The 144,179-nt window shown below is 31.1% G+C and overlaps 10 protein-coding genes, 3 long non-coding RNA genes and 2 pseudogenes across 15 annotated transcripts in view; 4 read left to right on the top strand and 11 right to left on the bottom strand.

The window, feature by feature from the left end:
* LOC124840421 (uncharacterized) overlaps positions 1–3,203 on the bottom strand; it is a 3,928-nt gene extending 725 nt beyond the window's left edge. Inside the window, exons 1-5 of one of the 2 annotated variants that reach the window (XM_088112140.1) lie at positions 3,071–3,203; positions 733–789; positions 545–633; positions 374–462; positions 126–274 (exon numbers count right to left, since the gene is read on the bottom strand). In XM_088112140.1, the coding sequence (XP_087968266.1) occupies positions 126–274; positions 374–462; positions 545–581 (275 nt within the window). In that variant the 5' untranslated portion in view covers positions 582–633; positions 733–789; positions 3,071–3,203. The remainder of the gene's footprint in view (positions 1–125; positions 275–373; positions 463–544; positions 634–732; positions 790–3,070) is intronic. The other variant, XM_047316476.2, reaches the window with a different exon arrangement.
* A 2,196-nt stretch (positions 3,204–5,399) lies between these two features.
* LOC148200006 (uncharacterized) lies at positions 5,400–6,082 on the bottom strand. The gene is made up of 3 exons (XR_015785892.1): positions 5,972–6,082; positions 5,643–5,869; positions 5,400–5,555 (listed from the first exon to the last, which is right to left on the bottom strand). It is a non-coding gene; the product is annotated as an uncharacterized LOC148200006 (long non-coding RNA).
* A 1,641-nt stretch (positions 6,083–7,723) lies between these two features.
* On the bottom strand, positions 7,724–9,806 carry LOC148200005 (uncharacterized; annotated as a pseudogene).
* A 2,657-nt stretch (positions 9,807–12,463) lies between these two features.
* Positions 12,464–14,805, bottom strand: LOC148200004 (uncharacterized). The gene is made up of 2 exons (XR_015785676.1): positions 14,285–14,805; positions 12,464–14,175 (listed from the first exon to the last, which is right to left on the bottom strand). It is a non-coding gene; the product is annotated as an uncharacterized LOC148200004 (long non-coding RNA).
* A 17,322-nt stretch (positions 14,806–32,127) lies between these two features.
* LOC124840422 (uncharacterized) lies at positions 32,128–38,987 on the top strand. Of its 2 annotated transcripts, none has more exons than XM_047316478.2 (4): positions 32,128–32,643; positions 33,447–33,818; positions 33,908–38,196; positions 38,502–38,987. In XM_047316478.2, exons 1-3 carry the CDS (start codon positions 32,572–32,574, stop codon positions 38,162–38,164), a joined length of 4,701 nt encoding a protein of 1,566 aa, XP_047172434.2. In that variant the 5' UTR covers positions 32,128–32,571; the 3' UTR covers positions 38,165–38,196; positions 38,502–38,987. The 2 variants fall into 2 exon arrangements, with proteins under 2 accessions (XP_047172434.2, XP_047172433.2); XM_047316477.2 differs by having other exon boundaries at positions 32,129–32,682.
* Positions 38,988–41,696: 2,709 nt separating this feature from the next.
* On the top strand, positions 41,697–44,711 carry TBL22 (TRICHOME BIREFRINGENCE-LIKE 22). Its single transcript, XM_047316480.2, has 3 exons — positions 41,697–42,192; positions 42,499–42,788; positions 43,744–44,711. The coding sequence occupies exons 1-3, from the start codon at positions 41,811–41,813 to the stop codon at positions 44,518–44,520; spliced, it is 1,449 nt and encodes a 482-aa protein (XP_047172436.2). The 5' UTR covers positions 41,697–41,810; the 3' UTR covers positions 44,521–44,711.
* Positions 44,712–44,825: 114 nt separating this feature from the next.
* Positions 44,826–45,753, top strand: LOC124840426 (uncharacterized). Its single transcript, XM_047316483.2, has one exon. It carries the CDS (start codon positions 44,931–44,933, stop codon positions 45,666–45,668), a length of 738 nt encoding a protein of 245 aa, XP_047172439.2. The 5' UTR covers positions 44,826–44,930; the 3' UTR covers positions 45,669–45,753.
* Positions 45,754–48,756: 3,003 nt separating this feature from the next.
* Positions 48,757–49,690, bottom strand: LOC124840427 (uncharacterized). Its single transcript, XM_047316484.2, has one exon. The coding sequence runs from the start codon at positions 49,530–49,532 to the stop codon at positions 48,978–48,980; it is 555 nt and encodes a 184-aa protein (XP_047172440.1). The 5' UTR covers positions 49,533–49,690; the 3' UTR covers positions 48,757–48,977.
* Positions 49,691–56,479: 6,789 nt separating this feature from the next.
* On the bottom strand, positions 56,480–61,014 carry LOC124840424 (alpha-dioxygenase PIOX). Its single transcript, XM_088111705.1, has 10 exons — positions 60,862–61,014; positions 60,461–60,724; positions 60,158–60,307; positions 59,905–60,038; positions 58,517–58,730; positions 58,252–58,397; positions 57,864–58,091; positions 57,372–57,574; positions 57,029–57,272; positions 56,480–56,909 (listed from the first exon to the last, which is right to left on the bottom strand). Exons 1-10 carry the CDS (start codon positions 60,982–60,984, stop codon positions 56,684–56,686), a joined length of 1,932 nt encoding a protein of 643 aa, XP_087967831.1. The 5' UTR covers positions 60,985–61,014; the 3' UTR covers positions 56,480–56,683.
* An 11,054-nt stretch (positions 61,015–72,068) lies between these two features.
* LOC148200003 (uncharacterized) lies at positions 72,069–76,424 on the bottom strand. The gene is made up of 2 exons (XR_015786204.1): positions 76,042–76,424; positions 72,069–72,362 (listed from the first exon to the last, which is right to left on the bottom strand). It is a non-coding gene; the product is annotated as an uncharacterized LOC148200003 (long non-coding RNA).
* Positions 76,425–78,277: 1,853 nt separating this feature from the next.
* On the bottom strand, positions 78,278–82,584 carry LOC124835555 (alpha-dioxygenase PIOX). The gene is made up of 10 exons (XM_088114037.1): positions 82,214–82,584; positions 81,813–82,076; positions 81,520–81,669; positions 81,277–81,410; positions 80,616–80,829; positions 80,351–80,496; positions 79,628–79,855; positions 79,139–79,341; positions 78,808–79,051; positions 78,278–78,689 (listed from the first exon to the last, which is right to left on the bottom strand). Exons 1-10 carry the CDS (start codon positions 82,334–82,336, stop codon positions 78,464–78,466), a joined length of 1,932 nt encoding a protein of 643 aa, XP_087970163.1. The 5' UTR covers positions 82,337–82,584; the 3' UTR covers positions 78,278–78,463.
* A 23,604-nt stretch (positions 82,585–106,188) lies between these two features.
* On the bottom strand, positions 106,189–110,582 carry LOC124826749 (WAT1-related protein At3g28050-like). Its single transcript, XM_047299666.2, has 7 exons — positions 110,365–110,582; positions 110,211–110,276; positions 109,993–110,106; positions 109,231–109,477; positions 108,691–108,849; positions 108,451–108,602; positions 106,189–106,628 (listed from the first exon to the last, which is right to left on the bottom strand). Exons 1-7 carry the CDS (start codon positions 110,553–110,555, stop codon positions 106,448–106,450), a joined length of 1,110 nt encoding a protein of 369 aa, XP_047155622.1. The 5' UTR covers positions 110,556–110,582; the 3' UTR covers positions 106,189–106,447.
* Positions 110,583–115,219: 4,637 nt separating this feature from the next.
* On the bottom strand, positions 115,220–118,658 carry LOC124826750 (WAT1-related protein At3g28050-like). Its single transcript, XM_047299667.2, has 7 exons — positions 118,381–118,658; positions 118,211–118,276; positions 117,951–118,064; positions 117,183–117,429; positions 116,819–116,977; positions 116,564–116,715; positions 115,220–115,778 (listed from the first exon to the last, which is right to left on the bottom strand). The coding sequence occupies exons 1-7, from the start codon at positions 118,572–118,574 to the stop codon at positions 115,616–115,618; spliced, it is 1,095 nt and encodes a 364-aa protein (XP_047155623.2). The 5' UTR covers positions 118,575–118,658; the 3' UTR covers positions 115,220–115,615.
* Positions 118,659–127,986: 9,328 nt separating this feature from the next.
* On the bottom strand, positions 127,987–129,283 carry LOC124847639 (bZIP transcription factor 44-like). The gene has a single exon (XM_088114461.1). It carries the CDS (start codon positions 128,480–128,482, stop codon positions 128,036–128,038), a length of 447 nt encoding a protein of 148 aa, XP_087970587.1. The 5' UTR covers positions 128,483–129,283; the 3' UTR covers positions 127,987–128,035.
* A 6,602-nt stretch (positions 129,284–135,885) lies between these two features.
* LOC124820363 (RING-H2 finger protein ATL46 pseudogene) lies at positions 135,886–138,228 on the top strand (annotated as a pseudogene).
* Positions 138,229–144,179: the final 5,951 nt, after the last annotated feature.

Genomic DNA, 144,179 nt, shown 5'->3' with positions numbered 1-144,179 from the left:
TGAAATCAATGAAACATTTATTCTGAGACTTTAATTAAAGTAAAAATAGTTTCAGTTCATGCAGGCAAAGACAGTATTTCATCACGTTTATGCAGTTTAATGACAGGTTAAAGTCTAACAAATACCATATGGCATCTTTGATCAATGATAGCAAAAAGGGCTCTTCAGGCAAGCCATCATCATAGCTTATATGATGATCATTCCTTGCAGCATGGATAAAAAATTTGTTGCAACTATGGTTTGCATGTTTTTCTCTCCGTTGTATGCTAAAAGTCTGCAAACAGAAAAGCATGTAACCTAAAACGATAGTTACCACTAGAAACACATGCACAAACACATACATTGAAGGAGATTTAAACTGAGTAATAATAACCGTTTGGGGTGTTAGAGAAACATCTCTGTGACAAGCAACTCTGGATGGAAACTTTGATGGCAAAAAAAGAGCACCTCGGTGAAAGAAAACTGCAATATATCAAGAAATATAGAGCTAAACAGGGAATAAAAAAAGTACGAGTTAGAAGAAACCGATGTAGCAAGAAAAAACCTGAATAGTTTGGTGGCAACGTGGAAAGAAACACCATTTTGAGAATCAATATTTCCTAAACAATCGTGACCAATCCGAAGAGGAGAAACCTGAGGAAACCAACTTGGTTATTAAAGGTTTATACATCGCACTTCATCTCAGTGTCAATATATTTTTGTCTTCGTGTTTCTTGTGTTATAAGCAAGAACCTTGACAGTTGAAAGAGTTTCTCAAAACCATCATACTGCTGTCTCCGCTAAGTGTTTCTATTCACCAAATAGATTTGAAATTTAAATAACTTGTGGTTGTAAGCATTACATGAATGATACAAGAAGATTGTACAAGTCTACAAAAAACTCTCTAACCAAGATCTGTTAATCTACAATAATCATTTCAAACATCATCATCCAAGCTCAGTCAATTACACTGAATGATACAAGGCAAATCAACCAAAGCATTTTATATCATTTAGCAGTTTCAAAGAGTAATGGAGAAAATCATCCAGAATTTCCTTCTATCACAGTTTCACTTATCCACTAAAATGGAACCTTTCAGGATAATGTCAAAAAGAGTTAGTTGCAATCTAATTTTTGTATTTTGTGTTATCAAGTTTCAAGTCAGCCTCGGTAAATTACTTGGACTCACTTTTTTATTAGTAAAACAGCATAAGATTTCATCAAATACCCTATTGCTACTTATTGCCATAGATAACAATGAGCATCAGACACGAGACAATTTGACTAATTTCAGTTAATGTTCAGCAAACACAACTATATTTAATATAAAATAATTATTATCTTGCTTGAATATTGAAAATCCTACAAGTTAGTTTCTGTTTTTTCTTACACTCTATCATGTGGCCTTAGCAACTTGGACTCAGCCAGTTATAACATCTAATTAGCAGCAACCTTTGAGAAAAAAGGTGGTTGTCATATTGTCAAATACCCAAAACTATAAGATGAATGAAGTTGAATAAACCCAGGAGAAAACAACCTTGGCGGCTTTTTGTTCAATGCACCAGCATTTGGATCCAACCTACAAGTATCTGAGCAGAGAAACAAATTCTAGAAAGGTGGTCTTCACTTTTTTTTCTGCTTTTGTTACTTACATACGGTTTCTTTTCGGCCTTACTTCCTATTAGAATGATGATCATAAGAAAGTCCCCTTTTCTCTATCTTATCTCCTTTCTTGTCAATTTTATCAACCCTTAACTGCTTCCTATAAAGAAACTCACATCAATAAAATAGAGAGAAAGAAATGGAGCAAAGATAGAAGGGGAAGAGTCAAAAATAAAAGGCCTTCCTGGCTACTTCAGTAAACAATCGGTGGTCACATCATACATTTATTAGATATGGTAGTGAATTACTTTGGTGAATAGAGCTTGTATATATAACTTTTTTTTAGGAAACCGAACACCCTTTGTTGGAGTAGCAGGACATAGAAATTGTGCTCTACATATCTCTTTACCGCCTTCTTTTCTTATAATATTCTTCCAGCCATTCTTGAAACTTTGATTGTAACAACCACAATTCAAAAGTTTATTATCAAACGCGGACAACAATATACCAGGGATGTTGAGAATGGAGGCCGACGATGAGGAAAGTGGCATAGACAACAGTAATAGGTGCCCATGATGAGATGGTCACGACAGAAACCAGAAAAAAGATCAATTATAGGCATTTATTAGAGAAGAGAAGGCTACCAACCTACTACCTTAACCTCCCTTCTAATTACCAACTTCTACCACCTGTCAACATTAGTTAATTTCTATTTTGCTGATAAAAAAAATTAGTTACTTTCTACCCGAATGCACTTAAGACCTAATGGATCCATAGTCAACAAAGTGGGCAATTTTTCAGATGGCCATCTTTAACTGTTATATGTCATTATTTTCACTATTTAGACAGGATAGTTAACAATGGCATTAGAATTTCTCAACCACTTTTTCTTCACATCATTTATTCTTGTAAAAGGAAAAAGAGGAATTCATGAATAGTCTCTCTTTAATACCCAGAAGGAGAGCAACAACAAGAAATGCAGCACATGTTATTTGGAATTTAGTTTATGACGAAGTAACATGGGATTTATAAAAATTTGAAATAACCAAGCAGAAAAAATCTGAGTCAAGAATATAAAACCCGTATTCTAGGAAGCAAGGAAGAATACAAATATGTTACCGAAACATATAGAGATTCAAGATTGATATAACCAGAATACATTGTAATTCAATTCTCTTTTTTTCTCATTCAATCACCCTTTTATAAACAACTCTCACTCGCTAGTGTATTTAGTTACAACGATTATCATAATAATACTACACTCAAGGCTTCGTGTGTCACTAAAAACACGGAGGATGCATTAGCTATAAAGTGTCAAACATACTTGAGAATCATCATCAAGCATTCATACTCGTAAAGACTACAACTCTACGGTCAGACCTTTTATCAGACAAGTTATGAGCAGAAACTATTCGCAGAAGGTTGAGTCAAGGATTATCCACGAGACGAAAGACAAATTTAATACGGAAAGAATGGTGGCGGAAAATACCTGACGGTGGCCGGGTAACGTCTTCGGTGAACGACGATGGTGAAACTTGTTCGACCACTTGTATTCCGCGTTTCACTGGTAACAGTTTGGGAACAAAGAGAATGATTTGGAATTTTAAAATTTTGATGTGCTTACTACTAAAGACTTTTAACGAGGGTTTGGGTTATATTTAAATTATAAGTTATTTTGTTTCCTAATTTTGGCTAATTTTTTCTTAATTTTAATTATTCATTAGTTTTTTATATTTTACATAATTTTAATTTTTAATTTTAAATTATCCGTAATTTAATTATATTTCAAATTTAAAAATAGTAAATGACAACTGATAGTAACTCTTTTCAATTTTCACTCTTTTGTTTAAAGTAGAAAGAACTATCCATGGTGAAAAACTAAAACAAAGTTAAGTATAATTGAAAGTTAAAGATTGAAATAGTGTATAAAAGTTCAAAAGCTAAAATGGCAGAATTAACAAAACATAGGTATGAAATTGTAATTAAGTATAAATGATGATAAACTTCAATAGTAATTGATTAGGAAAGTAACGATTAAAATTTTGGACATTTTATATTTTATTCTTTTAAACAAAGTTTATTAGTAAATATAACCAATAATATGTCAATCTATGTAGGGTCTATCCTTATTACCATGTAAATCTTAACTCCTATTTAACTAGAAGGGATATTCAGGAACCTCTTATTAAAGCCATTCTTTGCATCTCAGTGAAAAAATAGTTGCATAGCATAGAATCTTGTTAATTGCAAGGATGAAACTGATATGAAATTGGATATTTTAGTGTAAAAATAGGACCACACATGTATAAGCTTTTATCACACACATTAATTTAATATCTATACAATTAATTTAGGGTAAAATGTTCTATAAAAAAATTACAAATGTTTGTTTTTCTTTTCTAAAACTTTTTAAGTTCTCTAAAATTATAGATGTGGTGTTGATGTTGCTAGAGTTGAAATCCATTATTATAAATATAAAGATGTTTGATTTTAGTCCTTTTTTTTAAATTTCAGTATTTTATAATTTTCATATTTTCAAATGTGTTATTTTATTGATAGAACCAAAATTTGTTAATGACCTTTAATATTTATTTAATTATTTGCTTTAACATAATTATTTACTTTACTTGATTGATTATATATTTATAAACTTAATGTAATTAATCATTCATCTAATATAATCTATTATCTTTTTAACTTAATCAATTATTTATTTTACATGACTTTCCATTTAATATAGTCAATTTTTTTATGCAGATAATAAGTTAAATACTGAAATGTGTTCATCTTTATTAATCACAATAATACATATATATTCTTGAAAATCTAAAAAATACTAGAAATTTTTGAAGGATAAAAAATAATACATTTATAATTTTGAAGACCTAAAAAGTATTAAAAATTTTTGAAGATGAAAAATAATTTTAAAAGATCGAACAATATATTTTATCATACATGTCATTAATGGATATTTGAAATCCTAAAATAATAATAACACATCTATAATTTTGGAGGCCCTACTAACAATTTTAGAGAAACGAAAAACAAAGATTTACAAATTTATAAAGATGAAAAACATATTTTATTCCTTAACTCAATCTTTTTATAGATTCACACAATATAAAATTCAATCATTTTTGTTGTCATATAAAGAGGTTTAATAAGTGGAGACAAGAAATTATCCCCATCTACCATCTAAGTCAATTATATAAAATTTATCTTTCAAAATCATATTAACATATTTAAAGATCTTTAAAACTAATTTGAGATTCAAATCATATAAATGAACTATTACACTAATTTTGTAATTCACCTCTAGGGTAATCAAACTAACATTCTACGTGATCACAAAAGAAACTAGTTTCCTTTATTTATATAAGTCAAAGTCAAAGATGAACCATTGTACACTAGTGCAGAAAGAGCTTTAGACGTCTGTTATTTTGGCCTCAGACGTCTATATAAACGTCGGATGTGGATATATCAGACGTCTATATAGATGTCGAATGTATCCATATTTGACGTCTATAGGCCCTGAAACGTTTTGTCCACTATAACTCATTAGACGTCTATAGACGTCGGACATGACATTAACAGACATCTACTCGGTGTTTTTTAAAAAATTAATTTATTTTTAAAATAAAACCACACCTGAAAAGAAGAAAATGGTCCCAGAACAGTATACTATAATATATATATATATATATATATATATATATATATATATATATATATATATATATATATATATATATATATATATATATATATATGCGTTTCAACTAAAGAAAGTTCTACTTAATCTAAAAAGCAATCAAATACCAAAACTATCAAAATATAAACTTAAACTAAACCTAAGTAATGTTCAACAACAAATATAAGTGTTCATAGCTCCATCTTTGCAGAAGATAAGTTGTCCACTCTTGCCTTATCTGCCTAATTATGTCCTCTAGTATAGGATATGTACTTTTGAAGCGCTGCAAAATGAAGAAAGATTCATTATGGTTTCATATATGTTCAAAAATGAATTTGATTTGTAATGTATTAAAGGTATGCATCATTACCTCATTCCAGTCATCTGTAATGGCAGTTCGAATGATAGTCTTAATCCAAGACATGACATAGAAGTCACATTCTCATGAATCTAGCTGCTTGTTACACTAAAATGACAAACTAAATAGTCAAGAATTTAGATCATTCCATAACATAGAAAATGAATTAGAACTATAAATGACTTACAACCTTTGGATACAAAACTTGAACTAGTTGACCTCGAGATTTACCCATAACTCTATTTAGATTGAAAACACAAAGTAAAATTAATATAACTATATTTATCATAAAAATTTAAGGTCAACATGAAATTCAAAGTCATTTTTGGAGAAACACTTACCCTTGAAGCATGCTTCTCAAGTCATTTTTCATTTTCCTGTACAACGAACAAAACCATATAATTCTACATTGTTTGGAAATGATGATCATCAGCTGCCAGTGAGACCTATCATGAATCATAAATAGTTAGTAAACTAATTAAGTAAACTTTAATGAACTTTTACATAAAACAACATATACCCATCAATGTATGGCACAAGATATACATCTCTATTTGACTCAATCATCCATGTTTGCAAATAATATTGTTTGCCTTCAAGTGTGTTACCAGAAGATTGAATGGTTTGAGGTTCAACAAATTCGTACATGGAACACCGACCTTGGTCTACAATGATTGTGTCCATGTACCTAAAACAACAAAGTTAAGTTGTTAGAAACTAAGAATCTAAATAAAATTAATATGGAAGACAAAATTAACTATCTTACATGCACCATAGTTGAAGGATGAAAATATTCAACATCCTGTCTCCCCCAATGATCTCCAATGCATCATTGAATATGATATATAATGGCACATGGGGGGAAGACCAAATACTCTCAAATTCCAGTATATTACTAATGCTCCTCTCTTCAACCTGGTTAATCTTGTCATTAGCTTTGGTAGAGGATCATCCTCCGCTTCAGCCATCTCATAATCTTTATCTATGACTGGCTCATGCATCGGCTGCTTCTAAGAACGTGTGAACTGAAGATAAGAATTTCAAAGTTATCAATAAATATTTTTAAATTTAACATAAAAATACTAATAATAAAAATATTATACATGTGGAATAGCAATGTGTGACATGATCAATGTTCTAGGCCAGGCTATAAATGATCATATGGCCTCCCCCACAAAATGAATTTCTGGAGTGGGTACAAGCACCTGAGCCTGGGGATCCCGAACCTCGTCAATCGTCACACGCACGTGGTGGGATAATATGGGAACACCATGAATAGTCTGCCCTCCCTCAAGTACTTGTCCGACAGCCACAATACATGGGGGATCCCCATCAACCAACAGCTCATACTGACCACTATACTCAATAGGTTCTACAGCAGAGCATGATCATCTAGTGTTGACACGAGGTGCTGTGGGAGCTTCAGTGGGCAACCCCATGGTGTCCTGCGTCATGGAATGCAGTTTCTCTTCAATGGGTCTTCATGCAACGTCATCAATTGAGTCTTCAGTGGGTCTTGATGCAACAGATGTTGTCTCAAGTATATCAAGAGAATCTTCATCATCATATCTGTGCATGTTTTTTCCTTCCAAAACCACTGACCATTTTTTATTCGCTGGATAATTTACGTAGAATATTTGTTGTGCTTGACTAGCCATAATAAATGGTTCATCAGTGTAATTCATCTTATTAAAGTCTACCAATGTGAAACCAAAGTCATATGTCATGACACCAGAATTTATATCAACTCATTTATACTTGAACACTGGGACTCTAAAACTGACATAATCAACTTCCCATATTTCTTGTATTATTCCAAAATAACTCATGGATGTTGTGATTGGATATTTGTCTTTAGAACTAGCAAAGAACACAGCCTCAGCTTGTAGTGTAACCCCAGTATTTTGAACTCTACTTTTGTCATCTTCTACCTTTGTCTGAAAAGAAATATTGTTTATATAGTACCCACCATATGTAATGACATCTGTGTTCGGCCCACGAGATAACCTTAATAGACTTTCAGAAACATGTGGAGTCGCATAAATCTTTTTCTTAAACCATTGTAAGAAGGTTTTGACATGTTCATTAAGATGTCATTTTTCGCTCATTCTTGGGTGTGATGCCTTTATTTCATTAACGTGTTCAGAAATGTAAGGAATCACATCAATAGTGTTGTTTAAGATGTACAAATGAGCTTGATCAACTTCTTTTCTACTAACACTTTGAATTCTCACACCTCGAACACCCTTACCTTCATATTTTCCTTCATGTCTGTTATTGGGAAGACCCACTGGTTCACAACTTGGCATATAACTTGAACAAAATTCAATGGCTTCTTCTGCAACGTATCGCTCTATGATTGAAGCTTCTGGTCGATACTGATTATTGACATATCCCTTTAAGATCTTCATGTATCTTTCAATATGGTACATCCACCTTAAGAAAATCGGCCCACATATTCGAATTTCTCTGACTAGATGAACAATCAAATGAACCATGATATCGAAAGAAGAAGGTAGAAAATACATCTCCAATTCACATAGTAGTCTTATTCCTTCATTTTTCAATTGATCTAAACCTCGAGGGTCAACAACTTTCTTGCAAATGGCATTAAAGAACAAACTCAGACGTGTCAGAATACCCCTAACATAAGGAGGTAATATGCCTCGAATAACAACTGGTAACAATTGTTGCATCAATACATGACAATCGTGAGACTTTAAACCAACTAACTTTAACTTTTGCATAGAAACAAGGTTACTAATATTTGAAGAATAACCTTGTGGAACCTTCACACTTCTTAAAGAGTTATAAAAACTTTGTTTTCCTTTTTTAGAAAGAGTGTGACAGGCTGGGTGTAGATAGGTGCGTCTTCCTATTGTCTGTGGATGTAACTCAGATCGGATTCTAATGTCAGCCAAATCTTGTCGTGCTTTTATTCCGTCTTTGCTCTTCCCTTTCATGTTTAATAAAGTTCCGATGACACTATCACAAACATTTTTTTCAACGTGCATCACATCAATACAATGTCTAACATCAAGTTTACACCAATATGGAAGATTAAAAAATATTGATCGTTTCTTTCAAATGTTTTTTGCAAAGGTACTTTTATGATGTTTTCCGAACACAATGTCAATGTTTTTGACTTCGTTGTACACCTCTTCACCATTTCGGGGTCTAGACACAACCTCATCCTCAACACTTTCATTAAATACTTTTTTCAATCTACGATAAGGGTGATTACAAGGAAGGAATTTCTGATGTCTTGTATATACCGTCTTCTAACCATGCTTCGATTGAAGGTAACTAGTGTTTTCTTCACAAATGGGACATGCAAAATGACCTTTAACACTATAACGCTCAAGTTTCCATAGGCTGAGAAATCATTTATAGTGCAAAACAACATTACACGCAAACGGAAATTTTCTTGAACATGTGAATCGAACACTTCGACCCCTTCTTCCCACAACAATTTCAAATCATCAATTAAAGGTTTGAAGTAAACATCAATGTCATTTCCAGGTTGTCTAGGACCCGATATCATCATGGACAACATCACATATTTTCTCTTCATGCACAACAAAGGAGAAAAATTGTATATCATCAACATAACTGGCCATGAACTGTGTTTGCTACTTAAGTTCCCATAAGGATTCATACCATCAGTTGCAAGTGCAAGTCTTAAGTTTCTTGGATATGCACCAAATTCTGGAAATGTTTCATCGATCTTCTTCTATTATGGAGAATCAGTTGGGTGTCGAAGAAGATTATCGCACTTTCTTCCGACAACGTGCCATTTAAGGTTCTTTACATCTTCTTTAACAAAGAACATACGTTTCAACCTAGGTACTATAGGCAAATACCACATCACCTAAGCAGGTGCACCATCATTACTTTCATCACCAGTGTTTCTGTCATATTTCTTTTTAAAACGGGATAAACCACATGTTGGACAATACTTTAGCGAAGCAAACTCCTTTATGTACAAAACACAATCATTAGGACAAACATGTATCTTTTGATATTCAAGACCCATTGGACATAAAAAAATATTTGACTCGTAATTACGAATAGGTAGAGTAGTATTTTCTGGAAGCATCTCCTTCAACAACTCCAACAATCTGTGAAACTTTTATCTGTCCATCCATTCCTTGCTTTTAAACTAAACAACTTCAAAGTTGCAGACAGACGTGTAAAGTTCGAGCATCCTGGGAACAACGATTGCTTTGAATCATTTATAAAAGAATCATACAAATTAGCTCTTCCAAAATTATCTTCACCAACATCACGTATCATGTCCTCTAAATGATCACTCATCCATTCTTCCACATAATATGTTCCTCGTGACGTGGTAGGCTGGTCCAGTACTTCTCCATGCCAAGTCCAAAACGGTATAAGTTCTCATTATGCCGAACATGAATAGATGGTCACGCACATTGCCTAAGTCTTGTCATATTTGATTAAGACAATGAACACAAGGACAAAAATATGTCTCGTTCACAAACTTTGCTTTTTGTTGAACATATTGCAAGAACACCGAAACACCCTTCTCATATTCTTCATTGATGCGACGTTCATTCATCCAGCTTCGATCCATACTATGTTCGTAACATACTTCATCAGTTTCAATTTTTTAACTCTCACCAGGTTAGGCCCTACCCATTCAAAAAAATTATTTTTCATAAATTGCTAAGACGCATGCAAAGAAGTCTACATCATAAATTTGATAAAATTTCGGTAGCATTTCGCATTGGTCTCTGAAATACACGAAATGAGAGTGGTCAAGGATGACCACAATCAAATATGCATCCGGAGAACAACCCAAATACTGAACCGGAATTTTATCAATCTTATCCATAAATTCCAACGTACATGTTATAGCAAATTATGAAAAATAATTTTTTCAAACTGTCCAATTAGATAATTCAAAATTTAATACAAATTATTAAAAGATTAATCGTTTGTGTTAAATTTCAAACGGAAACTAAGTTTCACTCAATTTTTTTGATACTTATAATCTTACATGCCAATTATAAACGTCGGGCGCTGATGGGGATCGACATCTATAATAGTATAGACGTCGGGACCCTCACTATTATGACGTCTTTCTGATTTAAAAATTAATATTTGCGGGACATATAGACGTCGGCTAGGAGGGTGCCCGACGTCTAGGTTAACTTTTCACCTACCCTGTCAGCCATATAGACTTCTGCTACATGGGACCGACGTCGATAATCGTATATAGACGTCGGGATGGCGAGATCAGACGTCTATATGGCGAAAAATAATGACTTTTTACCTACCTGTCAGGCATATAGACGTTTGTTAGGAGGTGCCCCGACGTCTATATAGACGCCAGGGCCCCTCCTAACAGACGTCTATATGCCCAACTTATTTACGAAAATGTCACCAGTTAATCATTTACATTGGTTATTTTGTGGTCTGATGTCTACGAGGTAACGTTAAAGGCCAATTCTACACTAATGGTAACTTCTAATTTTGTAACATCATGAAAAAAAACATTGCTGCTTATGCTTATGTATTTGGATACATTTTTCCAAAAAATACTTTCTAAAATGTAATAAATTAAAGTTTTTAATAAAATAAACACAATTTACATATGAATTTAAAATCATTCATAAAAAATATAAAATTGTTTTCCAAATTTATAAGTTTACTTTTTATCCTTTTCTTTCTAAAATTACTCTCTAAGGAGTATATCAAAATATATCCATTAACAAAATTGGAAAGTGTACAAAAAATGAGGAGGATGACATTGAAACTTGATGAATTGCTTTAGATTTGTCAGTTATAAGTCTTTTTCTGCACATCAACCTTGGGATTTAGCACTAATTGAAAGTGACTTTTGCTGCCAACACCACTGTTCTCTGGTCTTTGTGGTCGGTGACATGATTACAAATACTGAAGCCTGAAAACCATGGTAATAAACTTACCTACCACCACTAATTACTGATTAGTTTCTATTCCCTTCAAAGTTTCTGAATTCCAAACCAGTATTATATTTTTCTGCTAAGTATTATTTATAATTATGATAATTAAGAAACAATGATTTTTCTAAAATCAGTTATTCACATATTATTCTCTGTAACTTCTGTTATTTACATATTTTGCTGCCTTCAGATTTAACTGAAGCATGCACTAAAAGGTTTTACTCATGTAATCAAATTTTGAGAATTTTTAGTTATTAGGCAAAATCTCTGCAGAGTATCTCTTCTTTTTTTCAACCAAAAGGTTCTATTCATGTTCCACTGGTTTACTTCATTTATCAACTACACATAGTGAACCAATCCAGGTTAAATCAAATTCAGAAACACATTTTAGGAAGAAATTTCCTATAAGCTGTTAGGTACTACAGTTCCATACTGTTACAGTACAGGTTTTCAAAAAGCTACATCCAAAAGTTCTGAACCTGTCAACACTGAAAATACAGTATAAGTGAACAACTCCACTTGCATCATCCCATGACAAAACCTGTTTTTGCATTGACTTTTGGGTTAACTAAAAAGTTTTACTACATCAGTATGTAGAGGTAGATTTATTATCACCATCAGTGATTCCAAATCAACAAAATGATCCAACTTTCCTATATAAATATGTGATAAAAAGAGACAAAAGAGAAGAAAAAATTAAGATTGATGATGTGATTGAGAACAAGGAAAAAGAAAGTTTTGAATAACAAACTATTCATGAGTTCCATTGTCACTTATACACTGGTCTTCTCATCTCACTTAAGGACATATAATGCATTCAAAACCTTGACAGAAACCATATGAAAATGATGCTGTGAAAATTTCTTTTCCATGTTCAATCAATTAACAACCCTCTTACATTAATATAATAATAAAGTTTAAAGACTATTTTCCTGACACATATCTTACTATTATTATGGTAAGATTGTGAAGTACCTAAACTGGAAATTGTCAAAATATCATTCCTTAAAACCACAAGACATTAAGTTTTTATCTGTTCCCTGTAAAATCTTTGAAAACAGCAAACAAGATTAAAAACAATTTCACAATTTGGTGATTACTGTATGTCTAAGAGAAGGTAAATTCCATATAGCTGCTTAACCAAACACATTTGAAGTATGAATCTAAGCTATTTATAAATTGCTCAATATGTTCACCTTCATTGGAATGTGATATTTTTTAGTCACATTTTCACCTTCACTCCAACAGTTATATGCACCCACCATTAACCGGTACTTCCCTCCATTTTCACTTGGAATCAGTGTTTCACCCTTTTTATATGAGGATCAGTACATTGTGAGGTACATTTCTTTCACGTCAACAATGAAAAAGATCCGTGCAACTCTTTTGCGTGATTCTGAGCAGGTGCCTACAAAAAACAGCCTGCAGACTACTGTCCCTCTATATGATACCTGCAACTCTCCCTTTTAGAAAAGTACACTGGTCACACACTGTCCTTTGTTTTTCATTTATACAGTAATATTTGAGAATCAACCCCAGATGAAAATTTTCATGCTTTTTTCCAGTTCCTGTTTGGATTATGTTCAATTTTTCCAGAACTAATTTCAATTTGAAGTTTAAAGCCAAAGCAACAAATAGTAGTCAGACCAACAGTGCTTTATAGGAAGCTGATGGTTTCTGACTTGACTCAGTGGTCAAAGTTCATTGCAGTGTTCTTTCAGATGCACCAGAAAATATCATGCACAGTCAAACAAACTATGTACCAGGTTGATCGTGTTTGGAGGGATTTTGAAATGCTCATAGAATAAAGTAATGTGAACATAGAGAATAAAACTTTGCTGAATGCTGACTTTATTTACAAATTGAAATTGGACTTTAAGCAAAGCTGTTAATGATTATTTGTTCGACAAATTCGATGAAGTAGACATTTGAATTTGAAAAGGTGCATGGACTTCAGAAATTAAAATTTTGGATCGACTAATTTGCTAAATAAAATGGGAAAGAAACAAATATGAAGTCATTTTGACGTACCCATTACAACCTTGAGTGCATATTCAATATTCAACAAAACAAAAACCTAACCTCAACAACAGTACAAAGACTGAAGAGACACAACACAGCACAACAGAATCTCTCAGACTTTGGAGTGTTGGAAAACTTCTGACATTGTCTATTCAGCAGATTAAAGCTTTCAAACAACAGAAATTATACACCTAACCAGTGAACCAATATAATGTAACATGGTTGGAAATTTAAGCATTTGGTGAAGAGTTATTGAATCCTCATGTCTATGTTTGTGTAATAGCATACGATAAATGCAGCCAATCTATTGATTAGATCAAGAAACTAGCACCAAACCAGTGCATGAATATCATTCTTCAATTCATTGTCTTGATGGATTTTACTAAAACAGAAAATTAGCAACAAAACCAAACCTGCCAAATGAAAAACCACAGCATCTTACCTTACATAATCCCAGAACACAAGCTGATATATAATCACTCCTTTATCCCAGGTTCATAGAACTGTGTATCAAAGTGAACAAAACCCTATATTGCTTTACCATCAAAACCATGATGGTTAAATACCAAAACCTACCAATTTCATGAGGAAATTAACAAATCTAAAAGCAAGAGGTGAAATGAACAACTTTTGACGATAAAAAACAGGTTTTGATGATAAAAAACGGATCTTTACACTGACCTTTGTTTGAAGAGAGTTCCTTGAAAGGTGTTTCACCCAAAGGAAAGTTTTTCACGGCTTCCTCCTTTGTTCGTTACAATGATTGAGCCGTAGTGGCAGTGACATACATTCGTGTATCTTATCTTATCAATTCCATCAAGATCCCCACCAAAGTGGCCATTATCAACACCATTATTACTGTTATTATTATGCTATGGTTTTTGATTTTGGTTGGTTTTGAGTCACTCTCCAAGCTTTACTCTCTCACTTTTGAGACCCCACAGTGAGCATCCAATACAGAAGATGTTACGTGGGAAGACTATAGCGTATGGGACACATTCCAAAAAGTGACAAAACCACATTATCATGATTGTGCAATATCATGTAACATATGTGCTCATAAGTCTGAGGAATGGTGAGAAAAAGGCAAAAGAAAAAGCAGAAAAAGAGAGAGGTGGAAGAAGACCATCTGGGCCTGTGGGCCATCACACAAAGAGACAAGTGGCAAATGAACTCCTTGGGTGGCCCACCAACAGGCCCAAACCCATCAGCCACCGCTCCTGAAGGGGGCAGCAACTGACTTTAGGAACATCCTAAAACAAAAAACAAGTCGGTGAAAGAGACATGCATCAGTATATGTATTTGGTAAAGGAAGAAGGCATCAAAAGCAGAACACTGTGTACAATATTTTTTTTATCACTTCTCTCCATGCTTGTGGAAGAATTTGGGTCATCACTTTTAATATCATCTCTTCTTTTTAACAACATTTTTTTCTTTATCGATAAGGTTCAAATTCAAGATATTAGAATTTGAAGTTAGATTAAGTTTGATCACAAAAAATTTAAAACTTTTGTACTGTATTTTCTTTTTATATTTTTCTAACAACTTAATCTAAGTGTTGTTTCTACCATAGTCTCACATATGTTCCTACCATAATATTTATCTCCATTTTACAAGTCCAAAAATATAAGACAATTTAAATATTTTTTATTCTTTTTATTTTTTAAGAACAAAGATGGAGTTTATTTTTCAAATAGGTGATTGACCTTATGTTAATTTTATTATTTTTAGTGGTTTCTAAATATCTTTTTATATCAATTAAAGAATTTTTTTTTATTAATTGTGAAAATTTCACTTTTTTAAAATTATTAGGATTGTTATTGTTAAAGATAATTGTTATTACTTATTCAATAATCTAAGAATTTTTTTTTACCAATGTTAAATAAACTATTTTTTATTTTGACATATTAAAACTAGAATTTTTATATTGTGATAATTATTATTTTTATTGATATTAAGTTCATTCTTCATTGATAATTTGTTAGGAATTTTGTTTTTAAGATTGATTAGGAAAGTTTTAAGAAACACTAATTTTCTTATATCGAGAGGTTTTCTATTAATATATAGTTTTCCATTCAAGATATATATGTTTTGGTTTTGTTTGTTAAATTTATTGATATACATGCTTTCAAATTCTATTAATATTTAATTTTACATTATATATATACGCATTAGAAATATTACATTGATAAAAAATTATAAAATATTATTAGAAATCTTATATTATAAGTGGATTTGGTAGAATTTAGTTAAGTTGAATGTTTGTGTTTGATGGTTTGACTCTTAATCCCTAAGGAAGCGATGAAGAAAGAATTTTGCAGATTACTTGAGACAGTGAGCAACATCTAAATTTTGATGTGAATTATTTGACTAAATTGAAGGATATAAAATTTGTGATGTTCACGTTTTTGTTTCGCACAAGATAAATTCAACGAAAATTGTGCGGCTATATATATACGTATTGGGAATGATCATTTTCTAAGGAAAAAAATTAAAAAATATATATTATTTGTAAGAACAGAGAGAAAGAGACGTGTAATTTGAAACGAAGCATGCAGGATTTTCTCTCTCCCTTTTGTCTTATTGGATTTTTTTATTAATTAATCTGATGAGACTTTGAAATTCTGAAAATGCTGGCCATGATGCATCTCATGAAACTAGCAGATTGTGACCCAAAGCTTGCATTATACCATAAGTTTATTGCAACGAAAATGACTATTGATAATGACCAATCACATACTTACACTTCAAAAACCTTTTAATATATAGGAGGCAGTTTCCAATATTTTAACAAAAATATTTTTATTTTTAAAAATATCACAATAAATTAAAATAAAAGATTATCTGATTTCTTGAAGATATATGTAACTTTTGGATAATTTAAGGTTATATTCAAAGTATAAAACCAAAATATAGATTCAAACCCCTACGAAAACATTTTGATGCTTCATTTGGTTGAATATCCAAATCCATATAAGTTGATATTATTTTTATTAAATTTGCAAAGAAAAAAGACACAAGTAAAGGGAAACAATTTTCTTCTTATTTAAAAAAAATAAATAAAATAAGAGACTTTCGTGTTGTGTTTGATTACATATTCTGTGATGAAAACAAATTACTCATCTGGTTTCTAATGTATAATCTGAGGTAATTTAATCTTTAGAAAAGGTCTATATATATATAAAGATCGGCCATTATAATGTATTGTATAATTTAATAATGAATTGATATTTAAATCTTTACAATTTAATAAAACATAATTTTAAATTGGTATTTGAAAATTATGAGTTAATAATTTAAAAAATTTCTATATGTTTGTTTTAGTTTATAAAAAAAAAAAACAGAAGTTAAAAATAAGGTATTCTATGGAATTACAAACATACATAGATTAATTAATGGTTTTTAATATTGCCCTTTTGAAAAGTAACTTACGAATAGTGAAAAAGGGAAGAAAAATTGATTAATAATGGTAATTAAGAAAAAGAAATTGTAAGTAATATATATTTCTTATGAAATAGAATGAGATGAAAATGTTTTTCCATGTTAAAATGAATGGACTATCATTAACATGAGTCACCATCATAACAGGTAACCCACATGACATGAAGATGTGGCCATCATCCACTCTTCTTCCTAACTACCATCCAACGTTTTTTCATACATATATTATAAAGAATGTAAGCAAAATGTTATTATATGTGATTTAGGGTTAGAGAGAGTTTAAAAGATGATTAAGAATTAAAAGAAGATAATAATAATATGATGTCTTAATCAAGAGAAAGAGTAGTGGGTTTTTGATTTGAAAGTGAGTGAGTTTTGGAAAAAGATGTTTAATAAAGAAAAGAAGAACATAATGAATGAAGGAGTTTGTGGGGTTTGGACGGTTTTTCTTTCTTATGGGTTTTCTCAAAAGCCTCAAAACACAAACAACTCTGTCAAACGTATCATAAACACCAAACAAGGAAAAGACAAACCATGTGACCACCAAACACTCTTCTGTCCAATACCATTTCTAAATTGCTTCCATTCTCACACATCATACATCATAAAAAGAAATTAAATAATAAAAAAAAACACTATCATGTTTCTTCTTTAATCATATTGCTATCTATCACTTCCATGTTCTCATTCTCTACATACAAAAACTATTACATGAGAAAACAAACTTCATCCACTAATCCAAAAGGAGTTAATTATGTCACTTATCTCACCTTTTTGTAATTGCTCAAGAATATGAGGTGAAAGATGTCATTTTGTAATTATTTTAAATTTTTTTATCTTAAATTATGTAAAATTATTTAAATTTTGAATTGGTACTTTTCTTTCTTGTGTTTTTTTTTTTTTTTACATTTAGATTGTATTTTTTTCTTCTTCTTTGGTATATGATAATAAAGTGATTTGTAGACTTGTTTGAAGTTATTTTCTGTTATTTATTGGAGGTGGTTCACATTTATGATTGTTCGGATTGAAGTATTTGCATTTGGAGATGAACATTTGTATTTGGGGTTAGTGTTCTAGATCAACATTTTCTTTTTTGAAATTGAAATAGTGGTTGTTTTTTAGATTTCAATCATCTCTCTATTACATTGTTGGTGAGGATTGATATTGAATTTTTTTAATTTTTAAATGTGTTATTTAGATGTTTAAATTTGAAATATTATAAATAATTATTAAAATCAATTTAGTACAGATAAGTAATGTTATTATAGATGTTTATTAGGAATAGTAAACATTATACAGACTAATTAATTATTTTAGATTCTAAAAGTGACTTTAGTCATGGTTTGTTTAAAATTGTAAAGATTAAATTATAGAAAATTTTGTAAAATATAATGTAGGGAGATTAAAGAGGAAATTGTAGTTTGATTAATTTTAGGAATAAGATATGCATATCATCCTCCAATAAAAAGTAACATGTTCAAGAAGGTCTATTAAGCATCGTTGACCTACAATGATTATGTAATATTTCAAGATATATTTGTTGACATAAATATTCATATATTAATATAGTATTTAACTAAATCTTGTTAGTGTGATTATGTGATTATATTTTCTAATACCATATATTTACATAATATTTGGTTAATTAAGTAATGTATCACATTGATTATTCTATTGATTATTCATATATATGGTAAGTTATTATTGTTAATGATATTATTTGATATCATTTTGATATTATTTGTTTTTATCCCACAAGTCATAGGATCCAAAAACTCTATAAATACACACAGTATTTCATGACATTCTTTCATAATTTCTCTTTTATTCATAAATATCTGATTTCAGTGTCAAATAGTTTTTTGCAAGTGAATTTTTTTCTCATGTTCCAACCCACACAAGAGCATACATTAGGATTATGCAATCCACTTAGATTTTACCAACTATTTGAAGGTTTATGCTTCATATCTCGATAAAAACAATATATATTGCAAAATATTTGCATGATATTATTTGTTTTTATTGAACTAATTTTATTTTAAATTAAGTATTTTATTCATGAACACATTAAACAATCTATAATTTTCATTCGATATTTAATAAATAGTTAAACATTAAATATTTGTATTAAATCTTAAACTATCCCATTGAAAAAATTATTTGTCCTAATTTGTTAACACCTACATATTATAAGTCTATTCTAAATTTTCTCAAATTTTAATTGAAACAATTTTGTGTTGTTCTTTAAGAACATACTTGACTATGATGTTTTGTTACCACCTTTATTTCGTGTACTTCAAAGGCCAATGTAAAATGTTGGAGAACATTTATCAAATTTAAGACATTAGACTTGGTTGATACATATATTATCAAATTGTGAAAAATATTTTCTTTGATAAGGTCTCACCTGCATTTTTAAAATTGAGACTCGAAATATTGCATGATTAATGACGTGGAGTTCATAACTTAGTTATATTATCAATTGAAGTTGAATGAATGCACATAATGTCAATTAAGATAATAGATTTGGTTGGTATATATTATTTGTGAAAAATATTTTTTTTCAAATGGATAGGGTATTACCTTCATTTATAAAATTGAAATTCATATTGCATTATTGATGATGTAGAGTCTCTAACTTAAGTAATTATTAATCGAAGTTAAATGAATGCATTTCATGTCAATGAAAGATACATGAAAAGAAAGTCTGTGGGCATTTATCTTAATATTTTACTAACATTATGTTATTTTTAAAAATGAAAAAATTATTGTTACATAGTCAATTGAAACCCAAAGAGAATATATATTTATATGAAACATTAATTTCTTAATAATTTTTGTATTATTAGTAATATGTGATTCTATCAACAACACATGTAAGGTAAAATTGAAAAGAAATGTGAGAGAGATCATGGATTCCACTCTTTCACTTATATTTAGAAGATATAAGGTTAGTTTGATAAATTTAAAAACGAAGGTAAGTCTCACTGAATATATTCCAGTAAATATTAATGTATTAGATGAGAAAGATAAAGAGTATTTATATAAACTTTTAAAGTCTAATTAAGATATTTGATAAATTGTCATACTTCACGCATGATTTAACTAAATTTTGAGTGACTAAAAAATTTAGAAATTTTCAATTAAAATTTTATTAAAAATAAATTATTATATTTATTACTAAAAATATTTTTTTTATGTAAGGGTAATTTGAATTTTGTAATGAATGATATGACGAGACTTAAATTTTAATTTTTTTCATCATAATGTGTTTATTTCATCTCTAAAAACAAGTGGATCGGCAAATTGAAATATATTAATTATAGACAAAAAAAAAGAAAAACAAAGTTAATCAAATAAGAAAACAGAAATAATTACTTTTTTTAACCCATTTATAGAAAAAGTAAAATGACATACTAGTTAAACGAGCATAAAAATATTTTAATTAATCAATAATTTTTTAATAAAAAATTAGTTTAAAAACCTAAATTTACAAAACATTTAAAACCTTATTAAGTTTTTCATTATAGGATTTATCTAGTGGAAATGACAGGCAAAGAAAGAATTTGATGAAGTGAAAGTTAAATTTGAAAAAGGAAATGACAGAACTACCCAGCTGGGTGCATGGTGCATGTTCCTGATGTGTGTGAGTTATCACTATCATGATCACCTTGCATTGCATGATGAGTATGATGATGCATGGGGAATTTCATTTCAAATGTTGTGTGTGGACCTACTCCTTGTGACATTTATTGGATTTTCATTGTACTACAATATGGTTGTTTTGGTTTGTCTGTTAAAAGGCATCTTCCTAACCATAAACTGCTCTGCCATTGCACTCTTACAATACATTACAAAATTGAATCATTGTTCCTTTCTAGGTTTTTTTGTTTGATTAAAGGATACCATTATTTTCACACTTAACAAAATTTTATACACATTTTATATTTATTATTTTTTATCTTCAATCTTTCTCTTTTTTTGGGCAAGCATAGGTCTTCAGAAGAAAAAATCTATTAACATAAATAGTTATTGGCTTTAATAATGTGTATATATGTATATATCTTTGATTTGTTTTTTTTAATATGGTCTAGAAAAAAATTTGGTAGTTATCTAATTTTCATTTCCATGATCTAGAATCAAGTAATTAAGACTATAAGTAATAAAATAGCTTATCTTACTAGTTGGATCCACTTGTTATGTTAAATTGTACAATCTATTTACAATGCTTCTTGCTAAGATTTTTTTAAAGTTCAAAGAGATTTTTTTTTCTCCAATTGTTATTCCAACCAAAAGTCTAGAAAGAGTTTTCTTTTGCAATTCCTAAAAAGATATTAATTGTTTCAAAACAGCTACCCCAAAAGTTTTATGCTTCATGCTTATAAGTAAAAATAGAAACAGAACTTAAAAACAGAAATTAAAGATAGAAATTTAAACGTGTAAGAACTTAAAAGTTTCAATCTTCTTCTGCGTCTTCAGTATTTTTTTACTGGTTCTCACACTGAATTATTTTGTCAAATGACTTCTCATTTTAAAATTTCGAGGTATCAATATTATTTTCTATTATGGCTTCTGGTTCATATCATTGACTTATTTAGCTAATTTTAGTACCGGTTAGTTATGTCTTTTAAGCACGAGTAAAAAATTCAAGTTTCCTTAGTTCAACTTTCTTTGTTGCACAACATCCATAGATAAGCTCAAGAATCTTCATGATCTTTTTCTGAAAATAAATGTGAAGAATAAGGTTAAGAAATTCAAGTTTAGTTTATACTCCTCTTGTTATATGGGAAATGAAAATTTTGGAAAATTTCCAAGTCCTAGGTGCATGACACAATCTACTTAAAGCGCAAGGTCCACCCTCACAACCTCAAATGATTATTTTGTCATCTCCTCTGTCTTTTGATCAGTCATCTGACATGTTGAAGAAGAACTTTATTTTAATCTTTCTTAGCCTTGATTTTGTTTTTCCTTTCTAGATTGTTTAAAGATCAAATTTTATGCAGAATAAAACATAATAAAGAAAATGTTCAAAGTTTCCTATTAATTTTCTGCTCATCACTAAAATTGGTGTTTGATCATGCTCTTGCCTTTGTTGATTGAAACAAATCATTAAGATTCTCTCCAACTTTCATTCAATCTTTTCCTTTTAAAATTGGTGTTTGATCATGCTCTTGCCTTTGTCCTCTGCAATTTGGTCTGTATTTTCAAAATTAATCTACATCTTCCATAAAAAAGCCAAAAAATGTGCTAATTACATTTAAATTAAACATCATTGAATCAAGAATATAACGAAAAAATAATTAACTCAATTGGATAACTATGGAGACATTTGTACAACAAACAAGTAGCAAATGTCATAGTTGTCAAATTTTAATTACAAAGCTTATTTTTTGTAGATTTTTCCTTTCAAGACTAAAAAATACATAAATGTTCCAAACAAGAACACAAATATCTTTTAAACTTAGCTCTTATTTCATATCTGTTTGAGAGCAAAATAGAAAATGAAAAAAAATTGTGTGAAAGCAAAACAAAAAATGAAAACTAAACCTATACAAAAGTGAAAAAAAATGAAACTTTACAATTTTACAGACCCAATATTTATAAGATATCTACATATTTACAAAAATAATTGTTAAAACTATCAAATAGTTGAACTAAATCCTCGATAACAACAACAAAAACTTGATACGGGTAAACTTGGATTGTAATTTTTATGTTCATTAGGCTAAAGCCTCAAAATCCCCAACATTAATATCAAGTTTTAAAATATTTATCTAGTTGTGTAACCTACTGACAGGTGCATAAAGTCATTTGTATTATAGTCGAATGGGAGATGGGAGTTATCGTATCCACAAAATATTGATAGTAGTATATATTATATAGATTGAGTGAAGTAGAGGTTGTGAATGAATTTCATCTTATCCTCTTCCACTACACCAAAACTTCAATATAATTCCTCGGTGACAATTTGAATGAATCACTTGCATTAAGATCAAGACTCTATAACCAGCTAAAGTCTTAGATCTATTCCTAACATATAAAAGCATAAGGAGAATTAATTGGACCACAACTTAGAACCAATTCTTACTTAATCCTAAGCTAGTGAAATAAGAGGAGTGATCAGTTTATCCAACAACAAGCACAAACTAATTCACAAACATATTGATTGAAAGCATAAATAAATATCCAAGAAATAGAAGTACAAAAGAGTTAAAATTGATTACATCCAACCTCAATACGTGAGAGTTTAGCTAATCATAAAATATTGCAGTGCAATCTCAACAACATCTAGACACAAAATTTACAATGAAAGCATCTCTCTCTCGCCTCATAAACCCATTCCTACTTTATTACTACATATTTTATCCTCCACTCAATGACTAAAATGAGGACATGAGGTATGTGTTTATAAATTGTCTAGGGCAGTGCTTAGCTTTAGCTTTGGCATTGGAGTCATAGAGATTTTATTCCATATTTTTTCCAAAGATAGGTGCTTGAGAGTCATAGAGTTGTGGCCTAAGCCTCATACTCTAATGCTTCAACTCTTGAGATTACTTCTTTGAGAAGGAGTCTTCATGGCTTAGTCTTAGGTTTGATGTTTGAGGTTTCTCTTTGCAATGAATTTGCTTGTGTGGCTTAATCTCCAACTCTTGCTCCTCCTCTACACTAGTGTCAGTTTTGTCCATAATTACTTGAATTTCATTCATTTTCTTTATTTTTCTACTTTGACTTTTTATTGATATAAAAAATTGCAAAATAAACTAGACTGTGAATTAAGCATAATATAAAAAAATAAGTGTAAAAATGATTTAAAATTTACTTAAATTGGACATTTATCAAGAATAATGATCCATTAACATTATCTATAAAAAGTAAAGTCGTCGAAAGTTACTCATGAAATTGAATAATGAGAAATTACCCATATTACCTATAAAAAATCAATCAAAATTTAGCAATGTTACTGTTACATACAAATTTTAAGTCATCGGTCATTTGTGGATAGTTTTTAATTTTCATAAATTTTTATATTTTTAGTAATTTCAAATTTTTTTAGTGTCTTTCAAATTATTATTAGAAAGTCAAACGTAACATATTTTGATACTAGCTAAGTTAGGTTTGTTAGCAAGAAAATAAAATATTAAAATTTTTAAAATTATAATTTTTATAAAAATGAAAAGTAACATTATTACTTTTATCAACTTTTTTAACTTAAAATACAACTATCATTCGTTATTAACTTTAAATTCTATTTTCTAATATTTATAAGAAAAAATTATTGTTTGTCATTAAATTTTATTCAAGTTATGTTTAATAACATGAACAAATCTCTTTTAATACGTAAGAGTAAACTGTGCACCAATCCACATTTAACAATATTTCTAGCAACACTACATTTCTTTTCACTAAAAAAAGTACAATGTACCACTTGCTAAGAATTTGAAAGAAGTACGTCACCTCTTACATATATCTTATATATAAGAACTAGAATAGAAATAACCAACTAAAACAATTACAAACTTTAAATAACATATAACATTAAAAACCATTAACTAAAATCAATATAAATAACAAGTGAATATATTTTTCTTTTCTTTTGTGAAAATTAGAATTAGTTTTTTTTTTTAATTTTACATTAATTTTATTTTTCATCTTCATTGTATAAATTACGTATTTTAATTACATTTTATTAAATTTATTTAAAATTATATATATATATATATATATATATATATATATATATATATATATATATATATATTTCTCAATTAAAATAAAAGAAAAAAATATCGGTGTAAACTTAACAATTGTCGTTTCTAAAATTTAAGAATTAAATTTGATCAAACTTTTAGAAGATATTAATTTTAATTTTCATTAAAAAATAAGAGATCAAAAATATATTTAATCATAAATATAATAATTATTTTAATTTAATTTGATTTGGTTATTAAGAACAAAATCGAAAAACCATCTTAATCATACGTGATTTTTCAATTTTTGATTTTGTCAAATTTTAGTTATTTAACTTTTATATATTTGTCGCAGTTGATTTGATCACTCGTATATATTAAAATAAATAATAATACTTTAACAACATTTTAACATCAATCTTTAAAATTATTTCATAATTAATATTTACACAATTTATTATACAAGTCATGGTACACGAAAGGTAACATGTATTATTATAAGTTGTAGAATTATAAATATATAGTTTCCCGTAATTTCTAAAATCATTTGTATTTAGAGAAACGTTTCCTAAATAATTTCTAAAATCATAATTTCTATCATTTTAATTTTTGTATGATGCATATATAAAATTTTTGATAACTTAAATAAATTAATTTTATGCCACTAAAACTTTGATAATCAGAGATCAATTTAAACTGTAATTCATAAATCAATGACTAATGTTTCTCCTGCAAGATCTTCCAAGTCTCTTTTAAAACTCCACCTTTATTATATTATAACAACCAATCTACTCTGCACATACCTGCCAACTGAGTTTTCCATCAACGTACAAAGCATAAAGAGTTGGACTGTGACATAGATTAATGATATCCTAAAGTATGATTCTCGAAAATATTATGCTATATTTCACTATTTAATTTTTTATAGAGGTTTTCGGAAACAAAGAGATAATAAATATTTTTTACTAAATTTGTTAATTTTTTTAATCATATTAAATTATTAATTAATATATAGCATGATATATTTAAGCAAAATTCTTATTTTAAATAAAAAAGTTAGAATATCCCGTTCTTATAAAAATGAGAAAAATGTTTGTGTAGGAAACTTAAAGAATTAATTATTTTCTGAAAAAGAGATTTTTTAAAAGGTTTTTTAAAAATGTTTGTGTAGGAAACTTTATCATTTTTCTTTCTTTATTTTTTTTCAAAATCTTTTTTTACTTGAAAAACTAAGAAAACTCTTATTATATTCAGTTTGGGAAAAAAATATTAATGTCATAATCAAGAGAGAAGAGAAGGTGAGTGATGAGATATGGAAATAATTGTCACATGTTATTTATAATTTTCAATATAATACAATGCACACTTTTATAAGATGAATTAGGCAAAATTCTACAAATTACACATTAATTCCTGATAAATAATATTTAATACTCATTAATATTGCATTTTTAATCCAATGATTATTTCTTATAATTAAAAGATAAAAACTTCAAAGAAAATCCAAAAGACTCTTCAACATCATATTATTTTCTTCCTTCTCACTTACATTTGTCTTTTAATATCATGAGTACACTTCTTCTAAGAGAAATATAATACCGAACCAAAGATTTGTTTTTTATTGATTTTTAGTTTCAGAACTAAAATCCTTACAAAAATAACTAATTGATTGATACCAAATGGTGAGATGTTGTTGAGATATCTCATAAAATGCTCTTTCCCACATTGAATGGACAAAATAACAATATTTACACAATTGTGAAAGACACTATCTTTATTATCATTTTTTCTTCCTCTTTCTTAGTCACTTTTTTCTTCCTTTATCTTTTCTTCTATTTTTTTTATTGAATATCTTTTCCTCCCAACTCTTTATTTTCCTTTTCTCCCAATACTTTCTCTTTATTTTATTTTTCTCTCAACACCTCCTCTTTTATTTATTTTTCTTCACTAATTTTATTTTTCTTAATATCTCTTTCTTTCATCATAGCATGACATTGTCTTTTTTTAATATTGATGGAACATTTTATCTTTATCTTTATACCTTAACTCTTTCTTTTATTTTCTTTTTCACTATATTTTTTCTTAAAACTTTCTTTCAATTTTCTCTTCATATGTAAAAAAAATTATCAACAAGACATTTATGATAGTTATCATATAAATAAAAATTGAAAGTATATACTGAATATCAACCACTAAAGCTCTGATACCAAGCGATGAGAAGTCAAGGGAGACTATTATGATATTCAGTTTGAAGAAAAATATTTACGTCACACCCAAGAGAGATCATAAAGTGAGTGATAAGTCATGGAGATGATGCCATATGTTACCTTGATATTAAATTGAAATTCTTACAATGCAAAACTCCAAAAAAAACTTCCATAAAGAGAAAAGTCAATTTTCTATGAAATTCATATCTATCAATATATTACATTTAATCTTCATGATATATGATTTTCTCTCTAAATTCTTTCCTTTATACCTTATTTTTTTTAAAATTTAAAACACACCTAGTTGTAGCTAATGGAACACCATTTTTTTTCTTTATCCTCTTTCTAAATTCTTTTCTCCATATCTCATCACTTACAAATAGGATTGTCAAATAGGTTAAAATTGTGAGTCAACTTGACCCATCACGAGTACGAACTAGGTTGAGTTAAAAAAAATTGCGATTTCCGGTAGTGGTAAGCCAGGTTGGCTTACCAACCCACCCATAAAATCTAAATATTAAAATATATTAAAATAATGAAAACCCTAAATGATGTTATATCTCTAAATGAATTTGGATTGTATTATATTTTTGTAATTTTTTATTGCATTTGGAGTTTAACATCATTTTGGATTGTATTTGCATTGAAATTTATTTAGATTTTAATTAGAAAAAATGTGTAATTTTTTTTGGGATTAAAAAAGAATAATTAAGTCAAATTTTCAAACAAAGTAAGTTTTCATTTTCTCTAAAGATTTCTTGTGTTTTACGAGCAAATGTTAGTTGTTAGTTTTGTAAACGGGGGGAGGGGGGTGGTTTGGACCCACAACCTCTCCCACCATCCCTTCTAACTTTTACAACTAGGCCAACCTTCCTTCCACCTTTCCCTCTAAAATTTGATTATTTTTGGATACTTTGCTCCAAATCCCTAGATTTTAAGTATGTTCATTCTTGAGTTGGAACTCTTTTTGGAATAAGAGAATGCATGGAAGCTATTTATATCTTTTTTTTAAGAACCTTACGATAAATGATATGGATGTGAAGGTAACTTAATCACAAGATTTTGATTTTTATGTAGGGGTGATACTTTGTTTGAAAACCATTTGAATGCTAAAAGATGGATGTTATTTGAGTTTTAGTTAATAATTATAATTATATTTAAATTGATACACACAAATTGAATTTTAGTGATCAAGGTTAAATTGGAATTAGTGAAGGATGATGTTTTAGTAAATTAATATTGATCATTTTGAACTGTTTGAAATTTGTATTTGTTAAAATGTTTTTGAATAAAATCTTTGAAAATTGGCTTTTACTCCTATATGAGATTAATGATTTGATAATTTTCACTATAACAAAGTTCAAACCTTGTTTTAGACCTTATTTTTATTCAAGCAAGAATAACACTACAACTTGACCCCTCATTCGACTACATTTTTGCGATGTCATTTTCGGTCAAGCAATTCTCTAAAAAAAACTTTTGTTTAAGTTAAAAGAAATCATTTATTTATCATTTCTTATATCTTTAATGGATTGAATGTGAATGTTTATTACAACGATTTTTTTCTTCTCAACATTTATTTAAAGATATCAGTGAAGAAGAAAACTTAAGGATGCTTACAAAAAAGACCTTGACATTCTCATGCATTAGTTATCTTTGTGTAAGTAAGAACATTGTTTACGTTGTTTATCATCTTGTTTTCATTTTAAGATGTCAACATTTTATTGAGCAAAACCTTGTGGTCATTTAAATCAAACCCCTTTGTTTAACAAAGTGTTTAGCCAAAAATGGTTGGATAAAAAAAAATACTCATGCTTAATTAGAAGTGGTTGTGTCAAAAGAATAATTAATGTTTAACCAAAAGTAGTTGTATTAAAAAAAGTACTTGTTTTTAACTAAATGTGGTTGTATCCCATGAATATTTGCTATTTAGTAAGAAATAGTTAGGTTTAAATAATACTTATCTTGTACCTCATAATGTTAGTCTATGTTAAAAGAATTTGATTGTGTTAATAAGGAATTGAACATAATTTGGATTTTCAAATGAATTAGTATGAAAATATATTACATAAATATCTCTTAACTCTTGTCTTTTTAAACTTCATATTATTTATTTTCAACTAATTGAAAAAGAAGATCTTTTGCAATAAAATATGTTTTAAAAAGTGTTTTTGATAGCATTTATATCCTTTTGAGGTTGTATTTGACGAGCTTCATCAAATGCATCTTTTGCAAGAAATTATTTGAGAGCTTATTGTTTAATACTAAGCTTCGTCTTATCACTTTTATGAGACACTACTAAGAAAGAAATTTCAACGATATTAAATACATAATTCAACTATATATGCTTATGCATTTTGCCTACTTTTCGCACCATTTCATTCGAGGTATCATACTTAAACAAATTCCACTTTTGCATATGATAAGAGTTTTTCATAGTCATTTATCAACATTTTCAAAAAAAAATCCTTAATATGTGTAATTAAATATAACATTACAAAACATGACAAAGTTGTTGAGTGAAATTGCATCACGAAGTGAATTAAATTATTACTTTCATCTAATTATTCTCAAGTCTAAATTTGTTGCACGAATTTCAATTTACTAAACCAATTTGGAAAGAATTTACCAAGCGCATTGCAATCCCCAAAAGCATATTTAAGCTTAAGAGTAATTTTTACTTTTTGGACGGAATCCGCTAAGCAAAATTTTGTCCCTGAGCAGATTATGCATAAATTACAATTTCGCATACCAACTACAAACTAAAAGATATCATTATAGAGTTTCTCAACAATCTTAAATTGCATAACAACCATCCCCTTGTACATTTTTATGAAATTAGCTTAATACTCTATTTTGTCCCCAGTTTCGCTCGAAAATGTCAAATTAGTCCATCCTTTAAAAAATGCGTCAATTACGTCCTCACTTAATAAAATTTGCATCAATGAAATCCCTTCCGTTAAATCCGTACAAACGGCGTTAATTATTTTGCATCAAGATAATTAACGTCGTTTGTACGGATTTAACGGAAGGGATTTAATTGATGCAAATTTTATTAAGTGAGGACGTAATTGACGCATTTTTTAAAAGATGGACTAATTTGACATTTGCGAGCGAAACTGGGGACAAAATAGAGTATTAAGCCTATGAAATTATAGCATCACACCAACACAATTCATTCAATAAAATAAATCTAATTATTCTACCAGGTTTTAAAATCCAAACTAAGTTTTTTTATATTCAAATATTCCTTAAAGATTCAATCAATCAAAAGTTGTCATAAGTCACTCATAAGAATGCTATTAACTTTCTAATTTTCATATATACACAAACTACAATGAAATTTCATATTCAATTTCATTCTCATACATGCCAAATTTACAATAATTCAACAATTATAAAATCTCTTGAAAATTACTTGCACTTCAAGAAAAAATAAATGGTTTGAGAGCATAAAAAAAAATATAAAAATCTAAAACAACATAACTAAACTTTAGTTAAAGGTTAAACTAGTTCTTACAATCATTTTTATCAATTGATTAAAGTGAATTTGAACTCAAACATAACTAAACTTTGTTTATTTTCTATGCTTTTGACAAATTTATATAAAATCCTATAAATTCTATGTTTTAAAAAAAATATTATTTTATTATATATATACTCACACACAGACATTAAAGTATATTAAGTTGTTTGGAAACCATCAATATTTTGGCCACTAGTGATTTGTGTGACATTGTTGGCTACAAAACTACATCAAAACTCCTATTAATATCATTGTAAAATATAAAATAACAAATATTTTCTTAAACATATGTAAAATATGTTTTGTTCATTATTTATATTTTAATAAATGTTTTCTAAATTTTAAAACAATTAAACTAAAAAAAGTAAAAGTATAATAAGATCTGTAATAAAATAACTTCCCATATTTGTTTACATGAGAACAAAAACTGCATATTGATAAATTTTTTTTAAGAAAGAAGAGATGACTGAGAATCTAAAATTCTTTTAACACATGAGAATAAATATTTCAACATCTATATTTCTAAAAATATTTCATTAAACAAACCCTCCTTTTAATAATAGGAAATCAATTAATTAATTACAGTAACTATTATTAAAAAATAGAATAATCCAAAGATAATTGCAGTGACCATCATTTGCTACTCCATGTACATCAAACAAAGACTCCCATGTCATGCAAATAAGTAGATGCAATGTTAATTACAAACAAAAGCCATTATCCATCTCTGTAAGAGGAAGATATTATACCATGTTTCCATTTTTTATAAATTAAAATATTGCTATATTCTAGTAACTTAATTATGACCATATACTTAAAATTAGATATTTATTATTATAAATAAATATATAAAGTCTCCTATATATAAAAAATGAAGTAGGTAGCATTAAACCAACCCTAAAACATACATATATTCACTATTTTATTTATTTTTCTAGAAAAGTAATATTAGATATTAAAATAAATTCCTTTTATAAAACACTAAAAGTAAACAAATTTTTTCCCCTATTTATAACTTTGTTGTAGATGTAATACTTTACCCATTTTTTTAATTTTTGTATTTACTTGTAAAAAGGTAAAAATAAAAATAAGATATGATAATCTTTTATAATTAGAAAATAAAACTAATTTGTAAGAATAATTAATTCACTATATCAGAAATTAGTTTAATTTATGTCTGTGATGAATAATAAATATTATAAATGATTTATTTTAGTAAATTATTATCCTATTTAATTATTATTATTGATTAATTAGTAGAAACACAGTAATGCATGTGAGTGCACTTTTTTTGCTACAATAATTTTTTTATTAAATTATAAAATAACTTTTATAATTAATAATTATAAAAATAATTAATTTTTATAAGTTTTTATTATATAAATAGTTTTTTATTATATGAATAACGAATTATATTACGTATTCCGTTAACATTATTTTACAAAAACCAAACAGAAAAGTTTGAAAAGAGATAGAGATTTACATGTGTCCGTAACGGAAGCACCAAACGGTGTCGTTTAGCATGTCCACGTCCTCGTTTTACTGTGTGGAATCGTAGACATCAATCAATCAAAATATATAATTTTCATTTTATAATAATTATTTTTATATTTTTTCTACCTTTCTCGTATTTTCTTCATCTTCTTTTCTCTCTCATCCTCTCTAAAAATCTCCCAAATTTTCTTTCAACAAAATCTCACCGTTTCGCGTGAGTGAAGCGCAACACCCTCTTCATCCAACCCTTTCTCTCTCTTCTCGCGATTTCTCTGTCTTTCACTCTGTCTCATCTCGCTGTTTCTTCGCACAAAATCTCTGGATTTCCCTAGTTTCCAAAGCGATGGCTCGATCTGTTACGCAAAGAAGAACCCTTCCCCTTTCTGTAGCCGATCATTCGGAACGCACGTAACCGAGTCCTAAAATCCCCTTTTACTACCTCACCGAAGGCGGATTGGAGGAGGAGATCTGCGATGCCGTTCTTGATCTAGGGTTTCCCCTTCAGCTGTGGTTCCAAATCTAGGGTTTCAAAGACCAGGCGTGCGATTTCGGTTTCGAATTGATGTTTCTTTTCAGGGGCGAAGCTGGGATCGACACGGAAGATGGAGGATTATGCATGGGTGTGGTGGTGACCAGTGGAAACACAATCGGCACATGTGGCCTGTACCTGCTAACGCGACCACTGTAGCCATCGATTCTTCACCGTCTCAATTTATATGCAAAGTATATATAAATATATATATAAATCTAAACCGTTATCAATCTTTCACTGCGTTTTCTATCAATTTTCTCTCCAGGCTGTTCGATTATGTCAATTTTTTAATTAAAAAGTATAGTTGTGATTTTAATTGAAGAAACTCGGTAATCTCCTTTGTGTTATCATATAGGTTTTATCTGTTGTTTGTCCTGGGTTTTCTCGATCTTAATCTATGTCGTGGGATTTTATTTATTTGTTTTCTTTTTTTCATATTAGAGAATACTTGTGTGTGAATGATGGAAATTAGGAAGATGTTGTTGTGGTCTTGCTATGGGGATACTGATTTGGGAAAAATGTTAACATTTTTTTTGTAACTTTTTTTAAGCTTGCGGTCTACCTTTATTGTGATGGTTTTATTTATTGTTTGGAATGTTATTTTTAATTACTGGTATTTTGAGGGGAAATGTTATGACATTCACTGCTCTATGTTATTGAATGTATTAATGTAATAATAATAACATTTAAGTGACAATAATAAAGGTATATTGAATTCTTCGTTGTAAATCCTGAGTGTAAATTGTATGCATGGTATCTGATTATAATTGTTGCTGTCTGCATTTGATAACTAAATCTTTGTTGTGTTATCTGACATTGTTTATGCATTGGGATTCTTTCTTCTCTTAGTTTTAATTGCATCTACGATAATAATATATTTCTATAAAATACCACTGTCTTTTGCTTGAATATTTGTAGATTTTGGTTATTTAAACACTGTACATAATCATCGTAGGATGGACGCAAGATTCGCGCTGGTGATTGTGCACTCTTCAAGCCACCTAGGGACTCCCCTCCTTTTATTGGAATAATTCGCAAGCTAACTTATGATAAACAAGAAAGTCCAAGTTTAGAAGTACATTGGCTTTACCGACCTGCTGATTTAAAACTTGCCAAAGGAATTGTGCTGGAAGCTGCACCGAACGAAGTTTTTTACTCCTTTCACAAGGATGAAACACCTGCTGCATCATTACTCCATCCGTGTAAAGTCGCATTTCTTCGTAAAGGTGTTGAACTTCCTTCAGGGATATCCGCATTTGTCTGTCGACGAGTTTATGACATTGAGAACAACTGTTTATGGTGGCTAACTGATAAGGACTACCTTAATGTTAGTTTTCTTATAAATATCATTTTGTCATAATTTTGTATATAATGATTTTATTTATACATTTTTGGTCTGTTGATGAATGAATTCAGGAACAACAGGAAGAAGTTAACCAGCTATTAGACAAGACAAAACTAGAAATGCATGGGGCTGTGCAGTCAGGAGGCCGTTCTCCAAAACCCTTGAATGGTCCAGCATCAACACAGTCTTTGAAATCTGGTTCTGACAACATACAAAATAGTTCTTCGTTTGGTGCACAGGGTAAGGGTAAAAAGAGAGAGCGGGGTGATCAGGGTTCTGATTCATCTAAAAAGGAGCGGTTGTTTAAGATAGAAGATGGAGATTCTGGTCAGTTTAGACCGGAGAGCATGTTAAAGTCCGAGATTGCTAAAATAACTGATAAAGGTGGGCTTGTGGACTTTGAAGGAGTTGAAAAACTGGTACAGCTTATGCAGCCTGACAGTGCTGATAAAAAGATTGATTTACCTGGGCGGATAATGCTTGTTGATGTAATTGCACTTACAGACCGGTACGATTGTCTGGGCTGGTTTGTACAGCTTAGGGGTTTACCTGTATTGGACGAATGGCTGCAGGAGGTCCACAAGGGCAAAATTGGTGATGGAAATCCCAAAGAAGGTGACAAGTCTGTTGATGATTTTTTATTAGCTTTACTGCGTGCATTGGATAAGCTTCCTGTGAACCTTCATGCACTGCAGACCTGTAATGTTGGAAAGTCTGTCAATCATTTACGCACGCACAAGAATGCTGAAATTCAGAGGAAAGCCCGGAGTTTAGTGGACACATGGAAGAGGCGTGTGGAAGCTGAAATGAACATGAATGATTCAAAGTCTGGTTCAAACCGTGCTGTTTCTTGGCCAGCAAAGCCAGCAAACTCGGAGTCTCCTCATGTTGGAAATAGGAAAACAGGTGGGTCCTCTGATAACGTCGTGAAGAGCTCTGTAATTCAACCCTCATTATCTAAAAGTTCCCAATCTAAGTTAAGTTCTGGAGAAGCTTTGTCAAAGTCTTCATCTCCTGGCTCTACTAAATCATTGACTACCCCCGCAGGCGTGAATTCAAAAGATCAAAACAGTAAATTCTTTGTTGGAGCTGCAACGTCAGATCTACCTTTGACACCTATCAAAGAGGAGAGGAGCAGCAGTTCTAGTCAATCTCAAAATAACAGTATAACTTGTTCTAGTGAACATGCTAAGACTATTGGTTCTTGCAAGGAAGATGCAAAGAGCTCCACTGCAATGTCAATGAGTGGAAGTAAAATTCATGGTTGTACATCTCGAAATCGCAAGTCAAGCAATGGTGTACATGGGGCTGGTGCTGCAGTAGGTCAAAAGGAGCACAACTCTGCAAAACATTCAACAAGAAATTCACCTTCTGAGAAAGTATCACCAACTCGAGCATCCCACGAAAAATCAGTTGACCAGGCCATTGCCGATCAAGGGAATAACCAGCGATTGATTCTTAGGTTGCCAAACACTGGTCGCAGTCCATCAAGGGGAGCTAGCGGGGGCTCTTTTGAAGAACCAGCTACAACGAGCAGCAAAGTTTCATCTCCTGCAGACCGGAATGATAATCAGGACAGAAGAGTGAAAACTAAGACCGAGTGTTTGCTGACCCATGTGTCAAATATGATGAATGAGGCTTGTGATGCTAATGATGCTAATGATGCTTTGATTGGTGATGAAGGTAAGGGTACTCCAGTAGTTGATGAGCGAAGCAGGGCAAATGAAGATAGTGATAAGGTATTGGAAACATCAAAGCCGACTAGTTTGCCATCTGGGTTTGTTTCCAGATCAGGGCAGACTTATGATGCTTCTTTAAGCCCCATGAATGCATTAGTTGAAAGCTGTGTAAAGTTTTCTGAAGCAAGTTCATCCGTTTCCCATGGAGATGATGGGATGAACCTACTAGCTACTGTGGCTGCTGGGGAAATATCCAGATCAGAAAATGCGTCACCTGTGGCATCCCCCGAGAGAAAGTCTCCTGCAGGAGATGAAATGTGCTCAGGCAATGATTTGAAGTTAAAGCATTCTGGTGAAGCAGCTGTTCGCACTCTTTCAGAGTTGAATGGTAGGGCTACAGGAGAGCATCCTTTGAATACAGTTGATTCATTGCATATAAAAAATGAGTTGAGGCATCCTGCCATGACTCTGTCACGTGATTTTTCAGGGGATGGTGAAACCATTTCATCTTCCCATAACACTAATATACATATCTCCCCTACAAATTTGTCACAAAATGTTGAAGGTCCATGCTTACGGCCCGAAACCAAAGAAAATGCTTCTGTCACTATTCTGACAGCTAAAAAGGAGAGTAATGCAGACACTGGAGTTTCAGACTCTAAATTAATGCCAAGGGCCTACTCTTTGGATGATGATCAGAAGGTTGATCACATGAACGAGGAGATCATTGAGGATGAGAAAATGTTGGTTTCAAAACCTGTTACAAATGTTGAGTCAGAAAACGAATCTGGTGAAAAGCAGCCGGAGTTAACTTCAGGTGTGGATAATGAGAACCAGATTAGTCTGGAGAAAGCAACTGGTACTGGAATACTAGCGCAAAAGGCCTCTCCAATTGCTGAAAACTGTGAGTCTGCATATTTAAAAAAGGAGTCACCTGCTTCTGGCAATGCTTTAATTGTACCCAAGGATGAAAGTGCTGATGACATGAAGTCAGTTGTGATTGAGCCTGAGGTAAGACCAATGGACCAGGATTCTTCTGCTCCAGAGGATTCTTATGAATGTGCTGAAGTTAATACGGGCAAAAAAGAAACCATTGGTCCGTGTTCTGGTTCATCAGTTCAGCCTGATTTACAAGGAGTGTCTAGGACAGAGAGTGAAGTGTCCAAATCATGTGAGCAAAAGCTAGATGCAAATCTGTCTGAAGTATCAGGAGAGAGGCATGCATGCTCTGCAGCTGGTGCTGATGCAGCTGTGAAACTTGACTTTGATTTAAATGAAGGCTTTCCTGTTGATGATGTAAGTCAAGGGGAGATTGCCAGACAGGATGATCCTATCACATCATCTGCAGTTCATGTTCCTTGCCCATTGCCTTTTCCTATTTCGTCCATCTCTGGTGGCTTCCACCCTTCAATTACCGTTGCATCCGCCGCTAAAGGGCCTGTTATTCCACCAGAAAACCCATTGAGGATCAAGGGGGAGCTTGGATGGAAAGGATCTGCTGCCACCAGTGCATTTCGACCAGCTGAACCTAGGAAAAATGCTGAGATGCAGTCCTCTACTAATGATATTAGTTCTGTTGATGTCACTTCTATCAAACAAAATCGCGCCCCCTTAGATTTTGACTTGAATGTGGCAGATGAAAGATGTTTTGAAGATGTTGGTTCACATGGTTCTTTAGATTCTGGACCACATGATCGTAGTTTGGGACTTGATCTTGATTTAAACAGAGTTGATGAGACTCCTGAAATTGGTACTTTCTCTATAACCAAACTGGATATCCCTGTTTTACCAAGCAAGCCGTCATTGTCTAGTGGGTTGTCTAATGGTGGAAGTGTCTCAAGAGACTTTGACTTAAATAACGGGCCTGGCCTAGAAGAAGTTGGTAGTGAAGTCCCTACACGTAGTCAGCAGCAGATGAAAAATTCTGTGCCGTTTCCAAGTGCTGTTCATAGCACGAGAACAAACAATGCTGAATATGGAAATTATTCTGCATGGTTTCCTCCTGGAAATTCCTATTCTGCAATTACTGTCTCGCCACTTCTATCTGGTAGAGGGGAGCAGAGTTATGTTACTGGTGCTGGGGCACAACGAATAATGGGTCCAACAGGTAGCACTCCTTTTGGTCCTGAAATCTACAGGGGATCAGTACTTTCATCCTCACCGGCTGTTGCTTATCCATCCACTACAGCTTTTCCATATCCTGGATTTCCATTTGAAACCAATTTTCCATTATCCTCAAACTCCTTTTCTGGTTCAACTGCATTTATGGATTCGTCGAATGTGGGCGGGCTATGTTTTCCTACCATGCCTACACAGCCAGTTGGGCCTGGTGGTGTCGTTTCATCCACATATCCTCGTCCATATGTTATGAGTCTTCCAGGTGGTACTAGTAATGTGATACCTGACAGCAGAAAATGGGGAAGTCAAAGTCTGGATCTTAATTCAGGCCCTGGTGTAGCAGATACAGAACGGAGGGACGAAAGATTGCCTTCAGGATTGCGGCAAATGTCTGTCCCGAACCCACAAGCCTCAATTGAGGACCACTTGAAGATGTTTCAGATGGCAGGTGCTGCTGCATTGAAAAGAAAAGAGCCTGATGGTGGTTGGGATGCTGAAAGATTCGGTTATAAGCAACACTCACGGCAATAGTGTCATGGTTCGTCAACACAAATGTTCAAGAGGTTAGCCAATTTTATGCCTTCTGGCCCCCCTAATCTTTTTGCTATTATTTTCTTGGCTGAAATTTGATGTTATTTCATGTTTCTGCGAGCCCTATTAGCTCGCTTTGTCCATGAGTTTGCCTTGTATTTGGCGTTTTTAAATGTGGTATAATTTTGTATTTTTGAATCTTAGCATATTTTGTTGAAAAGAATAGTTCTCTATGCTTGTGCCAAATATCCGTGTATTTGTTCGATATACTGATGTATTTTTGCTATGCAATTTCCTTATTTTGTAATGTATTGAATTTGTATCTGTTCTGGTGCAGCTATTAAGGAAAATTGTCTGATAAATTGGAGATATTTGAGTGTTGAGCCATGGAAAATGAGCAGAGATGGTACCCTTGCTGCTGATGTGCCGCTTCATTTCTGACTTGATAGAGCGATCCAGATCCTCTGATGCAGTTGTTTTGTATGAATCTGCTCCCAGATTGTCGCTTGCAGATAAGTGTTTCCTGTGTAGATATCTAACTGAAACAGCAGGTGTGATAATGCCGCCGCTTAGAATCAGAGAAATTGGCATCAAGTGTTTGACTGTGACTGTTCTGCAACAGCACCGACCCCAATCCATTCTCGAGCATTTGGAAGGAGAGGATTGGATGTATGAACTGGCTAGGCTTGAGGCCAGTTTGTCTTCTTTAAATCATTTTTTTTTTCAACTTTTGTTACATATATAGTTATTGCTGTAGTCTTGACTTTGGAATTTTGTCACTTATCACATTCTGGTTATTGATATATGCACAGGTTAGCCACCATGGCCTATGTGTCTCTTCCCTCTATTTGTTATCGCCCTGCACTTGCGTCGTTTTCTTTTGGTATTATAACTAGAATTTGTTTATAGAATTTCTTTGAATTCTTCCTTTTATTGTATGGGCAATGCCTTGATGTTTTTAGCTGCAACATAAATTTGTGATTCGTTAATTCTTATCACAGTAGTTATCCTTTTAAAAAAATGAATTGCACTAAGACAGCACAGTCAGGCATCGTATATGCCTGCAAAAGACATGATCCACCCTCCTTCCAGCAAGAATTTGTCGTTTGTCAAGTGTACAATTCTGCATAGTTACTTAAAGACAAGTGTTTATGTTATGAACACAAATGTTCTCTGGACAGTAGGAAATACGAGACCAGTGGCATGCTTGTAGCTGTATGAAAGTTGTTGTAAATCGTGATTTTGGATGTTGTCCATACAATTCGATATTTCAGTGCATTGGGTCAACAATTTGGTTGAAAATTTACAGAGTCTGTTCCAATATGTTTGGTATGAGCACTTGGATGTCAGAACTTGGAAAGAATGACATAATCAATAACTTTCTTTTGAGTTAAAGGATTGGATATTGATATATTTATCACGGTTGCACTTCATTTTATTTCTTTGTTTTGAATTAGCTACAGTTGATGAGCATTGGTTCCTTCTCTGATAATATACCAAATCGATAAAGCTCAGTTCATTAACGTATTATTAATATTAACGTGAGAAAAAGGTTTACATACTCATAGCAAGGAGGCTTTTGACTTCTGACTACTTCTGAAGAACTTTCATTCAATTTTCTCAAAAGCAAGAAAAAAAAAGAAAGAAGGTTGGCTATGCACTAAGATCTGTTTACTTTCAAAACTAAGCTCTAGAGATCTTAACATCATTTCAAATTCGCAGCAACACGTGTTTGTTTTGAATTTGGTTTAATTACGTTTTGACCAAATTCATTTTAGGCTATGGAATATGATCAAAGTATGTAAATTTAAGTTTCATACTTCTGTGAGGGCTGTGCTTGTTTTTGGTTTAAGACTGTGTGTGAGAATTAGTTTTTTTTTTCTTACTATAAAACAAATGAATCTTTTATTTCTTATTAGAAACTGATAAAAGGAAACATTTAAAAAGAATACATGTAATAAGCTATATCTTCACACATAATACGTTTTAGTGATGAAATTACATTCGTTGATTTAAATAAATGGACCGACAATAACTCTCATCTTCACCGTCAATTCAACGCGTTCTCATTAAATGATTTTTTACTACTGTTTTATTATACGAATGCATTTAATAAGTTGTACTATTGTATACTAATTTTCTACAACTCATTCTAGAATGAATACGCCCACAAAAGAATAAACCTTCACGTTATTATTCCATGCATAATTACGTAATTATGATGATTAAATCTGTTAACTTTCATAAAAAATTGTAAAAATCTTTAACTTGTATTTCTTTTATTTAACCGTAATTCTCAAAATATCCCTTTCCTCTTTTATACTTTTATTCTTTACTTAATTTATAATTGATTTATACGTGTCTGCACTACTCTATTTTCTACCATTACCAAGTTTATTCCATCATCCCTTTTACCCTATATTTGTGACTATTGACTTTTTACCGGTGTGAATTTTTTGATTGAGTTTTGACCAACCATGTTCCAGAAAAGAAGGGTCAAACTTTTGATCCACCATATCTGTCACATGGCATGCGAGAAAGTGGAGTCTCTGAAGTGGTCTTAGACCTTACATTACACTGTCCATGACCATAGCAAAAAGAGTGTAACAATTGTGGCGCAAAATTAGGGTTTGTGTTAATGAGAATGGTCCACACTTCCAACAGGATCACATGCACTGCTTAATTTGTACCTTGACATCTGTCACATTCCAACCTTCATGTTATCTTCTGACATAAAAAAAGTACTATGCCATGCTTTCTCTTTCACAAGCATTGTGCTCTTCCACAAACTCTTGTTCAAATTCTAACAAACACCTTTTCTAATACCTTACTTTTCTGCACCATCCTTATCATGGGCCACCATCAACTCTCATCACTCATCATCATCATCATCTTCTGTAACAACATATGTGGAAACTTATTTGCTTTCTCAGCTCAAAAATGTAAAAATCATAACACTAATTAACACTTCTCAATTTATTTACTTAATAAATTGTTAAAAATATTCTGTTACCCCATATAATAATATCCCAGTTTAAAGAAAAAATAAATACAATTTATTGAGTAATTAATGAATTTTAATACATTAATATATAAGTTGTCAATTTAAGGATTTTTATTTTTATACTTTTGTTTGGTTAGAATCAATCTTAGAAAAAATATTTTTAAAGTAATATTAATGATTCAAAACGGTCTTGATATATATATATATATGTATGACAATCAGAAGTTAATGACAATTAATATAATTCTTTTCCTAATTAATGTTTTAATTGAATTATTTTTTAAATCAGCATTGAATTGAAAACAAAAGAAATATACTGTTAGACTATAAAATAGTAATTTTTGGAGGAAAAAAGGAGAAAAAAAAAACAATTTTGTAACCATTTTCTATATTGGTTTTTCCAGATCAGGTGTAACATAAAAAAACATTCTTGTAACTTAGGTTTCACCATTGCAGCTACATTACAACCTTTTTTCTTTCTGTTATATCGTAACAGTCACAACTACACAAACTTTACAACACCAAAATTTTCTCTGATTATGATGATTATGATTTTGGTGTCTCATGCTTTTCTTCTCTCACATTGAACCAGACCCCACCATTTTCTCTCCTTTCTCTCTCTCTCTGTAAAGTGTCAGAGGGATGTTGGAGAAAACCATGAAGACATCCAGTACGATGTTTCATGACAAGCACCATCATAATCATAGCAAAAGAGAGAGGTTTTTGGGTCTGACCTTAGGGAAGGGAGTGCCTTTTGTCTTGTTCTCTCTCTTAATGGCTTCAATTTTCTGTCTGTTCTTCCTCAACTATCCCAACCCTTCAACCCTCATACCCCAACAAGGCATTCACCTCTTTGAAAATTTCTCACAAAACCAAGAACAGGCCATCATCACAACACAGACATCATCATCATCATCTTCACCATCATCATCTTCACCATCATCATCATCATCATCATCATCTTCTTCTTCACCACCATCATCATCTTCTTCACCATCGTCATCATCATCCCAACCACCAACGGGTATGTCCCAAACATTATCCCACTCATCATCATAATCATGTTCAGGTTTTAAAAAAGGGTCCACAACCATGATTTCGTCCCACCATCAAGCTTTTCTTACAGTTCTTATGACCCACAACTGTGACCTCTTTAAAGTTTTCATTTTTCTCAAAAATCAAACACTGGGATCACTGCTCTAATTTAAAACCTTGATCATGATCATGGATTTTGATCACCACCCTTTATCTGTTATAACTTGATTTTGTGGGTCTCGTTTTGTCCCATCACATAAATTTGTGTTCTTTTTTTTTGTTTGTTTTGTGGCAGAACAGAAACCGTGTGACCTTTTTAAGGGTCACTGGGTGCAAGCATTGGGAGGTTCATCCACCTATTACACCAATTCTAGCTGCCCTTCAATCCCTGATGGCAAAAACTGTTTCAGGCATGGCAGAAAGGACAGTGATTTTCTGAATTGGAGATGGAAACCTGATGAATGTGAGCTTCCAAGGTTTGATCCCAACACCTTCTTTCAGATTGTTCATGGCAAAACAATGGCTTTCATTGGTGACTCTGTCGCTAGAAACCACGTCGAATCGCTTCTATGCCTCTTGTCACAGGTTTGTCTCTAATAGTAATTACACAAAATTCTGTGCTATTGCTCAAATTTAAGACATTGTGCTGTTGTTATTGATAACTTTGCCCAACTATTTGGAAGGTTTTCTTAGAAAGTATTAAGTTTTTAAAAAATAGTATTAATAATTTATTTTTATATCCAAGTAAATAAAACTAAATTCTGTGATTGAATTTGAAGGTATATGAATTCCATTACTTAGTTAATGGTTCCTTTACACGTTGCACACTTGAGTAGCACAATTTTAGGCTTTCGGTGTTCTCAAATTCTTTGCTTCCATGCAAAGGAGAATGTGATTCTTCTAAACTGAATTACAGGGAAGATCAAATATGCTTTAGTGTCTCTTACTACAAAATATAAATACTAAACTTTTCAAAAAATTACTATTTTAAAAATTAACTTAGAAAAACAATATTATTTTCTACAAAATGCTAATATATTATAATATTGTTATACTATATGGGAAAAACAAACTCTTAAACTCTCTTCCTAAGACTAATAATTTAAGCTAGAGTATTTTCATTTTAATTGATCTACGTGATTGATGGTATTTTAATTGATCTCCGTGATTGATGGTATAGAAAAAAAAGGAATTTGAAAGGATTTTTAAGTCATTTTGTATCATTATACTTTAATTGTCATTTTATGAGACTTACATGAAATTATTTTTGAAAACTTGAAATTGCATATTCTTCCCATGACGCGTTTGGTATGAAACTGATAATCAAGAAAGAAACCCTAACGAATCAAGCTCATTTTTTTCATCAACCTTCACTTTATATACATTCACGCTACCAATTAATTAACATTGTTACAAACTTGACAAAGAAACTAACAGTTCTAAGAAAACTAAAAGTTCAAATTTTTGAATCATCAAAAGCAAAAATCTGAAATAACAAATCGTACAAGAGGGTGTGAGAAGTTTGTTGAAAACATTGCAGGAAGAAGTTCCAAAGGACGTGTACAAGGACTCAGAAGACAGGTTCCGGAAATGGTATTTCCCAATGCACAACTTCAGTCTGATGATGTTGTGGAGCAGGTTCCTGGTAGTGGGCGAGGAAATAACGGTAAACGGCACGGGCACGAGCGTGTTCAACATGCAGCTGGACAAGGTAGACAATGACTGGGCCAAAGAGCTTCCGTACTTAGATTACGCAGTGATCTCATCTGGGCACTGGTTTTTCAGAGGGATGCGTCTGCACGAAGGTGGAAAAGAAATAGGGTGTGTGTACTGCGACGAACCGAACGTGACAAGGTACAACACTGACTTCCCTTTGAGAAAAGCAATGAGAACAGCGTTTAGGTATATGAGTGAGTGCAAGGAGTGCAGAAGGAGGAGGATGGTGACGGTGATGAGGACTTTTGCAGCGGCGCACTTTGAGAATGGGTATTGGAACACCGGAGGGTACTGCAATAGGACAGGTCCGATGAGTGAGGGAGAGGTGGATTTTGGGAAGTTTGAATGGGAAGTGAGGAATGTTCAGATGGAGGAGTTTGAGAGAGGAAGGAAAAATGGTGGTAGGTTTGAGGTGGTGGATGTTTCAAGAGCCATGCTTATGAGAGCAGATGGTCATCCTGGAGAGCATTGGGGGAACAAATGGATGAAGGGTTACAATGATTGCACTCACTGGTGCATGCCTGGCCCTGTTGATATGTGGAGTGAGTTGCTTCTTGCTGTGCTCAGAAAACCTTCTGCTTTTCATCTTAATTCTGTTTAGTTCAAACTTTTACATACACAAAACATAGATTTTGTTTTAGAGGTTCTTTTCTTTTTGGTATACAATAATGACGGTAGTGTAGTTCTCAAATCTGGTTGAAGTTGCAGCGATTTTGATTGTGGAAGCTAGCTGTTAGCAGAGGATATACAGACTGGGCTAATTAATTTCTATGTACGACAATGTATCATTTATATCCAATTTTTTATTTTAATTATTGAAATAAATATTTTATATGCTTTTTTATTATGAGTACAAAATTTAAGAAATATTTAGAAAAAAAAGACGAAATCAATCAACATTTTATTATTGACAAAATTAAGTCTTTTTTCTTCCTTGTTTCGTACGCTACCACACCATACAACTTCAACGTAGTAACCACTTTTTTTTTTTTGGATTCAGCCATGATATAAATGGTGGCACAGTTTCACGCGTTTAAACCTAACACAAACGTAATCGGAACGTTCTTCTCCCAAAACGCACGTTTTAAAGAAGTCCTTTCTCTCTTCTTCTTGTTCTTGATCTTCTTCTTGGATTTGCAATCTGTGGTGAAATCTGGTTTGGAATTTGGTGAAGTGGAATCGAAGAGTGTTTCAATGTCGGAAGGGTTTGCGATCGAATTGCACTTGGATCCGGCGTTGGAGAATCAGGTGCTGAAGGCGTGGAACGTTCTCGCGCGCCGGCAAATCACCACTCACCTCATCGAGATGAAGTCGCGCCCTCACATAACGCTCTTCTCCGCACCCTTTCTAGAACCTTCCAAGCTCGAATCGCTTCTCAGAACCTTCGCATCCAACCACGATCCTCTTTCTCTCTCCTTCTCCTCCGTCGGCACCATCCCCAACCACGCCGACAATCTCCTCTTCCTGGCGCCCACGCCCTCCCTCTCCCTCCTCCAATTCCAGTCCCACCTCTGCGACGCCATCAGAAAAGAAGGTATTGAGATCTCCGACGACTTCGCCTTCGATTCCTGGATACCTTACTGCTCGGTCGCACACCACGTCGCCAAAAACAAAATGCCCGAGGCTTTCTCTCTCTTGCGGGAACTTAAGCTGCCGGTTTCCGGTTACGCTACGGACATCGCGCTCGTGCAGTTCTCTCCGGTTAGCGAACTCTTCTCCTTTGTGCTCGGCAACAATGTAGATTCCTGAACTCTTCTCTTTAACACTAGTTTGTATGTGGCTGAAACAAGTTTCTCCATTAAACTAGAATAAACTGATGCTTTACTTGTAGAAATTTTTTCATATAATTTTTTTCTAAATATTTTAGTTGATTTTATTATTTTTCTCTAATCTAATCGAAGCTCTTGTGCTAAAACTTGTCTGAACGTGTTCTTAGTTTAATTTTATGGGTTTAACATAGCTTATTATTTACTTGATTCCTAACACTCATTTAAAATTTAATTATTTATTTAGTGTACAATTTTTTCTTTTTACTTTCTATACTCAAACATCGGTTTTGGTTTATGTTTAGTCAATATTTTTAATGTTTTTTAGCTTCTACGGTTTAAACTCGTAAGAATTAAAAGACGTTAAAATTAACATAATAATAAAGATAAAAAATGGTGATTTTCAAGTATATAAACTAAGATAGAATTTGTTCAATTATAAAAATTAAATGAGTAATTAATCCAAGCAAATGCTGGTGATGGTGCGATTTTGTCACTTAATTTCGTCCAAATTAAAAAAACCATGAGACTTTTGAGTGATAATTTAACATACCTGAGGTGATTAAAATGATAATAACAATTAAGTTATAGAGATCTATTCTTATTTTTCTTTCGTTTAGGAACTAAAATGAAAAAGCTTCATCTCTATAGAGGAGCACTGCAGACTCTCGAGGTCCAATTTAGCTGTTTACACTTTTAATTTTTCTTTTTAAATTTATGAGAACTTTGTTTGATTGACATTATTTAATTTGTTTTTTTTTCTCTTTTTAAGTCATTCTGAGGTTTAAATTTGATTTTTGTGGGTTCGGCAATATTTACTCTAATAGAAGAGGGTCTTATCAAACTTATATTCATATTAATGTTTTATTTGGTTCATGATAAAAATATATACTTCTAAGATAGAAAAATATTTTATTTTTATTTTAATAATCCAAGTCTTATTTAAGACTATTAAGTTTTATTATTTTATGTCATGTTAGGGCACTCAAATGGAGAGGTCTTATAAATTCAGGTTTTAAACTGGTCATCCTAGTAATCCTGAGTATGATTTCTGTAATGAACATGATCTTAGTAAAAGGATTGAATTGTGTTTTTCTTCTGCATGAGCTAAAACCATTTTATAAATAAGTTCATAAATTGATTTTAATTCAATGGAGAAGTAACTCAAATTTTTTTTATATGTTCTTATGAAAGAGTTTAAGGCATGAAAATTTGAGTTCTGTTTCTTTAGGCATTTGATTGTGAATACTTTTAACAAGAGTAGAGAGCTATGTATATATTTATTTGATGGTTTACTGTAAAAGATTGATGTTGGAGTAGAGAGTACTTGGTTCGATGTATGATGGCCACTGCAGAATTTGCTATTCATTTTTTAATACATTGTTTGATGTCTTACATTTAAGCTCAAGATACACCAATTAGAACAACATTTAACGTTCTTTCTAGTCGATGAAATATTTCTGAGTACTCTAACACGACTCCAAGAAATGAATTTGTAATTAACTCAGTCTTGTAAAATCAATTTGTAATTCTGCTTTATTTCTGATCTGATTCCATCAAACAATTTTCATGTTATTGGTTTCTCAAGTACTTTGTATCGTCTGATGTCATCAAGCAACCTGAGTGATGGAATGGAATTGGCTTTGCAATATCCAAATACAAATAGTATAATAAAAAATAATTAAAATAATTAAAAGTAAAAATAATTTAAAATAATAATATACAAATTAAATAAAAATACTAAAAAAATAAACTATTATTTTTTTAATATTTTACATTTTTATTTATTATAATAAAATAAATAATTAATATAATATTATTAAAATTAAAATACAAACTAAAAATATTTTTTTTTTCAATCACAGATAATATAAAATTTCTACTCATTCATTCACAGTCCCTTAATCCAAAAACCTTGGTTCCTCCTTTCTCCCTCCTCGTTTCTCATCCTTTCCACTATCATTTTAATCCAAACAAAGCACTAATGAAGGTCGGACTTCAATGAATACTTGTTTGAAAACAACTACTAAATAGGGCTCACATAAACAAATTTTTACTAAACTAGAACTTAGTTTATCCGCTACTTTACTATAGGAATCCATGAAGATTTTACTCAAAGCTTGTTTCTCATTTGCTCAAAAGATAAAGAAAAAAAAACCAAATGGTATATTTAAGTGCACAGAAATATTCATCCTTGTTAAAGACTAAATTTTTTAGTGAACTAAGGTAAATATGCCTCTACTTTACAAAAGTTGGTTGAGCATAAAAGCCAAAAATTCCTTCAAAAAAAAGTTTGTAAGGTGTCCAAGTAAATTACGTTAACTATTGAATTATAGTGAATTCATCATGAATTTAAGTAACATCGGGCTACGAATTTATATACCAGAATATATATACGACAAAAGGAATCAGAAACTATAAAATGGTATCACTCAGGCCTAGCAACTACTTCCATCCAACTTCAGTTTTACCCAACCTTAATAATCAAACTATACCAAACAGATCACTCGCATAAGGCATTAAGCAGGCACAGAAGAATGAAAAATCTGGTCAAACCAAAGCTACATTCTTTCTTGGTACATGGATACCAGGGAGCAACCAGTTAGTACCAAGAGAAAAACACCATGTTCCATCCATCAAATTACTACTAAGATAAAAATAAACAATGTTCCATTTGTCAGATTCAGTACTAGACAACACCATAACTCTAGCTGCATCTGCCCTCCATTTCCCCAAATATCCAACGTTACAACAAAACTGCAACCATGACCACAATTTAAAACCTCTATGAAGAGCATATCCAAAACTCTCCACTATAAGCTGTTATACTACCTTTCACAGGTACCTAACCCTCTGTTTCACAGCGTCTCTGCCCTACCAAAATCTCTACCAACTTCTCCAGGTCTTCCAACCTCGTTCATTAGTTCCAGAACATTTCTAACAATTCAGCATTCAACCTCAGACACATTACCAATCCATTTGAAATTCACCATCAACATTAAACTATTCCTCAGACAAAGAAAAATAAAAACTCACCAAAACCAAATCAACAAGGGAGCAAACAACAGAGATAAATTCACAAAGTTCCATCTATCGAATTTGGTGTTCCCTAACACCATAAATCATTACAGCAAGAGAATTTCAGGAGGAACCAAAACCCTCCCAAACCATTCTCACTTCGAAAACAATCAAACGCAGTTAATCATCATCTAATACAATATTACTAACTTAACATTAACAAATGAAAAAAAAAAAAACTAGCAACTGCGGTGTACTTATGCATAACCTTAGGTCAGGAGTCTACATTATTACCGAGCACAAAGGAGAAGAGTTCGCGAACCGGAGAGAACTGCACGAGCGCGATGTCCGTAGCGTAACCGGAAACCGGCAGCTTGAGTTCCCGCAAGAGGGAGAAAGCCTCGGGCATTCTGTTTTTGGGGACGTGGTGTGCGACCGAGCAGTAAGGTATCCAGGAATTGAAGGCGAAGTCGTCGGAGATCTCAATACCTTCTTTTCTGATGGCGTCGCAGAGGTGGGACTGGAATTGGAGGAGGGAGAGGGAGGGCGTCGGCGCCAGGAAGAGCAGGTTGTCGGCGTGGTTGGGGAAGGTGCCGACGGAGGAGAAGGAGAGAGAGAGAGGATCGTGCTTGGATGCGAAGGTTCTGAGGAGCGATTCGAGCTTGGAAGGTTCTAGAAAGGGTGCGGAGAAGAGCGTTATGTGAGGGCGCGACTCCATCTCGATGAGGTGAGTGGTGATTTGTCGGCGCGCAAGAACGTTCCATGCCTTGAGCACCTGATTCTCCAACGCCGGATCCAAGTACAGTTCGATCGCGAACCCTTCCGACATTGAAACGCTCTTCGATTCCAATTAACCTAACTCCGATCTATCTCTCAAACTCACGCAGACCCCACAGATTGCAAATCGAAGAAGAAGATAAGAAGAAAGAGGAGTGCGTTCTTTTTCTTTCTGACTCTTCGCACCCTTCCACAGGTACTCAGATTTTTCTTATTCAATTATTTGTAGTGTTATTTGTTTTGCATTTTACACAATAAATAAATAAATAAAAATAAATATGCATGCATAATATTAATAATTTTTTTATTTATAAATAGTGAACTAAATAACAAAAATTATACACTAACATAAACTATTATCCGAATAACAATTCTTAAGACATTTATTGTCAAGAATTAAGCTAATTAATCCACTTCTCCCACATATAAAAAATAAATGAATGTAATATTCGATCTAAAAACAAACTTATAGTTTTGAGTTTTTTTTATTTATTTAAATACATGTCCAAATAAATTTTTCATAATTCCATCTCAAAAATTAAAGTTGTACTAGATAACCTACAATTCCATTTCCGTGTTCATTTACGATAATTCTAACACCTCAACAAATTACCTCCCATATTTAGAAGTGTTTGATAAAATGAGGATTAATTTCTTACCTTCAACTACAATATCAATTATGTGTTTAGAAGTCTTTTCCATTATTCAACTAGCTACTATTTAAAAAATTAATTAAATGTAATTTTTTTTTCAAATTTGTAATTGTTTGAAAAATTTATATTTAAGTTTTACATAATATATAAATGAGAAAGTTAAGTATAAAAACTCATTTACTCATTAGTCACTATATTTTATATTGATTGTTTATGAATTATTCCATCAATTAAAATTATGATATAAATACCAACAATGTAAAAAGTGTAAAACATTAATTTCGTGTTCAACCGATGTAAAATACATTGTTACAAATAAAATCTATTCAACACATTCTCTTTATTTGATCTCTCGGTAATGTACCATATGAAAAATAATAATGAAATCTATTCAACTCATTTTACATTGTTACAAAAAAGTTTGATTACATATAATATCGATCATTTGATGAATCAGTGTTATATGTGTATATTTTTTTAAGCAAAAAATTTCAGTTTATATAAACTTAAGAGGTAATGAATCATAAATATAATAAATAATTAGGAAAATATCATATATCATTTCAGATACCAAAACTTGTTCAAAGAAAAATCAACTAACACTTCAATGAATTAAAATACAATAGTGTATAAATATTAATTCAAACCAAAGTACTATATTACAAAACAATGTCTCTGTACCACAAAAAGGTACACCTAATCTTTACTTCGTCCAAACTATCTCTAAATAGAGATTTGATTCATAAAACTACGAAATGGATGTTCGAAAATGTTCTTAGAATAAAATTTCAATCATGCCTATAGAGTAGCATCAAGTAAAAAAAAGAACAAGACAATTATACAAGCATAGAAAGTGTAAAAACATAGAAGAAGAAGAAGAAGAAGAAGGAGGGTTATATTATAACGAAAATTGAGCAATTCGGAAGCTTAAAAGTGCAATACGGAATAGAGGTGGATGAGTTCCAGAATTCTTAATCCGGTTAAATGAAGTTCTTACCTCAGTGGTGGTGGTAATGGTGGTCAGCCGCAATGCTTTTCTCCGGTGATCCAAAAGCAGCGCAATGCTTTTCTCCGGTGATCCAAAAGCAGCGGCAGGCTTAACAGAAACACAAGAAAGGGGAAGCCAGAGCGGAACACTGAAACGGAAAGCACAGGGGAAGGAAAATAAAGAAAAAGAAAAATTAGTTTAAATTTGAAGATGGTTAACGTTTGAGGGGTACTTGTTGAAATTTGCGGGTGCAGGAAGTAATTGGCTTGTATATTCAGCCGAATTGAGACATAGGTGACCCCGTCATACAGTCAAATTCAGATATATTATAGTAAAAAAATATCATTACATATAAACTTATTTTTCATCATACTCTAATTATATATTCAGTGACTAATCTAGTTAAAAAATGGACATAAACTATTCATGGGAATAGAATGTGATGAAATAACCAAAATCCTTTCTGTTCTATTTTATAATTAGGATCGATAATTTAGAAAAATAGAAACTATAACAATTTATAAGAGTAAATTGATTATTTAAAACAAAAACAAATTAAATTTCACATAAAAAAAAGGTAAAAAGTTGAAATTTTACACCTTCTCCGGTTCAATTTCGATTAAGATATTAAATATTTAACACCACTTTCTAAGTCACAAGTTATATAAAAGTTTATTAGAATTATTTTTTTATTGTAAATTATTAAATAATTTTTTATAACATTCCATAAAGTAGTATAATCATTAATCGGTAACTACCACAAAATTAATATAAAAAGTTTAATTTTATATACAACATTAAAGAAATTAAAAAGATTATTTACAAAAAGTATTTCAAAATAATAACTAGAATATATAACTATCCTACTAAACTAAATTAGTTAAAAATGATCCAATAATAAACTCAAACCCTTTATTTCAGAACCGTTAGAAATGATCTAATAACAGAAATCTCACAAGTCATAACCACTAAAATGAACCAAAAACCATTCAAAAAACATCCTATTAACTATCAACCAATTCCATATTAAATTTCCCCTAACTCAAAGCTCTCCCCTAACTCAAAGCTCAAATAAGTCTTAAATGATCTTAGACCAAACTCAAAAGTTTAGTTTGACCCATTTAACTCTTACTTCAAAATCTCACTTATCAAAACATCATTTTTCACCAAAAACTATCTATAATTCATCCTAATTTCCACTTCTCAACAATACCTCAATTGTATACCATTAAACTTCTCAACACCAACATTCATAAGACTAATCAAGTTTAAAACAAAATCATCAAAGCCATCAAACATCAAATAACTAATTACACTCATCAAAATTACAATTAACACCAAAATAGATATTTCAATTACAACTAAATCAACATAACATACTAACAACCACCAACCACCAACCATATATGTCAAATAAAACTACCACGACTCTATATAGCGTACTACCCTTGCCTCAACTCAGGAAAATCTAAAAACGCTTGCTCTATAAGAAAAATCGATCAGTAGAGAATGGAGAACTCACATAGGAAGGAAAACTCTACAGTTGCAACCATAAGTGCACTATTGAGCCCTACCCATGATTGTTTATAAAAACATAGTTGCTTCCTTGTTTTGGGGAGAATATTTGAAAAAGTTCTTTTGAAATATTTGAGAGAAATTCTTAGACACTTACCTCTGTACCTAGTAAACGTTAATTATTAGAGATTACAAAAGATGATGGTTCTTCAATGTATTGTATTTCTTTTATCTATCATGAGGAGCTAAATCTCTTTAAGTGTTGAAGCAAATATGTAACTCTTTAAAACTCTCTTGTATTGGTATTGTTTTATTTATCAAAGTATGTTTTTATTACAAGTTTGTGAATTAGTTTATATCAATTGTTGGATAAATTGATCACTCATCCTATTTTACTAGCTTGGGATTGAGTAAAAACTGGTTTTTAAGTTCCAATTAATTCTCCTCCTTCTTTTAAATGTTAACAATAAATCTAAGGTTGTAGTTGGTTATGTAGCCTTGATCTTAATGCGAGTGATTCATTCAAGCAATCACTGAAAAATCATACCAAAGTTTGATGATCTTAAGTTCTACGTACCAAGAATAAACCTAAAGCTACATAGAACTCCCAAAATAGGTACAAAGTGATGAAATCTAACTTCAACAAGTTTTTATTATCTTTAAAGTTAATTATTTACTCAAAATTGTTTTAGTAGGTTGTTAACTTTTAAATCCACACTATTTTTTTTTTCACCAAATTTTTTTCACACTTCTTGTCCGTAATTTCATTCAAGTTGAACTAATTTAAAATTTGTTATACTACAAAATACTCAATATACTTTTTAAAAAAAATTATTTCTTTGGAGCATCAACATCTAGCAAAACAAGAAAAATTTAAAGAATTAAGCCACCCAACTCACTTTGTAGTCAAGGTAGATTTTGGTCTTTAGAGAGTTATAAATGTGTAAACTGAATTGTAAAAAAACTCTTGTAAGTTTTCTGATTTTGGTCTTTTATACTCTATCCTAGGAAGAAACCTATTAATTGGAATAGTCCATAGCTAGTTACGTTAACTGCTAGTTATAAGTCAACATAATGTGAAATCTGTTCCAGCTTTGCAAATGTGTTTCCAGGTTCTCTGGGTGGTGAGTTAACCGGTCAGCTCAACTTCTTCACAGGCTGTTCCAGGTCAACACAACTTTGCAAATCTGTCCAATCACTAATATATATATATATATATATATCTATATATATATATATATATATATATATATATATATATATATATATATATATATATATATATATATATATAGAGAGAGAGAGAGAGAGAGAGAGAGAGAGAGAGAGAGTTGTGGTTAGTGAATGAGTAGATGCATATGGTATGAATTTAATAATGTTCCTTGTGTTCTAAATTAAATCTCAGATATTCTATAGTTTCGATTATTATGGACATTGACTGATTTTCACGAATATAAATTTAGCATACTTTCATGAATTAATTAAAAAATTTTAATAATATTGTTTCACTTTTGACAACAACAAAAAATCGTATGTCTTCCCCGTTGCATGAACTATGTTTATGATTTATTAGAGACTTTATTAACATTCATGTTGTTAGAATTAGAATTCCTATTTCTTAATATAAGAAGGGATGAATTGGATCATTTTTTTTAAACTTCTTAGGATATGTAAGAATATTTTAACCAACAAAAGAAAATGCAAAAACTTAAATAAGATTACATTACAATTTAATAATAGTTGGATTCTTAATCTAAATCCACATTCAATCCTCTTCCAACAACCTGAATTGAAAGAATTTCACTGTATTGCAAAGGTCAAGAATATAAGAAAACTCTATTGTATTTTTACACATTCCAACACAAAGAATTACAAATAAGAGAGGCTCAATCGACACTCTTTCTCAAACTTGCTTCCCTAACTAAGACAACTATGAAATTTATACAAGAAACCACTATGTGCAGATCTCACATATGAAAATCACTGCAGTCCTCTTGATTGTTCTTCTTCTTGATTGTTCTTCTTTTCTTAGAACCTTGTAAATCTTTGAGATACTTTAAAATGTTCGGTTGATTGTTCTTCTTTTCTTAGAACTTTGTAAATCTTTGAGATACTTCAAAATGTTTGGTTGATGCTCCAAGAATGTCTCTTTGATATTTTCTTGTGTTCTTGTTTCACTTTTGGTCAAAAAAATAGAATGTACTTCATAATTGAAACAAGTTAGAACACATAAATATACAAGGTAAAAACTGATACACTTAATCAATTAGGTTCATTCCTGAGTGAAAATGAAGGGGATCATTGAGTTGTGGTGTGATCTGTGTTCTCGTGTGCGTAGAAGAAGAAGATAAAAAGTAGGAGAGGATTTGGAGTGTAATGATGAAAAGTTATGTATGGTTTCTGATTTTGAGTGTTGGTGCCTTATGTTATGCCCATGACAACTTTGATAATTGTGTCACGCATTGGATTCACAACCGCGGAAAGAAAACAAAAGAAAGAAAGGAAGATTGTTCCCGAAATAAGCTTCTATCTCTTTCTCTTTTTTTTTTTCTTTGTGTGAACCCACTCACATGCATGTTTTTTTATTTGTTAATAATGGTTTTTATTTTTGTATATAACAATAATATAGTAGTGAAATTAGTATGTAATTAGATATTATAAAAATTAAGTTGTATTGTTATAATAATTATTATTAAAATAATTGCATTGTATGTTTGTTCAACTGAGTTTTTTTTGTCAGTTTTTCTAGACTGAGTATTCTTGAACGAACTCTTTTAAGGCATGTTTAATTAGGTTGAACTCTCAAGACTGAGTTCTCCAAGTTGAGTTCTCTAAGTCGAGCTCGTCAGGCCAAGTTCTCCGAACAAAGGTTTCCAAGTCAATCTCTTATCAAAGTTCAGCTCATTATCAAGGTCGAGCTCTCCCTCTTGGACCAACTTTTCCTCAAGGCCGAGCGTTCGCTCCAAGTTGAGCTCTCCCTCAAGGTCGAGCTCTTCCTTTGGCCGAGGTCCTCTAGGTTGAGTTCCCTCAGGCCAAGCTCCCGCTATGTTGAGATCCTCTAAGCCGAGGTCCATCACGCTGAGGTCCCTCTAAACTAAGGTCCCTCTAGGCCAATATCCCACTGAGCTCTCTAGGCCAGGCTCCTCTAGGTTGAGCTCCTTCAGGTGGAGCTCCCCTAGGTTGAGCTCCTCTAGGCCGAGCTTTGCCAACCGAGCTTTCCAAAGCCAACTCTTTCAACCAAGCTATCTGAGCTCCTTCAGCCAAACTCTCCAAGGCCAAGCTCCTCAAAGGACGAGGTATTTCATCCGACCTTTTAGGGTTGACCTGTTTCAACTGAGGTCTCTAAGACCGAACTCTTTCAACCAAGTTCTCTGAACTCCTTCAGTCAAGCTTCTCCAAGGCTGAGCTCTCTACACCTTCTTTAATACCCTATTTTGAGATGCCACGAGTAAATTCTAAAACAATATGTAACACTTAGACGATTTATCGTCTAACAACTTAGCCTCATCCTAAGGTGATCCATTCACATCGTGTAACAACTCTGTTACAACCCAATATGACCTATCATCTAACTGTTGGAAAAAGAAGAAGATGATTCAATAAAAAGTTTGCTGATGATAATGTTTATAGAAGTTTTAAGATTTAAGGAATAAATAAGTTCAAGATAGACCTTGAAAATCAAATAATCTTGTTGAAGTCTTGTATCCTAGAAGCGATTAGCCCCTAGACAATCAACCATAAAAAATTAATTATTGAAATTTCAAAACAACGCATTTATTTGTCATATAAGTTATTATTTTAAGAAAATTTCAATAAGCATTTGGATGGGTAGAATTTAACAAGTGAAATAAACATACTTTAAAGATACATAACTACGTACAATTTTATTTTTTCCTTAGATGGGTAGAGTTTTCATTCATAAACTCATACATTGAACTCAGACACACATAGGGCGAAATTTAGATTTTGACAAGATACAAATAAACATATCAATTCAAACTTAACAAAAGATAGATCCAAATAAAACACATAAATATCGAAAATACATTAATGAGGAACACGAAGGTAAAGAGGAACATGATTGGGTGAGTTTGGAAGTGAATCCCAAACTGAGAAAGCACTAGAAGAGTTCAACCACTTGTGTGTCATTTCAGGGTAGTGGCGATCAATCACATCTTTCAAACTCTCAGTTGTGTTCACCCATTCTAGTCCCTTTTTAGTGTATGTTTCTTCATTATAGTTGCTTGTGAAGAACCTATCAGCTTCCAGCCTCCTGCAAATCCATAATAAATGTTTCAAAATCAATTCATAAAACAGAAAATCCAAAAATTACACTTAAAAACACACAATGAATCCTTTAGAATATTGGTATTTTAATGTTATTCCTTTTACCTGGTTGCCATGACGATGAATATTACAAAAGCTGTCTCACTGATTGCAAAACCCTTTATTTTCTTCTCTGCCATGAGACCTACAAGTAGATCAAGTTCTTCAACATCATCTCCATATACCTCTTCCAATACTTTAATTGCTTCTTTATCATCAGTTAGATCTTCCCACTTTGAGATAGGTATTAACAGTAATGACCTCCTAAACTGGTTGTATCTAGCCACATTCCTTTCCCTATCCCTGTAAACTGCATCAGAATTTTAGGGTTAATAACTAGATATAATATATATCTTAAGATTAAAACTATACATAAACTTTTACATATAGATGTATGTATATATCTTACTTTCGAGAGCAGCTAGGTCCACATGTTCAGACCTTTCTGTGCCATCCATGTTCTGTGGTACGAGGTCCCTTAGCCACTCTGGATAATTCCAAAGCTCTAATGCTCCACAAGCTTGGTGACCCATTGACACAAGTTGTCTTGCAACTCCTATTTCTGTTAGAGTCTTCTCTCCAGGTAGTCCAATCAGTTTTTTCATAGGGATTCTACAATATCAAATGGAAAGAAAAATTTTGGTCAAAAGATAATGATAAAATGCTTCAAATTATTGAGATAATCTAACTTTATAGCTATTAAACACACCCTAACTGGAAAGAGAAATGTATTAATCTAAAAAATAAGAACAATTCTTAAAAACAATATAAGTTATTGAAGAATTCAATATCAATTTAAGTGGTGTGAATTAGTTTATGAATTCTTATAAATTATAAACAGAAACAGATGTAGTAATGTCTTTGGGAAAACAAAGGTTTAGGTAAGATTTTATTATCATACTCTTTGACTACTGGTAGAGATTTGTTTGGCCCAGGAGTTGCAGATAGGTCTCTCAGATGCAGGTTATCAGGTAGGAGTGAGTGCATTCTGTAGACACTCGTAAATTCTTCTGTTAAAGAGTATGCGACACCATGATTTTCTGGCTTCTTCATACCAACAAATCCTCCCAAGATGGACCCACCAACATGTCCAAATGTATCCTTAAACTTCTTCCCCAATAGTCCATACCTGAAAAATAAACAATAATTTCAAAAAATAAATAGAAATAAATAACACTTCATTTTACATTTTGAATATAAATTAAAAAAAGCAGCTTGAAAAATATTTCAGTAGATAAATTTTTTAATGTAAACTGTGTCAGAAAATTTTGTGGTGTGGAGAGGCTTACCAGTTGGAACGCATTCCTGCAAGTAGAGTATCTGTTTTAAGAAGCTCCACAGTCCAATCAATGGTGTGAACCTTTGCAATCACAGCTGAAGTCACCAATCTTGCATGGCGATAGAGTTCTTCATCATTCAAATCAGGGTAATATTTCTGAAACAGTACAATGAAAAACAGGTTATGCAATTAGTATTTTCTTTTCATTAATGAGATTGTTTTTAAAGTTTAATTGGTTACAGTTTTTTCCATGATGAAATTTGTGATTATTATACCTTAAGAGAATCACAAACTGCATTGTGTTCCTGAATGAAAAGGGACTGCAGAGTTGAAACACCAGCCCAACTGTTGCGGATGTCACCTGCAACTGCTGTTCCATTTTCGTTATGCAGAAGGTTTCCATCCTTTGATATATTTAGCTTTCCATCTTTGAAAGTCCTCACTTTCTGTAAAACTTCTCCATTGCTTCCATACACAGCACTTCCATCCCTATTTCATCAACCAAATCCATGCAACTTAAACATCTTCTCAGAGACTATACCAATAACTTTCATATCAGCTACTTTTACTTTTACATTATTCCAATGTGCTAAAGGCAGGTTAACAAAGTCTATTATACCTTATCATTTTGAAACAGTTCAAAATATATATTTATTGGAGTTAATATTCACGGTAATATCTACCAATTTGAATACTATTATTATAATTTACAATAAATATCATATTATTATTATTATTCTCATCAGCTAAATAAAATATTTATTTTATTGATATTATTTATTATAGCATTACCAGTTTTATGACCTATGCTCTAAAATTAAAAGAATCTTACAAATATATATGATATTTCTCAAGAAATATGCATACTCACTCTTATACTTATTCTCTAATTTAAAACATCAATTTTTTTTTACTGACTTGTACTTGGAGATTTTAAAATATCTTCAGAATTCCGTCCCTTAGAAATGCACGTTAAGTTCTTTCAATCCACTCAGATTCTACTAGTTGTATATAAAGGTTTATGCTCAGGATCCCGATAAGAACACATTTGGTAGTTTTTTAAAATAAGGTTTTTTTTTTTCTTTCCTTTCTAATTAAAACACCGTTCTATTTTATTCTATTCTAGTGCAATTTTTAGAAAAATTATCGAAATAAAATTATTAATTTTTTTTACAAAAATAAATATATCGTGTTAAGTTTGCATGGTTTAGTTCAAAGTATTTTTACGAAGATTCTTGATTCTCGTTAAGAATCACTCCGATCTTGGCAACACTTCAGTCAAAAATAATAAAATAATGTCCCATTGCCAAAAATTATGTACGTAGGTCAACCTAATTCCAACCAAATCACAATTCTTTCGCCGCCATTTTATTAACGTTATCGTGTATTCTACATGCATGTACGTGTGCACCTGAAAAACCAAACCATTACACAAGTTGCAGTTTTTAAATTTAAATTCTACTTTTTTTCATCTAAGTTATCTTTTCTTTCTCTTTTCAAATTATAATTTTCTGTCAGTATCGTTGCTCAGTACATATCGATGTGCTCCTCATTTAAACACTAATTTTTCTGAAATTATGTTAGTCATAATTACACTCAGTTAAGAAGTACGAATGATAAACCTATCCACATTAACCTTTAACTTCTGCAGTAGAAATCTTACCACCATGGTGTTCGAATGTTGGATGATCCGGTTTTGATCTCATAGAATCCAGTGGGAATTTCCTTAGTTTTGAAGAATTTGAAAGATTTTAGAGGGCATTGGCCTGCAACTTCTTTTGGTGCAGTCAGTTCAATCTGCATACATATATATATATATATATAGATATGTATCAAAATTCCATGAACAAATTAAATTAAATACCTTCTTATTATCACAATAAAAGACATCATCATGGTTTTAGAAATTGATTGACCTGTTTGGTATCCTCAAGATGATCGATCCAATCGTGAATCATGAACTGAATCCAAGAAGCTGCAATCAAGTTGAATTGCTTCCCTGTGTCTTTGTATGTCCTTCTGGATAGTAGCTTTGTTGCTACCACCATTGGATCAGGCTTCAATAGCTGCACACACACAAAACTATGCCTTCAAAATTCACCATCATCAAAGCAACAAAATCATATAGAACAAGTCAACAAACTATAGCAGTAAAAACACTGATCTTTTATGAAATTATAACTAGCTATATATATATATATATATATATGATTGTTGACCTTTTCCTTCTGATCAACAGGGAGCATGTTTCTGCCAAAAAAGGTGCCTTGGCTGCCAGCAACTTCATTGAAAGGATCGTTATATTTTCCATCAGCTGTTCTGTATGGAAAATCTGAATGGTTGAACCTAATCCCAGTTGGTGTTGTTCCAACGTTGAAGAGGTTGTACTCTTGGTGAAGGTGACGTCTGATAGCCAGATACAATAGCCCTAAGAAAACAGGCAGACGAGGCCATATCCCCAGCTTGTCAATGGAATGAACAATCTGCATAAAACAGACTCATTTCGTGATGATCACAACTTAATTAAAGCTCTGATAATTAATGCTTTGAAAATGATGTCATAATACTATCACTAATGTAATTCATGTTATGATAATATGACGTAGAGGGAATTATATACAATGAAGAGAAAAGCATCTATTATGGTCATTTTTGCCACAGCTTCATGGAAGTCTTTGTGGATGAACTCGTGAAGAACATTTGCACAAAGGTTTCTGATGGGATCCGTTATCTCAGACCACATGTTTGCTAAAACGAAGATATAATTAATGAGTTTGATATATGAATGTGTATATTTTTCTAAGGTTGCACTTCTATTTATAGGCCTTAGCTTAGAAATTTTATTTTCAATTTTGCATTGTGGCTAAGGCCGAACTCACCACATATGTATTCAAAACCTAACGTGGTCATCGAAAAACAAATATCTGCTTGTCTTTTTTTGTGTGGAAAATGTTCCAAAAGTTGTCATGTGACAAAAGCGTCAGTACATGATGTCATAAGTTCACGGATTTAATCCTAATTCAATCTTACAAAATAATTTTATAGAGTAAAGTATATATCTTAGTTATGTATTATAAATTAAACTACGTATGACTTCTAATTAATGTCATATATTTTATTATGACTTTTCTTTTGTTTGTTTTTCATTTTAATGGCTGCATAAGAAAATTCTAACATTTTTGTCTTTGACAAATCATTTTGATTTAATTCTTATGTGGTCAACAAAAACCCTACGCTAAGAGATAAACTGATGAATAAAATGTATTTTTTTTATATAAGAAATAAAACAAATGAAAAGTAACATATGAACTCAATTTTTGATTTGGCTTTTTAAAACCACGAGGATAATAAGCAGTAGTTGCCAGTATTTTATCCATTTATTCTATGGCAACGTACACCATTTCAAATTAATAAGGTTTTGTTTACAATTTAATTTTAAATGAACAAATTACCCGACCAAAAAGCACATGATAAAGATTACTGGGGAATTATTTAGTCGTTGATTAGAGCAGCAAAGATCATAATTGCATTAGCAATAATAATTGTTTGATGAAACTAAATTTATAATTTGGTTTTTTAAAACCACGAGGATAATAAGGAGTAGTTGGCAGTGTTTTATCCATTCATTCTATGGCAACGTAAGGTTATGTTTATAATTTAATTTTAAATGAACAATTGCCTGATAAAAAAAAACACATGATAAAGATTAGTGGGGAATTATTTAATCGTTGACTAGAGTAGCAAAGATCATAATTGCATTATATAATAATTGTTTGATGAAATTTTTATCAATTTTTTCTCATCCGGGTTGTAGTCACCAGTAAAAAAGAAGCTTTTTAACGCGTTATATATGTCTCGGTTTTATTGAAACCGAAGCGTATAAAAGTGCGGTGACATTTTTTGTAGTTTTAGACAACTTAAATACCTCGGGTATCAGTAAAACCAAAACAGAAAAGCTTTCCAACATCTGTTATGCGCCAACCGAGGCATATAACCCATATATGTTTTTAAATTTTAATTATTTACCGAAACTTTAGGCATCGGGTATCTTGAAACCGAATCAGTGTATGACTCTATTACCTCCGATAAATATGTAATTGAGGCAGTATACTCATACATATCTTTGCTTTCACGTACCTTTCTCACTCTTCCTCTTCTTCTCTCTCGCTTAAATCTCCTTCTCACAGTTCCTCTTCTTCTCTCTTCTCTCTCGCTCAAATCTCAAAGCCACCACTCCGTTGCTCCGTCGTTGCCACCTCTCCTTCAACGTCGTCGCTCCGTTTTTGCTGCCGAAAGCCATGGCTGCATCCCACCCTGCAACCCCAACCCGTCACGCCTCCCACCCCGCAACCCCAACCCCACCACCAATCGCCACCCAATCCGATCCATCAAACCTAGGACCAGTCGGACCGCCACCGGACGCGATCTCACTCCACTAGCAGACACGATCTCAGATCTAGTGTTGTTCGTTGACCGCCTGGTGCGGCCCATGCCAGTGGTGGAGCCGCTGGCCTAGCACCCAGTTCAGCCCCCTTCCGAGACCTCAACCCCCGTGGATGAAGTTGTTGCGGGACCACCGGCTCCGCTTCAAAGGTCGAGGATGGAAGCATCAATGAGGATGACAGCTGGGTTCTAGCAATTGTAAAGGTGATTTCTTTGTACTGGGAAATGGGGGAGAAGGAAGGAGCTATCTTGAACTATTATGCTGGGAAATGGGGGCCGAGGATGGCAGCGTCAATGAGGATTTTCTTTCATTTTTTTCCATTTGTTATGCTGGTTTTATCTGCTCTGTCATGTATCCTTACTCTGAACTATTATGAATCCATGGTGCCTTCAACTCCTAATTATTTTTTAATTTTCTGATGCGGAAGAACTGGACCTTTTGATTCTTTCATCCTAGTGGACTGGAGTTGCTTGTGAACGACAGGTTAAACACCTCAATTCTGCCTAAAAAACATATTTTTGGAGTTGGTTTGTGTTTTGGAATTATAACTACAAGAATGTCATGAAAATGTTTGAGTTGGAATTCTATCCGAAGACAGGGCTGCTATATTAAAGGTTTGAGGAAAAGACCCAGTAATATAGAAAATGGTTCAACAGTTTTCTAAATTTTTTTTTATTGAATTTTCTAAGATATTGATTCGGTTCAAAAGAGAACCGAGACGAAAATCGATCCCTTTTTGACCCGGTTCAGAACCGAGACATTAAACTTATCTTTTTTATCTCGTTTGTATATGCTTCGGTTGTAGTAACCGGTGCCTATAAACGAAACTAACCGATGTCATTTCCCTTAAGTGCATTAAATTTCGTATAAACATTAATCCAAACACACTATTATAATGTTTGTTTAACCATTTCTATCTTTCTTGCTCCATATAATTTAAGAATTTATATATTTGTACTTGAAAAAACTGTTTATTTGTGAGCAATTTTTTTTACTTTTAAACAAATGTGTAAAAATAAAATTAATGATAAACTTCACCTCAAGCTATGTGTAATATACTTTTTTAGGTTTAATCATTCAAGAGGTCCTTTTTTTTTGGGTGAGAATCTCAATTTGGTCCTGTTCTTTTTCGGCGTCTCAATTGGATCCTATTTTTATGAAAATTGCAACAATTTGGTCCTTGCCGTTAAATTGAACCTAACGGTGTTAGTATGTGATTGACGTGGCATGCTGAACTGACTTTTTTAATTGACGTGGATATTTGTATTTTTTTAATAACAAAGAAATGGATAACACATCACCCATCTCTTCTAACACACCATCACCATCAATCATGAAATCTGGAAAACCATTGCGACTCAAATCTGCTGTAGTTAATGCTGCACCACCATCTTCTTTGTCTGGCACAACCAAGGGATCTCAGAATAGTCTGTAACTTTCATCCTTTCACTGAGTTCACTTCGCTAGGTAAGAACAATGCTTTTTCCATCAAGCAATTTAATCTCATCCTCCCAAACACGATATTTGCAAGATCCATGACCCTATATAACAATCATCAGTTCAATGATACATTTTCAAGATAACCCAAAAGGATACTTACCATATACATCAAGCAGCTCATAGGCACCAAAAATCCAATATCATCCCTCTTCTGATACAAAACATAAATTTTTCCCCAAAAACCCAATACACACATACAGAAAAAAGAACCATAACATCAATCAGAAAATAAAGATGCAAACTTGCAAGTGTTAGAAGCGTACACAATGCCCCTCGCCGCTGTTCACGGCCGTCCCAAATCAAGCAAGGCCTTCGCCGCCGACCTCGCCTCCTTCATCTGGAGCGGCTACAATGTCTTCCTCGCTCCCTCCCTCCGGATACGTGTTCCGTTCGAGAATTCCCTTACCGTCCAGTTCATCCACATCCACATCCACAACGATTTCGATAGCATGGGTAGCTCCACATGCACATCCAGCCTCGATTGGAAATTGATCAAGAAGAGCTTTAGGCTTGGAACGAGTGGTCGGGGTCAACGTCGATGAAGAGGGTGTCGTCAGAGACGGTGACGACAGGGGAGGTGGCGTCCTCAACGGAGAGAGGGTTCGCTTCGGTACCGGTGAGGTCGTCAATGTCGAGGCGCGAGGGTTCCGCGTTCATGGAGATCAGGTGGTCACGGTTTCGACTTTGCAGGATTGGAGTTGGCGTTAAGGTGGCTGGTGCTCCGATGAAGGATTAGGGGAAACGTTAGGGTTTTTGGAGGTGGAAGATGATGATGTGTTAATAAGGGTAATAACGTGGTTCAGTTGAATGTTTAATAAAAAAAATAAAACTCCACATCAGCGGGCCATGTCACTATAAATTAACGCCGTTGAGTCCAATTTAACGGTAGGGATCCAATTGTTGCAATTTTCACAAAATTAGGACCCAATTGAGAAATCGAAAAAGAACAGGACAAAATTGAGATTCTCCTCAAAAATAGGGACCTCTTGAATGATTAAACCTACTTTTTTACTTGTTAAAAAGTGAATTTAATTTCTAATTTAATTTTATAAAACTATCTTTATATTAAAATGCTGTAACTTAATGTTACCTCTAATTAACGTAACATTTATAATATATACTTGAAAAAAGTATTATACAACTATTAAAAATATTGTTAATATTAAGTGAAAACTAAGCGTGAAAACGTGTAATTCTGAAATAGTGATAAAAAAGAAACAAGTTTTTATAGTAGAAAAAAAAAAGAATGTTGAAGTCAAGAACGAAGACTAGGAACACTTGCACGAAAAGTGAACTCACAACATCTATCATAGCATTACTAAAGGGGCAAAGGGCTCACCAAATTTACTAATTTGATAGCTCCGATGAATTTAAATAAAAAATATTAAGATGGATATAATTTAGTCCTTAAATTTTAATATAAAACTGAAATTTGTATTTGTTTGAAACTTTGATACTATTTATTTAGTTTTTAAATTTTAAAAATTAATAAATACAGTTCTATTCCTATTTCGTTATAAAAGATTTGTGTCAAAGTGATGTTTTTGGTTGACATTTGAGTTATTTACTGTGTGACACGTTATAACTAAATGTCATCCTCAAAAGTTGTTTAACATGTAAAAAAAGATTAAAACATTTAGATTAAGAAGAATATAGTCCTTATTGCACCTTGCATTGAGTTCTAACAACTATGCGCATACCCTTGTTCTTATTCATCTCCACTCTTCTCTGATATTATCGTTAGATCTTGCTTTGGCCATCTCCACTAAAGTTCGCTCCCATTTTCAACGAGAACATTATTTATGGTGCTGATGAGGTTCAACTTCACACTCATCCCCTCTTTATCTGTTTTGTTCCTTCCTCGATTTGGGTTTATTCCAACGTAATTAGGGTTGATTGGAGATATTCTAAGGGGCTGTTGAAACAAAATGGAGATGTTGAAGAAAACAGTTCCTTTTGATGATTTGTATTGTTTATGAAGTTTGAAAAATTGTGTTTAATTGTTTGAGATGATTGTATAATTTTTTAGAATTGTTTTATGAGTGCATATTGTTAATTGTTGATTGTTATGTATGTCTATTAATTTATTGTTAATTACGGTTAAAATTAAAACATTTAAGTTGAAGTAGAGACTGTGAACCTAAACCTGTTTTGTCTTTTTCAGTTTAAAGTATTAGATTAGTTATTTCACTAATATCTCTTAGATACATCGATGTATATTATATCAATTACAAAGTCGATCTAATATACATTTTAGAACCGATTTAATATACCTATTTTGTACTAATATAATGCATTGAATTGAAAAAAAAAGTTATTCTTCCAAGTCATACACATCTCATAGTTAAATTCTTATTTTAATTTTTAATTTTATTTATGGGATTATTAATTATAAACTGGACGAACCGATCATAATCAAAATCTAGCTATAATCAGATTGGTTTAGTTTAGCTATAATTGTTTCCGAGAAACATACTTGCGCCAAAGAAAAAACATATATTAGTATTTTTAATCTGTGATTAATATCATTTTATATATGAAATATATTATTATGTTGGAAAGAAATATTCAATTCACAAGGTTTCAATAGAATTAATTATCACTTTTTACCAAAATATAACTTAAACCAATATCATAAATTAACTTCCTATTTATATAAATAAAAATGACATTTATATTTATTTAGTGTTTACTTAATGAAAAAGTAAAGATGATTTATAAATACTTTATTTCTATAACTTATCAAACAACTTTTTTAAAGACCAATTGATCAGGAAAATTGACCCAAAAGAAGAACTAAGGTACACAAAAAATGACCAACAAGCACCTTTCATAGAGAAGTTATGTTTCTAGTACAATCGTGTGTGTCTATATATATATATATATATATAAAAGTTATGTTTCTAGTACAATTTTAAAAGAAAAAGTGCATTATTTTTATTTAGCAATTTACGTTTAAAAAATTTGATTTTGATATGATATGTCCAAATGTATGATTGACTAATTTTAAATTTTTAGTCATTTAATAATATTCTAATTGGGGATTTTTTTTCTTTTACATGTTGTTTTCAACTTTGTCTATATTATAATGGGAAAGTGAAATTATTATATGCACGTAAGTTTATCGTTATAATTGATATTGAAAAAAGAGAAAAAAAACAAGAGACTTTTGGTACAAATCATATGAAGAAAAACTTATTCATGACTCATGAATCATGAGTGGAATTAGTTTATTTTATACATATATATTTTGTTTTACCATTTAAATACATAATTTTAAAAAGTAACTCTAACCAAAATATGCGCATACATAACATGAAATCGAAATAGTAGAGAGAGAAAATAATATAAGAACATATTCACTGTACATATATATTTTATTAAATATATTTTTTCATCATAATACGTATATGATAAATATATAATTATTGTTTTATTTTTAAATATATATCACGTGTAAATTAATATTTAGGTGTTTATGTTAAAATAAAATGAAATCACAATAATGTTTGCATAAGAAAACTCTATAGAATAATTTACTTTTACAGAAAATTAAAAATACTTTATAAGTTGAATAAAGAATTTAAAAAATAAAAACTATAAGAATTTATAAGAGTAAACAAATTTAAATTTTACATACTCTTTCTTCTTCTTTTTGGCTCGACCTCAAGTGAGATATCATAGACTCAACTCTGCTTTTAAATTAATATAAACAAGATTAATGTTAGATTAAAAATCATTATAATTATTTGTTGATTATTAAAATTATTTTTATTTGTTGACTTACTTCTTAAATCACATTAATAAAAAAGATTAACATTAATTATGTTTTTAACTAAGTTTTTAATTAAAATTAACTAAATCATTTTTAATTACTATCAACTGAAATTATTATAAATTAAGGGTGTTTGCTAACTAACTAGATCAAGACAATCATAATTATTTATCATATAACGATAATAAAGGTTACATCAAGTAACATTAACTTAACTATTTTTCTACCAATTTCAGCCACATAATTTTCTTTATCTACAAAAGTAAGACTATTCTTTACTTTTATATAAGTCAAGATGTTTTAATCAATGTTCATAGAAATTATCTTTTAATTTATATTATTAAGGTTATTTACATGTCGACTTAAGTTATAATTATATTTTTCATTAATATTTGTTAAAATCTTATTGTTCAAGGTAAATTATTTCTTTTATCAATGTTAATGATTTTTTTTGAAAGTTAAATTGGTTGTTTCTTTATCAGCATATATTAATTTTTTCAACTAACATTATTAATATTAGTTAATGATAATTTTCATATTTATGTAACTAAATTACTTCATCTAAATAAAAAATTAAATTTAAATAATTTTAGATCATCTTATTCAAACAAAAACATAATTTTAATACGGATTGGCCTTAAATAACTTAGAATGGCAATTATGTATGTTTAAAATAAATTACAACCAAACTCAATCCTAACTCCAAAACTGATAAACTTAATGACTTTTTAATTTAATCTAACTATCTTAATTTGCATTGCTAGCAATAACATTCTGACAAATTTTTATCTAATATATTTTTTGTGGTTAGAAAATTCTAACCACTATAATTTTAATATAACATATGAAAACTATAAAATTCTACAGTCATCGCTTTACAATAATTTTTTAAAAATTAAAATAATTATTTTAATAATTTTTCTCTTTAAGTTTTATTTTTTTAATTCACCATTTTTTTATTTGACCATTTTTTAAAATTTAATTATTTTTTAATTAAAACTTACCTAGAAAATAAATAAAAACTATTGACAATAAAATTATAAAAAAATATTTATATTTACAATAAAATTTTAAAATTAATTTTTAGTATCAATAGAGTGGTGGGTCAGTAGCTATCCATTAATGGATCCTGAAGATTTATTTGATTGAAAATGGGGGAACATGAATGATTGATTGACACATTAATGGACCCTGAGCCAATAATTTGATGTTCAATTTTGTCTGCTAATGGAAGCATAAGGTTCACACACCCTTGTCGATTTTCCCTTTCAATATCTTCTTAATAATTCAGATGTATAATTCATATAACATCACAAACGCAACACAACATGCTTAAAATGGGATTAACTAGCAAAGTGCAATATTAACAATTTACTAACATAATTATTACAATACCAAAACATAATTCAATATATTACTGGTACAGCCCAATATTAAAATACTAATTACGATTAATCTTTAACAAAAATTAACAAAAAAACATAATTGTTAATACTCATGTTAGAACAAACAACAATATAGCATAATTTTTTCAACTCTTTTCTATTTTTATAATTTTCTCTTCAACTTTTAGTTTTGTTAGTCAAGTACAATCTTTTTCTTTTCAAAACAAACTTCATCTTCTTTAATTTTTTCTTTGTAAATTAGTTTCAATTTCATATTCTTTTTCGTTAATCCATTCAAAATAGTTAAAATATGAATTAGTTGTAATAAAAATCATAAATCATTTATAGAAACTTTATCGTTATAAGTAAAATATTTTTTCACTTATTGTTCAATTTCTACATCTAAAAAATAATATTTCCTTGTTCTTCAATGTAGTTGTCTTCAACACAACAAAATTTTCTCACAACCACCAACTTTTGATATTAAATGTGAAGATAATCTACATGTTTGTGACACTCTTAAACAAATGCTCCTTTACGCACAATCAAATCCTTAAGGCCCTGTTCTCTTGAGTAGATTTGAGGGAATGGATTTGAGGGGATTTGAGAGGATTTGAAGATAATTTTTTTTATCGTTTTTTTGAGCAAATTTGAAGGTAAATGAGAGTGAATTTAAAAATAATATTTTTTAATATGTCATGTCAATACAATTCTATACTAATTCTCACAAATTTACTACACTACAATAATAATTTTGAAAGTAAATTACCTACATGGTGAAACCTTATATCTCCAATCTCACCCTCTATTCCTAAAAAAAGGAAAAAAAGAACTTACGTATCTTTTTGAGTGTTTCTTCGAATGGTAAATCACGATTTTGTTGAAGACGACAGCAAACAGAGTCTTCGTTTTCGTTGATTGAAAGAGGAATCTCACATATCAGATTCTCTCAATTTCGATTTCAACAATTAACTTTAATTTGAACTTTATTTTTAAACGTTAATAAAATTACTTACCACTAATTTCAATTTTTACTTTGAAGCCACATTGTTAATCACATCATAAAAAAAAATTAACATTAATGTTAGAGGACTAAATCCGAAAATTTTATAAAAAGAAAGATAAAACTTGATCAAAATTTTGAAAAGAACTAAAATCAAAATTACATGATGATAATTTAAGAATTAAAAAATGTATTTAACCCAAAGATAATTTATCATAAAAGAGACATAAACAATAAATATTGTTTACGTCATCATAAATTTAATAAAAAAAGTTATATTAATCTATTTTGAAAAGTGAAACAAATTGAGAACATTTAAATAAAATTAAAAAGATCATTATGATAGTGAAACAAAAGACTTTCTTCAACATTAAACAAAATAAAGATTTATTGATCTTCAAAGTTTAAGAAAAAGTTCCCATGAAATTGTTCCAATAATTCATTGTCTCATTAATTATAAACATAGGTGTTCGACGATTCATTATTGAATAGTTTGAAAGTAATCAAGTTTCGATAGTTTCATGTTTAGTTTTTCTTTAATTGTACGAAAGTGTTATATGCAGCCAATCAAATTTAGATTTTTCTTTTTGAAACCAAAAGTTAAACGAATCAAATTTCAATACGTGCCATCAACGCTGTTATTATTATTATTTTCTTATAAAAGAAGTGTGTTAGATGCATAAACACGAAAAATTATATTAAATTAAATACAAAAGCGTTAAAAGAATTGTTTTATACAAAAGGTGAATAGAGAAACTTGACTAAATACATAAAAATATTAATATACTTATACCATTATGTAAATTTGACTTTATTTTGATATAATTTTCCGTACCTATATTTGACATAAAGATAAATTGGTCATCATATATTTTTATCAATTAAAATATTTTTTTAATCTTTCACATTGATTATAATAATTTATAAATTTTACATATTTTTTATCAATTAAAATATTTTTTTAATCTTTCACATTGATTATAATAATTTATAAATTTTACATATTTTTTATCAATTAAAATATTTTTTTTATCTTTCACATTGATTATAATAATTTATAAATTTTACATATTTTTTTTCAAATTCCTTCCTTTTAAATACCTTCATGCCTAATATATATATATATATATCACGTTTGGAATTATGAGGGTCACAGAATACACCAAATGGAGGAAGGATATGGTTTTTCCTCTCTCTCTTATAATTGTTCCCTCTACCATTGTTATTGAGATTAGGATTGCACATGTGATATAAAGAATTAATCATATTCTTTATTCAAGAATGACCAATTCTTCCTGCACCTCACCAATGTCTTCTCACACCTTTCATTTTATATATTTATCCTTTACTTATTAAATCATTTATTAAAATCAAATAAAAATTAAAGATGAGTTAATGATTTCGTAACTACCAGTGATCCTAAATCTCATTTTATTACCCTACATGCACCCCTTCCTTCTTCTTATTTTTTGACTTTAAAATAAAATAACAAACAAATCAAAAAATGAAAAAATATTCCAAAAACATATTTAATATTATTTAATCATAAAATATAACATAAAAATAAAATTTACAAAATATATAAATATAAAATATTAACAAAAAAACTATATAAAATATTAACCAAAATAAATTAAATATACTATCATAGTATTTCATACATATATTTTTTAAACAAATTTAATACTATAAATAAATATCAAAAATACTAAATAATAAATAATATAAAGAAATACAATTCATAAATTTTAAGCAAATTTAATTAAATACAATAAAAGAAAATAAAGTAATAAAAGAAATCCTAAAAAAGCAAGCAGCTTCAAGTACGGCCACAGTAAACTGCAGGTCGAAGTGCGACTAGCCTCATCCGCAGTTCCAAGTGCTGCACGAAAAAGTGTCGAATGCCAACCGCAGGTCCAACTGCGCAACCCGTCAACCGCAGCTCCAAGTGCGGTTCTCATCCCTCCCAACCGCACTTCCATGTGCAGCGGTCGCAGTTCCATGTGCGACGGCGCTGATTCGCAAATTCAAGTGTGGTTAAGGCCCCAATTTCAAGATAAAAACGAAACAAGCACAGATTTTATCACGTTTAATGCATCATACAATGACCTTAAGGAAATTTGTCCTTGAAGTTAACTCTCTGAGAAGAAGAAAATCTACACTGTTGCACCAAAAGAACTTATAAACAAATGAAGTTGATGATGAGGGAAGAGGAGAGGAGTGTAGGAAGAAAAAAAATGTGAGCTTTAAATGAAATGCGACAGGCAAGGAAGAGGAAGGGAGGAAGGGGTGTAAGGTTTACAAAATAATCTGAAGTGTGATAGCTGTTGTTTCAATTTAATCCTTGTAAGACCCATGAAAAATATTTAACTTAATAGTAACAATTTTATTAAATAAGAAATTTTGGTAGCTTAAATGGTAGAAAATTGTGGTGATTTCAAGAACATGGGTTCAATCTCTTTTCTACCTTTTTGTTTAAAAAAAAAATAGTGATAGTGGATAAACACTCCTAGTTTGAAGTCATTATTGAGGGATCAGATATGTCAAGTGGTGATTAAAATATTAATATATTAAAATAATATTGGTATTTTCACAGTGCCGGTTATTTAAATAATAATAATAATATTGGTATACGTGAAAAATATGGGAAATTATTGGATAAATTTCTTGTGTATGATATTTTGATTTGTGAAAGGGCTAAATGTTTGTTATATTTTTTTTAGAATAAAAAAAAATGCTCTAGTACTTGTGAATTATCATATGTAGAGTAATTAGTATAAATTGAATTGACTAGGAAACTCATAATATCATATGTAGAGTAATTAGTATAAATTGAATTGACTAGGTAACTCATAATATCATATGTAGAGTAATTAGTATAAATTGAATTGACTAGGTAACCCATAAAGGAAGTTAACAGTGATATACAGTACATCTGATATATATAACTCATAGTATGACTTATGTGAATACATTTATCTCAATAATAGATGTTGTCTGAAATGCATACTCTGTTTAATAGTGTTACGCTCTTTTAAGGTGCAAGGTTAATTATATATATACTTTGTTGGTATGATTTTGGTTGTCTGTAAGGAGAAAATTAATAATGAACATGACTAGGTCATGATTGATGATAATCTTATGAATTGGTATGGGAAATGTTATACGCTAAAATCATGTGTATGAAAGTACTATTAGTGCATATTGATTTTCAACTCAGAATTTAATCTTTAATTGTTATGCCTAGTATAATATCGTAAACATTTATGTGTGAATTGAATGTTGTCATGTGAAGTCTAAATGCCTTACTTAATTTGCTGATGAAATGGTTGATATTAAATTCATGTAAAAATAATTCATACATAATAGGTATGGGCTTTGAAAGGGTTGTGGTTTGAATAATGCGGAATATGTAATATAATTGTTTAGGGAAAGTATAATGTTATTCCGGATGAGATTATACAATTGTACCCTGCACCAATACAAATGTTCCGTCTTTAATTTAATAGAATCTAATAAATAGTGATGTGTTACCCAATGGGAACCACTCTCATATGCATAAAAGTGTTGTATTTCTAAATTTTAATTATGATGTTGAAATGCACAATGTAGAAGAAGTAATTACATATTTATTAAAGTCTTATTTAAATTAGTTGTGAGTAATTATTTGAGGAATAAAAATATATTACCATAATCATTGTGTACTAACACTTAACTATTAGAAGTTGTAATTGACTTGAAACTAAATAAATAAATTAATATATATACATATATATATATATATATATACATATATATATATATACATATATATATATATATATATATATACATATATATATATATATATATATATACATATATATATATATACATACATATATATATATATATATATATATACATATATATATATATATATCGTACTATCATATATTTTTCTTGAAGTATAGAATTTTCGACTTTCGAAAATTTTTGTTGTTGGAGAAAATGTAAGACTTATGAAAAATAGTGTTTATCACATAACTTAGACAAATTACAACATTTACCACATAAATAGAATTTAATCAAATATATATATATATATATATTTCACAACAACAACACTATCATTTCAATCATTTCAGTTATAAACACACAAATACATGTACAACCGTTCATTAGCATCATGAAAACACAAAACAACTAAGATCTAATTCCAATCCATCCAACTCTTCAATCATGAAGCATATCAATATTTGGAACATATAAAAATTAATAAATTTCCCTTACTTTAAAAATAGTTTTTAAAAAATTAAGAACAAAAGACTCCATAGAAAACAAAAATATTATTTTCTTATTTTTTTAGTCCACAAGAATTAACCTTCTTACTACCTATTTTTATTCAAAATAAAAAATCATTAACCACGTAATTTTAACATAACACTAGTTTCAAAATGTTGATATCAAATTTTGAAAATATGTACATTTATATATACGTAATTTTAACATAACACTAGTTTCAAAATGTTAGATATCAAATTTTGAAAATAAGTACATTTATATATATATATATATATATATATATATATATATATATATTAAATAACCTATACTTAAAATAACAAATAGGAAAAATATAATATAATTTAAGTTGCACGCTTATCCCAAAATACTAAAGATTAAATATTACGTTGAAATGTGTGAAAGAAATGTCCACAATAAATTTATATTAGAATGATCCTTGTGGAATAGAGGTCTTTCCATTAAGTTCAAGTTGAAAAAAAGATAATAATATTTTGACAATATTTTTTTAACAATAATTTAATATAATTTAAGTGTTATTACATGATTGATTTATGTTGATGTTTATGATTATTATTATTAGTTATTAATTATTAATTGTGGAATGATTTTAAAACATAATGATACATAGATAATATTAAAATATTGTAAAAAATATTGTCAAATTATCATTTGTAAAAAATAATCTTAGAATTGGATAATGCTATATCACCTAAGTTGATTATAATAAGAAGCACGAATCTCATCCTCATGTATCTATCAAAACAAAAGCAACAAGACAACCATAATCTGGAATCACTACACCTGTGTAGCATCAAAAGGGTACCCCAATCAAATGCAATTAACATCAAATGAATCGAAACAGCAGATGCAATCGAGGATCCAATTTATACCGAGGTCATCACACACACCACAAAAATGAACTCAGAAAACGCAAGAACATGAACTCGAAACAAGCCAAGAAAATTCACAATCAAACAATCACAAACATGCTACCAACAAATAAAAGAATAGAGCAAAACCCAAAATTATATTACATTAATCCAACCACTACAATCCATAATGAACAAATAAACTTCATCAATGAAACCAGTTACACAATCAATCAATGATTTTCCAGAACCTCACTCCAACAACCAAAAACATCCTTCCTCCCAATGGAAACAGGTCTTGTCACCAACATTCTAGATAGGCTTCCTTCGATTCCACATAAAACTCACAGAACTCATAAAAACAGGCACCAACTAAAATCACATCCACCCAAAAACACAAGTTCCGGAACACACCAAATTCGAACTATTATCAAACAAATTCTAAGCAGTGAATCTGACAGAGACCAAACTATAAAGATAAAAGAGATTAATTAAAACAGGGCATAGAGAGCAAGGCCAGGAGAGGGTCGGGCTTACCTGAGATCGGAGGCGGATTGTCCTCATCGACGACGGAAACGGTTATAGCGAGCCCTAACAGAGGGGTTGCGCGGCGACTCTATGAAGGCGGTACCGAGAAGACGAACCTTGATGGTTGGGTCTATGAAGAGTGAAAATGGAGTGGATCATCGAGCTGTGGTGTGATCTTTGTTCTCGTGTGCGTAGAAGAAGAAGATAAAAAGTAGGAGAGGATTTGGAGTGTAATGATGAAAAGTTATGTATGGTTTCTGATTTTGAGTGTTGGTGCCTTATGTTATGCCCATGACATCTTTGATAATTGTGTCACGTACTGGATTCACAATTGCGGAAAGAAAACAAAAGAAAGGAAGATTGTTCCTCCCAAATAAGCTTCTATTTCTCTCTTTTTTTTTTCTTTATGTGAACCCAGATGCATTTTTTTATTTGTTAATAATCGTTTTTATTTTGTATATAACAATAATAAAGTAGTGAAATTAGTATGTAATTAGATATTGTAAAAATTAAGTTGTATTGTTATAATTATTATTAAAATAATTGTATTGTATGTTTCTTCGCTTGAGTTTTTTTGTTAGATATTTTAGACAAAGTTTTCTTGAATGAACTATTTTAAGGCAAATTTAATTAGGTTGAACTCTCAAAACTGAGTTCTCCGAGTTGAGTTCTCTATGTCGAACTCGTCAGGCCGAGTTCTCCAAGCAGAGGTTTCCAAGTCAATCTCTTATCAAAGTTCAACTCTTTATCAAGGTCGAATTTTCCCTCTTAGCCTAGCTTTTTCTCAAGGTCGAGCGTTTCTTCCAAGTTGAGCTCTCCCTCAATGTCGAGCTTTTCCTTAGGCCGAGGCCCTCTAGGTTGAGTTCCCTCAGGCCAAGCTCCTACTACGCTGAGATCCTATAAGCCGAGCTCCCGTAGGCCGAGGTCCACCAAGCCGAGGTCCTTCTAGGCTAATGTCCCTCTAGGCCAATCTCCCGCTAGGCTGAGCTCTCGTAGGCCGAGCTCCTCTAGGTTGAGCTCCTCCAGGTGGAGCTCCCCTAGGTCGAGCTCCTCTAGGCCGAGCTCTGCCAACCGAGCTATCCAAGGCCAACTCTTTCAACCAAGCTATTTAAGCTCCTTCAGCCGAGCTCTCCAAGGCCAAGCTCTCTAAGGTTAAGCTCTTCAAAGGACGAGGTCTTTCAGCCGACCTTTTATGGCTACCTCTTTCAGCTGAGGTCTCTAAGGCCGAACTCTTTCAACCAAGCTCTTCAAACTCCTTCAGTCAAGCTTCTCCAAGGCTGAGCTCTTTACACCTTCTTTAACACCCCATTTTAGGATGCCACGAGTAAATTATAAAACATTATGTAACACTTAGACAATCTATCGTCTAACAACTCAGCCTCACCTTAAAGTGATCCATCCACATCGTCTAACAACTCCGTTATATCCCTAGACGACCTATCGTCTAACTTTTGAAAAAAGAAGATGATGATTCAATAAAAAATTTAATAATGATAATGTTTATAAAAGTTTTGAAGATTTAAAGAATGAATTAGTTCAAGATAGACATTGAAAATAAAATAATCTTGTTGAAGTCTTGTACCCCCATGAAGTGATTAGGCCTAGACAATCAACCATTAAAAATTAATTATTGAAATTTCAAAACAATGCATTTATTTGTCATATAAGTTATTATTTCAAGAAAATTTCAGTAAGCATTTGGATGGGTAGAATTTAACAAGTGAAATAAACATACTTTAAAGATAGGTTTAATCGTTTACTACATCCCTATTTATGTACGAATGTCTCAATTGGGTCCTCGTTTTTTAAAGTGTATCAAAATGGTCCTTAATTTTGAAATTTGATATCAATTGAGTCCTTTCCGTTAAGTTGGTTGGACGTCGTTAAAAAAATTGATGAGTGGGATGCTGAGATGACGAAAGAACGCTCGTCCAACACCGAACGAACGTTCGTCCACCAACGAACGAACGCTCGGCGACCACTGAACGAACGATCGTCCAGTGTGGAACGAACGGTCGTCCAGCGGTAAGAGGTCGTCGAGCGTTCGTTCGCTGGTGGACGAGCGTTCGTCATCTCAGCATCCCACTCATCAATTTTTTTAACGCCGTCCAGCCAACTTAACGGAAAGGACTCAATTGATATGAATTTTCAAAATTAAGGACCATTTTGATACACTTTAAAAAACGAGGACCCAATTGAGACATTCGTACATAAATAGGGATGTAGTAAAGGATTAAACCTTAAAGATACATAACTACGTGCAATTTTACTTTTTCCTTAGATGGGTAGAGTTTTCATTCATAAACTCATATACATTGAACTCAGACACACATAGGTCGAAATTTAGAGTTTTACAAGATACAAATATACATATCAATTCAAACTTAACAAAAGATAGATCCAAATAAAACACATAAATATCGAAATTACATTACTGAGGAACACGAAGGTAAAGAGGAACATGATTGGGTGAGTTTGGAAGCGAATCCCAAACTGAGAAAGCACTAGAAGAGTTCAACCACTTGTGTGTCATTTCAGGATAGTGACGATCAATCACATCTTTCAAACTCTCAGTTGTGTTCACCCATTCAAGTCCCTTTTTAGTGTATGTTTCTTCATTATAGTTGCTTGTGAAGAACCTATCAGCTTCCAGCCTCCTGCAAATCCACAATAAATGTTTCAAAATCAATTCATAAAACAGAGAGTCCAAAAATTACACTTAAAAACACACAATGAATCCTTTAGAATATTGGTATTTTAATGTTATTCCTTTACCTGCTTGCCATGAGGAGGAATATTACAAAAGCTGTCTCACTGATTGCAAAACCCTTTATTTTCTTCTCTGCCATGAGACCTACAAGTAGATCAAGTTCTTCAACATCATCCCCATATACCTCTTCCAATACTTGAATTGCTTCGTTATCATCTGTTAGATCTTCCCACTTTGAGATAGGTATCAACAGTAATGACCTCCTAAACTGGTTGTATCTAGCCACATTCCTTTCCCTATCCCTGTAAACTGCATCAGAATTTTAGGTTTAATAACTAGATATAATATAGATCTTAATTTTAAAACTATACATATAGATGTATGTATATATCTTACTTTCAAGAGCAGCTAGGTCCACATGTTCAGACCTTTCTGTGCCATCCATGTTCTGTGGTACGAGGTCCCTTAGCCACTCTGGATAATTCCAAAGCTCTAATGCTCCACAAGCTTGGTGACCCATTGACACAAGTTGTCTTGCAACTCCTATTTCTGTTAGAGTCTTCTCTCCAGGTAGTCCAATCAGGTTTTTCATAGGGATTCTACAATGCCAAATGGAAAGAGAAATTTTGGTCAAAGATAATGATAAAATGCTTCAAATTATTGAGATAATCTAACTTTATAGCTATTAAACACACCCTAACTGGAAAGAGAAATGTATTAATCTAAAAAATAAGAACAATTCTTAAAAACAATATAAGTTATTGAAGAATTCAGTATCAGTTTAAGCGGTGTGAAGTTTAAGAATTCTTATAAATTATAAATAGTAACAGATGTAGTAATGTCTTTGGGAAAAGAAAAGGTTAAGGTAAGATTTTATTATCATACTCTTTGATTACTGGTAGAGATTTGTTTGGCCCAGGAGTTGCAGATAGGTCTCTCAGATGCAGGTTATCAGGTAGGAGTGGGTGCATTCTATAGACACTCGTAAATTCTTCTGTTAAAGAGTATGTGACACCATGATTTTCTGGCTTCTTCATACCAACAAATCCTCCCAAGATGGACCCACCAACATGTCCAAATGTATCCTTAAACTTCTTCCCCAAGAGTCCATACCTGAAAAACAAACAATAATTTCAAAAAATAAATAGATTACAACTGATTATTAGAGAGTTTTTACCCATTTACACGGTTGATACAGAGAGTTTTTATCCATTTACACTGTTGGTAATCGATTACAAACCTGCTGTAACGATTATTAGAGAAATTTTGACTATATAAGATGAAGTCGTGCTCACGACTTCAGTACACAATAATCGATTATACAGCTTTGTAATCGATTATCAGTCTCTAAAATTATTTTTGGATTTATAACTTTATTTCTGATCACGACTTCTTCGTTTGAAGTTGGCTCGACCCTCACAACTTGCTTAATTTTCAAATTTTTTTGTTCCATATACGTAAAATGTATTTCATTTTTGTCTGTATATATAAAAAAAACCACATTTTGAATATAAATTAAAAAAAGCAGCTTGAAAAATATTTCAGTAGATAAATTTTTTAATGTAAACTGTACTGTGTCAGAAAATTTTGTGGTGTGGAGAGGCTTACCAGTTGGCACGCATTCCTGCAAGTAGAGTATCTGTTTTAAGAAGCTCCACAGTCCAATCAATGGTGTGAACCTTTGCAATCACAGCTGAAGTCACCAATCTTGCATGGCGATAGAGTTCTTCATCATTCAAATGAGGGTAATATTTCTGAAACAGTACAGTAAAAAACAGGTATTTAGTTAGTATTTTCTTTTCATTAATGAGTTTGTTTTTAAAATAAGATTGGTTACTCTTTTTTTCCATGATGAAATTTATGATTATTATACCTTGAGAGAATCACAAACTGCATTGTGTTCCTGAATGAAAAGGGACTGCAGAGTTGAAACACCAGCCCAACTGTTGCGGATGTCACCTGCAACTGCTGTTCCATTTTCGTTATGCAGAAGGTTTCCATCCTTTGATATCTTTAGCTTTCCATCTTTGAAAGTCCTCACTTTCTGTAAAACTTCTCCATTGCTTCCATACACAGCACTTCCATCCCTATTTCATCAACCAAATCCATGCAACTTAAACATCTTCTCAGAGACTATACCAATAACTTTCATATCAGCTACTTTTACTTTTACATTAGTCCAATGTGCTAAAGAAGGCAGGTTAACAAAGTCTATTATATTATTATTGATAATATCATATTATTATTATTATTATTTATTTGAGATAATTTTTTATTTTGTTGATATTCTTTATTATAATATTATCATTTTTATGACATGAATCCTAAAGCTCAAATAGTTTTATAAATATAAGTTATCTTTTTTGTTCTCTTTTCAAATTATAATTTCTGTCGGTATCATTGCTTAGTACATATCGATGTGCTCCTCATTTAAAAACTAATTTTTCTGAAATTATGTTAGTCAACTCAGTATAAGAAGTACGAATGATAAACTTATCAACATTAACCTTTAACTTCTGCAGTAGAAATCTTACCACCATGGTGTTCTAATGTTGGATGATCCGGTTTTGATCTCATAGAATCCAGTGGGAATTTCCTTAGTTTTGAAGAATTTGAAAGATTTTAGAGGGCATTGGCCTGCAACTTCTTTTGGTGCAGTCAGTTCAATCTGCATACATATATATAGATATGTATCAAAATTCCATGAACAAATTAAATTAAATACCTTCTTATTATCACAACAAAAAACATCATCATGGTTTTAGAAATTGATTGACCTGTTTGGTATCCTCAAGATGATCGATCCAATCGTGAATCATGAACTGAATCCAAGAAGCTGCAATGACGTTGAATTGCTTCCCTGTGTCCTTGTATGTCCTCCTGGCTAGTAGCTTTGTTGCTACCACCATTGGATCAGGCTTCAATAGCTGCACACACACAAAACTATGCCTTCAAAATTCACCATCATCAAAGCAACAAAATCATATAGAACAAGTCAACAAACTATAGCAGTAAAAACACTGATCTTTGTATGTCCTTATAACTAGCTTTATATATATATGTTGTGGACCTTTTTCTTCTGATCAACAGGGAGCATGTTTCTGCCAAAGAAAGTTCCTTGGCTGCCAGCAACTTCATTGAAAGGATCATTATATTTTCCATCAGCTGTTCTGTATGGAAAATCTGAAGGGTTGAACCTAATCCCAGTTGGAGTTGTTCCAACGTTGAAGAGGTTGTACTCTTGGTGAAGGTGACGTCTGATAGCCAGATACAATAGCCCTAAGAAAACAGGCAGACGAGGCCATATCCCCAGCTTGTCAATGGAATGAACAATCTGCATAAAACAGACTCATTTCGTGATGATCACAACTTAATTAAAGCTCTGATAATTAATGCTTTGAAAATGATGTCATAATACTATCACTAATGTAATTCATGTTATGATAATATGACGTAGAGGGAATTATATACAATGAAGAGAAAAGCATCTATTATGGTCATTTTTGCCACAGCTTCATGGAAGTCTTTGTGGATGAACTGGTGAAGAACATTTGCAAAAAGGTTTCTGATGGGATCCGTTATCACAGACCACATGTTTGCTAGATGATGCAAAACGAAGATATAATTAATGAGTTTGATATATGAATGTGTATATTTTTCTAAGGTTGCATTTGTATTTATAGGCCCTTACCTTAGAAATATTACTTTCAATTTTGCATTTTGGCTGGCGGAACTCACCACGTATGTATTCAAACCCTAACGTGGTCATCGATAAACAACCATCTGCTTGTCTTTTTGTGTGGAAAATGTTCCAAGGTTGTCATGTAACAAAAAATAATTATGATTACTTACATATCCTCTTTCTCTTACATTTCTTTCTCTGATCATGATTCATCATGTTTTAATATTCTTTTTTCTTTCTTTTATGTAAAATGAACATAATTGTTAAAAATGGTTAAACGAAAAAAGTAATGCTTGCATTAATGCCATTTTCATTTATTCTTTTTATCAAACAAATACTCCATCTTTTACTAATTCGTGCACGAAAAAAAAAAGTGTCTTTGTTCTTGCTTTGGAAAAGTTCCAAGACGTTAGATTTGGTCATATATTTACTGCCACTTTTCTTCTGTTTACTTTTCATTTTAATGGCTGCATAAGCAAATTCTAACATTTTGGTCTTTGACAAATCGTTTTCTATTTAGTTCTTATGTGTTCAACAAAAACCCTACGCTAAGAGATAAACTAATGAACAAAATGTATTTTTTTATATAAGAAATAAAACCACAAGGATAATAAGGAGTAGTTGGCAGTATTTTATCCATTTATTCTATGGCAACGTAAGGTTATGTTTATAGGGAAAAAGACACCGATTAATTTTGTTTATAGGCATCGATTTTGCAACTGATACATATACGAACGAGGTAAAAAGAGGTATGTTTTATGTCTCAGTTACGAACCGAGGTAAAACGAGATAGGATTATGTCTCGGTTCTTAGATAACCAAGACAATATGTTTTTTTTTCTTTTTCAGACTTTATCAGGTTGGATTATCAGATGATCAGGAATCCAAAGGTTGGATTATCAGGTTGCAATGCCAAAATCAGTAACCTATTCTTGTGAGTTTTCACTGGCCTCAAGAACAATGCCAACAACACTGTACTGAACCCTACATCAAACTCTCATTCCCAACAACACCGTTTCCAAACACACAATCCTCCTCCAGCTTCCACAGCTTTCTGTGTTTCCGAATGTCCACCGCACCGGCGCAGCCTCTGGTGAAGTCCCAACCTCTATACAACTTCGCCCTTCCCTTATTGAAATGGGGAGCCAGCGTCAAGAACCACCACACCATCGTAGCGCATCACCACCGCTGCCGCTGCCCCTCCTCCCACCCCTCTGATCATGCCTCCGAACTTGACTACGACCACGACTCTCGCCCCACCGCCTTGGATCTAGGGCCGCCCGCAACCTATTTGGACTCCTCACCTGCTCCCTCAAGCCGCTTGCTCCAACACCACAACCACTTTAGCCGCCGTCGTGCAACGATGAAACTAACGACGAAGTTGCGAAGCGCGAGATCGAGGAGGCAGAAACCCTGAATCTGATTTCTGGAAAAGAGAAAAACCCTAAGAGATTTGGCCATTTGGGCTTGATCTCAAAAGGCGACGATGGTCGGGAAAGGGACCGACGGGGCCGAGAGAATCCACGACCGATGGAGGCACCACGGCCGGCGCTGGCACCGCGTTGCCAGGGTCCAAGACGGGGAGCGGTAGCACGTGAAAAGAATGAAGGGAGGAAGAAGAGAGGAGTTTTGGTGTAGAGTAGGAGTAAGAATAATGGAAGGGTTTGAATGAAAAGCCTAGTTCACTGGAAAACGTGCAGGTCTTTGTGTCTCGGTCCTGCATCAACCGAAGCAGTATCAAATCCTTATGCATCGGTCCTGTATCAATCGGTGTCATAAATTTTTTATGCCTCGGTTCTTTGTATACCCGAAGCATATAACTTCATCTTGATTTCAAAACTGTTACCGTGTCTTTAAATGTTTCAGTTTTTACAAAACCGCGACATATATCATAAGTTAAAAAAATGTTTTTTTACTAGTGTAAGTGTAATTTAATTTTAAATGAAAAAATTGCCTGACAAAAGAAAACACATGATAAAGATTAGTGGAGAATTATTTAATGGTTTAATAGCCAATTTAGTCCTCACTTTGGTTGAAAAATCTCAATTTAGTCCCTCGTTATAAAAGTGTTTTGAATTAGTCCTAACTTTTAAAATAGTGGGTCAGATTGGTCCTTTCTGTTAAATATAAGTTAACAAAATTAATGGATGATGATGTGACACAACTTAAAGCTAACGAGGGACCAATCTAACACATCAGCTTTAAGTTGTGTCACATCATCATCCATTAATTTCGTTAACTTATATTTAACGAAAGGGACCAATCTGACCCACTATTTTAAAAGTTAGGACTAATGTAAAACATTTTTATAACGAGGGACTAAATTGAGATTTTTCAACCAAAGTGAGGACTAAATTGGCTATTAAACCTTATTTAATCGTTGACTAGAGGAGAAAAGATCATAATTGCATTAGCAATAATAATTGTTTGATGAAATTTTTATCAATGTTTTCTCACCCATGTTGTGGTGCTTTAAATTTCGTATAAACATTAATCCAAACACACTATTATAATGTTTGTTTAACCATTTCTATCTTTCTTGCTCCATATAATTTGAGAATTTATATATTTATACTTAAAAAAACTGTTTATTTGTGAGCAATTTATTTTAGTTATAAACAAGTGTGTAAAAATAAAATTAATGATAAATTTCACCTCAAGCCATGTGTAACATACTTTCTTACTTGTTAAAAAGTGAATTTTATTTCTAATTTAATTTTATAAAACTATCTTTATATTAAAATGCTGTAACTTAATGTTATCTCTAATTAACGTAACATTTATAATATATACTTGAAAAAATTATATAACTATTAAAAATATTGTTAATATTGAGAGAAAAAATAAGCGTTAAAACGTGTAATTGTGGAATATATAGTGATAAAAAGAAACAAATTTTTATAGTAGAAACAAAAACAAAGAATAATGAAGTCAAGAACGAAGGCTAGGAACACTTGCACGAACAATCAACTCACAACATCTATGGAAATCACACACAATAACATTACAAAAGGGGCAAAGTGTTCACCAAATTTATTAATTTGATAACTCCGATTAATTCAAATAAAAAATGTTAAGATTGAATATAGTTTAGTTCTTAAATTTTAATACGAAATTGAAATTTGTATTTATTTAAAACTTTGGTACAATTTAATCTTTAAATTTTTAAAAATTAATAAATATAATCCTTCTAACTTAATTTCGTTAAAAACAATTTATGTGTCAAGTGATGTCTTTGGTTCACGTTTGAGTTATTCACATTATAACTAAAATATCATCCTCAAAAAGTTGTTTGACATATAAAAAAGATTAACACATTTAGATTAAGAAGACTATATATACTAAGGGATAGTTGGAACCAAATGGAGATGTTGAAGAAAACAATTCCTTTTGATGATTTGTATTGTTTATGAAATTTGGAAAATTGTTTTTAATTGTTTGAGATGATTGTGTAATTTTCTAGAATTATTTTCTAAATGCATGTTTCTAATTGTTGATTGTCATGTATGTCTATTAATATTGATTGTTAATTGTAATTAAAATTAAAGAATTTAAGTTGAAGTAGAGACTGTAAGTCTATATCTATTTTGTCTTTTCAGATTAATGTATTAGATTAGTTGTTTTATAATTGATCTAATATCTTTTTGATTACAAAATCGATCTAATAAATTAAGGGTGTTTGCTAATTAACTAGATCAAGAGAATCATAATTATTTATCGATTAACGCTAATGAAAGTTACATCAACTAACATTTACTTAACTATTTTTCTATCATTTTCAGCCATAACTGATCAGATTAATGACTTTTTAATTTACTCTAACTATCTTAATCTGCATTGCTAGCAATAACATTGTGACAAATTTTTATTCAATATACCATATTTTTTGTGGTTAGAAAATTCTAACCACTATAATTTTAATATAACATATTAAAATTATAAAACTATACAGTCATCACTTTACAATATTACAGCTTTTAATAAGTTTTAACCTATTATAGAAAAATAACTATAGAAATACTGTGTTAAAAAAAAGTGATATTAATATTTTTAATCTCCCACCATTCAACTCTCTCACCACTTTCGAGAGTGCTATTAATATACTATATAATATATTGTTTTAAATAGGATTGTTATTTATTATATTATTTTGCATATTTTAGTGTGTTAAAATAATAAAAGTCCATTATTAACATTCTTCTATTCTCCAAACATTTCCCTCCACTTTTACAAAGAGAAATATCATTAATATACTCTTTTAAAATATATTTAATAATTTTAGTTAAAAACTCTATTGATATTCATAAAATTTATATTCATCAAGTGTTTGATAAAAGAGTCTTCCAATGCAATGCATAGACAGAAAGACACAAAAGACGCCATGTTGGGCTGCAAAGGGAGCAAAAGAATGAGTCAAAATCAAGAAGGATTCCATCACTGGCTGCGGAGACACCATTTCAGACTAAAACAATATTTATTTTCTCTATTTAAATTATTAATTATAAATTAAATTAATTAATATCATTTATTCTTTGATTACTATTTTATCTTATAATTTATGTCAAATAAAAAATAAAAATAAATGTACGTCTGGTGCTTACACGCTTGCCTTTGTCTCCCTCCACGTGTCCATTCTTAGCGTCTAATAAAACTTGTTAGTTACTGTAAACGGTTTATAAGAAAGTGTTAGTTGTAAAATAATTAATTTTAAAATAAATCTCTCAAAAGAGTAAGAAAAAGTATAGGTTATTTTTCTTACTCTCAATCTATATTTTAATTATAGATTGACTTGTCACTATACTTTAATTAACAAATATTAATTCAATCATGATACTTAACGTTACAACGGGATTAAATCAATTTATTTGAACATTAACCCATACTGTTAAGGAAGCAAATATGATTATAATAATTTTTTCAATTTTATTCCTTTTAAATGTCTTCAATTCCATTTTTTTTAAAGTAAGTTAATATAATTTATATCTATGTATAAAAGAGTTTTCTCTCTTTTATGTCTCTTTTTCAATTTTACCCTTTAAATAAATTTTTTAAAATTGAAATAATTATTTTAATAATTTTGGTCTTCAAGTTTTATTTTTTTAATTTGCCAAATTTTTTTAAACTTGATCATTTTTTAATTATAAATTTACCTAAAAATGAAAACTATTCACAATAAAATTATAAAAATATATTTATATTTACAATAAAATTTTAAAAATTATTTTTTATTATCATAAAAAACACACACACACGTTTTTACTGGTGTTTTTTTAACAGCCTTACATTATGATAGTGAATGATAGATATATCACTAATTAAAGATAATTTATCATAAAAGAGACATGAACAATAAATATTATTTACGTCATCATAAATTTAATAAAAAAAGTTATATTAATATATTTGAAAAGTGAAACAAATTGAGAACATTTAAATAAAATTAAAAAGATCATTATAATAGTGAAATAAAATATTTTCTTTAACATTAAACAAAATAAAGATTCATTGATCTTCAAAGTTTAAGAAAAAGTTCCCATGAAATCGTTCCAATAGTTCATTGTCTCATTAATTATAAACATATTGAATAGTTGAAAGTAATCAAGTTTCGATAGAGACATGTCTAGTTTTTCTTTAATTGTACGAAAGTGTTGTATAGATAATGTTATCATCAATATGAAGCCAATCAAATTTAGCAGTGTATAGATTTTTCTTTTTGAAAAAAAAAAAGAGAGGAAAATTTAAATACGTGCCATCAACGATTATTATTATTTTCCTATAAAAGAGGTGTATTAGATGAATAAACGCAAAATTTTATATTAAAATATTTTGAGCATATTTTTATATAATTTGAAAGTATAGTGGTAAGAAAAAAACAATAATAAATAATTCAGATTGAAAAATTTTAGCGTGTTAAGATTTTTTTATATATATTATATTCAATTCTTTTGGCTAAAAAAAAGTAGTAAGCATAATAGCTACAAATAAATTAATAGGAAGAAATCAATCTAATAGATTTTTGTGGTAAAATATTTTTGGTGCAAATGGTTTGTGCGTAAGTTATCACAAAAGACAAAACGTTTCGAAATTTTAAAACGTTTAACATGAGGATATGAAAAATCAAATCATAAAAAGTCGGCAATGTAGATAACAATAATATATGACAAAAAGTGATTTGACAAATGCATATATATATACGAACAAAAATAGTACAATTATGAATGGAGCAACCATATTTTCTTATCGTGGAAATAAAACTGACCACAAACGTAACAGGGGGTTCTATATAAGAAACAATATATATAACATTGAAAATTTTGAAACTAAAAAAAATAAAATTAAGCCTAATTTCTTTCCAGACACACAAATAAAATAAATAAGTAAAATGACTTTAATTTGTAATTTGGAAGAATGTAAAAAATAAAGTTTTAAGAATTAATAAAATATTTTAAATAATGAAACTATGTTATTTTAATATTATTAATAAAAGTTATAAATAGAAGTTTTATTAAAAAGTTTCATTACTTAAAAGTTTTAAAACTTATTATTTGAATATTCTTTTTATTCTCTTTAAGAGTTTCAACTCTTGAACTATATGTTTGAAGACCAGGGAGTGTTTATGTGATCACGACGACAATATTTTCATTTACAATCGATCCATTATCATGAAAAAGTAAGTTCATTTCTATTATTTTTCTATGTTTTCTCTAATTTTCAATGCATGCAGTATGACTCTGTCGCATGTATAATTTAAGTCTTCTATTAGGTTCTTTGTTGAACAGTAATTCTAACCACATATCCTGATTATGTTTTCATGGTTTGTAAGTGCAGATAGAGTTACTTGAGTGGAAAAGCAGTTTAGGCATTTTGATATATCAAGCTTCTCACATGTAAGGGATGCTAAATGTTTGTTCTAAACCTTTAAGTTGTTTGGTAGTTTGATTTGGTATGGTAGAATTGTATGAAATCAGTTATGGACATCTGCTTTGAGTTCTATGATAATGTATTATGCGACATATTGAAATTGGTAGTTTATATGGTGAGTTCTTGTTATGAAATGTTTGTTGAATTGTGCTTGATTCTTGATGATTGTGGATGATGAGTTGTTGTTTTGGTGGATCAATTAGCTACTGAACTTTGGTTTGACAATAGGTCAAAGATTGTTTCTAATAAAAAATGGGGGTTTGGACAAGTGAAATTCTAGAGGAGTTTTTGTGAGGGAACTGAGTGTTTGGAATCTGTATTTATGTCAATTAGGACTTTGTTAGCCACTTAGTTCACTAAAATCTGGTTTGTAGCATATGAAATCTGTTAGTTGTGTTTTGGGGTAGTTAATTGGTTTGATTATATGGACTAAATTGTTGGACAAGTGAGAAAATTGGTACTCACTCTAAGTTGTAAACCTATTTTCAAATCAATTATTGTGCCAATGATATTAATTTGATCATTTTGATAGGTATTCAATGCATTTAGATCAAGTATCTCAGTTTTGCATCTTCTGGTATAGCATTGAGCAGCCATGTGTGGCGTTGGACACTGCCAAACCCAAGCGCCATTGGGCTCTAGGACGTTGAGCGCCACCCTGGGTGTTAAGCGCCACGAAGTCAATGTTCTTTTTGACTTTTGGGTGTTGAGCGGTGGACTAAGGCGTTGAGTGCCACTTTTTCCTACAGTTCTAGATATGGTTTTTCCAGTAATTCGCTAGGTGAGGGATCTTACTCGCTGAGTGACCCCTATTATGATAGCATTGTGATGATTTTCTATAATCTTTGACTTATGTTTGTTCAAAATATGTTGTATGGATTTTACCTTGTTTATATTGGAAATTTTGTGTATATTTGATGAATGATACATATGAATTTGATTTAAATTTGGCATGAGATGGGTTTGTGAGTGAAATTGTATATAAGGGTTTCAAGGAGAAATCCTTAAGATGGTTTATGTATAGTGTATGTATTGATATATGATGCTTTGTATTAGGAGTTATTCTGACATTCTTAATAACTTTCAATCTAAAGTAGAGAAGGATAGTTATGTCGTGAAAAGTAGTAGGAGATCTTTAGTCTGATAGTCATTTGTTGGCCATAGATGTTTGACAAATTAACCTCAGAGTGTGGTAGTTGGTGTGGATTTGTTACACCACCTTCGGGTGTAAGGTCCTTAGAGTTCGATATCAATACATGGATCTAAATGGTCAAAGTCTAGAGTAAATAGTTGGATGTTTATCAATTATTAGTTATTGATGATTAATTATAAATTTGATGTTTGTAAATGATCATATATGTATTCTTGGATAAAATTAATTTATCATTTTTTTTTGTGTTATGTGTTTGTGTGTTCTGCTATTTGTAATGATCATCTTTCTTTATTATGTGAGAAAATGAGAATCTTTATCTAGATCAGGTTTTAGAAAATGGAGAGAATAAGCTTAGATTAGAATTTTATTTTAGTTGATTTTGTATATATATCTATGTGAAAATATATGGATGTATATATGCTTTCCAAATAAACTTCAGCACTTTACTTCTTTAAGTGTAAAAGAATTTGGTAAACTTCCTATCTTATATATATTTTACTATTATAGTTATATTTAGATAATTGTAATAGTTTCGTATATGCATTCTTTCTAACTATTCTATTAAATATATGATGATTCCTATAATATATTAGTAATATTAAAAATTTGGATGTTACATAATTTAAGACTAATTGTATTTATAATGAATTTATGTTTGAGTTTTTTTTTTTAAAGTTAGTCGTTCAAATTTTCTATTTTATTTTCAGAAGAGTTTTTTATATTAAACAAAAATTATTTTATTTTGAATTAAAATTAATTTATACATAAAATAATGTATAAAAATTTGCTTATATGAATTCTTTAAATTATTATTTTAACAACTCATTACATTGTCTTTTCTTAGGGTGTGTTGTCTTTTCTGAGGGTGTGTTTCTTTCCATATATGGATGGATTTGTGAGTATATAGTTGTTTGTTTCAGCTGATGCGTATCCTAATTTTAACAACTCATTACATTGTCTTTTCTTATTTGCATTCTCACATTGATAGGGAGATAAGTAGGAATGTACAAAAAACGATTTATTAATTCTATTTTATTTTTAACTTCTTTTCTGATAATTATTATCCGTTAAAATCACCAGATCTTTAAAATATGGAAATTTTCAAATTGTAGATAAAATATAAAAAATAATAAATCATAATATCACAACAATAATTATTATCATTATGCAATAAAACGTATAATTAAGTTTATAAAATATTTATCTGAGTAAAATACTGCTACCATGAGCAATTTATGTCAATGTTGATCCACAGTATCAGAAAATCTTAAAATTATATTATTCTTACGCATTTATTAATCTTATTGATGATTATATTATTCTTAACATATGTTAGAAAAATGGAGAAGGATATGGTTTTTCCTCTCTCTCTAATAATTATTCCCTCTAACATTATTATTATTATTGAGATTAGGACTACACATGTAATAAAAAGAATTAATCATGTTCTATATTCAAGAATACACTAGCATGTTTAACATGAACAATATAATAGTCTTTATTGTAATTTTAAATTGCTACACATCAAGCTATAAGAAACAATTCAAATATTCTAATGCCATAATTTGACTAAAAGTTATAATTCAAATCGTTTAAAATAAATTAAGAAAGGAAACATGTAACAAACTTACCATCATTATTCAAATATATTAAAACTCGTTATTTATATATAAATAAAAATATAATTAATAATATCTATTACACCAACATCAATCATTACATATATAATACCACAACCAACTCATTAAAATCAGTCACATTTCATTATGAATAAAATAAACTAAGAAACAATTTATATATAATTAAAATCAGTCACATTTCATTATGAATAAAATAAAGTAAGAAAAAATTTATTCTTACGCATTTATTAATCTTATTGATGATTATATTATTCTTAACTTATGTTAGAAAAATGGAGAATCTAACATCTCAAAAATATAGTAATAAACCATATAAAAGAGAAATTCACATATATTAATATATCAATTCAGTCTTACACTAACCAAAATAAAGCACGTTCGTGGCCGAACGGCCTTACATAAACTATTTGCAATTTACAGTCGTTCAATAATATAAATGACCAAACGGTTTACAAAACAGAATTACCGAACGGTCAAATTAAGCAAAAGGGGAGGGGGTCGCCCTATTACAGCCTGCTAACATTCTACACTAACAAAAATAACCGAACGTTCTACTGTTCGGCCTTCACTTCTATTTCCACAAGGTTGGCTTCCTCCAAAATTCCATCTTCCAGCGTTTCCTCAAGCAACGCCTCTCCATCTGCTCACATCCACACGGATGATCATTGCAAGGATAAGGACGGACGTACAAAACAAGACAACACAAGGAAACATGCAGGGTAAGCTTATTGAATTTAATTCAAGTAAAACATATGCAATTCATAACACATCAACCATTTCAGGTACATTCAAGTATACAATTCAATTAACTCTTTAAATCAACCAAATCCTTATACTAGACTGACTGTCCGGATCGTATGAATTCTGTGTAGCTACGACGTTCGTGCACCCAGGTGGAGTAGCTGGAATTCTCATCAGCTACCACCCGAGGTTAGTCCGTTCCGTCCAAAGTACATTTATGGACTAAGACCTCCTGCCGTTCCCACACATGACATACTCCCCTCTACGTGAGGACGAGCACTCACGGAACATCAGGATGAATCGCCAGCTAAGCTTTGTCCACATTCATACTTTACAATTCCAACTTTCATCCAAGAGTCGTTCCTCCCTGGAACGCTCGTTCAAAATACACAACCATTATTTCATCTCATATACTGTTCATCCTTTATAACCTTTCAATTTAATATCATTTTCGTCATCAGATCCAAGTTCATAAAATGACGAGCGTTCAGCCCGCTTTATAACACTGACGAACGTAAAAACACGAGACCGAGGAATCCTCTTTTCATAACAGAACAAAACCGACACATATTATTTGACGAACGTCATTACCAATTGAATCAGTTGAATGAACTGACTCTAGGAATATCCAATCAACACTCAGAATAAATTAAGTACCAAGGCGCTAGGCTGAATCCAGATGGATAGAAACACCACTAGACGAGTGAACGACCATACCGAGAACAATGCAATTATAGAAACCGACTGCCAGTCAATGACCGAACGCGGTACGTACTTACTGAGAGTTTGGACGAACGCTATTTCCAACCATTTGGTAATTAAAGGCCAGGACGAGCGTTCGGTATAAGACCGAGCGCCACTCATAACGAACGCTTTGGGTCGAGACCCATCACTGATTCTAATTAAAAATAGAAATTTATATAAGACGAGATGATAAAGTTAGATTTGTTTAAGAATGACTAAGTGTCCGAATGTATATTTTCAAGCTTCTCAACTCCTCACTTAAAACTCAGGGCTTCTACGTTTGGTCGAACGCTCAAACGTAGGACTAATATAAGAGGGCGTTCGTCCTCAACTAGAATTCTTTCCGAATGAAAGTATTCAATTTCAAATAAAGTTTAATAACAACACCGAACGGTCAAGGACCGTTCAATGACGAACGTACTTTATCATAGGGAATTTCATACTTAAAGATTCATTTACATTTACTCATTTTCAGCATATACATTTCATACTTCCAAATACTCATACCATAGTTCATCACATCTTCACCATACATCAGTTCATACTTATGACCATATATCAAAATCAAATATCACAGATCATGCTTCATGCAAATCACAGAACATCCATACAGCACAATACAACATACGAATTAAATTGAATAAGCTTCCCTTACCTGGATTAATGGTGAACGTTCTAAAAATATAAACTTTGGGTGTCTGTCTACAGCTTCCTATCCCAACGATTTCTCACTTCTTCCAACTAAGTCTAACAAAAAATATCAAGAAAATTTAGAAAGTATCCCTGCATGCAACCAAATCTTGGTTTTGCATGTAACCTAAGAACGAACGGTTTGAGTTAAGAACTTACCAGCTTCAGACTCTGAAACTGTTCGGTCCAAACTGAAGCTTAAGGCGCCGAGAGTTCTTCTATGGTATCTGAGTGATGAACGGAGAAGGAAAAGGGTGAATTTCGGTAGAGAGAAGGAAAAGGGTTCTAGAGAGAAGGAGGAGAAAAATGGAGGTCTGAAGTTAGGAAGAAGAAGGTGTGTGCAGGAGAGTGAGCGGCGTTTTCAGAAAATCATTTTTTTGTTTACCCTCTTTCCAAGCGGTCGTGCACTCTCCCGTTGACACCTGCACTCCACTAACTGACTTCCGAGACTTCTACTGTGACACTTCGGCATTATCACAGAGAGTGTGTGAGTGCGTTTTAATGACATTGAGCGTGTGACGTGGGTGCATTTATGAGAGTAACCAGGTGACTCAGCAGTGCATTTAATGAGACGTGACAGAGAAGGATATGGTTTTTCCTCTCTCTCTAATAATTATTCCCTCTAACATTATTATTGAGATTAGGACTACACATGTAATAAAAAGAATTAATCATGTTCTATATTCAAGAATACACTAGCATGTTTAACATGAACAATATAAATTTGATGTTTGTAAATGATCATATGTGTATTCTTGGATAAAATTAATTTATCATTTTTTTTTGTGTTATGTGTTTGTGTATTCTGCTGTTTGTAATGATCATCTTTCTTTATTACGTGAGAAAATGTGAATCTTTATCTAGATCAGGTTTTAGAAAATGGAGAGAATAAGCTTAGATTAGAATTTTATTTTAGTTGATTTTGTATATATATCTATGTGAAAATATATGGAAGTATATATGCTTTCCAAATAGACTTCAGCACTTTACTTCTTTAAGTGTAAAAGAATTTGGTAAACTTCCCTATCTTATATATATTTTACTATTATAGTTATATTTAGATAATTGTAATAGTTTCGTATATGCATTCTTTCTAACTATTCTATTAAATATATGATGATTCCAATAATATATTAGTAATATTAAAAATTTGGATGTTACATAATTTAAGACTAATTGTATTTATAATGAATTTATGTTTGAGTTTTTTTTTTAAAGTTAGTCGTTCAAATTTTCTATTTTATTTTCAGAAGAGTTGTTTATATTAAACAAAAATTATTTTATTTTTGTAAGACCCATGAAAAAAAAAATATTTAAATTTAATAAATAGTTATTTTTTTTATTTTTTATTTTTATTTTTATAAAGTTAATAAAAGTATGGTAAAAAAAAAAAATTAAAATTTATGATAGGTAACAATAATAATAATTTCAAAGGAAGGAGTTTAAAAATTTGAGAATTTATTTTAAAAAAAAAAAAATGAATGAATAGTAAATAGTAAAATAGTGAATAGTGAATAGTGAATAGTGAATAGTTAAAAAAAAAAAAAAAAAAATATTAAAATAAATTGTGGAAGAGGACACTCCACGTAGAATCAATTATTCAGAGATAAGAATGGTGAATAAAAAATAATTTTTGAATAGTAAAAATGAATAGTAAAAGTGAATAGTAAAAATGAATAGTAAAAAATGAATAGTAAAAATTTTTGGCTATAAATAGCCAAGGGGGGAGGATGAAGATTTGCACCAAAATTCTAGGGAAATTGTGAGAGGAGAGAGTTGGAGGAAATTCTAGTTGAAGAGGGGAAATTCTGGAAGTTTCTGGAGAACGGTTTGAGAAGAGGAACCTAAGTCTGGAATAGAGGTAAGGGGAGTTACATTTTGTTTGATATTATTTTGAGTCTTGTATATGTTGCTTTTAGTTTATCTTAAATCTTGAATGTGAAGTATTTTGTTTCTGTATGATTTTGAATTTGGATGAGAACATGCTTCTTTGTTTAGATCCAAGTGTGATAGTTGTAAAATGTGATGTTGATTATGTTATGCCATATGTATGCTATTAATTGTTTATTGTTGTATTTTTGGATGGATTAGAAGTTGTCTAACCGGCTCTGCCAGATTCAACTTCTTGTTTCCCCATACTTTATATTGTTTTCCTTATTCGTTTTTATTTTTGGATGGATTAGAAGTTGTCTAACCGGCTCTGCCAGATTCAACTTCTTGTTTCCCCATACTTTATATTGTTTTCCTTATTCGTTTTTATTTTTGGATGGATTAGAAGTTGTCTAACCGGCTCTGCCAGATTCAACTTCTTGTTTCCCCATACTTTATATTGTTTTCCTTATTCGTTTTTATTTTTGGAAGGATTAGAAGTTGTCTAACCGGCTCTGCCAGATTCAACTTCTTATTTCCCCAGACCTGTTATTATTCTTATTATTTAATTACATTGTATTCCTGGAAGGATGAGAAGTTGTCTAACCGGCTCTGCCAGATTCAACTTCTTGTTTCCCCAGAACTTTTATTGTTCTATTTAATTTTTATTGCATCTTCCTGGAAGGATGAGAAGTTGTCTAACCGGCTCTGCCAGATTCAACTTCTTGTTTCCCCAAGAAATTTTATTAAGATTATTTTAATGATCTTCAAACATTTGATTCTTCTCCGGTGACAATTTATAGTAATATTTTATTATTGTTAATTTGTTTGTAATATATTTATCTTGTATGATTTCTGTGATGAATGTATTTTATGATGTTGATATGAAATTATGCATCTGAACATGATATGAGTAGTAGGAGAAGATTTTGTAATGGTATGGTATGAGTTGATAAATATGAACATGATATGAGTCTCGCGGAGAGATTTTGTAGTAGCATGGTATTGTGTACACGTTGATGTTGAGGGTCCTGTATGGAAGGTCATCCTGGATACTCTAATAACTCTCCAATCTCAAGTAGAGAAGGATGAGTTAGGTGGTGAGAGGGGCAGGAGGTCCTTGTCTATGTCCCAATTTTGGACATAGTGTTAACGGACTAACCTTGTGGTTGACAAGTTGTATCTGGCCATGATTTTTAGTATGAGGAGTGGAGGTCATCACAAGTGCACGACCATCCGAGACTTCCATCAACGTTAGATCCGGATAATTGAGTCTAGCAAAAAAATCATTTTCATAAATATGAGTTAGGCGTAGTAGTAGTATCATGCCTCATTTTAATAATTGGTTGCATGGTAGCTCACCCTTATTTATTTGTGCATGTACCGGAAAAATCATATTTTTGCGATGATCGTATAACGTATTTGTTATACGGGAGCAGATGAAGGAGCGTCGTCTAATCCAATACAAGTGAAGACGGAGGAGGAAGGATAGTAAAGAAAAACTCGGGTTATCTTTAAGTTGAAATCTGAGTTTAAATTTATGTAATTAATGTGAGATATTTTATATTTTCAAATGAATGACTGTAGAAATGTTACAGTTTTCATATTATTTATGTAATATCAAGTATGAGAATTTGGGATGTTACATTAGTGGTATCAGAGCCTAGCCTCTCCCAGTACGGTGTGGTTCGAGGACGAACCAGACGGAAGCTGGTGGGCATGTGACATCCGGGCACTGACGAGGGCGGGGAGTGACGCCGGTGCAAGAGGCATGGTGCAGGGGGCACAGACAAGGAGCGGCTCCTGGCAGCTTCGGGTGGAAGGGGTACATGGACGAATCGGACATACACCGGAATGAGAGGGATCTGGAGACTGTATAGGTATGGGACTATACAGTTGAAAGATAGCTTAAAGGAATTGATTTGGCTACTCATATCACCAAAATGCATTTGCTTTTCGGTAGCCTGACTCATAAGAACTCCATGGTTAAGCGTGCTTAGCCTGGAGCAATTCTGGGATGGGTGACCTTCTGGGAAGTTTTCCCGGAAAGTGTGCGAGTGAGGACAAAGCACACTGGAAAGCCTGGTGGTGGTCTGTGGGGGCAGTCAACGGTCCCTGTGAGTTGCCGGGACGTTACAGATGGTATCAGAGCAGTTCGTCCTTAGAACTTGCGGGTTGTGTGCCTTTCCGTGAAGAGTTGAGTATAAATGACATGAATTGTCATGTCTTTCGAAGTTTAAAACATAGAATGAGTGTAACCGACTTAAGGTTTTAAGAATAGAAAAGCATCTTGATAAAGAGAAATGAGGGTGCACACTCATGACTTTATCAAAGAGGAATTTCCTTTCTTAATTCTGAAGGTTTGAGGTAAGAAAGAGTTAGAGTTTTAGTGTTGTTTCCTGTAGTAATTCATGTCTTGTTCTTGCCTTTGTGGTGGTGTAACGTGTTCTTGCCTTTGTGGTGGTGTAACGTGCTCTATAATAGTAGAGGAATGCAGATTCAAGGACAACTTGAGTTGTATACCTTTATTAGAATTAGTTTAAGCCTTTGAGACAAATTCTTGCCTCGAAGATAAGGTGTTAGAAGACTAAAAATTTAGGCTTCAAAGGAAGAGTAAAGATGTTGGTGTTTAGAAGTAATGTTTTAAGAAGTTTTCCAGAACCAAATCAGGAGATTAGATATCTTACGAAGAGTTGAGTTCAAAGGCTAGATTAAGAGAAGCTCTGGATAAGCATGAATGTAGCAAGGTTTGAGAAATCAGTTTCGTTTACTATATCAGTAACATTAAAAGTCATAAGAGAAGGAAGTGTTGGTGAGAAACGGAGTGGCATTGTGTGAGATTGGTAACATGGATCGATGTATCAGTAATGGTTGGAATCTCAATAAGATAGTGGTAAAAAAAAAAAAAAATAAATAAGTAGAAGAAGAAGATTTTGAGAAGCAGTCAGATAAGGCATAGAGTATAGAAGAAATGAAGTATTTTAAGATCTTAGTCTAAGTGAATAATTGTCATTCTTTCATAGATTTAAGGCGTGATCATAAGAGAGGTTTGATAGTTTCAATTCGATTTTAGGTGGTTATGGTTTTAAGAAGTGTTGAGTTTAAGGAAAACAAACGATTATATATATCAGATGTTGATCAAGTTAAAAATGGGTTTAACGAAGATAAGTGGTGAAGAAAAGACAAATCTTTATGGTGTATGAATCCTTGGTTGGTGTTGTGAAGTAGGTATTAGAATTTTCACATGATATTATCTTGGATTATTAGTCTGTGTGTAATTTACATATATTATGTCTAGTATAGGGTTGTTGTAGTACCGTTCAGTTAGGTGCTGATTTAGTACTGTTTGGTTTGTTACCGTTCGGTCAAATGATTATTGGGAATCGTTCGGTCAAGTGTTGAGTTGTTACCGTTCGTTCAAATGATTATTAGGTTCCATTCGATTAAACTCGTTTTAAGATGGTCAGTTTTAGGAAATTAATTTTCTTAGATAAAATTCATCAAACAGTGGGTATGCGTAAAATGTAAAAAGTATAGAGAGCAAGAAAATTCAACACAGAATTTTTATCCTGGTTCGATTCAAAAGAATCTACATCCAGTTGATAATCACAATAAAGAGTGATTAACGTTTTCACTAAATTTTTTTAAAGATTTACAATAGAGTGAATAAAAAGAATGATAAAAACTCTCCTTCGGCAAACGAACCAGAATAGCGCAGATTAAAATCTTCCTTCGATAGACGAACCGGTAGTTGACCGTCTTGACAACTCAAAGAGAACCGCTTCGATTTTCCACACACTGTATTCTCAAAAAGCTCATAGCTATTTCCTTAGAGTTTTAGAAGAACCTTATATAGCCAACTATTCTGAAATCACAGAGATGAATTATAATTGTCATAGATAAACGATTAACCATTACCCCGAAGATGGTCTTACCCTTGTAATAAATAAAATCTATCTTACACTACTTAAACAAATTAATGCTACTAGAAAAAAAAAAAAAAAAAAAACCGACAGATCTGACTTACCTTACCGTGAATCAAGAGAAAGAAAAAAAAAATGATAGTTAGTTAGTTTACGTTAGATTTAATTAATAATACTAATAATACTACTACTACTAATAATAAAGATGTTCTAGAGTCGATCAGAAGTGATCGTTAATTATTACACTCCAACAAAAATAAAATAAAATAAAATCATAAAGACTATTCATCGGTAGAAGGCGGTCGTAAGGAAAGCCCCGTGGAAGGAGCTTTGATGCGAAACGGCATGGGTGGAGTAACTTTCTCTTCTTCTTCATGTATAGCGGGGATGGGAAAGAGATCTAGGAGCCTTGGAGTCTGTGGAATTACCCATGAAGGATCTTCGGTAGTGAAAAAAAAAAAACAAAATTATAATAATAATAATAGTAGTAGTCAGAGATAAATAAAGAAAATTAGAAAAAAAAAAAAAAAAAGGTTTACCATACATAAACGGCGGAAGGAGGGCATATGAAGGTTCAGATGTACCAGGGACGTTTTGCGGCAAGCGTCGATGTTTCACCCGATTTCCATGGTTTTGAAACCAACAATAGACGCTATATTCTCCAACTTCTCCGTACTCCTTGAGTCGTCCTGTAATCTCGCGAATTTGATCTCGACTAGGATTAATGATCCCATGATTGAAGATGTTCAGCAAGATTCCAACTTGTTCCGGGGTAGATCGCCATCGTTTATGAACTGTCTTGGCTTCCATATCCATTTTCTAAGTTTTTGTGCATAAAGTAAAGTAAAAGTAAAAAGATTTATTACAGTGAAGTCAGGTTCCAATTTAAGTTAAGTTTTTCATTTTGCTTCTTCTTGTTAGTTCAATTTTCATTGTCCAATTTTTGAAGTCTCAATGTCCAAAAATAGATCTGTTTCACGGTCCTCGCAAATGTTCCTAAACGGATCTACGTTCGTGTCCATTTTGTGCATACATATAAAGTTTTTTTTTTCTAAAGTTTCATTTTTACGGGGTACGTGGCGTTGTTCTACCCGATTGTCTCTGCCATACCTTCAAACGAAGGGAGATTAACGTCTGGTTTCCAGCCGATATACCCTTATCTTTGTTAAGACAGTGTATTCTTAGTTTTAGTTAATAAAAAATGAAAAATAGTAGAAGAAGAAAGCAAGTAAAGGAGCAGAAGTAATATAACGAGCGGAAAGTAAAGAAGAGAGTAGAATATAATTGCGAGTAATAAAAGCTCAGAAAAGAAAAAGTGCATGAAAGGAAGCAAGAAGAAGGAAGGAAAGAAAAGAAGCAAGAAGTAAAGAAGAAGGAGAAGCTGGGTAAAGGAAAGGAAAAGATAAGAGAAAAGAAGTACTTACTCGAGGCGGAGCAAAGCCCTGGAACATAAAGATTGAAGCTTGCCGAAAGGCTCTCCGATCTATCACACTCAGTCGTTCTAATCCCACAAGCTCTCACACTCAGAACTCTCAGCGCTCAGATCTCACTCACACGCAGAGGATCGCTCGAAAGCTCTCTCACTTAGAAGACCTCACACTCTCTCACACACTCAAAAATCGCAACGCCTCAAAGTGTCGCTCAACGCGGTTCGCTCCTCCTTATATAGCCAAAATCTCACTGTGCCCACAGTTCCGGTCAGGCATACCGGAGGCTTCAATAGTATCGGTTAAAAAAAAAATAATAATAAATAAATGGTAGTAGTATCTAATCTTTTCTGCATTTTGGAAGTATAAAATATTCAAATTAGAAAGGATCTTCTAGTAAAATAATTTAACCATTCGGTATAGAAGGTCATATGATAAAATGGTTTGGAGAAATATCAACTTAGTCAGAGTGGTTTGGAATAGGAAAACAGGTGACTATACATGGGAATTAGAAGATGATGTAAAACATTCTTATCCCCATCTTTTTTTGTGAAGTGTCGAATTTTCGAGGTCGAAAATTTTTGTTGTTGGGGAGAATGTAAGACCCATGAAAAAAAAAATATTTAAATTTAATAAATAGTTATTTTTTTTATTTTTTATTTTTATTTTTATAAAGTTAATAAAAGTATGGTAAAAAAAAAAATAAAATTAAAATTTATGATAGGTAACAATAATAATAATTTCAAAGGAAGGAGTTTAAAAATTTGAGAATTTATTTTAAAAAAAAAAAATGAATGAATAGTAAATAGTAAAATAGTGAATAGTGAATAGTGAATAGTGAATAGTTAAAAAAAAAAAAAAAAAATATTAAAATAAATTGTGGAAGAGGACACTCCACGTAGAATCAATTATTCAGAGATAAGAATGGTGAATAAAAAATAATTTTTGAATAGTAAAAATGAATAGTAAAAGTGAATAGTAAAAATGAATAGTAAAAAATGAATAGTAAAAATTTTTGGCTATAAATAGCCAAGGGGGGAGGATGAAGATTTGCACCAAAATTCTAGGGAAATTGTGAGAGGAGAGAGTTGGAGGAAATTCTAGTTGAAGAGGGGAAATTCTGGAAGTTTCTGGAGAACGGTTTGAGAAGAGGAACCTAAGTCTGGAATAGAGGTAAGGGGAGTTACATTTTGTTTGATATTATTTTGAGTCTTGTATATGTTGCTTTTAGTTTATCTTAAATCTTGAATGTGAAGTATTTTGTTTCTGTATGATTTTGAATTTGGATGAGAACATGCTTCTTTGTTTAGATCCAAGTGTGATAGTTGTAAAATGTGATGTTGATTATGTTATGCCATGGATTAGAAGTTGTCTAACCGGCTCTGCCAGATTCAACTTCTTGTTTCCCCATACTTTATATTGTTTTCCTTATTCGTTTTTATTTTTGGATGGATTAGAAGTTGTCTAACCGGCTCTGCCAGATTCAACTTCTTGTTTCCCCATACTTTATATTGTTTTCCTTATTCGTTTTTATTTTTGGATGGATTAGAAGTTGTCTAACCGGCTCTGCCAGATTCAACTTCTTGTTTCCCCATACATTATATTGTTTTCCTTATTCGTTTTTATTTTTGGAAGGATTAGAAGTTGTCTAACCGGCTCTGCCAGATTCAACTTCTTATTTCCCCAGACCTGTTATTATTCTTATTATTTAATTACATTGTATTCCTGGAAGGATGAGAAGTTGTCTAACCGGCTCTGCCAGATTCAACTTCTTGTTTCCCCAGAACTTTTATTGTTCTATTTAATTTTTATTGCATCTTCCTGGAAGGATGAGAAGTTGTCTAACCGGCTCTGCCAGATTCAACTTCTTGTTTCCCCAAGAAATTTTATTAAGATTATTTTAATGATCTTCAAACATTTGATTCTTCTCCGGTGACAATTTATAGTAATATTTTATTATTGTTAATTTGTTTGTAATATATTTATCTTGTATGATTTCTGTGATGAATGTATTTTATGATGTTGATATGAAATTATGCATCTGAACATGATATGAGTAGTAGGAGAAGATTTTGTAATGGTATGGTATGAGTTGATAAATATGAACATGATATGAGTCTCGCGGAGAGATTTTGTAGTAGCATGGTATTGTGTACACGTTGATGTTGAGGGTCCTGTATGGAAGGTCATCCTGGATACTCTAATAACTCTCCAATCTCAAGTAGAGAAGGATGAGTTAGGTGGTGAGAGGGGCAGGAGGTCCTTGTCTATGTCCCAATTTTGGACATAGTGTTAACGGACTAACCTTGTGGTTGACAAGTTGTATCTGGCCATGATTTTTAGTATGAGGAGTGGAGGTCATCACAAGTGCACGACCATCCGAGACTTCCATCAACGTTAGATCCGGATAATTGAGTCTAGCAAAAAAATCATTTTCATAAATATGAGTTAGGCGTAGTAGTAGTATCATGCCTCATTTTAATAATTGGTTGCATGGTAGCTCACCCTTATTTATTTGTGCATGTACCGGAAAAATCATATTTTTGCGATGATCGTATAACGTATTTGTTATACGGGAGCAGATGAAGGAGCGTCGTCTAATCCAATACAAGTGAAGACGGAGGAGGAAGGATAGTAAAGAAAAACTCGGGTTATCTTTAAGTTGAAATCTGAGTTTAAATTTATGTAATTAATGTGAGATATTTTATATTTTCAAATGAATGACTGTAGAAATGTTACAGTTTTCATATTATTTATGTAATATCAAGTATGAGAATTTGGGATGTTACAATTTTGAATTAAAATTAATTTATACATAAAATAATGTATAAAAATTTGCTTTTATGAATTCTTTAAATTATTATTTTAACAACTCCTTACATTGTCTTTTCTTAGGGTGTGTTGTCTTTTCTGAGGGTGTGTTTCTTTCCATATATGGATGGATTTGTGAGTATATAGTTGTTTGTTTCAGCTGATGCGTATCCTAATTTTAACAACTCATTACATTGTCTTTTCTTATTTGCATTCTCACATTGATAGGGAGATAAGTAGGAATGTACATAAAACGATTTATTAATTCTATTTTACTTTTAACTTCTTTTATGATAATTATTATCCGTTAAAATCACCAGATCTTTAAAATATGGAAATTTTCAAATTGTAGATAAAATATAAAACATAATAAATCATAATATCACAACAATAATTATTATTATTATTCAATAAAACGTATAATTAAGTTTATAAAATATTTATCTGAGTAAAATACTGCTACCATGAGCAATTTATGTCAATGATGATCCACAGTATCAGAAAATCTTTAAATTATATTATTCTTACGCATTTATTAATCTTATTGATGATTATATTATTCTTAACATATGTTAGAAAAATGGAGAAGGATATGGTTTTTCCTCTCTCTCTAATAATTATTCCCTCTAACATTATTATTATTATTGAGATTAGGACTACACATGTAATAAAAAGAATTAATCATGTTCTATATTCAAGAATACACTAGCATGTTTAACATGAACAATATAATAGTCTTTATTGTAATTTTAAATTGCTACACATCAAGCTATAAGAAACAATTCAAATATTCTAATGCCATAATTTGACTAAAAGTTATAATTCAAATCGTTTAAAATAAATTAAGAAAGGAAACATGTAACAAACTTACCATCATTATTCAAATATATTAAAACTCGTTATTTATATATAAATAAAAATATAATTAATAATATCTATTAAACCAACATCAATCATTACATATATAATACCACAACCAACTCATTAAAATCAGTCACATTTCATTATGAATAAAATAAACTAAGAAACAATTTATATATAATTAAAATCAGTCACATTTCATTATGAATAAAATAAAGTAAGAAAAAATTTATATATAATTTCTTTACTTAAAGGAGCAAACTGTCACCCAAACGATTTAAAAATATCTGCAACTAAAAAAGTTTTAATTGTCAATTGAAGTTATTTCCATATCAATTCTTTTCCAAATAAATCTATTCCGATTCAAATGGTTTTAAGTAACAGAATTTATTCTGATAAAAATTTTCATTAACTAGGATGATAGTATTCTATGCCTAAACCTCTAGGATTACCTGTAATCTCCAAGCAGATTAATAGATCAATAAAAACTTAAAAAGAATGGAAAGAAATAATAATAATATTAATTTTAGAAAAATATATTTTTTATAAAATAAAAGTTGATTAAGTGATTTTCTATTTATAATTAGATCTTTTAATAAAAAAGTAATTGAGTTCCATTTTTAAAAACTATTTATATTCTTAACTATTTTCTATACCCTTATAATATTTGAGAACAAGAATTTAAAAAAATTATAAAAAATATTTACACTGAAATCATGTGTTAATACAATTTTTATAAAAGAAAGAAAAAGAAGTAAAAATAAAAAGGTAAAATAATGTTTATAGACACGATTTTAATAAAATAAATTTTAAAAAAGTTAAATTCTAAGTATAGCAAACATAACATTATAAAAACGAAGTAAAAAATGTTTGAAAGTAAAATTTTAATATAAAAAAATTGATTTACTCTTTATGTAAAATTTAAAACTTATCTCTTTTTACAAATTCAACCGGTAATTATTTTAATTAAATCAAGATGATAAAATAAATCAATCAAATGGCGTGGTTTATTATTTCATCCAACTCTTTTAAAATATAATAGTAGAACAAAATATTATCTGATAGTAATATTTACTACCATTGATTATCTTTTAACGTTAAATGTTAGATCCTAAACATAATACTATTTTCATACTAAATAACACAAAACTCCAAAATTTTGTACTACTTTTTTTAAATTTTGTAGATGGAATTTACAAGAGAGGCCACTCAAATTTCTCAGTAGGTGGTGATTCTGTCTTCTATTATACTCTTGCATCTATTTTCTTTGTAGAATTTACAGTTGCATAGCTTTGCAAGAGAGGAACATTCTCAGTGATTGGTGATTCTTGGCTACCAACATCTTCCTCCTCTTCCTTCTGTTCAGTTGCTTTGCCCCACATCACAGTATAAAACCCAATTGATATTACTGTGCCTCCAATCAAACTGCAAAATGCAAGAACAATGATGAGACCAACATACTATATCACTCAAATTGCTTAGTTTCTTTTCTGTCAAAAGTCCATCAGAAGCAGTAGAACTTCAAACTATTAAGTGAAAGTTTGGAACTTTAAGAGGGTTTTGATGACATTAAGTACTGATTAAAATGAAATCTTGATAAGTGTAGAACTGGAAAATAACAAACAAGTGACCAAATTAAGTGTGGCTGGCTCCAGATGAAGGATGAACAAGAAAACAATATCACACGACTGATATATTTGGACAAGTTCCTCTATAAATAATTCTCCTAGGAGAGAAAAATAAGAACAAAAAGTAAAATAAGTTTCTCCATAAACAACATTTCCTTATGCACAAGTTAAAAATCATAATTTAGAGACAGCATTGGAGGAAGTCTTTACAAAGGTTATTAAATATGTTTGTAATCTTTAAAATTGGAATTCGTCCCTATTTTAAACTTTGATATATTTTAGTCTCCAAATTTTAAAAATAAATGAATATAATCGTTTTAATCCAACGGTAAAGTTTTTCTGTATTAAACAACGTTCTAGGCAAACATCGAGTAAATAACTCAAACATTAACCCTAGAATATTGTTTGACATGTTAAAAGAAATTTTATTAGAAAGTGAGTTTTTAAAGCCTAACTCAACCCCACAAAAGATAAGGTTTGCACCTCACTTATATATTACAACGACACCGAGTGGAAACAGAAATGCCCACATAAAACTCACTAGGATAGGCTCTAACCATGACTCTGATACCATATTAGAAGTGAACTTTAAGTCTAACTCAACCCCACAAAACCGACTTGTAAAGTGAGGTTTACACTTCAGTTATATATTATAAATTAGCCTTATCTCTAGTCGATGTGGGATTCCAATACACCCCCTTCATGTCAAGGTATAAACATCCCGTGCGTGATAATAGAAATTAATGGGTGGTCCGATAGTGGCCCGACAAAGGGTGGAATAGAAATGTCCAATAAACAAGAAATATCGCTAGGATAGGCTCTAACCAGGCTCTGATACCATATTAAAAGGCTTAAAGAATAATTCTAATGTATTATTTGAAAGAGTAGAGTACCATATTTATATATATATATACAGACACAAGGATCCTATAATCCTTCATCTATTAAAGGAATGACAGGTGCCCAAATCTGCACAAATTATAATAATATCTAAATTATAACTAACATAATATTTGATTACCTAATATCCATATTTGGCATATCTTAACAAATTTAACATAGTTGGATTAAGAGAATTATATCAATTCATTTTTAAAGCTTGAAGACTAAATTATATCAAAGTTTGAAACAAAGACAAATTTCAATTTTACGTCAAAGTTTAAGAACTAAAAATATATTTAACTCTTCTACATAAACTTATTTTAACTTATATAAATAAACTTATTTCATTTTTTCTTAACTTTTTTTCTTAGAAATGTTCATACAGAAGCTTATCCAAGCATACCCTACATATTCTAAAAATTACATGATATCTCTATTGATGTACCAGTTCTGGACTAAAGGACTAGCTTGGCTTCATTGGAAGTTATAAACTTTTACTTAGGGATCATTGTCTAAGAAACAGAGCGAGTTATATGATAGTGAATTAATTTTCTTAGGAGAGCATCATTACCTTTTATAAAGATTAACCAATCTACACCACCAACACTATTAGCTCTAGTGTTTTTCCAATCCATTTTTACAAGATAGGGAATAGCAATTGCTTTATTCATATGCATTTTCCTAATTAGTTCACTGTGTTCTAAAGAAGAATCAAATGTGAAAATTGCAATACTAACCTTCCAATATACAGAGTATCACCAAGGAACATAACACCCATGGCAACTGCAATAACAATTGAGAGAGGCTTGAACATAGCTACATATACAGGCCCCTTTAGGTGTATTCCCCAGGCATATATTGCACTACTCAAGAACTTGTTAAATATTCCCTAATTACAAAATGCATCATCATCAATCAATTATATTACACTGTATTTTAAGGTGAAAATGCAGGATCATTTTTCAGGGTTGTCTTACAGTGCAAACAATAGAGATCAGGGATATGTCTGGTCTTATTTTCCACGCACTTGAATTTTTCTCCCCAATTAAACCTACAATTGAAGCTACAATGGCTGCATACAAGTTGTAAAAGAACACCATAGTTAGTTCATCCGGGAACTCCTTCAAGATTTCAACCTGTAAAATTGAATATCAGAATTTAAAATTATGAGTACTACCATAATGATTACTTCCATACAAGTAAACCACTTACAACGATTACTCACACTTCTGTTCTGAAACAATTTATGTAATTTGTTTTAGTACAAAACTTACATCCAATAACAGGTGTTGTTTTCCAGATAGATTTGGAGTTTCATCTCAATAACACACAATGTCATTTAATGAAATTCTGTACCATGCATATTAGAGAAGTGAAACTCCAATTCTTAATAGAAAACAACATCAGTAACACTACAATACTGCGTCTAAGTTTTGTCCTGTGTTTTACTTTAAGAACCATTGAGGTGAGAAAGTAACACTTCAAGGATCAAATGGGTGATCTACTCATTTCCATACCTGTAAAATAAACCATATAGTAAGCAGTATATTGCAAGCTGTCAGCAGAAGACCACCAAAGGTCCAATTTGTGTCTACTGAAGCAAGAATGCCATTTGATTGTGAAAGTTGAATTGAAGGGGAATTATCAGCGATGATGATCGATTGACCTTTGTAGAAAGTCACAATAAATGCACCTGATATCGATATAATGCTGCCCCAAATCTTAGCTTGGGTAGTTCTACTTCTTATGACTATCTTTTCCATCCTTAATTTGTGGTGGTAAATTGACAAGAAAAAACAAAAGAATGTGTCTGTAAGTAAAATCAAAATTGATTGCAACCAAAATTTTCCTTTCCTGATTATAAGCTTATAAAACTTGCACATTGGTAGAAAAGTGGTAGGTTGTAAAAATGGAAACTTTTTGAAAGAGAAAATGAGTTTAAGGTTGGTTTCACCAAAACAAAACTGGTTCCACTCTCTAATATAAATTATCATAGGAATTACCAAAAGGGTAAAGTCAGTGTTGGAAAGCTGTGGGATTCTCATTCACAATAATGGAACAGATCTGCCAGGAGTTGTACTTCTGCCATATAACATGAAATATTTTATTTTCATCTTTCGTTTTCACAACCATAGACTATTCAAAAGGTATAATTTTTAAACTAATTACTTTATAAGCCAACAAATTTATCATCCCAGATGATCCAATTGAATGAAAGTTAATCAAATTACAAAAAAAAAAGGAAACTGTTAAATACTATTCAAGACATGAAAATGAACCTGCAAATGACAGCAAGTACGAAGGTGAAGGCAGGAGTGAGGTTGCTGATTGCAGAGGAAAGTGTGGGAGAACTATAACTGATCCCAACATACCCCAGAATCTGAGATGAACACCTGCATCAGAATCCAAAAGTTAGCACAACAGAGTGAAAAATAAAAGGGGTAGGTCAGAAAACTAAATCTAAAAAGCCTTAAACTTTGTGGTGCCCTTTACACACCCTATGAGACCCAGAAGAGCAATTTTGGATAGGATGGAAAAGCTGAGAGGAGGAACCACTCTTAATCTGCAAAGAGACATGAGAAGGAGCCATTGAAGTTTGAGTTCAGTGTTAGGAGCTGAGAAACATAGTCTGTGTAAGATTTGCATCAAACCTTCTGTAGAGAAAAGTAATAGGAAGAAGAACAAGAAAGGCCAAGGAATAGGCATAGGAGACAAAGACATAGCTACTCATCCCTTGCAGAGTGGCTGCTTTGAAGAGAGTGAACAAAGCTGTGTTATTGCATTCATTTGCAACAAGAACGATCAGAGGAAGCAAATCCTTGTAACAGTATCTTCTATCCATCGTTTCAGTCTGAGACACACACACGAAATCTTTGAGGACAATTTATACTTTATATGTTATAATTTCTTCAAAACTTTTTGTGGCACTTGGTTAACTAATTCATGAAAAATTTTAAAATTTGATTAATTCAGTTTATGATATTAATTATGTCTTACATATATTTAAAGCTAGTTCTAGAAAACTTGAAAATTGAAATTGATATATTTTCTTGCCATTTGTTTATTGAATTAAAACAAATCATTTTAATTAACTATATTTTTAAATGAATAATTAATATACAAGAGACTTTAATATTATTTTTAATTTTAATTTGATAAGAAAAAACTTAAAGGAATATATATATATATATATCATTACTTTTTGTTTTTTATCATTTATTTTTATTGTGAATTATAATGTTTATTTGGTGCCCAACATTATTTTTCTAAAATTATAAATAAATATGTTAAAATTCTTATATTGGTACAAGGCTATATAGACGTATAATTACATGACAGTTATTTATTAGTTTTAATTAAATTATTCATAGTTCCAGGATCTTAGATACTTTATCACAATCCAGTATGAGTGGTTAATTGAGGTACACTCATCAGATTAATTTTATTTTTTTTTGTAGTTTAGGACATTAACTAATATTATTTTACTTTTTGGGCCACTTTCTAAAAGGGGTCTATTAGCAAATAGGACATGGCTCCACAACATCACTAGAAAGCACAAAGTCAAGATAAAGTTTTGCTTTATAATTTCACTGTTTAATAGTTTCTTGCTTAATTATTAAATTGGATATAGAATGTGAAATGCTAAAGTAGGTTTATGGGGACACTTATTTTTGGAATATGATTGGGAAATATCAACTCACCAAATGGATACAGAACATAAAAAAAGGAAAGAAAATGATAAAGTAATACGTTTGGATATTTTGTCCACATATCTATAATTAGGTCTAGATGAGATTCTTTTTGGAAAAAATTATTTGAAAGTAGAAATGATTGGAAAATAATGAAATAAAGAATAAATAAAATCTTCAAATTATTATTTACTTAGTGTTTTAAGAAGAATAAAATATTTACTTATTTCCTTTTCTAAATTTTATTATATATTTTTTTTCAAAGTGGCAATCTATCTCTAACAGATATCTCACTTATTCATCTTCTTTTTTCATCTTTTCCTTCCTCAACCTAATAATATTTCCTTTTCATCTATATTATCTTCCTTTATCTTTAATTTTTACAATATTTATCATTAATTTTCACTCTTTCATTTTATATTAATTTCCTTTTTCTATTTATTTCTCTCTTTCTTCTAGTCACACCATCATATCATTAAAGAGTAAAGGTGTTATCCCACTTCACACTCTCAATTATTTTGATATGTGTTAGAAAAGACAAAAGAGAAAAATTTGGTGTGGATATAAAATAGAAATAGATATTGTTTTGCAATTTGTTATATTCTTTTAGTAGGAAAAGAACAAGGCATAGTAGGAAAAAAGTAGGGACCTTCCTTCCCCATTTTTTTGAAATTCTTTTCTTTCTAATAAAGAAAAGGGGAAAGTGATAAAAAAAAGATATTTTACTTTTTTAAAATGTTAATATGTAATGATTAAATTGTGGTTGATGTTTATCCTTCATGTCATAATCATGGTTATAGATTTTGCCTACGATCTTAGCTTTAAGTATGATTGGCTTGAAATTGGAAAATTCAAAAATACTTTTTTTTTATATGTAAACAAAAATTATTCTCAGTTCATGTCAAGATGTGAAGCATTTTAAGTTTCACTCAACGTACCCCTCAATCTATCTAAATCAGTTGAAAAAGCTAACTGAGATTTATAATTTTAGTCCTCTGTCAAACTAGTTTTAATTTAAAAAAAAATACTTTAACCTCTTAAGTTTGAAAAAGTATGGTATTATCTTTCAAATTTACTGTTTAAACGCAAGAGGCTTTTTAAAAATTATTTTAGTTCTCTTATAGTTTAAGGATCAATTATGTATATATATTTTTTAATTTGAAAAGCCTAATGAAAAACTACAATCAAATTCACTTCAAAATTTTAAAACTAAAAGTATAATTTCGGTCGAATAATTATTTTAAAATTCTCGATTCTTAAGAAATTTTTTTACTTGTTGAGAAAAATTTTCCTATTACATAAATTAATAATTCACTTATTTAAGTTTCTTCACAAATTAATAATTCACTTATTTTTAAGCAAAACTTTTAGCTACGTATCTTTTGCTAAATATATTCTTTCTCGTCTCTTCGTATCTTAGTTTTCAACATGGTCATAGTAGAAATTTTTTTCATGTGTATTTTTTTAAACTTTTGGTTGCTTCTTTGTCAAATGTATACTTTTTCATCTCCATATCTTCTCATTGGGTATAAACAAAGTCTCACATCAGATAAAACAAGATATAAACATAGGTTTATATACACATAAGATATTTTCCTTAGTAAGAGGCTTTTTGGAGTAATATCAAAAGCAAATTCATGAGGACTTAACCTAAAGCGGACAATATCTTACCCGATTTTCTTTTTCAAAAACGACAAAATTATTGTTGAATACACAATGTTTTTCTTTTGTCCAGAATGATTTACATATTGTTTTTTATTATAGTTAATGTCTACAATGTCATTTATCATATGCCAAAGAAATTTGAAATGGTAAAGATGAAGAAGAGAAACCTTGAAACTTCTTATCAGAATGATCGATATATGATTTGTTATGAACCGAAATTCCAACACATATTGAAATTATTCTTATAAACTATCTATGCATGACTTTCCTCTCATGTTATCTTATGTTATGACCATAAACAAATCTCAAGGACAATATTTGAAAACAATTGGTTTGTATTTGCCTTGTAGTTTTAAAAAACGTTTTTGTGTAAGTTGTATGTATATGAGCATCTCATTTATGATATTTTCTTAAGTATTCATCTATCAATTTGTCCACTTAGAAACAAATTTTCTACACACATTTATTCAAAGTACTTAATAATATGATACTTTTTATATTGTGATTTTTACTTTTTGTAAAAAACTACTTAATTAATATTTGAAATATTAAAAAAATATATACAATAATTATTTTTCAATAGAGATAAAAATAAAACAAAAATAAAAATAAGTAAAGATTAATTTTTATGTTGAGAAATGAATGAAATAGTTAGTCACCCACACTACCATGCTATAATTGTGTAAAGGTATATCAAAGCTGCAAAGAACTTAAATTATGTATAAATAAAGAAGAATGGGATAGGGACTGGTTTCTAACCTCTTGACGTTTGCCTAACAAAATATTGGACAATACCAGAAATAAAGAAGGGAGTTGGTGATAGAGATGCCTAGGTTGCAACTTGGAAGGGATATTTTAGAATAGAAAATGCAATTTCAACATAAAGCTAGAGGATACAACTGTAGCCATTTTCTCAAGCCACTAATAATGTTTTAAATATAACTATGGACAAATTTTCTGAAGCCACTCAGAATATTTTAAATTTTCACAAAAGGATTGGGATATGCGTAATGATATATGGAAAAAGGAAGTAACTACTTAACCACTATGTTAAAGGGTGATTGTATTTTTTAAAATTCAAATTCAAATGGATCTAATCCAAATCTATTAAAATGAAATGAATTTAAAATATAGGTATATTTTAATTAGGTTATATAGAATTAGGTTTTTATATTTATATTTATATTGGGTCGTTTGCTTGATCTAATCTAATTTAGTCTAAAATGGACTTATCCTTGCTAAACTCAACCTCATGTGAATTGGTCCCATTGAATTAATCCAACTTCGACTTTATCTGACTTAACCTGACTTAGACTTTACTTGATGTAAGCCTAACCCGTCTCAGTTAGACTTTTCAAGCCAATTTACCTTGACCTAACTTGACTTGGACTAACTTAAGTCTAATCTAACTGAACATGACTTAGGTTTAATCCAACTTGAGGTTGGATCTAACCCAACTTAGACTCCTTTCTAGTTTGACTTTGATGTGGTCTAGTCTAACTTGTCTTGAGTTCAACCCAATCTAATCTTGTATTGCTTGGACCCAACTTGGCCCAACTGTTCATAAGTTTGGCCAACTCGATTGCATTTTGTCTTATAGTGGTCTAACTCGATTTAACCTTTTTTAACTTGACCTTATATATGATTATATTTAATAGATAAATTGGACTAATATTAGTAAGGAACACTTTCAAGTGTGGAGGACCACCGTGGCACAACTATATAGAGTAAATCATTTGGATACTCAACTCAACTCATTTTTGTGCTAAGTTGCTGTCTTGCACTTTTTCATTTCTTTGATTCTGCATCAGCCAAACACGGCATTGGACAAGTATGCTCGAAGCATATTTAGACACCAAGTAAATAGTTTCAATTCATTAGCCAATTTTACCACTACTAAGAGTAGGTTATTGCTTTCAATATTTATCAACCTTTGCGATCTTTACTGAGGTGCTTCCACCATCCTTTTGATAGACCAAACAAAAAAGCTGAGATGTTGAAAAGTGTCCAAAGTAACTCCAGTTGCAGTTATGATCATTTGGAAAAAAGTCATTCCTTTTTTATGAAGTTCTTAAAAGACTAAAATCCATTCGAGGATTGATATTTTACCAATAGTTTTTTTCCACACACACACAAAATTGATCTAATACTTGACCCATGTGTTTAGGGAGTGTAGTTACCTGTCAATTATACCACACCATGTTTAAATACATTCATGTTACATGTGTACATACATGTCGTTATCTGACATTTTTAGAGAGAGATGTCTGTTTTTCCATTAAACCACTTGAATAAAAGTTACAACTCCTCTGTGTAAACAACAGTGTAGGTTCGATTCTATGACAAACCACACTATGTACATCATAAGTAACAGCAAGCTGTGTTAACAATGAAAATCTTCCATTTACTTCACTTAGGTGTAAGCAGCTCAGAATCATCTTGGGGAACAATGGAACTATGTACTCTTGCTGTTCTATGCAAGAAAATGGGTTTTTTTTTTTATGGTTTTTCTATGATGTTAAAAGTGGGAAGAGTTTGTATTTTTGTTTTAAACATTCTTTTCTGATGTTTCAGTTCTCTGGTTTTGCAAGAGAGGAACATTCTCAGCAGTTAGTGATTCCAAGCCACCAACAACTTCCTCAATCTCTTCTGTTGCCTTGCCCCACAACACAACATAAAGGCCAATCGATACTATTATGGCTCCAACTACGCTGCAAAAGGCAGACAAAAAATGTACACAAATGAACATATCGACAAACTGTTATTAAATTGTACTATGTATATGTCAATGTTGTCAGTGTTAGAAAGAACTGATAGTATCTCATAGTGAATTTTACTGATAGTATCTCATTGAAATGGCCTTTTGTCAGTAGAAAATCACAAATCATCAAGAAAATTGCCAAAAAAATTAGGATAGTTAGAATTTGGGGATCTGTTTTATCTATTAATTGTTCCATTTTCAGATTAGGAAATTTGGGAAGAGATTAGCACTACCATGTTAAGAAGTAGACTTTAAGTCTAATTCAACTCCACAAAACCAGCTTGGAAGGTGAGGTTTGCAACCACTTATATACTTTATATTTATATTAGTCTTATCTCTAGTCGATGTAGGACTTCCAATAATAAGATAAGAAACAAAGTAAGATATTTGAGGAAGGATTCCTCACCAGTTCCATGCCATTCATAACCAATCTACTACCAGCTAATCATTTTATTCCAGATTTATTCACAAATCTCAATTGAGTTCATCGACACCATCATGGCTCTTCACATTAGCTAACTCAATCTTATTATTTTATTTCATCCTAGATTTTTCTAATCCACTTGCATCCACACCATTTAGTGGAGTTTCATTTCTTCACATTTTCATAAAGCACATTCCCAACAAGTACAATTTTTGTTAGACTGAATTTTCATTGTTCATCATAATAACGTGGACAAGTGTTTCCCCATGTTTTAAGCAAGAATCAAACACATATTTGATGTAGCATCATACCTTCCAATGTACAGAGTATCATCAAGGAACAAAACACCCATTGCAACTGCAATCACAATTTGAAGTGGCCTGAAGGATGTTACAAAGACAGCCCCCTTTAAATTCAATGTCCAGGCATAAACTACATTGCTCATTAACTTTCCAAATAGTCCCTAAATGCACAAAAAAGAATCATCAATGGAAACATTTATACACAAGCAAAGGAAGGTGTATCTTTCTGGTTTAAGAGAAACAGCAGTGTGCAAGATATCTTACTGAGCTAACAATGGAGATCAGTGAAACATTTAGACCTATTTTCCAAGCACTAGCACTTGGCTCAGCAAATAAACCTACAGTTGCAGTGAATATTGTGGCAGTGACATTGTAAAGCAAGACTAGAGTAAGTTCATCCGGGAACACTCTCAAGATATCCTCCTGCAAAGGAATTAAAATATGTTAGAACTAAGATTCTAAGGCTTTCCATATGAAGTAGCAAGAAATGTATTCACAAAAATAATGTGGATCCTCCAAAGTTAAAGTGCAAAATAACTAAATTCTACAGTTTATGATCTTATAAACCATGATAATTATCCACTTTAATTTCTAAATTATACCTTAGTTTAGAAAACCTTGACCCTACCTCTAAAATGTACCATACTGAAGTCAGAATGTAGTCAGCTATCAGCAGAATGCCACCAGTGGCCCAGCTAGCATCCTCTGATTTAAGAAAGTTAATTTGATCTTGAAGTGACAAGGAAAGATGTTTGTGAGCATTGACGATTGATGGTCCTTTGTAGAAAGTCAGAACAAATGCACCTGATATTGATATTATGCTTCCCATTACCTTAGCTTGACTACTCCTACTTTTAGCAGCTAACTTTTCCATCCTTAGTTGCAGTCATAAGAGGACAACAGAAAACAAAATAAGTCCACAAAAGAAGACTGAGATATTCATTCTTAGTGGTTAATATCATGAACTTACTAACAGTTCAGAACCATTTTCTTCAAAGATCACATTGAGCTTAATTCCTACAATTGATTTGATGAAATAAGATCACCAATCTGAGAACTTTGAATAGTAATTGGAATCTTGGTCCACAGTCAGATGGGTTTCTCTAATCAGTCTTTGTATAGTCATCAATCTGAGAATATTGAATAAATTGGTGGGGTTCTAAGTTGACCATGGCATTTTCACACACTAACAAATATGCTTAGCTTTATTTAAGAGAAGCGTGTATGAAAAGAAAGCATACGACAGAGACTCTTTTCTTTAATGTGAAAATGACATAGACTTTGAAATTACTTCTAGTTGTTTTCGATGCATAGAATATAACAAAATACCCTCAAGTGGGAGAAAAACTAATAAAATAGTTCAAATAAAGAAATTGAAAAAGCAAGGGGAGTGAACCTGCAGATTACGGCAAGGATAAAGGTTAAAGCAGGCACCAGATTGCCAATTGATGAAGCAAGAGCTGGAGAACTATAGCTGATTCCTGCATAACCCAGTATCTGAGATGAACTTCTGCAACACATGACCATCAAATTACAAAACAAGAACAGCAAAATCATCAAATGTTTGTATGAGAATCCTTGGACCACATCTAACTAACAACAACAGTGACAAAACTGATATGAAAAGGCTTTGAAAAGTGTGGTAAGTTCCTTTACCCTATCACCCCAAGAAGAACTATTTTGGATACTGTGGAGAAACTGAGTGGAGGAACCACCCTTGATCTGCAAAGGGACATAAGACAGACAACATGGTAACTGATAAAATCCTTCAAACATAAGTTCAAGATAAACAATACTTGTATCATTGATGATGATTTGCTACAAACCTTCTGTGGAAAAAAGTGACAGGAAGAAGCACAGTGGTTGCAACAGCATAAGCATAGGCCACAAAGACATAGCTGTTCAATCCTTGCAGTGAGGCTACTTTGAAGAGTGTGAGTAAACCCATGTCATTGAATTCAGTGCCAAGAAGCACCAAAATTGGCAGAAAATCTCTGTAAAAGGACCGTTCTCTTGCCATCCTTTCTTCACTTTGGATTCACAAAGCTCAAACCTTGGTTTTGGTGGAGCTGTTTTGGATTGTCCCTTAAGTTATAGTTATAGGCATGTGTTTCAAAGTCACCATTATCGAAGATCATGATATTAAATTATGGTTAAAACAATTTCTTTCTCGTTGTAATTGTTCGAAAATTTCAACTCATACATCTAAATTGAGTTCTTACATTTTAAAATAGATAACAATTAGATCATTTACGTAATACTAATAAATGTTATACAAATATTTAAAATATAAATTTATATACAATTATTTAAAAATTAAATTCAAATAATATAAAATTAAATGAAATAAAATATCAACACAGATATATTTAAAGTTTTAAAACAAATTTTAAATAAAATTTAATATAAAATATAAATTTAAATAAATATGATTTCATTAAAAATATTTAATAAAAATATCAATTTTAATTTAAATATTAGTATAATATTTATATAAAAATTAAATTTGATTTTAATTTGAAAAAAAAATCAGTTTAAATAAAAAAAACACTAAATTGAATTAAAATAATAATTATAGTAATCAAATCGAGATTCAACAATAACTTGACACGTGTGACTATTAATAGTTTTTTTTTAAAATAGTGTGATTATGTATTAAAAAATAATAATTTTATTTTTTATTTTAATTAAAAAATTTATCTTTGAATTCTTTAACTAGTGTGCTTGTGACTTGGATTAGCATTTGTAAGATTTAATCTACATAAAGATAAAGTTATCATCAGTGCATTGTATTATTTTTAATTATAAAAACGTTTTTCTTATGTCTCGACAGAAAAATATAGAAATTAATCTTAAAAAACGGTATCTTAAAAATTATTTTCTTCTTCTTAATAAATTAGTATTAAGACAACTCTTTTCTCAAAAAATTAAGAAATATAATTCTTTGTATTATAGAACATCATAATTCATATTTCATAAGATATTTCTAATAGCAGTATAGAATAGAAACAGAAAATCAGCTTGAGGTGAAGTTCTCCTCTCTTTCTCAAAGAGGAGAGTGACGAAAGATTCTCAAAGAAAACAAAATTCGACAATTTGGATTAGTTATTGGGAAAGTACTCCTCTCTTTCTCTTTTGTGTCGTTTATACAAACGCAAAAATTCAACAAATTTTCTTAATCTTAAAATTTATGATTTAATTATTTATGATTTTTATAAATATCGTACTATTCTCTTAACTTAAAACAAATTTTATACTTAACTTCTTTCCCTTTTTATTTTAATCATAAATCCTTTATTTTTTAATTTATCTTAGTATATTTATACAATCTTTTTAGTTTGTAAAGAATTCGCATATCAGATCTTATATATAGGTAAACAAATTATTTTAATTTCTGCAAATATATATATATATATATATATATATATATATATATATATAAAATGTATACAAATAATTATACAAGTATAGTTAAAAAAAAGTCTATTAGCTTCTAGACATTTTACTTGCACATTCAAGATAAGCTATTAAAATGAATTTTTAACTTAAAAAAATATACATAAAAGGAAATATTATGATTACTAAATTAAAAAAACAAAATCAGCTTAATCAAAATATCAATATAAAAAATTCGTAAAATTTACATATGAATCTATTCATAAAAAACTTTCAAGACTTACATTTTTTAGAAAAGTAATATTAAATATATTCTATCAAATATTGACATTTGATTAAATACACAAAAATTAAATTTACAAACAATTCTAAGATAATTAATCGGGGGAGTTCCTCATAACTCATAACTCATGTTGTACATGCATAAGTCATAAAATACAAGAATTCTTCTTGTAACATCCCATAAATACAGTAATAAACCATACAAATAGAATAGTCACATTAATTAACATATCAATTCAGTCTTACACTAAAGTTAAAGTATGCTCGTGGCCGAACGGCCTTACAAGAAGCGAGTTACAAAATAATGAGATGTACCATAAGTTACCCTGACCGAACGGTTTACAAAACAAAATACCGAACGGTTAAATCAAGAAAAAGGGGAAGTGGTCGTTCTAAGACAACTAGCTAAAATAACTAAACTAAACAATTAACCGAACGGACTACTGTTTGGCCTTCACTTCTACATCAACGAGGTTCTCTTCCTCCAAAATTCCTTCTTCCAGCGTCTCCTCCAGTAACGCATCACCATCTGCTCACATCCACACGGATGATCATTGCAAAGACAAGACGGACGTACAGATACAGGACAACACAATGAAAAACGCAGGGTAAGCTTACTTAATTTAATTCAAGGAATAACATGCATTTCTCAACATATCAAACATATCAAATATATTCCGATATACAATTCAATCAATTCCTGATACTAGACTGACTGTCCAGACTGTATGAATTCTGTGTAGCTACGACGTTCGTGCACCCAGGTGGTGTAGTAACTGGAATTTCTCATCAGCTGCCACCCGAGGTTAGTCCGTTCCATCCAAAGTACCTCTAAGGACTAGGACCTCCTGCCGTTCCCACACATGACATACTCCCCTCTACATGAGGACGAGCACTCACGGAACATCAGGATGAATCGTCAACTAAGCTTGTCCACATTCATACTTTACAAATTCCAACTTTCATCTAAGAGTCGCTCCCTGGAACGCTCGTTCAAAATCCACAACCGTTTATTCATCTCATATACTGTTCATCATTTATAATCTTTCAATTTAATATCATTTTCGTCATCCGTTTTAAGTGCATAAAATAACGAACGTTCAGCCCTCTTCATAACGAGGACGAACGTGAGGAACGAGACCGAGGAATCCCCCGTTCCAGAACAGAATAAAACCGACTACAATAATACCGTATATGACAAACGTCATTTACCATTTGAGTCAGTTGAATGAACTGACTCTCGTAAGTTCATATCCATACTCAAAGAATAGTTTAAGTACAGAGGCTCTAGGCCGGATCCAATGGATATAGGCCCCTCAAGACGATTGAAAACCATACTTAGAATATTTCAATTTACAGAAACCGACTTCCAGTCAATGACCGAACACGGTAAAAGGATTTACTGAATTTGGACGAACGCTATTTCCACATGTTTGATAATTAAAGACGAGCACGAGCGTTCGGTATAAGACCGAGCGCCACTCATAACGAACGCTTTGGGTCTGAACCCATCACTGATTTGAACTCGTGATAGAAATAGTAATATTAATAAATATAATACGGGATGGTGAAGAGAGGTTTAAGAATGACTAAGTGTCCAGATATATATTTACAAGTTTCTCAATTCCTCACATAACACTCAGACCATCTACGCTTGGCCGAACGCTCAAACGTAGAACTATTGTCCAAGGGCGTTCGTCCTCAACTAAAATTCTTCCCAAATGAAAGAATTCAATTTCAAAGAAGTTTACTAGTAATCACCGAACGGTCAAGGACCGTTAAATGACGAATGTTCATTATCATAGGGAATGTATATTCAAAGTTTCATTTACATTAAACTCATTTCTCAGCATAAAATCTCATATTTTCAAATACTCATATCATAGCACATTTCATAATTCTCATACATCAGCTTATAATCATAACCATATACCAAAAATCAAATATCACAAATTCATGCTTCATACCACTCACAGAACGTCCATACAGCACAATACAAACATACGAATTAAATTGAATAAGCTTCCCTTACCTGGATCAGTGAGTGAACGTTCTAAACGTAAGATTTTGGGTTCGCCCGTCTACAGCTTTCTACCCTCAAGGATCACTTAACTCTTGCAACTAAATCTAACCACATAAAAAATCAAGAATAACTTAGACTATATCCCTGCATGCAACCAGAACTTGGTTTTGCATGTAACCCAAGAACGCTCGACGAAGAAGAGAAACTTACCAATTTCGGAATCTGGAACTGTTCGGTCCAAAATGAAGCTCACGACGTCGGGAATCCTTCTACGGTGCCTGAACGGTGATCGGAGCAGAGAAGAGTGAGTTACAGTAGAGAGAAGGGGAATTTCTAGAGAGAAGGAGGAGGAAATGGAAAGTCAGAGTTTGGGAGGGGAAGGTGCATGCAGAAGAGAGTGGGCAGGGTTTTTCAGAAATCATGTTTGTTTACCCCACGTCCAAACGGTCGTGCATTCTCCTGTTGACACTTGTACTCCACTAACTGACTTCCGAATCTTCTATTATTGACACCTGGCGTTAGTGCGTCAGAGTTGAGTGCGTTTTTAATGCATCTGAGCAGGGTTTTTGGGTGCATTTAATGGGATTAAACAGGTGGGGTTTGGGTGCATTTAACGAGGCCTAACACCTCTCACCATCATTATAAGTTTTAATTGATGTGACCTAAATCACTAGTGAAATATATAGATTTATGTAACAACGTAGGTATCAATATTTTATCAACAAATTAAACAATATTTTACCTATCATTCTAAATATATAATCATAAATTTATACAAGTTTTATCATTGATATGAATTTTATGTGTACATTTATTGTATTTTATGTGGAAGCTCTTGAATTTTCATGTCAATAAACTTATATCAAGACAAGGAAACTAGTTTATTTTGATAAGTATTAAAAGTTAAATGGCATAATCTTAGGAGTGATGTGATCATCACGATGATTTTTTATGTTTGTTCATCATTGAATATTAAAATAAGATACTCAATTTAAATATGGTTAAATATATTTTTTGTTTCTAAACTATTATAAAAATTAGTGTTTCATCCATAAACTAAATTATAAAGTATTTAGTCCATATACTTATAAAGGTCAACGTAAAACATATTTTCCAACAAATGACATATGAAGTGTTTCATGTGTGACAAACCGAGTTCCACAATAAACTAAAATATAACATCTACGTGTTGTTTATTGAGGAGGGTGTTTTAAATGACTTTCAAAAAATGCATGGACGAAATATTTTATAATTTAGTTGAGGAACTAAACATCATTTTTCGTAATATTTTAGGGACAAAAAATATAATTAACCCATTTAAATATTATTGTGTGTTATGAGTAGTGAATTGAGGTTAATGTATCAGTTTAGTCAAATTGATTCATAGGATAATATTTTAGAAATAAATGTATTAGTGTGGTATGAGAAAGAGACAAAATATACTAACCTTAAGCCATTGTGAAATACTGATATATATGTTAATTTTCTTAATCATGCAAACTCGATATGCGAGTCACGCACTCACTAAGAAAAATTCAAGCTTTTAAAATCTAGGAAGCTCAAATCACTTGACTCTTGGGAGAGTCTTTAAATAAGGCTCCTAGGTTTTGGGTTGTTGAGCGAATAAATGACTCGCTCAACAAAATGAATTTTATTCAAATTCAGAGAGCTCAAGGTCCTTAGTTGTTGAGTGAGTTTGTTCTCGCTAAGTGAATTTATTAAGTAAAAACTCTTAATACTTGTTAGATGATTAAATTCTCTTATTGAGCGAAATTCATTTAATTAAAATTCAAAGAGCTTAGAGGAGATTGGTCGCTAAGCGAATTAGGTCTCATTGAGTGGAGTAACCTTTAGAGGTCTCACCAGCAGAGTAAGTATCCTTATTAGGCAAACCTTTTACAATAAAACTTTAAGAGTTATTTTGCTGGGCAAGTTGGTGAGTTTGTTGAGCGAGAAGAGATATTTTGAGTAAGTAAAATCAATGTTTTGAGTTTCTAAAATGTAGTGAATGATGAATTGTATCATATTCTTGATTTAAATATGGTTAATTAAATTGAAGTTGAGAATGATTTAATATAAAAATGTATGTATGAATAAGTATGTTATGAGTTTATTCACGTGTGATATTTTGATATGATATGATCGTAGTTATATCAAAGGAGAAAATACTATGTTGAGAGGTTGTAAGTTGTGTATTAAATGAGGATTCCGATAAGAGGCTATCTTAACTCTACTAATATTAGATATACATAAAAGAAGATATTTGGTGGTGAGAGTTAGCAGAGATTTGTATGACCTTGCTTGTAATGTGAAAGGTAGGTAATAAGAAATTTACATTGTCGCTCTATGTGAGTAATGATAATATGACAACTTTGAGTCTAATTCAACACACACCAACGTTTCAAAAGTGTAGAGTCAAGTGTTTGTGTTGATGTGATATATGGTTGATGACATGAAAGATAGCTGATTGGACTAAGATGTATAAACACTTGATTCTGAATTATTATAATTGATTAAATGATTATTTTTTGGATGATATCCATTTCTAATGGATAAAATATGACATGATTGATTTTATGAATATTTACATTTCAAATGTATGGTAAATTTTAAAAAGTATATTTACCACCCTATGTCTTTATTGTGTTATTTTTTAAATTATGATAATTGAGTATTCAAATGGATATTTCAAATAGAATTATAAACCGAAAAAAGTTAAAAAGAAAATTTCCTTTTTGATTATAAAATGTGTATACATTTGTTTAAATCTTCTGTAAAGATAGAACAATAATTATATTTTAAAAAATATTTCAAGAAATTAAGAATATATGCACGTTTGTCTTTATCTTGTGTTAGGTGATTAGTAATAATGTAACGATTAAATTATATATATATATATATATATATATATATATATAAATTGTTTTTATAGGAAGGGTGGTATCATAAACTTATCCTTTTGGTTGGAAATTTGTAACATTTATTTTTCTTGTTTTTCTTATTTTTCTTTCTCCTCTCTTTCTCTGTTCTTTATCTTTTTTTTTCTCTTATTTCTTTCTCTCTTTTTTCTCTTTTTTTTTCTCTTTTTTTTCTTATTTCTTTTTCCAATGCCTTTAGCTTTTGTATTGTCTTCCCTTCTACCTCTCTCAAGTATCTAATGTAATCTATGAGGTTTTCCCAAGTCTCATTCCAATTAGGACATTAATAAGTTTTATGTTCATAACCTTCATACTTAAAGGTGTACTTGTTCTATTTCTTGACAATAATTTTTTACCTGTTTGTGCTTCCTTCGAAGGTAAAAAATTATGTCATTCAACACTATGATTCTTTCCACCACTACATTAACATATTCCATCCTAGTCGAATTCATATATGCAACGAGAGTTACAAAAAAAAAAAGCAAGATCTGACACAAAAACAAAGCGGTTATAACCATTAGTTCAGTCAAAAGATTCAAAAAAGGTCTCACCACTCACTAAGTGTTTATACTCAATCCATTCGTGTTTCACCCTCAAAAGTGTATGCACTTTCCCTCTAATTTCTCTTTAACTCTTCAAAGAATTTTCAATCAACCCATCAAGAATTTAATATTAAAGTGAAATATGTAATGAATCTAAACTCAACTTCTGAGGTCAAGGAAAGAAAAACTCTATGACAAAACCAAAGAATTTTAAAGACAATTTTAAAAAAAGGACAAAATGAACAAAGTTGAACCAAAGCATAAAGGATTTAATGCTAGACAAACCAACTCAAAGAGGACAAGCAAACAAAGCACCTTTAAAGAATCTCTATGGAAAGCTTGCTATAAATAAAATGTGAGCAATCAAATAGGAACCTGTATAGCTGAAAGAAAATTGGTTACAAAGAATGAACACAATTTGTCTTGCCCCATCCAATCAAATATCCATTTAATTTATATTTTCTATTGTGATTCATTAATGTGCACAACCACTACCTTTTGTTCACAGTTGTTTTTCAAACCATGATGTCAAAGATCTTTTCTATTAATTTTGATTCAATCCTAAGCATGAATGCTTGTATTCTGTTGTTCAAACCTAAATAACTTTCTACTTAACAGTTTCCATTTAGAGCATTCACTTTAAATTGAAAATAAAAATAGTAAATGAAATAGGACACATATTTTTATAATTAATTAGTGGGTTCCTTCGTTTCTATGATTTTTTTTAGAAATGACCAGGTCCTCTCTATACACCGGAGCCTTTTTCTTTTCATTTTTGATTTATTTAATTAATATTAGTGTTAACTTGTACAGTTCACGCTCCGCTGCTCTACCCATGCAACAATATTGAGTAAGTAGGTTAAGTTGAATAACAACACCTATCCTAAAAACTACCACACATATGACGCAAAAACACAAACAACTAATCTTCATAATTGAACCAGAATAATGGATAATAGAATCACATTGAACACATTCACATAAAGGATGCAATTAAACACACATGACGAAAACACAAATCACATGTACACCGATGCAACTCACAAAATGCATTAAAACAAACTAATTCACTAAAAAGAACAATCATGTGAGCATGAATAGACCCTCGCAAGTGAAACTAAAATTACTGAACAACCATTCAAGCACATAGGACCATTTGCTTGTTGAAAACTAAGCACACAAGTCAAATTGAATGTGTTAAAGACTAACCACGAACCAATACTGAAATGTACAATTTCAAATAAGCAGATTACTAGATGATGTATGCCTCGTTTCAAATTTGGGACTCTAGGATTTATTCGGACACAAAAATGGATAAACTCTTAGCTAAGTCGAACAAAAAGATGAAATAAAGAATGTCAAATCAATAAAAATACAAAAATGGAAGAAACACACTACTCGAAAAAGATTCAAGATAAGTGAAGAAGATTCACTGCTTTGAATATTGAAATTGAATATTGAAATTCAAATATAAGCATCAAACTTTCAAAGAAAAAAAAAAAGCTTGAGAAAAATCTCAACTTTTTATTAACTCAAATTTGTACTTACAAACCAGAAAACCACTATTTATAATAAGGTAAATTGTCCTAAATTAAGTCACTCTTAATTACAATTTTTAATTAAAAAAAAAATATTGTGAGACTTTTAGGCGTGGCACCATTCCCTACAAGTGCAAATGAAAGCTTGGCAGCTTGACCTTTATCACAGCTCGGTACAGAAAAAAAAGATGCACACATAAAAAGTCATGATTTTATGGTGAATTATCACATTGACTGTTTTAAATATAGATAATGATACTTTTTTTCACAACAATTTTTTGATGATATTTTAACACTATTTACGTATTATTCGGTGATTGGTCTAACATTATTTTACAATTAATAATAATAATTATAAACATCAATATAGTCCAATCACATAATGATGTATTGTTAAAATATTATAAAAAATATTGTCATTATCCCATAAATATAACCGTCGTTTTTTTTCCTTAGCTTTTGATGATGATTCTAAATATATTTATCATTGTTTTGCCGTTTTGGTTACGTTTTTAATATAGTTTTAGTCAGAATGATATATTTATTTAGGTTTAATGTCTCGGTAGGTCCCTATTTTCGGCGTGAATCTCAAATAGATCCCTCTTCTTTTCGGCGTCTCAATTGGTCCCCATTTTTGTAAAATTGTAACAATTAAAGGCCTACCGTCAAATTGGACAAACGGCCGTTTAATTGTTTATTACGTGGCATGGTCAGTATTTTCAGTAATCATAGGTGGAATTAAAAAAGAGTTTTGTATTAAAAACTATGACGTTAAATCAGCTTTAGAGAAAGGGCACAGTGGGAATTTCCACTTCATCTTCCCCTCTCCTTCTCACACACAACCAGAGTTCGATGATCTCGTTCAGAGACTCTAACCGATGATCTCGTTCGGTGGTGAGTATCTGCTGATTCTCCTTTCTCAGCTGAGCCACTTGGGTAACCAGATCGTCCAAGTGCTTCTCCTTCCTCATGCGAGATCGCTGTGCAGATTCGCGATTCGATGTCATTCTCTTCCTCTTTCTCTGATCCATTAATGCTTGCAAGTCCTCCTCAGAACCCGAGTTCTGAAGCAGAGAGGATGAACCCGAACATGTTCCGCTTGAGGAAGCCATGGGTCCTGCGCCTAACAGTGCGCGATTTGTGATTGTTGGGTTCTTCTTTGCAGGTCTGGTTTTTATGCAGGTTCGATTGTAGAGCGGGAAGGTTCGGTGGCGTGTGATGGCTGCCATGGAGGTTGGGCAACGGCGAGGAAGCTCGCGAGGTGAGGGAGGTTAGTGGTGGTCGCGGCATGGTTGGTGAAGATCGCGAGGTGATGATCCGAGATGAAGGTGCGATTGGGTTCCGAGAATGGAGAAGATGAAGATGGTTGTGCCAAGCTTTCGTCAATGGAGGAGAGGCGCGATGAAGGTTGCGGTGGCTGGTGCGTGTTCGATGATTTGCGTGTGAGAAGAGTGGTGTCGCGGCGGCTGGCGTGGTTGATGGTGGTGGAGAAGAGGACGGTGACTTTGTGCGACGGCGGCGAGATGTTGGTGATGCGAAGACGAACTCGCAGATGGCGGTCGTGGTGGCTTCAAACCCTTGCGCGAAGGAGAAGGAAGGTGGCGGCGGTCTTGGTTGAGGCACCGTGGTGGTCCGTTGATGCGCCGGCGAGAAAGGAAGGAGATGATTTTCTGGCCGTGGCGACGACTTGCGGCATTGGCGGGAGCGGCGGAAGCGGAACGGCAGTGGCGGCTAGGGTTAGGGTTTCAGTGGGTGGAAGATGATAGGGCTGACGTGGCGCGAGGTTGAAGAAGGTGTTTGATAGAAAGTCAGTGTGAGATGGGAATCATAATCAGTTTTCTCACTATGCCCTCTCACTAAAGCTGATTTAAGCTCATACTTTTTAATTGAAACTCTTTTTTAATTCCACCTATGATTACTGAAAACACTGTTCATGCCACCTAACAAACAATTAAACGGCCGTTTGTTCAATTTGACGGCAGACCCCTAATTGCTACAATTTTACACAAAAAAGGACCCAATTGAGACGCCGAAAAGAAAAGGGACCTATTTGAGATTCACGTCGAAAATAGGGACCGAGACATTAAACCATTTATTTACTAGTGTGACAGTAATTTTTTCTACGACGGTTGGTCAATGACGGTCCCGGAAGAGTGTTGAAAATGCAAAATTCTACAGTAGTAAACATTCCAGAATTCTTCTTAAATAATTATTTTTTAATGTATTGCTGAATAAATTGCAGAAATTTGATTGAAACCTTTATTGCGAAATAAGTGAGAAGTATTAGCTTGTGGCCTCATCCAAACGAACTGGCCCATCAAGTCTATGCTTCTCCAACTATGCACATATATAAAAAAGACATATTTTAAATAATTATTTTATGAATGTGTGAATATTTACAACATTTATGTTATCTCATTTTACATTTATTGGTGATAAAGTTCACGTAAAAATAAAGGTAGCATTTTTATAAATAAAATAAGGAAACTTATGTTGGAATCTTTTATTTAATGTAAAATATATTATTTTACTCTTGATTTTATAGTGTTTGATGTAAATTAGTAAATTATCTATTTTACTTTAGATAAAAAGATCTTTGACATAAATTTTCTTTCTATATATATCAAAATAATTTTTTTTTCATTTTTTATTATACGAAAATAACAAAAACGTTCTTGTAGTTATGGTTTCACTACAAGAAAAATAATTGAATAGTAATCAATTTCAAAGACTAAAATACTTAGTCACTATATTAACTAAATTATGTATTATTTTATAGACTAAAAATTATCAATATCTAAAATAGTATTTATTATGAATAAAAAATTATAATTGGTTTATGAATTAGACTTTAAATAGATCTTTAAAATTAACTACCAATGTTTTAGGTACTTACTTCTAAATTAGTTTTTAATTTTAAATTAGAGACTAATTTAAACACGAATTACTTGGCATGGTAGCTAATATTTAGATACTAATAATATGGTTTGAAAATTCATTTATATTGTTTTTACTTTGTCGTTAAAATTTGTTTGCTAATAATTTTTTTTATTTGTGATCGATCTATTTGTGATCAGGTCATTATTGTTCATTAAGAAACTCGATCATGTGATCAGGTCATGATTGTTCATTAAGGAACTCGATCATGAATTTACATTTTGTAAAAATATATTGGTATTGATTATGGTTTATAAAACACTTTAGTAAAATAATTTGATTTTTTTAATCTTCATGACATTTAAAATAGAAATCAAACCTTGATTCTTTAATTCATTTTTACCACCAAACAAAAAAAAAGTTACATTGGAAAAAAGTATTTTTTTTAACTTATTCTATTTAGAATGTTATGTATCAAAGGAGAGATTTTGGAGAAAAGTGGAAGAAAAATTGGTCAGCTGGATAGTCAAACTTAGAAAAAAGATTTCATTACTCACATATTTAAAGGTAATTAGGATACTCAATTCTAAAGGGTAATAAATACCCTTGAACATATCTAACTAAATTTTCTTCAAGGGCAATCCATTTCTTTTTTCTAAGTTTGGCTTCTTATTCACTTATTTTTCCTCCATTTTGTCAAAATGTACAACGTGCTAAAGTGGAGCAAATTTAAAAATATCCATTTTTTCATTAACTTTTTTTTTCATCAGACATAATATGGATTGATATAGTATTAAACTTTTATATTAAGCCTATACAAGTGTTTGATTTATGTTAAACACATGTTTAACGTAAATTTACGTTGTGTAATTTTTATGTGTTGTAAATTCATGTCTCTTATAATAATATCGAACATAATTTTTACATAAAGAAATAAAAAATAATTAATGTAAAAGTCTTTTTACAATATTAATGACCTTCAAATCAAAGTTTAATTGTTTTTTAATAATATATTAGATATAGTTTAATATCTATATATATATTTAATTTAAATGTGTATAATTCACAGGTATTTAACCTTTCAATATATGATAAATAATATTTAAAATAGTAGGATAACAAATGATATAAGAATAAATTCTAATATATTCTTAAATCATTTTAACAAGTAAGATTATATATTTCACTTTATCTATGTCGATATTTAATTATTTATTTTTATTAATGACACACTTGTTTAATTAAAAGAGTGAATAAATAGAAAACATAAAGTTTTGAAGGGTTAGTTTATTCTTAGTATCATTGTGGAAGAAACATAGATAGTGATAGCAACCATGGTTAGTTTAGTTGCTTGTGGAATTTAGGTAATATGGAAGATTTAGGGAAACTTAAAATCCTTATTATACACGCTAACGATTATTCTATTCATTGATAGTGGTCCAATATCAACGTTTGTAATTGCCTTAAAAGTCTTAACCCAACTTTTTAAGATTTCAAAGAAGCACTGTTTTATCCTATGTGCATGTCCAAATAACCCGTTTCTTCTAAGCAACATCTTCACTACAAACTTTCCATAATATCTTCATTTTAACCAAAACTTTGAGAGAGAGAAAAAAAACAATAATCAAACACGTTATTACTTTCTTCTATATTTAACTCAAGATTTACCTCAGTTGAGGACTTATATCCTGTTTGGATTTTCATTTTTAAGAGAAAGTATTATTTTATAGTATTGAAGATTTAATATTTGATTAAATCATTTTTTTATCACTAAAATAAATGAAAGACATATATTACAGAGACTATTTAGAGTAGTCCAACCTATAATAAAAAAACGGTAAAAAAAATTAAATATTAAAACATTTATTCGAAAATGGTCAAAAACATTCTAGTAGTAAAACCTTAAAATATATTCTTCATCCACACAACATAACCAATCCACATCCTAAATACATGAGATTCCAGCAATCTTTAAAATAAAGAATTAAGATGATTAAATATTTTTTTAAAATCAATTTTATAAGGTTGAGTTCCACATAAATGATTATTGAAATGGTATTTGTATTATATGGTGTATCGATTGGTGTATGCCTAGACCAACTAACTACCGATGGAGCATGATCGTTAAGATACCTATTAAATTGTCCATTAATGACCGTTATCACATTAATTGACTTTTAACTATCTTTAACCACATGATTCTCTATCTCGAGCGACTATACCCTGTCGGTAATCAATTCGCCTAGGCATACACCGATTGGTACACCATACAGTACAATATCAAAATTTACTAGAACTTATTCTAATTAAGTTTATTGTAGGTTTAATACATCATTTGGTCCCTATTTTTAGGGGTTTGGTTCAAAATAATCTTACCTATTAAAAAGGTTTAGTAAGATCCCCTATTTCGTTAAAAAAAATGTTCAATCCAGTCCTTTTCGCTCACGCTGTTAAAAACAAAACGGTGCAACGTGGCATCTCATAAGCACGTGGCACGCAAAGACGTTAATAGGTGAACTTAAATAATTTTTTAATTCAAAAAAATTTAAAAAACTCTGTCACATTACCACCCTGACACATCATCATCACCATCTCCAGACAAACCCTAATTTCTCTCCAAGAAACCCTAGCCGCCGCACCATCCAGCGTCGTCACCGCCATTCTCGTCGACAGCCGTCCTCTCCAACACATCACGTGCCACCACCAAAGCGTCTTCTCCCTTATGTTGCACCTCCATCACCTTCGCATCTCACCTTCGTTCTCACGTCGCCACCCAACGTGATCCCTTGCTATGCCGCGATCACCAATCTTCACCATTTTCACCCTCGCACCAGCCAAATCGTCGTCGCGCCAACAACATTGTCGTCCAATCTCCACCACAGAATCATCCACCATACGCCGCTGCTGCATATCGCGAATCGCCACTCTTCTCCACCATTAATCACGTCGCTGCTTGCCTCCACCTGCAACCACAATTAGACCTGCAAGCAAACCAGAAGCCAAGTTCAAGCGTCGTTGCATAGCACCATGGAGACCTAGGGTTTCTCGTGTTCTCGTTGCATAGCTTTGGTGGTGGCACGAGATGTGTTGGAGAGGCCGACCGCTGACGAGGATGGCGGTGAATACGTGGCTGAAAGTAGGGACCGGATTTGCACAGCTCACTCAGGTTTGACCATGGTGACATTTGTATCGTTATGTTTTTAACAGCGTGAGCGAAAAGAACTAGATTAAACATTTTTTAACGAAATATAGGGTCTGAACTTTTTTAAAAAGGTATGATCACTTTGAACTAAACCCCTAAAAATAGGGACCAAATGATGTATTAAACCTTTATTATAACTATAATATTATAGTTGTTTTATTCATATTAGATCACATACGTATTTCATCATACATATAATATTTTCATATCTCAAAGTTGTGTTGAAGATCCATCGTTAATTAAAAATATAATAGATCGTAATGAATAAACATGTAAGTCTTATCTTACAAATTTTATATAAGTAACATTAATTAAATATTTTGCTTCAACTTAAGGTAAAAATGATAATTACAAAATAAATTGTTGACTATTTTCTTATCACGTTTTTCTTTGATTATTATACTAAAAAGTAGTCTAATAATTTTTCAGATAAAATGAAAATGAAAAATAATATGAAGTTTGAGAACGCTAATCCAAATATATAATTGAACTTAATTCCCATCTGGTCTTGCCTAGGCAAATAAGTGTGGCATATCAATTTCAATTTACAATGATAATAACATGTAACCTAATAATGAAAAGGATGATTAATATGAACCAAATTCAAAACCATTTAGTTGACAATTAGATTTTGGTTGGATGGAGTTAACCACCTAGTCACTTTTTAGGTTTTGTTAAAGTCAATAATTAGCCATATAATTCAACTTAGAGTGAGATATTTTTACCTAACTAATGGAAGTATAATTATTAAACCAAAAAAATGAAAGTATTAAAGGTTATATAATCAAGAAAAGTTATATGATTCCTTTTCCACAAAGAAACCCCTTATAGTAATTAACAAGCCTCTCCTATAAAAGATTAAAATTATAGTAATTATGAAGATGATCCCTATATTCATATTTGTTGCATATTACCCATTACCCTTATTATATCGAAATGATGGTTCAAGAAAAGCTTAGAATGTTTACTCGTTTTACCTTATTTTTGTGTTTTATATTTCAAAAAAGTTTACTCATTTATCTTATTTTTGTGTTTTAATTTTATATTACAGAAAAAACGAAAAAGCAAAACCTAAAACTATATTCCTAGATACTTAAAGATTGAGTGCACCTTATTCTTGATATTAGGTGGTCCAAAGCAAGACATTGGAAACCTCATAAAACATGGCATTTTAGGTTTCCTGTTAACTAGTTTTAGCCATTGGATCTGTCAAAGGTTGGAAAGTCTTCATATGGTAAGCTAAGGTATTGGTTTGATTTTACTTTATAGATAGAATGGTAAAAATTGGAAGGAAAGATGAAAGAGATTGTAAATTTAATTTTTTTTATTAATATTTAAGATATATAAAATTAGTTTAAAAGATCTGGAAAAAAAGGGTGTGAGAAATTAGAAACTTAATTTTTTATTAATAAAAATTAACTACTAACATTTATCGATTAAAAAGAAAAACTAGTTTTAGAAATTAGAAATTTGTCTAGGAAACTTTCAATGTGACTAAGGATCTTTGTTATCAAACATTTATCTCCTTAGCCTTTTTTTTATTTAGATAGAGATAGGTAAGAGTTGGATTGGTCTAGAATTAGAAGAATTGAAATCTAAATCAATGAATGTTATTTTTTGGTGTCATAATTAATATTAAATATTTAGATTGAATTTTTTAGAATTACTGATCAATTTTACATTTTGAGTGGAGTCATCGAGGCATCCAATAAAATGATAAAAAAGAAAATGAATAATTAAAATACTATTCAGAATGATATATACTTTTATATTTTGAAAAATATCAGTTTATTTGTTTAGAAATGTATAAAAAAGAGAGTGAAAAAAAATCAAAGAGTTGTGTTTAAAATTAATTAAAATGCACGAATAACACAAATGTTTGTTGTATTGTGTTTTCATCTTAAATTTTTATGTAAAGGTTGGATTATTGACTTTCATAAAAAAAGTTATTTTAAAATTTGTATTTACAATAACTTTCCCTGAAAAACTCTTCACTATATTAAAATTTATTTGGTTTTATAATGTAAAATCATTTTACATGATTATTTTATCATATTTGGTAAGTCAAATTTGAAAAAAAAAATATAAAAGTATCTTAAAAATTAAATTAATAATATTTTTATTGATTGATATCATAAAAATTTTAGTGCACAATCCTTAAACTCGTAAATCGAATCTTAGTAAAACGAGTATTTTGTCCTCCAAAATGTGTGAAACTAAACTTTAATCACTTTTGGAAAAAAAGTTAGGTATTTTTCATGTATCTAATTTTAAAATACATATTTTTAGTTTATTTAAATTATTTAATAATTTAATATATTTTTAATCTTTAAATTTAAATGTAAAATAAAAAATACCTTTATCTTAAATTTTAATATGTTTTGATATTTAAATTAAATACGAAAAATAAATTAACACCATTAAATTAAAAATTATATTTATTTAATTTTAAAGCTTTTCATCATCAAAATTTAAAAGAGGAATAATTTTGATTTCTAATATCCGTCTGTGATTTTGCACGCGCGAATTTGGGCAGTGGGATTAGAATTCGCGTGTTTCAATCTATGATCTTTTACCTCGCACTTCGGGAACTGCTGCCACTTTCAGCCTTTGGATTCTTTCCTTCTCTCACCACAAACCAACTTGTCCAATTTGGATCACAACACAACACAGAAACAGCCATTTACAAACACCTTCACATTTCACTTTTTCCTCTTCTTCTACCTTCAAAACATCAAATGAACCAACCAAAAGTCAGGTGAAGTAGTGAAGGGAACCACCACCCCTTATGCGAGTTAGGTCAGTTCAGTTCGACACATCGTGTGAAAAACCAAAGGGTGAAAGAAAATTATTGCTTTATCACTATTTTGTATGTGAGAGTGCATTTCTAGATGCATGTACTTCACTTCTTTGTATGTTTGTGTCCCAAGGTTGAGTGTGAACTAAAACATTTGAAGTGTTTAAGGTGTCAAGATGTGACTATGATTGTGTTGGGCGAGGAACATCTTTGTGATCTGTGAGGTTTGATGCGATGAGATGAGATGTCAGAAAGGATGTATCCTAGGTTGTTGGTTTTGGACCATACCCATTTGAAGATGGCATGGGTTAAGCATCAAATCCAGCAGAAAGATGGTTACTTGAGCTACTCACCACCCCTTCTGTCTTCCTCTTCTTCTTCACCACCTCCTTACCCTCCTGGTGCTGCTTTCCACAAAGAATCACCACCTTCAACGGCAACAACAGCATCATCTGGCACTAGAATTAGTCCTGCTGTTCTCTTCATCATAGTGGTTCTTGCTGTTTTGTTTTTCATCTCAGGCATCCTCCACCTGCTTGTTAGATTTCTCATAAAGTACCCATCTTCTTCTGCATCTGCTCAATCCAACAGACACCCGGAAATCTCCACATCCGATGCTCTCCAGCGGCAGCTGCAGCAGCTCTTCCATCTCCACGACTCTGGCTTGGATCAAGCCTTCATTGATGCTCTTCCTGTGTTTCAGTACAAGGAGATTGTTGGGTTGAAAGAGCCCTTTGACTGTGCTGTTTGTTTGTGTGAGTTTTCTGAGAAGGATAAGCTGAGGTTGTTGCCTATGTGCAGCCATGCTTTTCACATCAGTTGTATAGACACATGGCTTCTGTCAAACTCCACATGCCCTCTTTGCAGAGGAACGCTTCTCACTCAGGGATTTTCTATTGAGAACCCTATATTTGATTTTGATGATCTGAGGGAGGACGAAGGGTGTCCTTGTAATGGGGAGAGTGGATTCAGTACCAGACAGAAAACGGTGGTGGTTGAAGAAAGTGTGGAGAAAGGGGTTTTCCCTGTGAGGCTTGGGAAATTCAAGAAGCTGAATGTGGAGGGTGGGGAGAGAGAAGTGGGAGAGACAAGTAGCAGTAATTTGGATGCAAGAAGGTGCTACTCAATGGGGTCTTACCAATATGTGGTTGGCAATTCAGACCTGAGGGTGGCCTTAAACCATGAAATTGATAAAGATCAAAACACAAGGTTCACCAAAGGAATGGCCCATGATGATGGGAAGTTTTCAGTGGAGGGGGATGTGGAAGCAAAGAAGATTAGTAGTGTCAGTAAAGGTGACAGCTTTTCTGTGTCAAAAATCTGGTTGTGGCCAAAGAAGGGGAAATTACCCTCTTCTTTGGATGCTCAAATGGCCATGCCAGTGCCATCTTTTCTAAACACAGATTTTCAAAGGAGGAGGGAAACAGAAGGGGCTTGAAAGGTATCCACAAGTTTTTCTTTTTTTTCTTCTTCTTAGTTCTCTTGAATTCGTTTCAATCCATTGATTAAAGCTATCTCCCCCCATTTCCAAATTTATTTTTGGTGTGCTAATTTTGACTGCGATGACTGATTGTGCCATACTATTGATGTATTACGATTTCATGGTACATATAAGAAATACCACTTCTCTTTCTTTTATCAAACAGATCTCACGAGCCTTTAGTTTGATGAATTAATGCAGTTCACAAGTACTAATTATCTGTAACTTCATTCAGTATCAATTAAAGTCATTGGATTTGTCATGGTGAATGTTGATATCAGGTTATTTGGTTATGCAAAGTGCAAAAAGCTAGACATACCAAGACACTTTCATAGATTTATTAACAACGGACAGATCTACAGTTGTTGATTATTGAAAGTGTTTGTGGATTCTAGCCTGTTTCAAAACCAGACTTGTCTCTTTCTGTGTCATTGTTCACTTGCCATCGATGTCTCTACATGATCATGACTTGTGGCAAGTGCACTTGCTTTCTTTGCTTTTGAAGGCTTTTGGCTTTGTCTAAGCCATTTTTCTTTATTATTTGGCCTTCAAGTTACTTTTGTGAGAGGGTGAACTTTGAAATGTGAAATGTGAATGAGAATGCAAACTTTTCTTCTTTTTCTTTTCTTATTTTCTTTTTCTGCTAAGATCTTTTTGGCAGTTGAGTATTGCTAGTGGGATCCATACAAAAGCTGGTGTCATAGAATCTTTTTTTCCTTGTGATGAGTTTTGATTCAAAAACATTTGGTGTGGTTCAACCGAGTGGGGCCATTTTGCACCTCTCATGTTTCCATTTTTTAATTAAAGTCAGGTTTGTATTATATCAATCATAATCACAATCAATTAGTCCCAAATTAGTTCACTGACAAAATGATATTGGGTGGATTTGTATGTGTGTTCATGATGCTATTAATTACTTCCACTTGTCTAAATTTTTTTATATTGATGTTCAAGTATCCATTAGTAGTTTTTATTGGGATCTTTCTTTTTAGTCAAGTTTTTCTATTAAATTTGGTTTGAGTTCAAGGTTTTGTTTAAAAGTCTGAACTCCGATTCAGTTGAACTAATGATATCATACAGATATAATTTAGGGTTAATATAATTAATTTTGATAATTTAGGGTTAATATAATTATTTTTGATAATTTAGGATTAATGTAATTATTTTTGATAATTTAGAGTTAATATAATTATTTTTATGATTAATGTCGTTTTGTATTGAATAGGGAGGCATGAAGATTGTTTGGTCTCTGATTAACCCGAACTGTCATGTTGTACACAAAATTTAAAAAAAAAATGGAAATATTAAAGAATACTACTCTATCAAACTTTGAAAAGAAAAAGGTGCTTGCATGAAGAGAATAAATAATAAATAGGTAAAAAAGAAAAGGGTGAAATAAAGGTTGAGTACACATTGAAGTGGCACAAAACCAAAGTAACCCAATTAAGAAGAAACTCATCAATTTCAAGAACATTTAATTAGTAGTTTTTTATACCATGTTTGCTTGTGGTGGATGACATCTTGCTTAAAACTTTAACTTGTTTCCTTAAAAAAAGAATTTAACTTTGTCAAAAGGTTGGAAATAATTGATGCAATGTCAACTTTCAAAAGAGTGTACTCTCATGTGAAGTGAAATGTCTTCAATCTCAGTGCATTAATTAACCCTCCAAACAAAGAAAATAAATATTAGGTCTCTACACGCTCACCTAGAATAGTATATACTAATATAAAATATGCATCCTCATAAATCGTATATTCTATTTTAGATTTTCTAAAATAGTTTATAGTTTATCAACATCAATATTGACATTTGAATCCACCAATGCATGAGGCACTAAGGAAAGAAATTTATAAATATAAGGAAAAGAAATTTATAAATATAAGAGATTGAGATTCAAATGGAATTGAAAATTATAATTATTATATTTTTTAAATTTTAATTCTTTTATCAGCATATTTACTAGATGTCTTGTTTTTCTTTTTATTTTATTTTATTTTGTAATTAGGGATGAGTTATAAAATATGTTGTAGATAAAAGAATTGAGTGGAGTGGGGTAGCATGTATAGGTTGGCTCCGAGATTCTGCGGTCAGAGGACAACTGTGTATGCTGTCGATTCATGTTGTCAACCACCTTAGATCAGAATTTTAACTTCACGCACTCGCAGAGCGCGTCCTTTCTACTGTTCTTAACTTTCAAGGCACAAATAAATGTATAAATGTATAAATGTGAAATTATTATGAAAATCTTAATTCTTAATTAACCAAAGTTTGATTAAATTTTAGGATCTTATAGATTTGAAAATTTTAATCAATGATTTATTAAAATAGTTATCTTTAACCTTTTTCTTTAATTCATTTATTTTGAAAATTTGAGTTGATTGATAAATTTTAAAAAAAATTAAGACTAAAATATTTATTTTCTCTCAATTTTGTTTTGGATTAAATATATTTTTAGTGTTTTTAATTTTTAGTGAAAATTATAATTATTTTCTTTTAAAATTTTGGATCAATTTAGTATTTTATGTTTATGTTTGGATTTAGATTTTTTAATCAAGTTTAGATTTTATCGTGTTAAATTTACGTGATATTTCAAGAGTATTACTTAATTAATATAAAAGCAAAAATGGCTCAACTAAAATTAACCATTCAAATGTTATTATTAAATACTTTTAAAATATCAAATAAAGTTAATAAAATTTAATTAAAAAGATTAAATTTATGTATTTTAAGATTGAGAACCTAAATTGAGCTAAAACTTTAAAAAATTAACTAATTTTAATTTTCAATAAAAATAAAAAGTTAAAAACATATTTAATATTTTTTAATTATTTAATTTGACTTTTTTTATTAAGTTTTAATATTTTTTAAAAGATTTAATTAGGTTAGTGTATTTCTTTCTGTAGAGGTTAAAGTGTTAGTTTGTATTATTTTAAATTTTTATTTATTTAAAATAGTCACATGTCATATTAATGTATTAATGTCACGTAAGTGTCATTTTGCAGTAAAAACTTTTTGTAAAAGTAAGACAACAGAAAACACATTCCTTAATTAAAGAGATTTTGATTGATAAAGTTGAAATACAGTCACTTGAATAATACTTTTACAACATTTTTTTTTTATAATATTTTAAGATCGAGTTATTTTATAATTGATCCAAAATTACTTCACATATAATAAAACATAAATGATATTAAAATGTTGGAAAAAAATATTAATAAAGTATTATTATTCTTCCAAAAAATATGTTTAGTTAATTATTAATTATCATTTATATAGCTTAGGTTAGTAAAATGATCCCAAACCTAGAGACGCCAATGTTGTAAAGTAACTTTCTTCATCGATATAAATTATTTTATTTTAATTGATAATTTAAGAGACCATTCTTTCAACATTGAATGGTAGATTCTGGTGTTTGCTATTTCATACACAGACTTTTGGTAATCTTTCCTTTTATTATATACAAAATTATTTATTAATGACTGTTATTTGGTATAGGTTTGAAATCTCTTTCTTTTTTTTAATTATTTACTTATATTTATAATTTCTTAATTTAATGAAATCTATTTTTATAATAAAAAATAAATAAAATATATAAAATTGTAAAGTATATACAACAATTAATCAAAATTAAATTTATTGATGATTTAAAATAAATTTGACATTTATAATAGTAGGTTTCTTTGCTTTCGTTGCTTTCAGACTGATGATTCTGATAAGTGATGTTCTTATTTCATAATCAATTACTTTCGAATATCTTTTTATCTTCTTGTTACCTACTTTTGAAGCTTTCATCAAAACAATGTTATATTTTCTATAGATGGTGGGCTTGGGAACTTTTCATTTATTGTTACTCTTGGTTTGGTTGAACACACCACCACTTGTCCACAATATATATAACTTTAATTTCATTTCAATAACTACAAACAAGCCTTAATTATCACCACAATCATATATCATCAAATAGCTCTAATTTTTACAGTTGCTTCTGGGCATTGGCTTGAAAATTCACACTGTAAATTAATTGGAAAAGGTAAATGAGCAAGATTAATATAATAAGATACTAGGATCGTGGGAATTTGGCTTGGTTTTAAGTTGAAAAAATCTACAAATTCATGTAGTGAAGTCAGTCAATCTTACCAACTGGAATAAGAATTTTGTTGAAACCCTTTTTTCACAAAAAGTAGGCGATTGCAGAAGATATATCAATGTTCATTGAGGAGTTGTCCCTGCAGCTCGTCTCCTTCTCCATGCACCTCCCATTTTACACTTTTACTCTCATTTACTAAAAGTCGAAAATTAATGATTACTTAATGATTTCTCAATCATCGACAATCTTTCTAACTTCCAACAACCCTAAATGATATAAACCTTATATTATTTTCTGTGGCTGTGTCCGATAGTGCTATGGACAGTAATAGAGGAGGAAGAAATTATTTAATAAAAACTCTAAATTCAAAAACAAAAATAAAAAGATTGAATAAAAATAATTTCAAAAAAATTTAACAAATAAAAAATATTCAAAATTTATTCCGAAAATATATTACATTTCATTTAACATTAAAACCTAACAAAAAATTCAAATTTTACAAACAAAACAAAAAATTCTTAAAATAAAATATACTAACTTAATAACAAAATAACACAGTCTAGGACTGAAACCGTAGAGACCCTAAATCGAAAAATACAGCCGCAAATCGAACTGTGGTTGGCCTTAGTCGTAGTTCGAGCTGCGGAAAACCTAGATCTGCACTTCCAAATGCGCCGACGGCCATGCACCTCCAAAAACTAACCGCAGATCTACCTGCGGTTACTGTCTCACGCAAATCCAACTATGGCGCAACCATATCCGCACTTCTAAGTGCGACGGCCATTAACCGTAGTTCCATGTGCAGTTTGGCCTGCAACTCCCGCCCAGATAAGCATATATAAGCACAAATATTCTATCATTTTCCCCCACCCGCATATACTAAAGAACAACCACAAATCAAAACAAAATAACTAACTTGGACGTTGATGTACGAGAAGAACACACCCTGCAACCACGACACCAACGATTGAAGAAACGAGGGACGAGAGCTAAGGCACCAACACGAAAAACAGTGAGCAAAAAACTGAACAGAGGGGAAGGAAGACCACTCACGTTCAAAAAATTGTGAAAAAGGAGTGAGGAGGGCAGAACCGTAGAGAGGAGAAAGAAGAAAGACTCAAGCGTAGGGTTTCACATGAGATGCGGCAGAGAGGAGAAAGAAGTAGGGGTGTAGGGTTCAAAGTGAGATGCGGCTAAGGAAAACTTTCAATTTTATGAGTGGATGAGTCAACATTTTTAGAAAATCAAAATATGCTCACTGACATAAGAGAAGTAGAGTTAGAGGTAGGGGTACAGTTGGAATTAAAACAAAATTAGGAGTACAGGATGAACTTGGTGAGGTGCAGGGAGAATCACTCATGTTCATTCTAGTATAACACATCAAACAAAAAGAAAAGGTAATTTTACAGGTAGAATTAAATATAATATCTTTGTTTACAAGTTTTCAACATCGAATAAAAAGGTGAACTCACCTGCATCCACTCTTTTTGTTAGGTGAAACTAAAATTAGAAACTCCTTGACTTGATGATGGTTGAGCGAGTCCATTCTTGTTGGATAAATTTCTTGATCTTTTAAGTCTGTGCCATTCAGTGACGATCTCGTTAGGCGAGTTATCCAGTCGTTGAGTGTATTGATACTCGATGAGCAAATAAATACTCTCGTTAGGTGAGATTCACATATTTTAACACTTAATTTATATGCGTGTTAGCTAGTTTATGATAATTAAAGGAAGTTTTGTGAATGTTATTGTGATATATGGTTTGTAAGGTTAATTGAGAATGATTGTAATCAATCCAAAAGAGAAATTGGTTGTGGTGTGTTATCATAATTTTAATATTTTATTGAGTAGTTCATACTATTAACATGAAGTCACTAAAAAATAAAACCATTATTTTACGTATTCACAATTATTTAACTCGCTTATATTTTTATATTTTAATTATTGTTTCTTTTGTCTTATTTTTTATTTTATCAATGTCTATTTGGTCGAAACCTGAACTTTCATTCAAAACAATCTCTGGCCAAGTCATTTGAAAATCTAGAGATAGGATTCAGGTTAATCTTTTTCAACTATTTTTTCTTTTACATGTTTATAATTCTCTTCTAAACATATTTATGAAGTTATACTGTTCACTTTTTTATTTATGGATTTGTATTGAATATTAGTTTGCTATGATGATAATTTGAAAATTAAATGGTAGAATCATATCATCTTAAATTTATTTATTATTTTCTTATGTTAACGTTTTATTATGATAAAATTTAAATTCAAGTTAATTTGTTCAAATTATGTTGATCCTATAATATATTTGTTATATTTTAATATTATAGACCGAGTGAATAAGTGATTCATCAGTCTCATCTTTACAACCAAATCCGTTTTCATAACAATGATTCAATAACATCACATATATATAACATGTCACCAAAAAAACACTTTTCAATGTTGTATTTGTGCGGTTCAACGTTCAAAATTAGGAG

This window comes from Vigna umbellata, chromosome 4 (assembly GCF_029865625.1).
Source record: "Vigna umbellata cultivar VRB3 chromosome 4, Vumbellata_1.0, whole genome shotgun sequence".
In the NCBI taxonomy this organism is placed as follows: Eukaryota; Viridiplantae; Streptophyta; class Magnoliopsida; order Fabales; family Fabaceae; genus Vigna; species Vigna umbellata.
The sequence above is the reverse complement of the archived record's forward strand: the minus strand, read 5'-3'. Positions and strand labels throughout refer to the sequence as shown.

Bases quoted from the DNA above. Each gene is read 5' to 3' on its own strand.
- LOC124826749 (XM_047299666.2), bottom strand. From the start codon at position 110,555: ATGGATAGAAGATACTGTTACAAGGATTTGCTTCCTCTGATCGTTCTT. The intron at 109,478-109,992 runs GTTCATTTTCAT...CCACAAATTAAG, and splicing joins GTACTTGCTGTCATTTGCAG to GATGGAAAAGATAGTCATAA. The intron at 108,603-108,690 runs GTAAGACAACCC...TTTTGTAATTAG, and splicing joins TGATCTCTATTGTTTGCACT to GGAATATTTAACAAGTTCTT.
- TBL22 (XM_047316480.2), top strand. From the start codon at position 41,811: ATGTTGGAGAAAACCATGAAGACATCCAGTACGATGTTTCATGACAAG. The intron at 42,193-42,498 runs GTATGTCCCAAA...GTTTTGTGGCAG, and splicing joins ATCATCCCAACCACCAACGG to AACAGAAACCGTGTGACCTT. The intron at 42,789-43,743 runs GTTTGTCTCTAA...AAAACATTGCAG, and splicing joins TTCTATGCCTCTTGTCACAG to GAAGAAGTTCCAAAGGACGT.
- LOC124840422 (XM_047316477.2), top strand. From the start codon at position 32,572: ATGCATGGGTGTGGTGGTGACCAGTGGAAACACAATCGGCACATGTGG. The intron at 32,683-33,446 runs GTATATATAAAT...TAATCATCGTAG, and splicing joins CGTCTCAATTTATATGCAAA to GATGGACGCAAGATTCGCGC. The intron at 33,819-33,907 runs GTTAGTTTTCTT...GAATGAATTCAG, and splicing joins CTGATAAGGACTACCTTAAT to GAACAACAGGAAGAAGTTAA.
- LOC124840424 (XM_088111705.1), bottom strand. From the start codon at position 60,984: ATGTGGTCTGAGATAACGGATCCCATCAGAAACCTTTGTGCAAATGTT. The intron at 60,725-60,861 runs GTATATAATTCC...TGTTTTATGCAG, and splicing joins TAGATGCTTTTCTCTTCATT to ATTGTTCATTCCATTGACAA. The intron at 58,731-59,904 runs GTAAGATTTCTA...TTGATGAAATAG, and splicing joins AACATTCGAACACCATGGTG to GGATGGAAGTGCTGTGTATG.
- LOC124840426 (XM_047316483.2), top strand. From the start codon at position 44,931: ATGGTGGCACAGTTTCACGCGTTTAAACCTAACACAAACGTAATCGGA.
- LOC124847639 (XM_088114461.1), bottom strand. From the start codon at position 128,482: ATGGCAGCCATCACACGCCACCGAACCTTCCCGCTCTACAATCGAACC.
- LOC124835555 (XM_088114037.1), bottom strand. From the start codon at position 82,336: ATGTGGTCTGTGATAACGGATCCCATCAGAAACCTTTTTGCAAATGTT. The intron at 82,077-82,213 runs GTATATAATTCC...TGTTTTATGCAG, and splicing joins TAGATGCTTTTCTCTTCATT to ATTGTTCATTCCATTGACAA. The intron at 79,342-79,627 runs GTATGATAATAA...TTGGCATTGTAG, and splicing joins TCTCTACCAGTAATCAAAGA to AATCCCTATGAAAAACCTGA.
- LOC124826750 (XM_047299667.2), bottom strand. From the start codon at position 118,574: ATGGCAAGAGAACGGTCCTTTTACAGAGATTTTCTGCCAATTTTGGTG. The intron at 118,065-118,210 runs GTAAAGGAACTT...CATGTGTTGCAG, and splicing joins GTTCTTCTTGGGGTGATAGG to AAGTTCATCTCAGATACTGG. The intron at 115,779-116,563 runs GTATGATGCTAC...TGCCTTTTGCAG, and splicing joins GATACTCTGTACATTGGAAG to CGTAGTTGGAGCCATAATAG.
- LOC124840427 (XM_047316484.2), bottom strand. From the start codon at position 49,532: ATGTCGGAAGGGTTCGCGATCGAACTGTACTTGGATCCGGCGTTGGAG.